Source organism: Hordeum vulgare, chromosome 4H (assembly GCF_904849725.1).
Source record: "Hordeum vulgare subsp. vulgare chromosome 4H, MorexV3_pseudomolecules_assembly, whole genome shotgun sequence".
Lineage (NCBI taxonomy): Eukaryota > Viridiplantae > Streptophyta > Magnoliopsida > Poales > Poaceae > Hordeum > Hordeum vulgare.
In genome coordinates, this window is record NC_058521.1 from 422,506,637 (window position 1) to 422,650,815 (window position 144,179).

Genomic DNA, 144,179 nt, shown 5'->3' on the forward strand with positions numbered 1-144,179 from the left:
ATAACACTCTGTCCGGACATACTTTTCGGGGTCATGCCCGGCCTTGGAATATCGACACGTCGCAGCCCCACCTAAGCTCAGCAGAGAGGCCGACCCGTTGGTCTAACTCCTAAGCACAAAGGGGTCATGGGCCCACTTGCCCTCCTCGCTCCTACATGATGCGAGGGCGGACGATGTCAATCCTACCACTCCTTCATACAAGAGCGATGCATCTCGGGACCACTCAGGCGCGCGCCGCTACATACCTAATGTCTGAAGAGCTTCGACTGATACCACGACGTCCAGTACCCATAATTCTTCCCCTCTAGCCGGTTAGTGCGAAAAGGTCTCCGACCAACCCAGATCAAACACCCAAATCCATTATCATTTTAAATATGTCATCGACACAAACACGCTGGAATCCACCTGCCTAACATCTATTCGTCAAAGATCCCAGTAACATGGTCAAGTAATTGTGTGGTTGTAACATCAGGGGGAATCCGAGGTATCACCCTCGTTGGATCCCGAACGATGTAACCGTCAAGGTGGACCTAGAGGAATTAACCTCGAGGGTCCAACACTTGAGGGGTTGTAAGACGGAGGCATCATCGGGAATGGTGAAATAGGAATCACCCTCGATAACCACGACCGACTAGGTGTACTACAGAGATATCATTAGGAGTACTTCGCGAGGTGTCACCCTCGATACCCGATAGTATCTCTGTAGCGTCGCACAACTAAGGGGGTGTAAGTGTTGTGTCGGGTCTGGCTCATCGATCAGGGATCGAGACTTGAAAACAAAGTGGGGGCAACTGAACTACGGGTCAGAGGGGATGACTGCTCCACCTATACTAAATAGATTAAAAGTACGGTACTGAAAGTAGAACTTCATCAAAATTAGGCTATGCATCAGATATAGGAGCTAACTACAACAATAGCAAAATTCTAATGCTACCAGTAGGAAGAAAGACATAGGCGATATAGGAATGATCAAGGGGGGTTTGCTTGCCTTGTTGCTCTGTGGCAAAGGTTTGGTCGTCGAGTGGGTAGGTGTACCCGGCAGCAGCGTCAGTCTTGGGGTCTACCGGTAAAAAGAGGGGGGATAAATAATAAATAACAGCAACAGGTGCAACACTATGCATGACATGGCAATATGCAGTCTAGGCATGAGCTAACGGAATAACATCCGTCATAGACAGGTCGGGAAAATATCAGATGATACTTCCCGGGTCTCCGGCTACTACCGGTCATAGTGAAAACGATGGAAAAGTTCCAAATTTTCTATGCTAGGGACGCGTGACACACGAATGGACCGCGTAACCGGGTTCGTCTCGTTCTGCTGATCAACTTTCATGTTGAAAATATTTTGATCTAACTTACGGATTATTTAATATTAATTTTTAAAGTTTTAATAACTATTTAGGAATTAAAACAGATTTAATTAATTTAATTAAATGTTATTATGACGTCAGCATGATGTCATGCTCACATCAGCAGTTGAGTGGTCAACTAGCCAATGGGTCCTACGTGTCATTGACATAATTTATTAATTAAGTTTAAATATTAATTAATCAAATTAATTTAGTGGGGGACCCACGTGTCATACTCTAACAGGATAATTTAATTATCCTAATTAACATATTATCTAATTAATCTATTTATTCAATTAACTAATTAATTAAATAATATATCTAATTATTTATTCATTTTATTAGTAAAAACACATATATATTTTTATTTTATTTTTAATATTTTCATAGACAGTGGGTGGGGGGGGGGCTGGCCACACACACACACAAAACACACACACATCTACATATACCTATACATAATGTATTTTTTATATACATGCATACATACATAATAATACATACATACAAAATACATACATGCATCTAATACATACAAACATTCATACACATATACATTAACCCTTTCTTTTTATTTTCTTTTTCTTCTATCTAACATTTCCAACCCTGTGTTCCTCTTTGTTCCTCTTTGTCAACAGACACAGAGAGAGAGAGAGGCAAACTCCACCTCCTCCAATAGGGAATCATTGGCGCCGGAACGAGACGATTATTGCCGGAACAGAACCAGGGAGGGGAAAGGAAGGAAGGGGTGGTGGGAGGAGCGCGAATGGAGGGCTCACCGGCGTTGCCGGGGATCGGGTGGCGAGGCTCAAGGAAGCTGGTTGTGGAGGATGACGAGGAGGCCGGTGGATGTCGGTGCGGTCGCGGTTCCAGCGAGGAGGAGGTCGAGGTGGTGGTGTGCGGTGCCGGGGCGTCGCGGTGGAGGGTCGCCGGAGGGCCGACAGGTTGCTGAAGGAGGGCCGATCGGAGGTGGAGAGGTGCGGTGAAGGAGGAGGCCTCCCTGATCGATCCCTCCTAGATCCAGCGGGAGGGAGGGACCGGCGTGAAGGGCGACGGGGTGAGAGCAGGGGAGGGAGTAGGAGGTGCCGAGGGACAGGAGGGAGTAGGGGTGCGAGGTGGTGCAGTGTGGGGCGGCGAGGCGAGAGGAGGGAGGCGCTGGGCGACGGGGATCTCGGGGAACGGGCGCGGTGACGGGGGTAGGTGGGGGTGACTGACGCGGTAGGTGAGGGTGTGGGCAACGAGCGCTCGGAGGGCTGACGAGGTGGTTCGTTCCCCTCGTCTCTGGCGGCCGGGCTGGGAGCGAGTGGAACGACGGGGCGCTAGGGTTTCCACCATGGGGGTTTTATACCCCCATGTGGGTGGGCCGAATAGGGCAGGGGCTGGGCCAATTTGGCCTAGTTGGGCCACGGGCTTTTTTTAGATTATTTATTTTATTTTTCTAACAGTTTCTGTTTTAAATATTTAAGTGTTTTAATTAACTCTAAAAATATCCGATTCACATTTATAATTTATTAGGTAATTCTTATAACTCCCTCACATTTTTATTTCAACATTATAAAACTTTTCTCGTTCGACTTATTTTTAAATTTTGAATTTAACTCGGTTTCGACTAACACGAGATCAACGATATAATTGATGGTGACGTGGCATCATTAGCGCGGGATCACTATAGCTTAATTACATTCAACACTGTAGCAAAAGCTCAGGATGTCACAACTCTCCCCTACTAACAGGAATTCTCGTCCCGAGAATTAAGAGGTAGAAGGAAAGAGTTCGGGTATTCATCACGAAGATGATAATCGCGTTCCCAAGTGGCTTCATCTTCAGAATGATTTGACCATTGCACTTTAGGGAACTTGGTGACTTTGCGACGAGTCTGATGTTCAGCCTGCTCGAGAATGCAAACCGGATGCTCTTTATAAGAGAGGTCTTGTTGCAGCTCAAGCATATCATGATCCACTGCTCGAATAGGGTCCTTGAAGCAGCGGCGGAGCTGAGACACATGGAAGACATCGTGAACCTGAGCAAGGTTCGCCGACAGTTCCAATTGATAAGCCACTTTTCCACGCCTTTCGAGAACAGTGAAAGGACAAATATAGCGAGGAGCTAACTTGCCCTTGATCCCGAAACGATGTGCGCCTCTCATTGGTGTGACATGAAGATAAGCCTTTTCGCCAGGTTGATAGACCATGTCTTGATGATGATGGTCTTACTGTCTCTTTTGACGAGACTGAGCAGCCTTCAGACTCTCATGAATAATATGGACTTGATCTTCGGCATGTTGAATAATATCCGGACCGAAGAGTGATTGTTCCCTAGTTTCTGACCAATTGAGAGGAGTTCGACACCTTCATCCATATAATACTTCGAACGGGCTCATCTTCAGACTAGCTTGATAGCTATTGTTGTAAGAGAATTCGGCGTACGGGAGAGATTCCTCCCATTTCTTACCGAAAGAAATGACACAAGCTCGAAGCATGTCCTCGAGAATTTGGTTGACTCATTCAACTTGTCCGTGGGATTGAGGATGAAATGCAGTGCTCAAGGACAGATGAGTCCCCACAGCCATCTAAAAACTTTCCCAGAATTTTGAAGTGAATAAGCTGCCACGGTCCGAGCTGATTATCAATGCAATACCGTGAAGTGAAACAATTACTGACATATAAAGATCTGCCAGTTGACTAGCATTAATCGTTTCTTTGACGGCCAGAAAATGTGAAACTTTGGACAGTCGATCAATGATGACAAGAATCGCATCATTACCTTTCTGGGGTTTGGGAAAACCAGTGACAAAGTCCATTTCAACATGGTCCCATTTCCACTCAGGAGTAGAGATCGGTTGCTTAGTCCTAGCAGGCTTTTGATGTTCTGCTTTGATCCGCCGGCAAATATCACGGTCTGCCACATATCGTGCAATATCTTGTTTCATATTGGGCCATCAGAATCTTTGCCGGATGTCTTGGCACATCTTGGTACTACCCGGGTGAATAGACAATGGTGTTTCATGAGCTTCTTTTATCACCTCTCCCGTCATTCTGAGAGTTTCCTTCTTATTTGGGACGAATAGGCGACCCTTGAAGTACAAGGCGCCATCTTCAGCAACAGTGAAAAAGGAGGGTTTACCCTTCGTAATATAACTTTTAATCATGTTGACAACATCGTCAAAGCATTGCAGATTCTTGATGGTGCCCACAAGATCTGGTTGAACAACCAGGTTACTGAGGGAACCCTGATTAACAACATGAAGGTTCATCTTTCGATACTCTTCGGGAGGGGGAACAAGGTAACCCTAAGGAACAATATGGAGGTTCACCTTACAGAATACCTCTTGCAGGCGATCATGAACCTTATGAACCTGGAGGTGGTTGCAGTATGACTTGCGACTCAAGGTATCAGCCATTACGCTAGCCTTGCTGGGGGTATATGATATACTACAGTCAAAATCTGCTATACGCTATCCATCTTTGTTGACGTAGATTCAGCGTCGGTTTTGTGAACTAATACTTCAGACTTTGATGGTCGGTGTAGATTTCACAGCGATTACTGACAAGGTATTGTCGCCATTCTTTAAGTGCATGAATAACTACGGCAAGTTCGAGATCATGAACTGGGTAGTTCTCTTCATGAGCACGCAGCTGACGTGAGGCATAAGTGATCACCTTGCGATCCTGCATCACAACACAACATATTCCTTGACGAGAAGCGTCACAATGTATGACAAAATCCCTTTTTGTATCCGGAGGAGCAAGTACTAGAGAGGATGTCAGTTTGTCCTTGAGTGCTTGGAAACTTTCCTGACATATATCAGTTCACTCATACTTAACAGCTTTGTGAAGCAGATTGGTTAAGGGCTTCACAATCTTGGAGAAGTTCTTGACGAATCGACGGCAATAGCTGGCGAGTCCGAGAAATCTTCTGACTTGCTTGACATTCTTCGGGGGAGTTTCCGTCACGCTGATTTTTATATATTTTTCTAGGAATTTCTGGGGCTGCGTAAATTGGGGTGAAAGTCCCTGCAAAAAAGACATGAGCAGACAGAAACTGGCACTGGGTGCACTGAGTTAGTAGGTTAGTCCAAATATGTGTGGAAAGGTATAAAAGTCTAGCAAAACATATAACAATGTGACCCAAAAGATCATGGAACAAATAGAAATTATAGATACGTTTGCGACATATCAGCATCACAAAGATCATCAGCTCACTACGTCATCCCTAGTTTGGAACAGGAACACAATTGATTTGAAGAAGCCTGTGAGGACCCAAGTCGACTTCCATTATCACAGGTTCAATATTTCCCATCATATAGCACATGAGAATGCGGGACGCATTTTTCTTGATGGTCAAGTTAAAGATAACACCAAAACGAGAATCATTCAAACAAGCATGGTGTGGAGGTCCCAATGAATCAACAACCTCGCATACATTGGGGACTGACAAACATACAATCTTGTTAAATCGAGCATCATCATCACCTCCGTCATCTTCAATTCTTTTCCTCTTACCAGCTTTCGTCTTCTTATGTGTAAATACAAATGTAGTCCACATTAACAAACTAGGCAAAAAAAGACGAAAGAAGAAAATGGAATGACAATGGAAGAAACAAAGACATCATTTCAACAAACCTTTGGAACAATATCTTCATCACCATCAACATGAGGAAACTTGCGCTGGCCCTTGGATGTACCACAATCTTTAAGTATGGCATGAGACTGGACATTCCTCACAAAATCAGATAGCATAAAGTCATCATCGACAGACTCAGCTTTTACATTGACATCTGGTCACTTACGTTTTAGATCATTTACACTAGTTTCAAGAGTTCGCTTACTGAGCTTCTTATCCATGCAAGTAACATGAGGACTCCATCGAGGAGTACCATCTTGCTCACTAACAGAACTCACACTCTTCTTCTCCAAATCATGCTGCTTGGCTTTACCATATTTTGCACCCTTTGCAACATCTACAACCCTCCTAAGCTTCTCCTTATCCTCATACTCCTCTGAATTATTTTCAAACCTCAACACGTTATTACGTCTTTTAAATTCATATGCATGAACTTGTTCCTGAACCATACACTCTCGCGTAACTTGCTTCGTATACCCAACGGATTGTGATTGTGTTTGTGACAAGACAACACGACTAAAGACCTTCTCAGAACTCACACCAACGACCCCCTCTGCGAAATAATGGTCAATCAAATGAGTAACCTCCTCAAACCTAGCCACCCCCATAGAAAACTGATGTTGGATCGAAATGAAGTTCATACATGGTTAAAAAAGGAGTGAACAGAGTAACAAATGCAGTTCACTCATCAATAAAACGCAGTAGTGTATGCAAAAAAAACCAACGGATACAATTTTCTTGAAAAATACAATAAGCTTCATGGAAAAAAATGGTTGACTGAAGATAGCAAGGCTAATAGAGCTTTGCACATCATCAAGTAAGCAACATAGACAACAACAAAATCATGCACACCAAAAATATCAAGTATATATATGAACAATAGAGTTCATAATTTGCAAAACATGAATGAAGTAAAACACAAAAATACAAAATAAGTTCTAAACTAAAAATTTCATGGTAAAACAAGAACGTACCATGAGGAGGGGCCACATTAATAGGGGAGGTTTCAATTGATGAATCCATTCCACGCATTGCGTGTCCACGATGATCCTTACCACAAAAACCACGAGACGGAACATGCAAAATATAAGAAGAATCACCAAGGCTAGTGCCAACAAAATTACCTAGTGGATTCAAAAAGAAGAAGAAAAATTAATAACATCAAATAAAATAATGTAAGAAATGCAAAGGACTAATACATCAAAAGAAAATATGCAGGATGAACAAGACCAACTACATAAACAAACACTCAAAATATACACGGGGAAGCAAGCAGTACGCATACCTTAATCTCCCCACCAGCTTTGCTTAGCGAATACATAGCGTTTGTATGAGCGCGCGAGGACGGCGTGATGAATACCAATAAGAAGACGAGAAAATTCGACGAAACCCTAGGGACAACTTTCTCCCCCCATGGAGCCCGCACGAGTAACGCTTTCAAAACGATGAAAAATCTACCACATGAGCAAAAAATGCATCAACTAGAAGAATCTAATAACTAAATTAGCGATGAACACTAAATGAAAGGACGGGAGCTAGACGAAAACGAATGGGGTGGAAGGCGGGAGTGGGCAGAGTTGGGAAATGCGGAGGCAGGGCGCACGAGGAGGGGAGAGTGGAGATGGGCGGGAGAATATACAAATTTGGAGTAACATACTGATAAAAGGGATCCCGGGTGCCGACTGATGCTTCGTATGACGGTGGTTGCCGCGAGCGACGCCGGTTGTTGCACGCGATGGCGGATTCGACAAGTGTGGGGAGTTGTTCTGTGCGTTACTGGAAGACATCAGACTGTTTTTTGCTATATCCCTCTGTGATAAGACAAGTGTGCGATACGATCATGCAGAAAGCTACACAAACAGGTCATCCCGAAAGGGCCGACCCAATTAGACAGAGCACTAGCAACCACACACAGGCCGGAATGACACGCCGCACCGAAGTGACTTAAACTGAGTGATGTCTACTACACAACTTTATTCTTGTAGACACTGTTGGGCCTTCTAGTGTTGAGTTTTGTAGGACAACAACAAAGTTCCCTCAAGTGGATGACTTAAGGTTTATCAATCCATGAGAGGAGTAGGATGAATACACTCTCTCTAAAACAACCCTGCAATCAAATACAACAAATCTCTTATGTCCCCAACACACCCAATACAATGGAAAATTGTATAGGTGCATTAGTTCGGCGAAGAGATGGTGTTACAAATGTAGTATGGATAGTAGATATATGTTTTTTTAGTCTCAAAATATAAAAATAGCAAGGTAGAAAATGGAAAACATTGAGAAAAACGGTGTATTAATGCTCGGAAATAAGGCCTAGGGTTCATACTTTCACTAGTGCAATCTCTCAACATAGTAGAATCATATGATGAGTCTCAACATGCAACGAAGAATCACTCCAAAGTTCATAACTAGCAGAGAACATAAGATGAAATCGGCATAGGTAGTAGAACCACCTGAAAGTTATTCTTTCTAATCAATCTTTTGAGCTATTCCAATAAATGTCACAAACAACCCTAGAGTTCATATTAGAATAACACCCATGATACATACCAATCGAGCATAATGTCACCTAGATACTCCAATGTCACCTCAAGTATCGATGGTTTAATTATAAGACATGTATCAAACAATTTCAGATTCATCATATCCAATCCAACAAAAAGAACTCCAAGGAGAACCCAAAGATTTTTGTTGGATAAAGTAGGTTGATAACGTGCAATCAACCCCCATGCATAGATCCCCAAGGTCATCGGAATCCGCAAGCTGATGCCACAACATATATCAAGTGAATCAATATAATACCCCATTGTCACCACAGGTATCCACATGCAAGACATTCGACAAGTGTTCTCATATCCAATATTCTATCCAACATAACGAGATCTCAAAGACAAAGATTCAATTCATCACAAAGAAGATAGTCACGAAGAATGCCATATGATACAAGTATATTAACAAAGCCCGTGGTACATCTAGATCAGGATGTCTCAAGAACACGAGAGAGAGATCCAACACATATCTATTGGTACATACCCTCAGCCCTGAGGGTGAACTACTCCCTCCTCATCATGGACTTAGCACGGATGATGAAGATGGCTACCGAAGATGATTTCCCCCTCCGACAAGGTATTGGAAAGGCTCTATATGGGTTTTTCATCGATACAGAGAGTTGCGGTGGCAGAGTAGAAGTTCTATGTTTATTTCTGAGGGTTCGTGTATATATAGGTTTTTTTAGCATTGGAATCATGCTAGCCAGAGCCATATGGGCCCCACAAGGGATCAGGGCGCGCAAAGGGGGATGGGCACACCCTATTTGCTTGTGGCCCACATGTGGCTCCCCTCCGGTGGTTCTTCGCTCTAGTATTTCTTATTTTCTCTAAAAAAATCATCAAAACAATTCGGGAGATTCAGAGAACTTTTATTTTCTGCAAAAAAACACCAGAGTAATTCTCTTGAAAACACTTTAGTTCGGGTTAGTTCTAAATAAATCATATAAAGTGCATCAAAACCTTACAAAAGTATTATAAACATATCAACTTATGGCATGAATACTGTATCAACGACCCCAACCTTAACTACTACTAGTCCCCGAGTAGGTAAATGATAAAATAAATAATTCATGAAGTGTGAATGCTAGCATAGTATATAAGTTTGATCAATGATAATTTGAGTCACTTCTCTAGCATCATAACCAGCAAACTTTTCTCTCTCTTAAAACTCATCATGATAGAGTGGAAATCACTTCACATGTCATGGTTCAAACAATGCATTCTCTCAAAACTTAACAACATATGATCTTAGTCATCAAAGAATTTCAATGCATCATCAAGTCTAAGTAAGAGCTCCACATACTCAGTTATCATATTGTCTTCTATGATTGATAATATCAAGGCATGTCTTTAGAACAAACAATATCCATCGAACACATAGAAAGATAGGGGATTGAAGTTTCACCTCCCAACATACTTATGTTAAATATAATTGTCAACAATAATAAATCATGATCAAATATATTTGACTGGATATATATATGTTTGGATCTTTCCCGACCACATGGTCCTTTCCAACTAATAGATTGAGGTTGGAATAAGAAGTTTACTCAACGTGAAAGTATATAGATTGTCCCTTCGCACAAGGAAGCAGGGATTTGCAGAGGTGCGAGAGATCAATGTTTTAAAAAAGAGATGAATATGTAAATTTGGGTGGTGTGTCTTTCATGTCAACGTCACAGAGTTTTCAATATCTTCCATGCTAATCACATTACTGGCAGTTACCAAATAGAATAGAAAATCTACTCCCCTTCCACTATTCAAACACATTCCATGGCTATCCATATCCACAGGTACCATCCAAACAATCAACTTTCTAGGGGGAATTCTTGTTTATTTATTTTTGTATTATGAAGGATTGGGTATCCTTTTTACCAGCCTCTATCTTGCAATGAAAAGTTAATAAACACTCATTTTTTGATACTAAATCGCTTAGGAAGGAATATAATGACTACCATGTCGCTCCACGACCGGTATGAGCACATAAAACGAAAGTTTATTTGAATATTTAGAGGTGGCACATGCAAATTTACTTGGAATGTGAGTGAAATACCATATATGGGTAGGTATGGTGGGCTATCATGGAATAATCTTGGCTCAATGATTGGATGCACAAGTAGTATCTCTACTTAGTACGAAGTTTTGGCTAGCAAAAGGTTCTAAACGAGCACCACACGTTGGAGGATCCATAACATTATAACTTCTATGCAAATATACCCAAACATAACCATTACATTGTCTTCCTTTTCCAACTTCCGGAATTTGATCAAGATTGAATATAATTAATGGATATTCACAATGATAAAATATGTCCAAGATAATTAATTTATATATGAAAGTTATCTTTCTTATACTAGTCATTCATGAATTGCATGTATGGCCAATACTATGATTGTCAAATTTTAATAGATCTTACTTTCTAAACAAATTTGAAACTACTTCTAATAATATAGCACATTGATAATTTCTTATTGATGATATTTTGGTCATCCACAATTTACTCTTAGGGTATAAGTGAAGCTAAAAAGTAAACATCCAAGTACTCTCAAAAGATATAAGTGAAGATCAATAAGTAGTCAAATAATTAGGTAGCTATGTGAGGGCTCTCTTTCAATAAATATTTTCAGATGTTATATTTTATTTCAAACAACAAACAAAACAAAAATACACTTCAATACTAGCACATGTCATGTGGATAAATAAAAACTTAGGATCAACATAGGCTAACCGACATTTGTTGAGGAACAAAGGTGGAATGTGTACCATCCACATGCTTACATGCTTGAGGCTTCTTCTAATATTTACTTTGGGTTCCTTGGGCATCCCAAAGATTGAGCTTTTTTATCTCTTTCAACCCTCTCATATCCCGGTTTGACCTAAGTCTCAAAAACTTCATGTGTGGATGATGTTTTTGAGACTTAGCTAAAACTTCGCTATGAGAGGATTGAAAGAAATATGAAAGCTCAAGCTTGCGGATTCCCAAGGCACCAAGTACACATTAGAAGTCTCAAGCATCTAAGCTTGGGGATGCTACGCATCCCACCTATCTTCATCAACAAATACCGCTTAGCCTATGTTGATATTTTCTATTATTGGAGTGTATTTTTGTTTTGTTTGTTGTTTGAATATAATTTTCAGAACTGAAAATCTTTATTGAGAGTCCTCACATAGCTACTTAATTGTCTGAGTACTTATTGATCTTCACTTATATCTTTTTAGAATAGTTTGATGTTTACTCTTGTGCTTCTCTTATATCCTAAGAGAAAATGTTGAATGAATTGAATGTCATAAATATGAAATTATATATACTTCACATGCTTGCCCATGGGGACCAATGAATTCAATTACAAAAAGCATTGGTCAATTGTACAATTCATGAAAGAATATTGAAGGAAGAGAGCTTTCACATATAAACATACTATCTTAGAAATAATCTATGTTTGTGACACCCCATTAATTATTTCCAAACTTGATCAAGTAGTTGATGTTGGACAAGGAAGACAATGTAATGGTTATGTTTATTTATATTCATATAGAAGTTATATTGATATGGATCCTCTAACATGTGGTGCTTTCTTAGGATCTTTTGCAAACAAAAATTCATACTAAGTAGAGATACTATTTGTGCATACAAAAACCCTTAAACCCTGTTTCTTGCCATGAGAGTCCAACATATCTGCCTAGGGATTGAATAAGATCCCTCAAGTAAGTTGTCATCGGTTCAAAAAAAGAAACAAAAATTGCTCCTAAATACGTATGATCTTTTATAGGAATGGAAAATAAGATTTGTACGAACTTGTGATGGTGAAGAAATAAAAGCGGCGAATTGCATAATAAATTTTGCTTTCACAAGGGACAATATAAAGTGACATTTCTTTCCATTAAGCTCTTGCACATCCAAAAATATAAAGCGCATGACAAATTCTACTTACCTCTGCAAAGGGCCAATCTTTTAATTATATGTATTTACTTTTATGCAAGAGTCACTAATGTTAATCCCTATTCCAATCTATTAATTCTTTAGTTGGAATGCATTATGTGGTGGGGAAAGAACCATGAATATATATCTAGTTTAATATAGGTGATCATGATTCATTATTATTGACATTATCCCCGAGATAAATAAGTTAGGAGGTGAAACACTAAGCCCATATCTTCCTACGTGTTTCATTGAAACTATTTGTTCTAAAAATATGCTTTCCGTGTCAGCAGTCATGGAAGACTAAATGATAGTTGAGTATTTGGATTTTTCTAAATGAAATCTCTTACATAGTCCCTTGCTCAGAATAAGATGTATTGCAATTGTTTGATGAGTGAAAACATAGTTTATTAGTTTTCAAGAGAGTTAATGGCCTATACTTTAATATGTGAATAGCTTGATACTTCATCATGAGAAGTTTTTTGAGAAAATAGTTGTTGTTTATGATGTCAGAAAAAGTGATTGGAAATATCATTGATCAAATTTAAATATTATGATATCATTACACTTCATAAATTACTTCTTTTATCATTTACCTAATCGAGGACGAGTAGGAATTAAGCTTGAGGATGTTGATACGTCTCCAACGTATCTATAATTTATGAAGTATTCATACCATAATTACCCATGTTTACAATACTTTCATATGGTTTTGATGCACTTTATATGATTTAATTAGAACTAATCCGCTGTGTCGCTGTTTTCAGCAAAATTACCATGGTGTTGTTTTTTGTGCAAAAATTAAATATTCTCGCAATCCCCTGAAACCTTTTGATGTTTTTTTACCGAGAAATAAAGAAATACCGGAGCGAAGAACCACCGCAGGGGGCAGCTATCGGTGCCAAGCCAACATGGTGCACCCACCCCTTGGGCATGCCCTCATGGCTTGGGACCATCCCGTGGCTCCGGTCCACGTGATTCCAAGACTAAAAAATCCTATAATTCCCAAAACCCTCAAAAGTTAACCTAGAACTTCCACTCCACCACTGTAAGCCTATGTACCAAAGAAAACTCATCAAAAGCCTTGTTCCCAGCACCTTGGTGGAGGGGGAAACAATCACCGGAGGCCATCTTTGTCACCCCGACGGTCTCCATGGAGAGGAGCGAGTAATTCACCATCAGGGGTGAGGGTATATATGTACCAGTAGCTATGTGTTTGATATCTCTTTATCTTCCTCGTGTTCTTGAAATGTCACGATCTTGATGTATCATGAGCTTTTCTAATATAGTTGGATGATGTTATTACCTTGCTATCTTGATGTGATGAATTTCACCTTTCCCTTCAGATTTCATCATGTCAGACTGGATATTGGATTTGAAATCACTTGATGTATGTCTTGCATGTGGATACCCTTGGTGATAATGGGGTTCTCTATTGATTCACTTGATATATATTTTGGTACTCAACTTACGGATTCTCGTGGTGATAATGGGGTGACCTATGCATATGGGTTGATACACGTTCTTGTCCTACTTTGTGTGATAGAAATCTTGGGGTACTCTTTGAAGTTCTTTGTGTTGGATTGGAAATGATGAATCTGAAATTGTCTGATGCACGTTGAATAATTAATCCAAGGGCACTCGAGTTGACATTAGAGTATCTAGGTAACATTAGGGTTGATTGATGCATATCATATGTTGTTATTTTTGTACGAACTCTAGGGCTGTTTGTGACACCTATAGGAATAGCTCAATAGATTGACCAGAAAGGATAACTTTGAGGTTGTTCTACGATCTACAACAATTTCATCTTATGTTCTCCGCTACTTATGAACTTTGGAGTGATTCTTTATCGTAGGTTGAGGGATGATCATATGATTCTATTATGTTAGCGTTGTTGAGAGATCACACAAAGGAAAGTATGAACCCTAGGCCTTATTTCCAAGCATTGCAACACCGTTTATACTCTCATTTTTTACTTACTACCTTGCTTTTTTTATATTTTTACATTACAAAAACCTATGTCTACTATCTATATTGCACTTGTATCACCATCTCGTCGCCGAACTAGTGAACCTATACAATTTACCATTGTACAGGGTATATTACGGACACAAGATGTTTCCTGTACTTGATTACAGGGTTGTTTCACATAGACCATCTTCATCCTATACCTCCCACGGATTGATAAACCCTAGGTCATCCACATGAGGGAAATTTGCTGTTGCCCTACAAAACTATGCACTTGGAGGCCCAACAACGTATACAATAATAAAGTTCTATAATAGACATCAAGCACCACATTGCACAATGGAACATACTAGAAGGTGATATTCCATAGTAGAATTACATTGGACATTTCACTAGAATTCTAATTGAAAGGCTGGACCAACATATGCAACAGCTAAAGCAAACATGCTTAACCGGCATAGCTAGCCGAACATAGGTGCTTAGTAATAACGCTAAGAAAAAAAGCTATTCCTCATGGTAGGAGAAACAATAGATGATGATGAGCTCCTTAAAGTTGGAAGAGGGCAAGACATCCACATCGTGGGTGCCCTCGTCGTTGTGGTGAGTGGCATGTGCCTATCCGGGCACTAAACTGTCGGCTCTGAAGCTAAGGGAAGCATGGGCACGCTGAGAAAACACCTGACAGTCTTCATCAAAGGCACCAACGATGCCCTCGAGAAAAGAGCACGAGATTTTGTTTAAAGCAGCCAACCGTGTGGAGGCGTCCGCACGCGAGGCGTTGACGGCGGCCTCAACGGTGATGTGCTCCCCAAGATCTGGATCTCCACATGCATGACAACCATCATGCCCTCATCCGCGTGTGCAGCTGATACGTATCCAACATATCTACTTTTCGAACACCTTTGATCCGGTTTTCTCCTCTAATTTGTATGATTTGAATGAAACTAAGCCAAACTTACGCTATTTTCAGCAAAAAATACCCTCGTGTAATTTTCTGCAGAAATAAAATTTCTTGGAATTGGATGAAACTTTTTGTGAAATATTTCTGGGATTTATGATGAATTATGGAGCAAAGATGTGTCGTAGGGAGGTTTCCAGGGGACCACAAGCCGACATGGCGCGACCCCCCAAGACACGCCTCGATGGCTTGTGGGGCCCACGTGGCTCCTCCGGGCCTAATTTTAGTTCTATAAAATCAAATCTTCGGAGAGAAAATCAGAGAGAAGTTTTCATCGCCACCACCACCTCATGTTCTTCCTCCGAAGGGCTCATCTAGAGTCCGTTTGGGGCTTCGGAAAGGGGGTTTCATCGCCATCGTCGTCACCAACCCTTCTCCATCAACTCTGCCATAATGCTCACCACCTGGAGTGAGTAATTCCTTTGTAGTCTTGCTGGACGGTGGTGGGATTGGATAAGATTGACCATCTAATCGTGTTAACTTTGATAGGGCTTGATCCCTAGTATCCACTATGTTGTGAGATTGATGTTTCTATGACTTTGCTATGCTTAATGCTTGTCACTAGGGCCCGAGCGCCATGATTTCAGATCTGAACAAATTATATGTTCATGAATATAATATTGAGTCGGAACCTATCTTGCAAGTTGTATGCACCTATTACGTGTCTTGATCCGCATACCCCAAGGTGATAATAATTGGGATTCTTTCTGGTGATTGTCGTAGTTTGAGCAGTTCATGTATTCACCATGTGTTAATGCTTTGTTCTAGTTCTCTATTAAAAGAAGACCGTAATATCCCTTAGTTTCCAATAGGACCCCGCTATCATGGGAGGGTACCAAAAGATGTCATGCAAGTTCTTATCACAAGCTCGTATGAGTATACATGGAAGACATGCCTACATTACATTGATGAATTGGAGCTATTTCTCTGTCGCCCTAGTGTGCAACTGTTACATGATCAATGTCATCTAAATCATTATCCATCACCAATCCACGTGCCTACGCTTTACATATACTGAATCTTGCTAAGTTCCTAGTTGTTCTGCCATTGTCACACCTGCTACTCAATTGCTGCTCTTACTACTGTTACCAAAATTGCTGCTATCACTGTCGCTGTTACTACTATCATTTGATGTGCTACTAAATCCTTACTGTAGAGAGATATCCAAGGTTCGGTTGAATTCAAAAGGAAACTATCAAGGCCAATAAATATTCTTTGGATCCCCTTGTGTCGAATCGATAAATTAGGGTGAAATACTACCTGTGAAGACTGTCGTGATCCTCTATATTTGTTGGTTATCAAGACCTTTTTCTGGCGCTGTTTTCAGGGGGCATAGCTTTATTTATTGTGTTGACTTGAGGATATCCAATTGCCTCTATGAAGAATATTAAAGATAATCGAACTAAGATCATCGCCCTCGCACGAGAGGAGGTAAGGAACTGCTATTTACCTCTACTTCTGATTCACCTAATGTTTTCAATCAGCTTGTTACACCACCACGTGTTGATCATCTTGATATGTCACATGAACTTGATGATGCTACTTTTGAAATTAATCATAATACTATTGCTACACGTGTTGAAACTGAAATTGTGCCACTGAGTGAATTACTTGATATTCATATTAGTAGAGCTAGTAAACTTGAAAATGTTGAACCTTATGGAGACTTTGAATCATCTTATACACCTCGTCCTCCTAATAGATATGAATTGGCTAATGTATGTGAAGGATATGTTATGGATGGTGAGGTAGATAGGGATTTTCTTGCTTGTGAAATAGAGATCATGTGAAGATATTACTATGCAAACTAAAAGAAAAATCTACGATGGAGAAAATGAAATATGATCCTAAATTTGCTACTTCTTCGATATTTGTCACTCATAAGAACTATGAATTCACTATAGACCGTGAACTGATTCCTATAGTAGAGTCTGATCCTTTCCATGGTTACGAAAATGAAACTCTGGTCGAACACCTTATGAAACTAAATGATATTGTTGCCTTGTTTAAAAATGATGAAAAGCCACGCTACTATTATATCCTTAAGCTTTTTTCCTTTCTTGGTGAAAGGCGAGGCCAAGGAATGGTTCCTTTATCTTGCTCCTGGTTCTATGCGTAGTCCCCGGGATATGCTTTATTACTTTCCTGAAAATATTTTCCTGCTCATAGGAAACAAGCTGCTTTACACGAAATATTTAACTTTGTGCAAATTAAATAAGAGAATCTCCCTCAAGCTTGGGGGAGGTTTCTCCTGTTTCTTAGAGCTCTACGTGATTGTCCTCTTAAGAAGAACGGAATTCTTGATATCTTTTATAATGGACTAACAGATGCCTGTAGGGATTTCCAAGATAGTTGTGCTGGTTGTGTTTTTAGGGAAAGAGTCGTTGTACAAGTTCAAGTGTTATGAAATAATATATTGCAAAATGCTGATTACTGGACACTCCCTAAACCACCGTCAAAACCTATTCAAAAGAAGAGAGGTATTCTATTCCTCAAACCTGAAGATATGCAGGAAGAAAAACATATCTATGAAATAGAAAGATATTAAATTTGAGGATGTCAAGAAATTACCACCGATTGAAGAAATACATGGACTTGATACCCCGACACAGGTAGTAAATGTAAAATCTCTCTGTTGCTTTAATGAAAATGATATACCTTATGCTAAGACTCCTTGATCAATGCATGGATGGATTTGATAAATACATTATTAAGCTAGAGCCCTTCAATAACTATGTTAAGGATCAATTGAAAAATAACGCCATGATGACAGACCAGTTAAGTGACTTGATGTTTAGAATTGAAAATGATGTGAAAGGTCTAAGTAAAATGCCTCTATGGTTAACATCCAACTAGATCAAGTAACTAAGTGACAAAATAATTTGCTTGCTGAAATGAATAATAATATTAGTCATGTCGTTAAAATAGTGACTAGAGGACATAGAATGACTGAAGAGCCTCTTTATCTTGATGGTCACCCTAAAAGAATTGAACAAGATTCTGAGAGGATAAATGATGATGCGCCTAGTCCACCTAATAGTAAAAAGAAAAAGAAAGATGATAGGACTTTGCATGCTTCTAGTAAACCTATTATAGAGAAACATGTTGAGAATCGTAATGAAGTTTCTAATTGTGATGCTGAGACACGATCCGATAGTGAACATGCACCTAATGATAATGAAAACGAAGATGAAAGTAATAAGGTGCATGTAGATGTTCCACCAGATAGTAATAAATAACATGATAATTATGTGGAGATAGAACCTCCTGAGGGTATTGATAACCCACCTCCTAAAAAACGTTATGATAAGAGAAACTTCGTTGCTATAAAACATGGAAAGGGAAAGAGAACCATGGGTTCAAAAACACATGCCATTTCCTCAAAAGCCTTCTAAAAGTAGGGACGATGGAGATTTTAAATGCTTTGATGAAATGAATAGACCTGTATTTTTCGCACTCGCTTGACTGATATACTGAAATGTGTGTGTATGCTAAGTATATGAAGGATATTATTACGAACAAAAGAAATATACCCGAAGCTGAAATTTGTACCATGCTTGCTAATTATTCTTTGGATGGTGGAGTACCTAAGAAATTATGAGATCCGGGTATAGCCACAATACCTTTCTCTATTAAAAAAATTATGTTAAAGCCACTTTATCTGATTTAGGACATGGTGTTAGTGTTATGCCTTTCTCCCTTTATAAAAGTCTGGAATTGAATAAGCTTAAACCCACTAAGATATCTTTGCAAATGGCTGAGAAATCCACTGCTTTACCTATTGGAATTTGCGAGGACGTTCCCATTGTGGTTGCGAATTTTACAATCTTAACAAACTTTGTTACACTTGATATGCCCGAGGACAACAACATGTCGACCATCCTTGGTAGACCCTTTCAAAATACTGTAGGGCATGTTATTGATTGCAACGAAAGAAAGGTCACTTTTCATGTTAATGGAAAGCAACATACTATGGATTTTCGAAGAAGCTAACCTTGGTTAACAATATTAATGCCACTGTTCCTATTCCCACGGTCATCATTAGAGATTTTACAATCCCTCTACCTACTGTCAAGAAGAAGAAATACTATAATCTTATTGTTGGGGAGATGAAAGTCCCCATTGAGGTTACCTAGTAGTATTAAAAAATTCTTCGGTTTCATGTTAATCGGAAATGATTCTTAATAATACTTGATCAACCTTATTAATGGGTCCTTTTCGAAATACATGTGATTGATGAATTAAATATTCACAACTCTGTGTACCATAAGTTTTTTCTTTGTTATTATTAGTTAAGAAAGAGAAATTATATTGACTTTTCTTGTTTTCTGATTTTCCCGGTGCAATGAAAATGACCCAAAATAAAAAGACTCAGATTGCTACCAAATTTTAAGATGATTTTTTCTGGAATATATTCGAATTTTGCATAAAAATAACCACATCGAGAAGCACTTGCGGGCCACAAGCCAACAGGGCGCCCCCAGGTCACGCCCTGATGGCTTGTGGAGCCCATAGCCCCCCTGCCTTATCCCTTGAGCTGAGTTCATCCTCTACCTCGAGAAAAAATTCACTAGCTCTCGCTCTCTCTGCCGTGTTCTTCCTCTAGAAACTGAAAATTTCGATCTCTCTACTCGGAACACCATTTCCGAAACTGTTTTGAGGAAAGTGTTCCTTGGTATGTGACTCCTCCATCCCTCCAATTAGTTTTTGCTATAGTATTCTATATTTTGCATAATTTTTTTCACTTGGTGCTACCAAAACACCAAGTAGTATGGATGGTTGATGTAGCCTCTAAGTATCCATATGAGTAGTTGCTATTAATCTCATAAAGTTTTATTGAGATAAATTTGTGGCTCAAATATTATAGAAATTTGTGCTTTTGTAGAAGAGTTTCTTTGGGAGGGGCTCCTCAAGAAGGCGTACTTTGGGTGAATCATCATGTGAGGGCTCAATACGACAAGCTTACATTAAGCCTCAGGCCAACAAAATAGTCATGGCTGATGCCAAATCGTGTCGGTGCCAAAGCAATGAGTTCATGAAGGGTGCATGTATCAACGAGGAATTTGATCATTGCATTTATAATACCAGCCTTACCAACTTCCTTGCAGATAAATGTGTTCAACATTATAACCTTACCCGTACATTCATCCATGGATTTTCTTATCAATCTCGTACTTCTAGAGTATTATTTAATCTCTATGATAAAGCCTTTAGCATGAGTCTAGAGGAACTTTTCATCGCATGCAAGCTCCCACTTTGCGTTTTAGTTGAGAAGCCATCAAAAACTGATTGTAATATGTTCCTCGAGAGGCTCTACATTGGAGAAGATAGAGGAGTGACGTAGGCCAGAACTAAAAGCATTCATTTTCCCTCTATTCATTACTTTGTACTATTCAATGGGAGGTGTGTAGGGACAGGAAATTGTGGTGCGCATGTGCCCTTAACTTGAGCCTTATTCACACTGTTGTGACTGGTGAACAACGTTATAACCTTGGTGAAATTGTTGCCCGCAGGTTGCATTCCAACTCTAGCAACGGTGATTTGTATGGAGGAATTTATGCCTCCCGCATAGCTGCACAATTGGGAGTGTCACCCCAACCTAATGATCCTATTTTCGTTGATAAATATTTAGATTATCAAGCTATGCATTATCGTGAATATATTGTAAATCGTGCTAGAGGTTATGAGTATAACTTAATATTTGAGAAATATATGCCCGTGCCTGTCACTTTTCCTGCACCTGCCCTTTTTAATTTTCAGGCTCATCAGAGATACTACATTCTTGAAAACGAAGTGCGAGAGTAGAATGCTGCAGTGGAGGCTGCTCGCTTGGCAGAAGAGGCGGCCATGAATGCCCCCAGAACTACCATCTCAACAACTTTCTAGATTGACAGCAGTGATTACCAAGCTAGGCAAAAACCTAAGCTTGGGGGAGTACGTATTTCTCACCGACATTTCATTCATGTTAACAAGCTTCATACAAATTGTCGATTTTCATCCTCTTTCATTGTATATCCATATTAGCTATATTTTCCCGCATTACTCTTGTGTGTTTGAAAAACTATGAAAACCCAAAAATATTTCTTGTTTCTTTTTGTTTATTTACGTTTAATTTGCTGTAGAATTAAAAAATGAAAATCCAAAAATATTTCCTCTTGCATGTTGGGAGCTTTCCCGTGTAAATAGTTTTTCTCGGTCTTGTTTTCCCTTAGTTTATTTTGCTTTCTTAAGAAAAACAAAAAAACTCAAAAAATATTTCAGTGTGTTTCTTTGCATTTATTTTTCTTTTTGTTGAGTTGTGAAAGGAGAAGAAAACAATGAAAATGTTGAGTAGCTCACCTATCACTACTAGGAGAAAGCCGAGAAGTAGCGCTTGATTTACCCATACTAGTAGTGCTAGTGACAGCACTACTGCTAACAAGCTACAACTAAGTTTTGGTAGTAGCACTTTTACAACCACCGCTACTAGTAAGTATCTTTAGTAGTAGCATTGTATGGAACAACGCTACTACTAACTATCTGTAGCGCTACATTGTAACAAGCGCTGCTGATAACCCAGCGATGCTGCTAGACGCCCACAAGTGCTACTGCTAAGATTTGTGCTTTATTCCGCTAATTCTTTATTTCACATATTTTTCCTCCTCTACGCATTTGTGCTATATTTGTGCATTCACTATATATTAGTTTCTTCATTATTCTCATCATATCATACTAATAGAGTATTCTCGTCATACCATCATCATCATCATCATTATCCAACACAAATATCATCACATCTCAAAAATAGCGATACACATGTTAGGGCACACCCACAAGTTTCATCTTCCCTATCTAAACCATGATGTAGAATAGAAGAGAGATCAACATGAGTAAGAGCGCAACTATGTAGTACTTCTTGAGGCACCGGTTTCGCTCCCTCTCTTGCCGTAGAATCCACCTCAAGTAAGTCTTTTCCGCTTCGGCTCTACTGCTGAACCCTCTGTGGCTAGCGCCCGGGTACCTGTCCACCTGGGCCTGAGCGTTTGGCCAGTGGTCGTACACTCCTAGAACCCTCCCAATAAATACGACATAGCATTCCTTCGCCATCTCCGATCTATGTACCTGCACCGTAAGTTGATGAATTGAAGGATAAGATGCAGCATAGTGTACTTAAGAAACACAAAGAGGCATAGTTAGCAAAATACAGGCAACCTATAGTAAACATAAATAACGAAGTTCCTCATACACAAATTAATTAACTAGAGAGATGTATGCTAGTTCATAGAAAGACAGTGGTATTAATTATAAACACACATTGTTATCGTCAATCACTACTCCATGTCGGCACTCCAATCTTCATAGTCAAGGATGAAGGACCCGGGCTTATTGAAAGGAATCAGGTCCAGACACTAAGCGAGTAGAAGCTCTCAGACATTGTCCCACCTCATTGGCCCATGGAAGAACATTCCTCCTTGTTCGATGACCTGCTTCATGATCACCTGGGCAAGTTCACACTATATGTGATAAAAGTCAGCTCGGATTGGAAGATCCGTTGTCCTTCCTATGCTTGTGGCCAAGTTGACAATCTCGGCATCGCTGGAAGTAGCTGACATGCAAAGGCGTTGTTTATCCCTTCTGTACTCGATCATGTGATGCATGAGGTAGAATCCATCAGCCTTACTATCGTTCGGTTGCTAGATACATCAGAAGTCGGTCTTATGGCCGAAAGCCACCCCTTTATTCGTGTACTTTTTCACCTAGATATATCCACGAGTAAGGCTAAAGGTTAAAATGGCACTATCGAGAACACTATTTATGTGTGTGTACTCCTTTTACTTGATGTTCTTCGCTGAGTCCAAGTACACAACATGGGAGTATTGTGGGTAGACACAGATGAGGAAGCCCCCTCCGCTGTGCAAAATAAGTGCACCTCAAATTAGCCTCATGCTTTCAAATGAACGATCAAAACTTATGAAAGGATATCCGCGGATAACTTACATGGGATGATAAGGCATGATAATTGTTCCCTTGTACTTATTAGCTATCATGAAGTTGTTGTTGTACTTCTTCGAGTAGTCACGGTGCTCTTTGTAGGCTGCCAAGAAGCTCTCGTGCATATAGTACGGGTCCGCGAAGCAGATATATTCTATGTTCTCGCGCCTGATGATGTAGTTGAGATACAACACATACAGGCGGATGAACTGAAAATCAAGCTTGGTCATGTGGAACATGTCGTAGATGTAGTCAAATCGCAGGATGAATTTATCTGCGGGCCATCTATCGACGTATAAGCTCCCACCCGGAACCTGAACCACGTAAAGAGGGTATCCTGGTTTTTTCGAGCTGAGAAGTCTTTTCTCTATGGCCAGTACATCACCATGAAGTCTCCTTAGATCATTGTTTAGTATGTTCTCTATCGCTTTCTGAGGTAGGATCGGGTGGCCGGCGACATGGAAACCCTCCGCACCTACGATAGGTATTTTGTCTACCTCCCGGGGCTTCAGAGGCGGCTGGCTGTTTGAAGCAGCTCTAGCGCCTTTATAGCCTTTCCGGTCCGGTCTCCCCCTTTGCTTCTTGGCGGGTGGCAGTAGTGAGCCCTCCATACCTTCCCTAACCACCACCCCCAGCGTTGTCGGGCTAATTATCAGTGGATGGTCCTGTGTTGTTCTTGCTGGGTAGAGGCGGCGTCTGGAGACGTCTCCTGGGAGGATCGCATGAAGAGATACTTTTTACGATCAGCCGTAGGATGTTCCAGCTCTGGCAAATCAGGCATCATCAAGTCATCTCCATGCTCATAGCGTGATTCATAGTCCCGAGCATCGTCATAGCCGGTATTGATATACTGGTTAGGGTCCTCAGCACCCTCCTCCATGACATCATCAGCATTTGCTTCTTCGACGGGGGAGACGTCATGTGGCACCAATGGAGGCTCTCCCTCGCCGCATTGTCCGCTATTACCCACCACTACAGGTGCAGGTAATTGGGTAGGTGGGTGGTGTTCATACCTTGTTGAGGAGTTGTCGTTGGTGTGCTATCGGGTGCCTCGACACGAAGGTGAGTCGTCGGCCAAGGCCAGAACCAGATCTTGCTTGCGCCAATCCATTTAGGGGTCTCGTCGTCATCGACTCGTGCCAGAAGAGGCAAATCCTCGAAGCCCGCTTTGAAACTGGCCACGCAAACTTTGAAGACGCCATGGGGCATTTGCCAATTGTGGAGCATGCGGTCCTTCAGGTTCATGATCGTTGCCTTTCCATGTCCACCTTCTAGCCGTTGATATTGTACAGTAGGGTACATGGGGTTTTGTCGGCCTCTGAAGACATGACTACAACATCAGACATCTAAAAGGCAACTGAAAGGAAAGACTACAGATATGCTGGTGAAGAGTGCATGACGCGTAATTACCGTGATGGCGTCGATCTCAGCCAAACAAGAAGCCCCGCCGAGCACGCCAGATACGGAGGATGGGCTGCTATGAACCGGAGCGAGACCAAGTACGGGAGCATGTGCAGTTGCGTGAGCAGCTGGTGGTGGTGGGATGTTCACCGAATTACTCCTGACAAAGCTGAGAAGGGAAAGTCCTCTGGCCCTTTTTCTGGATTCCTCTTCGACCAATGAAAAACTGTCGGAACCAAGTTGCCCAAGGACGCTGCCGCAACTGCATTAACCCTATCTTCGAGTACCTTGACCAACTCTTCTTTAGTCTCACCTTGCCTCTTATCGACCGCAAGCGCGACCTTCTCGTTGATAGTGAGTTGAGTAAGCATCCATCTCTACCTTTTTTCCTCCGACTTCTCATGGTAGCACTTCTTCCACGAGGCGCCATCTCTGACGACGTGCATACATCCATTTGATCGAGGTTTGTCCACCGTGACATTTTTCAGTATGTTCAGGGCCCGGTTGAATGGGTTGTCCCACTTGGGCCTCACCAACGAGTGAGATGACTCATCACTTTCGGCTTCTTTTTGGTGCTGCTCTTTCTGCAAAAGGAACATGGATGGTTTACAAATGTGACAAAACTTGTTGTCGAATTGATTGGAAGCTAATTAATATAAGGTGGTAATACAACAATTACTAGTAGTCTCATGAACTCCCTCGTGTTCGGGTGTGTGTAAACGATCTTATTGACAGGGTGCCACTTGTTCCGAGTCCTGATCCAGTCATGGTCCTGCGGGTCGGTGTACTCCGCCAAGGGGTATGGGATTCCGTGACTTTCACATTTGGTGTCCTCCATCGCCATACATGCCTCTTCCCCTCGTAACCACGAATTCCGAGGCGGTGGGGAGGTGTGTTCCTGGCCTGAGCTCCTCCACTTTATCCAACTTTTTATGGACTTCTTCTGTAGCGCAAGTCTCCTTGAATTTTTTGAAGTCCTCTTCCATTAGTGTCAGATTTTCTGCATGAATCTTGGACCATGGTTCATTCTTTGCAATCGATTTTTTCACCCTTACTTTCTAGGTGGACAAGGCGTTGGTGAACTTCACCATTTCCTTGCTGTTTATCTTCACCATTTCCTTCGTTGGTAAACTTCTAACTGGAAGTTTACTTTCAGTCCGCCCGGGGAACAAGAACCTATTGGGCAACTTCGTTAGGAGCGTGTGCTCCATATGTGGTATCTGCCTTAACTTTACGTTGTTCATGTGGGCGGCTTCCCTGAGGATGCATCCTAGTTGATTGCCGTAGCACTTGCGTGCTTCCTCCGACGATGTTGGATCTAATGTCGTGGGGTGCATCAGCGTGAACACATTTTTTCCGGTGCCGAGCTCGTTTGGTTTTCTTGCCTTCTTCGGCTTCAGTCCTTCACTGGCTACATCATCATCGTTGCCGGTGCTGGTGCTAGTGTCGGTGTCGGGGTTGGTCTCACTCCCACCCTGCATCCGCATTTGGTGTTCGTCCAGGTAATGGAATTTATTTTTGCTTCCTCAAAATGGTCTTCTTCGAGGCGACCAGAACCCACGACTTTGTCCCGGCTAGACATATTAATTCCTATCAGTATGTAAGTATAATAGTTTAATTCTAGGCCGAATAACATGAATAATAAAAGGGTCTTATGTTTGGTCGGAATGTTGATTCATTCCCCTTTCTGGAAATTGCCGCGCACTCGATATGTCCTAGTTTCCAGCACAAGTCATGCCGAAATTCATGAAAATTTTCGGCATGACCTTTGCTAAAAAGTGGACATATGAAGCGCCTGAAAATTTCCATAACGGAAATGAATAAATGTTCCGGCAAAACATAGACCACTTGGATATTCCGGCAAAATTTAGAACAAAGTTAGCAAGCTAAAGTGAGCATTAACACAAACTTAGCAAGCACAAATTACTTTTATTGCATTTGATAATAAATATATATTGAATTAACACAAAATTAGCAAAAAAATTAGAGCATATAGGATTAAGAGAAGGAAATGATAATTAAATAAGGATATTTTTAATTCTCGTGACCATGGCAGAAACGACCAACATTACAGAACGGAGTACTTAATTATTAGCAATACCTTCCTCTTTACCCTACAGAGATTCTGTGGTATGTAATGTCACTTGTGACTCAAGACTATTTGAGATGAGATATCTCTTGTTTAACTAACAACAGTACCTTCCTCAAAACAAAACAAAAAAATCAGTTCTTGGTTTCCCACCAAATTGTCATAAGTACGTGCTTTGGAGCAATATTTCTAGAGAACTTCAACTCTTATTAAGCTTCGAGAGTCCAGAAAAATAAGATTTATGTTTTACACCTAAATTATGCAAAAGGTGTTTGTTACTACTACCTTCGTTCCTAAATAACCAACAGAGCTGTGTCACAACTTTGTTAATTTAACTTGATTTGGTATAGTTGAACTGGTATATATATATTTGTCATTAGATGAACAGATTCTCCTAATTTCTTTTCCCCATGTTTGTATTTTGCGGAATCACCAAAACTAGGAGTGCACTTGGAATGCAGAAGGATGGTCTGCTATCCATGCGTGCAAGAATAATGGGATTCATATTGCAAGAGGTATTATTGATGTATTGCATTATTTTGCAGGCTCTCATCTCTCTTCTTGACTTGAAAATGTGACAGGGATAAACCAGTACGTGGCCTTGGGCTTTTCTGGCTTCTGGCATACACATTGTGCCAGCCGATGTCGGTGGTTGATGGTTGTTGAAAGTGCAAGCGGCGACAACCAGCACCAAGACTAGGTTCATTTACTTCTCCCATTTGACCTTTCGAGAGATTCTCCACTCATTCTATCATAGGCAATCACTAAAGATTCTCATTATCATGAGTATGCAAGTTAACCTTTTCATTTATGCTATGCATGCATGTCATTTTCGTAATCATATGAAAAATAAATAACAAATGTTAGATAGCACAGAAGCTGCTTTCAAAATACCACATGCAGCCTGCTAATTCATATAAAATGCAATAATACTCGTTTATTCTTTTGTGCACATTATTGAATATAGTTTGTTGCAATAATACTCCTTTATTACAACAATACTCCTTTATCATTGAATATCATCAGGTCAAATATCTTCAGGTCTCTAAATCAAATAACATCTACACTACAAATACCTACACTGAACTCTGTACCATCCTCATCGACTCGGACGAGGAGGAGGAGGGGGTGGTAGCAGTTAGGTAACGTAGCATAAATTCAAAAAAAATGACGCATATTCAGATCTTCCAATGGAGAGACCAGCAACGAGAGAGGGGTGAATGCATCTTCATACCTTTGAAGATCGCTAAGCGGAAGCGTTGCTAGAACGCGGTTGATGGAGTCGTACTCATGGCGATTCAGATCGCGGTGTGATTCCGCTCTAGTGTCAAACCGCGGCACCTCCGCGTTCAACACACGTGCAGCCCGGTGACGTCTCCTGCACCTTGATCCAGCAAGGAGGAGGGAGAGGTTGGGGAGGATCTCCGGCAGCACGACGACGTGGTGTCGATGGAGAGACGAGGTCTCCCGGCAGGGATTTGCCAAGCACCGGCACAGAGGAGGAGAAAGAAGAGCATGGCTGCGCCGAGGGAGAGGGAAAACTGTGTCTCAAAACAGCCCCAAACCTGAACTATATATAGGGGAGAGGGAGGGGGCGCAGACCTTAGGGTTCCCACCCCCAAGGGGTCCGACAGCCCCCATCTGCGCCAGGAGGTGGCGGCCAGGAGGGGAGGAGGGGTGTGGCGCACCCCTGGTGGGCCTTAGGCCCACCTGGCTTAGGGTTTGCCCTCCTTCCCTCTCCCCTGCGCCTTGGGCCCCTGGTGGGAGGCGCACCAGCCCACTCTAGGCTGGTTCCCTTCCACCTTTTGGCCCATGTCACCTGTTGTGGCTGGTGGCCCCTCCCGGTGGACCTCCGGAACCCTTTCCGTTGCTCTCGGTACGCTACTGGTGACGCCCGAAACACTTCCGGTGTCCGAAACCATCCGTCCTATATATCAATCTTTACCTCCGGACCATTCTGGAGCTCCTCGTGACGTACGAGATCTCATCCGGGACTCCCTACGACTTTAGATAACCTCGTATAACAATTCCCTATAACCCTAGCGTCATCGAACCTTAAGCGTGTAGACCCTACGGGTTCGGGAGACAGGCAGACATGACCGAGACACCTCTCCGGCCAATAACCATCAGTGGTGTCTGGATACCCATGGTGGCTCCCACTTGCTCCACGATGATCTCATCGGATGAACCACGATGTCAAGGATTCAATCAATCCCGTATACAATTCCCTTTGTCCGTCGGTATAGAACTTGCCCGAGATTCGATCGTCGGTATACCTATACCTTGTTCAATCTCATTACCGGTAAGTCTCTTTACTCGTTCTGTAGCACGTCATCAAGTACATATACCCATACCTACTCAAATCATCGGTGAGAGTGAGAACATAACGATAGCCACCGCGAGCTTCAACGTTCATTGGACCACATACATGAGTATGTATTATTTCCAATAAGTCGGTTGCTCTCTCCATTATTCCTAAGAATGGAGTCTTAGTCATCTTGCCCATGAGGCACGGTACGCATGTGTCAAATGATTCAAAGTCAAGAGACTCTAATAGTCCATCGGTATGGAGCTTCTTCATGCACTTAACGCCGATATGACCAAGGCGGCAGTGCCACAAGTATGTGGGACTATCATTATCAACTTTACATCTTTTGGTACTAACACTATGAATATGCGTAACATCACGATCGAGATTCATCAAGAATAAACCATTCACCAGCGGAGCATGACCATAAAACATATCACTCATATAAATAGAACAACCATTATTCTCTGACTTAAATGAGTAGACGTCTCGCATTAAGCAAGACCCTGATACAATGTTCATGCTCAAAGCTGGTACTAAATAAATTATTAATGTTTAAAACTAATCCCGATGGTAGATGTAGAGGTAGTGTGCTGACGGCGATCACATCGACCTTGGAGCCATTCCCGACACGCATCGTCACCTCGTCCTTGGCCAGTCTCCTCTTATTCCGCAGTTCCTGCTTTGAGTTGCAAATGTGAGCAACAACACCGGTATCAAATACCCAGGAGCTACTACGAGCGCTGGTAAGGTACACATCAATAACATGTATATCACATATACCTTTAACGTTGCCGGCCTTCTTGTTCGCTAAGTATTTGGGGCAGTTCCGCTTCGAGTGACCCTTTCCCTTGCAATAGAAGCACTCAGTCTCAGGCTTGGGTCCATTCTTTTTCTTCTTCCCAGCATTTGGCTTACCGGGAGCGGCAACGGCTTTGCCGTCTTTCTTGAAGTTCTTCTTACCCTTGCCCTTCTTGAAACTAGTGGTCTTGTTGACCATCAACACTTGATGCTCTTTCTTGATTTCTACTTCTGCAGACTTGAGCATCGAGTACAACTCGGGAATGGTCTTCTCCATCCCTTGCATGTTTTATTTCAGCACAAAACCTTTGTAGCTTGGTGGGAGAGACTGGAGGATTTTGTCAATTATAACATCATCCTGAATTTCGACTCCAAGTGAAGTGAGACGACCGTGTAATCCAGACATTTTAAGTATGTGCTCACTGACAGAACTGTTCATCTCCATTTTACAGCTAAAGAACTTGTGGGAGACTTCATATCTCTCGACACGGGCATGAGCTTGAAAAACTAGCTTCAGCTCTTGGAACATCTCATATGCACCGTGTTGCTCAAAACGCCTCTGGAGCCACGTTTCTAAACTGTATAACATGCCACACCTAACCAGAGAGTAGTCATCACTCCGCGTTTGCCAGACGTTCAGAATGTCCTGGGCTGCTGCAGGAGCGGGAGGGTCACCTAGCGGCGCATCAAGGAAATAAGCCTTTTGGCTGCTTCAAGGATGAGCTTCAAGTTGCGAACCCAGTCCGCATAGTTGCTACCATCATCTTTCGGCTTGTTTTTCTCTAGGAACGCGATGAAATTGAGGTTGACGTTGGCCATCTACAATATTTATAAAGACAACTTTTAGACTAAGTTCATGACAATTAAGTTCATTTAATCAAATTAAGTATGAACTCCCACTTAAATCGACATCCCTCTAGTCATCTAAGTGATACATGATCCATGTTGACTAACCCGTGTCCGATCATCACGTGAGACGGACTAGTCACCATGGTGAGCAACTTCATGCTGATCGTATTCAACCATACGACTCATGTTCGACCTTTTGGTCTCTTGTATTCGAGGTCATGTCTGTACATGCTAAGCTCGTTGAGTCAACCTAGGTGTTTGGCGTGTGTAAATCTGGCTTACACCCGTTGTATGCGAACGTTAGAATCTATCACACCCGATCATCACGTGGTGCTTCGAGACAATGATCCTTCGCAATGGTGCACACTTAGGGGAATACGTTTTAATAGGGATCATCTTATTATGCTATCGTCGTTCTAATCAAAAAGATGAAAAACATGATAAACATCACAATGCAATCATATAGTGACATGATATGGCCATTATCATCTTTGCTCTTGCGATCTCCATCTTCAGGCGTCGCATGATCATCATCGTCACCGGCGTGACACCATGATCTCCATCATCATGATCTCGATCATCGTGTCTCCATGCAGTCGTCAAGCCAACTACTACTATCACTACTACTATAGCTAACCGTTAGCAATGAAGTAAAAGTAGTAAGAACATGGCGTTGCATCTCATACAATAAATTAAGACAACTCCTATGGCTCCTGCCGGTTGTCATACTCATCTACATGCAAGTCGTGAAACCTATTACAATAACATGATCATATCATACATCATACATGCAACATCACAACTTTGGCCATATCACATCACATGTCAAACCCTGCAAAAACAAGTTAGACGTCCTCTAATTGTTGTTGCAAGTTTTACGTGGGTGATTTCGGTTTTTAGCAAGAACGCTTTCTTACCTACGTGACAGCCACAATGATGATATGCCAAAGCTATTTACCCTTCGTAAGGACCCTTTTCATCAAATCCAATCCGACTAGAGTGGGAGACACACACACCCGCTAGCCACCTTTATGCAAGGTGTGCATGTCTGTCGGTGGAACCAGTCTCACGTAAGCGTACGTGTAAGGTCGGTCCGGGTCTCTTCATCCCACAATACCGCCAGAATAGAATAAGACTAGTAGCGGCAAGCCATTGACAAATCATCGCCCAGAACATTTTGTGTTCTACTCGTGTATAGAATCTACGCATAGAAAACCTGGCTCGGATGCCACTGTTGGGTAACGTAGCATAAATTCAAAAACAAATTTACGCATATTCAGATCTTACTAAGGTGAGACCAGCAACGAGAGAGGGGTGAGTGCATCATCATACCTTTGAAGATCGCTAAGAGGAAGCGTTGCTAGAACGCGGTTGATGGAATCGTACTCGCGGCGATTCAGATCGCGGTGTGATTCCGATCTAGTGTCGAACCACGGCACCTCCGTGTTCAACACACGTGCAGCCCGATGACGTCTCCTGCACCTTGATCCAGCAAGGAGGAGGGAGAGGTTGGGGAAGATCTCTAGCAGCACGATGGCGTGGTGTCGATGGAGAGACGAGATCTCCCGGCACGGCTTCGCCAAGCACAGACAGAGAGGAGGGGAAAGAAGAGCAGGGCTGCGCCGAGGGAGAGGGAAAACAGTGTCTCAGAACAGCCCCAAACCTCAACTATATATAGGGGAGAGGGAGGGGGCGCAGCACTTAGGGTTCCCACCCCCAAGGGGTGTGGCAGCCCCCATCTGTGCCAGGAGGTGGCGGCCACGAGGGGAGGAGGGGTGTGGCGCACCCCTGGTGGGCCTTAGGCCCACCTGGCTTAGGGTTTGCCCCCCCCTTCCCTCTCCCCTGCGCCTCGGGCCCCTGGTGGGAGGCGCACCAGCCCACTCTGGGCTAGTTCCCTTCCACCTTTTGGCCCATATCACCTTTTAAGGCTGGTGGCCCCTCCCGGTGGACCTTCGGAACCCTTTTCGGTGGTCCCAGTACGCTACCGGTGACGCCCGAAATACTTCCGGTGTCCGAAACCATCCGTCCTATATATCAATATTTACCTCCGGACCATTCCGGAGCTCCTCATGACGTCCGAGATCTCATCCGGGACTCCGTACGACTTTCGATAACCTCGTATAACAATTCCCTATAACCCTAGCGTCATCGAACCTTAAGCGTGTAGACCCTACGGGTTCGGGAGACAGGCAGACATGACCGAGACACCTCTCCGGCCAATAACCATCAGCGGGGTCTGGATACCCATGGTGGCTCCCACTTGCTCCACGATGATCTCATCGGATGAACCACGATGTCAAGGATTCAATCAATCCCGTATACAATTCCCTTTGTCTGTCGGTATAGAACTTGCCCGAGATTCGATCGTCGGTATACCTATACCTTGTTCAATCTCGTTACCGGTAAGTCTCTTTACTCGTTCTATAGCACGTCATCATGTGACTAACTCCTTAGTCACATTGAGCTCATGATGATGTTCTACCGGGTGGGCCCAGAGTTAGCTCTCCGTCATGCGGAGTGACAAATCCCGATCTCGATTCGTACCAACGGAACAGAGACTTTTAGAGGTACCCGTAGTGCACCTTTATAGTCACCCAATTACGTTGTGACGTTTGATACACCCAAGGCACTCCTACGGTATCCGAGAGTTGCACAATCTCACGGTCGAAGGAAAATACACTTGACATTAGAAAAGCTTTAGCATACGAACAATAAGATCTAGTGCTACGCTTAGGATTGGGTCTTGTCCATCACATCATTCTCCCAATGATGTGATCCCGTTATCAATGACATCTAATGCCCATGACCAGGAAACCATGATCATCTATTGACTAACAAGTTAGCCAACTAGAGGCTTGCTAGGGACACAATGTGATCTATTTATTCACACATGTATTACTGTTTCCTGTTAATACAATTATAGCATGAACAATAGACGATTATCATGAACAGGGAAATATGATAATAACCATTTTATTATTGCCTCTAGGGCATATTTCCAATAGTAGCTTGGGGAACGTGCCCTACATCGTACCGAAGACGATGGAAGCAGGAAGGACGAGGGGGCGGGGGGCTTACCGGAGCGTGGGGAGGGGGGTCGAACGACGCCGCCTAGAGTGGGCGTTCGAACGACAACGGTTGGAGGGGCCCCAGTGGCGGTGCGTGGAGGGGTCCCGGCGGCGGCGCATGGAGGGGGTTGGTGACGACGGGTGGGGAGGTCTCTGGTGGGCGGCGTGAGGTCGAGGGCGTGCAGGGAGGTCTCCGTCGTGCGGCGGCGGCGACACATTAGCGGGGGAGGGGGAGTGGGGGGAGTGGAGGGAGAGGGGGAGTTAGGAAAATTTTGAGTCGGGTTAACTAAACATAGAAGTAGCACTCGTTTAGTACCACCTCTACTACGAACTTAACAGTAGCGGTGGTACTAATCCAGCGCTACTGCTAACTCTTATAGGACATACACTAGTAGCACTGGTTTTGTACCAGCGCTACTTCTAACTTAGCAGTAGCGCTGGTACCAATCCGGCGCTACTGCTAGAATTCTTTTCTTTATTTTCTTTATTACTTTCTTTATATTATTTTTCTTCATTATTTTCTTTTTATTATTTTCCTTTCCTTTTCTGTTTACTTTTCTTTTTGTTTTGTATTGCTTTCTCCCTTTTGTTTTTGTTTTTTGTTTTTATCCCGACAGCCTCGCACGAAGTTGACGACGAGAATGTCTCCCTCCCACACTGCACGAACATTACGAGAACCATATGTTGTTTCGTACACAAAATACATACATATATATACAAATGATTGTTTCTCAGCTGCGTCGGAGACGTTTCACGTTGAGCTTCTTCCCTTTCTTGTTCGATGTCTTGATTCTTCTTTTTTGGCACCATGGAGTACCATCTTTCTTAGGTAATGTAATATTGGTTCTTCTTTTCACGTATGCTTCATCGTCATCGTCATCTTCCCTCATCGGGCTGCCGTATTGGTCGTAGTTTCCTCGTTGGCGACTTCATCCATTCCGATGATGTTCCTCTTTTGCCTAACCTCACGACAACAAAAGCATTCTATCACATGCTTAGCGTGTATCCATGGCTCAGTTTTTGCAATGATGTTAATGTTAATGGTAGCACTCTTCGCGTCGGGTATAGACACGGTAGTGAAATACTTGTTTTCTCTCACGACGGCCTTAGCCCACTTCACATGGAACATCATCGCATCACGCATTCCAGTGTAGTTAATCTCCCATATCTCTTTGACTCTTCCATATAAACTTTCAGTTGTGTCGTTGGAGTCGGTCACGCATTCAATCATCACACCTGAGATGTGGTAATCACTTTCCATGTCTTTGACCTCTGTGTAGAACGTGAACCCGTTGATATCGTATTCCTCATAGGTCACGAGTTTGGGCGCGGGGCCATGTGCTAAGACGTGTATGAGAAACTCGTCAGTACTGCCCTCTTCTGGGGGATTAGCATGAACTTTCTCTTTGAACCAATGCAAGAAAGTGGCGTTGTGCTCTACACTAACTTTGTCGTCCGTCTGGCGCATCCCCGTACCATGGTACTAATTTGCGATGATTTCTTTGTACAGTGTCAAATAATCATCTACCACATCTAGGTCTTGTACCACTACTAAGTAAGCCCTGTGAAAGTCGTCCCGTCGATCCGAGTAGCCCACTGCGCAATTTCCTTCGGCCGTTGTTGTGACCTACTCCTTCGAGCCTCCCATGGTGCTTGTTGATGGGAAAACCAACAACAAGGTCTTCTTTACCTATATAATTCTAGCAAAAGGAGATGCAATCTTGGGTTATATACATCTGGACGATGTTCCCCTCGGGATGGAACATGTTACGAACGAATCCTTTGATGACCACATTCATCCTCTCGAACAACATCATGTTGTGAAGGAATGTTGGCCCGAGGTCGATGATGTCGTCCATGATGTGGACACACGGATGCACCATAACATCAAAGAATGCGGACAGGAAGTACATCTCAAGCTCACATAGTATGACAACGATCTCTTCCTATAGCCTTCGTTGCTGCTTCACACTAATGGACTTCCGAGAGATAACGTAGAATAAGTTGCAGAGACCAGTAAGCGTCTCACGGACGTGCTTCTCCATTATCCCTCTAATGGAAACTGGGAGTATTTGTGTCATCATCACGTGACTATCATGAGACTTCATCCAACTGAACCTTTTCTTCTTGGTGTCTAGAAATCTGCTTATCTTTAACCTGAGCTGACTTTGATTATCGTAAGGCAATTGATGAATTGATCGATCTCCTTCACACCTAAGGCAAAGCAATAAGGGGGCAACAATTCTCCTCCTTCTTGTTGACTTTTCTTCACCATGGCCCCGTCGCCGTCTCCGTCTCCGTCTCCTCCGTGGACTTTTTATGGGGCATGTGGAGATCCCTCCTGATCTCCAAATCTTCCAAGTCTTCCCATGCCTTCGGCCCAGTCTTGGTCTTCTCCGGCATGTTCATCAGTGTGCCAAGCAAGCTCTCGAGGACATTCTTCATGATATGAATTTGATCAAGGCAGTGAGGCGTGTCGTGATTGGTCCAGTACTCCAAGTCCCAGAAAACAGACCTTGTTTTCCATACCTTCAGGAGCGGCTCCGACGCCTTTTCCATCTTTCCTGGCACGGGGCACTGTTCCCACTTATTCAACAGCTCATTGATTTCGGCGCCGCTCCTCTTACATGGAGTTCCTCGATGCTCAGCCAAACCATTGAATAGATGTCCACGTTTTCTCCACGGGTCATCCTTTTAGATCCATCTACGTTGCCCCATGTACACGATTTTCCTAGACCTGCCATCTTTCATTGACGTATGCTACTAAGACGTTGTATCATCCCTGCACCTCCTGCATCGGTAGTATCTGTGGCACGCCTGGCGTGAGGTGTACCCATAACCGAGATAGTCATGCATCGTCGTCATTAGCGCAACTCTCATATAGAAATAATCTCTTGTGTTGGCGTCCCATGTCTTGACTGGCGATTTCCATAACGTGTCTAGCTCCTCTTTCAGAAGCCCCATATACAGGTTAATATTATTTCCCGGTTGCTTCGGCCCTTGAATCAGCATGCTCATGTGTATGTACATTGTCTTCATGCACTTCCATGGGGGGAGGTTGTACATCCATACAAAGACGGGCCATGTGATGTGGTTGGTGCTCTGGTTTCCAAACCAAGCACGATGTTCCTAGATCTTTTCCTAAAAATCCATATTCGGCGTTGAATGCTCTCGAGTGGCTAGCATCTGCGAGGTGTCTCAGCTTCCGATCATCTCCATCATCGAGCTTCTTCCTCTCCGCGTGCCAGTACATGATCTTTGCTTCCTTAGGATCTATGAAATACCGCTGGAGACGAGGAGTGATTGGAAAGTACCATACAACTTTCCGAGGAGCTTTATTTCCTGCCTTCTTGTATCGATAACCATTGCACACTGGACACCGGGTTTCTTCCGCGTGCTCCCCCCGATAAAGGATGCAATCGTTAATGCATGCATGATATCTAATGTGCAACAAATCAAGAGGGAAACCGATTTTCTTGGCCTCCTCGACACTAGTAGGACACAGGTTCCCTGCGGGAAGAACTTTATTATGTAGATACTCCAAATGCTCATCGAGGCTTATGTTTGTGCATTTGTTTTTGGTTTTCGTCTTTAGAAGTTCCTATGTGAAACTCAAGTGGGTCACTTCGGGATCGCAACTGTAATCTAATGGAGTCTTTGAGTCTACTTCAAATTTCGCCAGCTTGGCCTCCTCTCTAGAATCAACTCAGTCGCTAGTTGTACTCTTGCGAAGGAGGTCTCGAACATGAAGGTCCTACACGACTGAACTTAGTAGCATCAAAGAGTACGGCGTGTCCATCGCCTCTTCTCCGCCATGTCCGGACTCGGCTTCTCGCCGTGTCCAGAATCTTCTCCGCCGCCATGTCCAGATTCTTCCCCACCACCATGTCCGGACTCTTCCCCGCTGTCGTGTCGAGACTCTTCCCCGTCGTCGTGTTCGGACTCTTCCCCACCGCCGTGTCTGGCGCCATCTTCTTCGTGTCGATCGGTCCTCTCTTCGTCTAGTCCCATGTTGTTATTCATTGCAATGTGTATGTCCTCATCATCACCTTCACTTATCCACCGAGTATAGCCATCCATGAAACCATTAATCAGCAAGTGGGCCTTCAAACTTCCACGGTCAAAAGGGTCCAAAATTACTCGTTCTTTGCATCCTGTACATAGACATCTAATCCCAGTCAGTTTATTTGCATACATGTCCATCACCGCAGATTGCAAGTATCGCTCCACCTTCCTTCCACTCACCTTCATGACTACATGGTATAAAAGCGAAAGGGTTACAAACAAAATACATGCATGCATCAAAGTCATATAAAAATTTGGCATGACCTTGCCTAAAAATAGGACATCGAGTTTTCTCGAGATTCTCCGAAACGGAAATAAATCGACATTTCGGCAAAACATAAGCAACTCATAGGGCATGTCACTCACACAAATCCCTTCATATCGCAAAGACACATGTTCCCATTATTGAAATGCACAACCTTTTTCTCACCTATATCCCGAGAGAGATTTTGCATGGCTAAATAAATAGCTAGATCTAGTTGTTGTGAGGAGAGATGACTCTAGATAACTAGTGGAGAGGGAGAGAGACGATCTAGCTAGATCTATATGTATGGAAGGAGGGAAATCCAAATAAACGTGGAAGATAGAGTTAGAAGAGGCCATTGATGGAGGAGAATTAGGGTGGAGGGGGCATTAATGGGGTGAGAAGAGAGATAGAAGGAAGAGAGAAGAAGGGCAATAATGGTGGAGAAGTAACTTATACATAGGAGAGGAGAACGGATGTAAGAGGGCAAAGGGGAGGAAGGGGGAGAGGGGGTGTGTGGGTGAAAAGCTGCCACCAGCCACGTATAGTAGTAGCACTGCTTTCCAAAGGGCGCTACTGCTCTTGGTTTTAGTAGTAGCGCTTTTCTGGGGCAGCGCTACTGCTAAGTGGGCCTAAAAGCAGTAGTGTTGATTCCTCCGAGCACTAGTGCTATTCTACTTAGTAGTAGCACTTTTTACAAGGGCGCGCTGCTACTATGACTACCTTCGGTGGGCTCGTTGGGTTCCGTTTAGCAGTAACCTTTTTTATATTTCCAGAACTACTCTTAAGTAGCAGCAGCGTGTGCTATATTCCAGTGCTAATAATAGGGTCCTACCTATAAGGTTCTTCCTACTGGTGTATGCTTTATTGTGAATATAATGATGAGCCAATATTACCTTATCTTCTCCTTTGTATGAAACTGAATTGTAGATTCCGGCTTAGTCCAAACATTCAGTCGTACAAATGAAAGACAATAGTGATTATATTTGACGAAGTGATCGTGCCAAAAGAAGCTGGTATGAACTCTTCTTATTTTTCGTCATTGTAAATATGTTTAGCCACTTCGATCTTGATTAATTATATCATGAGTAGACATGTTTATGATGAAAATTAAAGAATATAGTTTCTCATGCCATGCTTAAATAGCTAGGAGTAGATAATGATTTATCTTGTGTATCGACATGCATTAGAATGGTTATGATGTGATATGGTAGTATAGTATTTCCCTCTGAGTAATTTGAGTGGTTTGACTTGTCCCATGTGCAAACATGTAGTTGATTGAAAACCAATGGAGCCTTCATGATATTTGAATTTAGAGTGTTTATATCCTACTCATGTTATGTCCAATGTTTATTATTTTCAATGCTTGCTTATGAATGTTTTTGCTCTCTAGTTGGTCGCGTCCCAATCTTTTGCTAGACTTCACCTGTACTAAGAGGGAATGCTTCTTGTGCATCCAATATCCTTAAAACAAAGTTATTCCACATGAGTCCATCGTACCTACCTATATGTGGCATGACCCTGCTATTCCAAGTAAATTTTTAGGTGACACCTCTAAATATTCAAATAAACATCTCAATTGTGCTTGCGTCTCGCTCATGGAGCAACGAGGTGGTCGGTATCTTCCATGCTAAGTGAGTTATTCTCAAGATGGTTATTTATTCGGTGCCATTGCATGACAGAGGCTGGTAAAAAGGATGCCCAGTCCTGCATAATCAAAATTAAATAAAGAAAACTCCTTGGGACAGTTGTATGTTGGCACGCACCAGTGGAGTCGGTCAGCCATGGTTTGTGTACGGATGGTGGAAATGAGTAAACTTTACAATTTTGTTTGGGAACCGCCAATAATGAGTTTAGCATGGAAGTACTGAAAACCTTTGTCATAACATTGACAAGAAAAGCGCACCTCCCAAAAACTTTACTTTCACTCTTGTCTTAAACTTTTGAGCTCTAGCACCTCTGCAAATCAATTCTTCCCTCTGCGAAGAGTCTATCTATTCATTTTCGTGCTGAGTCATCACCCTCTTACCTACAACACCAGATTAGAGAGCACTATTGTTATTTTTATGCATTAAGTCTAGTCAATGTTGATATGAGAATGACTAGGATCTTTTCTATTTTGAATTATAATGTTTAGTCACTACTTAAACCTGAGAGGTGCTCTGCATTTATGTTTTGGGGTCTTAGAAAGGGCTAGCGATATACCATGTCACCATATTATATCATGATTGTTTTGACAAATTATTGGCTTGTGATATATCTTATTATTAATTGCTAGTTGGTTATGTATTGCCATAAGTAAATGAGATATTTAGTTGTTATGACGGATGTGGTTAATTATGATTTATGTCGAATGCTTGAACACTAGCTAAGCATGTGTATAACAACAAGAACAAAAGAGTTTGTAAAAGTTTCCTTTATCACTTTTGGATTATCAATTGAATTGCTTGAGGACAAGGAAAGACTTAAACTTGGGGGACTTGATACGTCTCCAACGTATCTACTTTTCCAAACAGTTTTGCTCTTGTTTTGATCTCCAATTTGCATGATTTTAAGGAAACTAACCCGGAGTAACACTGTTTTTAGCACAACTACCTTGGAGTTATTTTCGTGCAAAATAAAAGTTCTCATAATTGGATAAAACTTTTTGTGAATTATTTCTAGGATTTATGATGAATTATGGAGCAACGATCTATCGGAGGAAGGTTGCCACGGGGCCAGAAGCCAACAGAGCGACCCCCAGGCCGCGCCCTCGTGGCTTCTAGGGCCCACATGGCTCCTCCGACGCTAATCTGAGTCCTATAAAATCACATCTTTGGATAAAGAAATCAGAGAGAGGTTTTCATCGCATTTTACAAGACGGAGTCGCCGCCGCCTCCTGTTCTTCCTCCGGAGGGCTGATGTGGATTACGTTTGAGGCTCCGGAGAGGGGATTCGTCGCTGTCATCACCACTAACCATTCTCCATCAGCACCACCATGATGCTCACAACCGGGGATGAGTAATTCCTTTGTAGGCTTGCTGGACGGTTGTCGGATTGGATGAGATTGACCATGTAATCGACTTAAGTTTGACAACGCTTGATCCCTAGTATCCACTATGTTCTAAGATTGATGTTGCTATGACTTTGCTATGCTTAATGCTTGTCACTAGGGCCCGAGTGCCAGGACTTCAGATATGAACATATTATGTTTTCACGAATATAGGATTGATTTGGATCCTATCTTATAAGTTATATGCACCTATTACGTGTCCTCATCCGCATACCCCAAGGTGATAATAATTGGGATTCTTTCCGGTGATTTTCGTAGTTTGTGGAGTTCATATATTGATCATGTGTTAATGCTTTCTTGTGGTTCTCTATTAAAAGGAGACCTTAATATCCCTTAGTTTCCAATAGAACCCATCAGCCACGTATGATTATATATGGAATACATGCCTATGTTATATTGATGAAATGGAGCTAGTTTTGTGCCTCCCTAGTGTGTAACTATTACGTGATCAATGCCATCTGAATCATTATCCATCACCAATCCACGTTCCTACACTTTACATATAATGTATCTTGCTAAGTTACTACTGTTAATGCTACTGTCACACCTGCTACTCGATTGCTACAATTACTACTGTTACCAAAATTGCTGCTATCAGTGTCATTGTTACTACTATCATTTGTTGTGCTACTAAATCCTTGCTACACAGATATATCCCACGTGCGGCTAAATTAACAACGCAACTTTCAAGGAAAATAAATATTCTTTGGCTCCCCTTGTGTCGAATCAATAAATTAGGGTGAAATACTACCCGTGAAGACTTCCACGATCCCCTATAATTGTGGATTATCAACAGCCGAGATTTTCGTCTCCACTACCAAGTGCTCCTTGAGATCCTGGCTATGCTTCATGCACCATGGCCTTCAGCGGTGATTATTTGGAGGATGAGCAGTGATTTGGCTGCAAGGTGTCGCGCCTACGGTGAGGGCATGTGGGATGGAGGAGGAAGGGGTGGGGGAGAAGGGGTATGGGGAGGTGTGGGTTACCTGACTAGACGGACGAGGCTGAGCAGAAGGAATGAGCGTGGCTGGATAGGAGTCAAAACTGCAAGCAATGATTAAAGATTTGGACTAGGAAACGAAGGAGAAAAATAGGGGAAATGTGGCTTTTGGTTGGTACTAGGGTGAGGGAGGTATATATTTCGGTGGTACCCCAAAAGTTTCGTCCGGTCGAGCAAAAAACTGGTGTGGAAAGTGTCATCGGACACGGTCCTTTATTCAGAACTATGTGTGATGAGCTTACAAGTGTTAATTTTGGTCTCCGAGATTCTGGCATAAGATATTGGATACTAAATAGCACATGCTTCGTCCAAAAAAATTGTGTGTGATGTACTTGAATTTCCTTTTCTTTTGGAAGACGGAAAGGGGATATGGAAAAAAATTGGTTAGAATTTCCCTGGTTATACTAGTCGTCCACATCACTGTATAATTTAACATCAATTACTAAATTGGGTACTACTGCATAAAAGATCCTACAACACAACCATCACTTACTTAATCAAGTAATAAAACAGAGATGGTGATCTAAAACATTACTCTAACAAAACACGAGCGCTCTAAACAAAAGCTTATTCCCCGCGATGTTCGTCGATCTCTGCCACCTCCTCCATTACCAGCTCGAGCTCGACGGCCTCCGAGGGAAGCGGCTCCATGTCATCCATCACCACATACTCCGCAAGCATCTCATCGTATGAGTCCGCCATCTGTTTGGAAATGGCTGCCACGAGCCGGCTATAGGCAGTCGAGGTGCGAGTGTTGACGTCCTCCATCTCGGCTAGGCAGGCCTCCAACGAATGGACGGCTGCTCGAGCGCTCTCGGTGATTTCCAACTCTTTGGACAAGGGTTACCAACCCATGATGAAGAAGGCCGCCACCATTTATGCGGTGCTTGACACAAGGGGATCATGGTCGGCCTCGGCATGCGCGTGGGTAGCCGCCATCAAGGCTACGGCGACCTCCGAGGAACGAAAAACTATTGTGCCATTCTCTCCATTTGCTACCATGACCAAAACCGCCCTTAGTGCGCTCACAACCTCCATGAGCGCGGCCAAAGTCTATGAGAAACAAGCCATTGGAACTCAGTTGGCGGCAACACCATCTGCGAATGTGATCGGTCCGGAGTTGGTCTCCAAAGTTGTCTTCATGACGTGGGTTGGTGCCCCCATCTTTCAACAACGATGATCGAATACGAAATAGGATTTGGGGGCAAGTGTGCTTGACATGTCGGCGATGGACTGTAGCCGGCGAAGCTTCCGGCATAATCTATATATGAGAATTGTCCCATGATATCTTATACTACATCACACGCAGTTCATGATCAGGAACGGCTTGCGATGTACTTCATCGTCATATTTTTTAAAACCAAAAATGAGGTTACGTCACCAAATGACGGTGTTTGGAATGCAATTAAATTTATATGAAGTGAACATGCAACAATAGGAGTGGCGTCATAGAATATGGAATTATTCAGGGTTTAGTTGGTGTTTTTGTACGTTAATTCAGTTTTTTAGACATTTTAATGTGCATAGTTAAAATATGAACTGCAATAACAAGGTCCTGTGCACAAACATGGGTTGAAAAAACATATATGTGTCCCTGTTTAGGTCACATAGAATAAACATGAATAAATTTTGAGCATCTCGGTTTCTTGGCTCGGCTGTAAACATTAGGAAACTTGGTTTTTAAATTCCTGAAAAACCAAAACTCGTCCCAAATTCATGAAACTTAATATGGTGTCACGACATGGCACAAATGTGTTGTGGTAAAAAAATTACAATTTGGGACAAGTTTGTAGGGGAATATTGCATGGGAAACAAAAAAATTCTACGCACACGAAGACCTAGCATGGTGATGTTCATCTATGAGAGGGAGATCAGATCCACATACCCTGGTAGATCGCTAAGCGGGAAGCATTAAGAAACGCGGTTGATGTAGTGGTACAGCTTCATCATTCAAATCACCGTCGTCCCACGATCCGTCCCACGACCCGTCCCGATCTAGCACCGAACGGACGACACCTCCGCGTTCAACACACGTACAACTCGATGACGATCTCCGCCTTCTTGATCCAGCAAGAGAGACGGGGAAGTAGATGAGTTCGCCGGCAGCGTGACGGCGCGCCGGTGATGGTGATGATCTATTCCTGCAGGGCTCCGCCCGAGCTTTGCAGAAATCTGATCTAGAGGAAGAACAACGAGGTATAGGTTTGAGTTGCACGTGGCAAAGTTGTGTCTCAAAACCCCTAAAACCAACAGTATATATAGGAGGAGGGGAGGGGCTAGCCTTGGGGCTCAAGGGAGCCCCATGGGCACTGGCCGAGACAGGAGGAGGTGGACTCCCACCCCAATTCGGTTTGAGGAAGGAGGAGTCCACTCCTTCCTTCCCACCTCCCTCTTTCCTTTTTTTTCTTTTCCTTTGGTTTTCTTCTTGTGGTGCCATAGCTGACTTGGGCTGGTCTCACCAGCCCACTAAGGGCTGGTGCTCCACCCTAGGACTATTGGGCTCACTCCCGGGTGGGTGGTCCCCTCCCGGTGAATAACCAGAACCCATTCGTCACTCCCGCTACACTGCCGGTAATGCCCAAAATCTTTCCGGTGACCAAATGAAACCATCCTATATATCAATCTTCGTTTCTGGACCATACAGGAGACCCTCGTGACGTTCGTGATCTAATCCAGGAATCCGAACAACCTTCGGTCACCAACACCTATAACTCGACTATACAAAAACGTCACCGAACCTTAAGTGTGCAGACCCTGCAGGTTCGAGAACTATGCAGACATGACCCGAGACACTCCTCGGTCAATATCCAATATTGGGACCTGAATGTCCATATTGGATCCCACATATTCTACAAAGATCTTATCAGCTGAAACTCTGTGCCAAGGATTCATATAATCCCGTATAACATTCCCTTTGTCCTTCGGTATGTTACTTGCCCGAGATTTGATCGTTGGTATCTCTATACCTATTTCAATCTCGTTACTGGCGAGTCTCTTTACTCATTCCGTAATACAAGATCCCATGACTAACACTTGAGTCACATTGCTTGCAAGGCTTATATGTGATGTTGTATTACCGAGTGGGCCCCGAGATACCTCTCCGTCACACGGATTGACAAATCCCAGTCTTGATCCATGCTAACTCAACGGACACCTTTGGAGATACCTGTAGAGCATCTTTATAGTCACCCAGTAACGTTGTGATGTTTGATACACACAAGGTATTCCTCCGGTGTCAGTGAGTTACATGATCTCATGGTCATAGGAATGAATACTTGACACACAGAAAACAATAGCAACAAAATGACATGATCACATGCTACGTTCATAATTTGGGTCTCGTCCATCACATCATTCTCGTAATGATGTGATCCAGTTATCAAGTGAAAACACTTGCATATGGTCAGAAAACCTTAACCATCCTTGATCAACTGGCTAGACAACTAGAGACTTACTAGGGACATTGTTTTGTCTATATATCCACACATGTATCTATGCTTTCATTCAAAACAATTATAGCATGGATAATCAACGATTATCTTGGAATAGGAAATATAATAATAACTATTTTATCATTGCCTATAGGGCATATTTCCAACAAAGTTATGGCACAAGCCTCTTACAAACCCGAGCTTATCACATGAAGATTCGGCGATCGATAGGGAATGTGTCAACTTTAGGCCAATGGGACTATCATGCTAAAATATGGAATTATCAGGGGTTTGTTTGTCCTTTTTTGTACATTAATTGGATTTTAGGCATTTTATGTGCATAATTCAAATTTGAACTACAATTACTAGGTCCAGTCACTCGTGCAGCGGCGTGCTATACAAACGTGTTTTAACCCCTTTCCGCGATGACATTTTAAACCATCGCCTAGTGAGTGTGGGCGATAGGGGTCCTTCCCACACGACCTAGAAACCATCGGGATAGGTCCTCCAGTCACACACGCTGCACAAAATGAGCCCGTGTGCGATCAGGCTAGCCATCTCACACAATTGTACAAGCTCAATCGTTTCTGTTTGTATGTACATCCAACACTTTCAATTGAAGAAGAATGTTTCCGTTCGTATGTACATGCCACACAATGAATCCCATACAATTTTTTTCCGTTCGCACATACATCACACACAATTTTCCCCATCAATCATGTGTGATAGCATTGCCATTGTAGACAATATTAACAATTTTATCGTTTGTGTTCTTGAATGCATCGCGCACAGTGCTTTGAAGAAACTTTGTGGGTTAGGATGTCCATCACACACACTTTTTATGTGGAAAACATTTGCGCAAGGTGGCCTAACACAAGCAGGTTTGAAGAGCAAGTCGTGTGTGATTGTTCATTGATCCAACACGTTTTCGTCCTAGAAACTCTGTGTGTTGTATTAGGCCATAACCCTTGGTGTTTTCTCAATAATCATTTGCAATAGAAAACCCCAATTAGCAGGCTAATTGGTCAATTATTAATAATTCATTTATTAATCGAATTAACATTTCATATTAAGCACACAATATATTTAAACGTATTATGGAACCAGGATTTTGTAATTGAAATACATTAGAGTACAACATCATGCAGCTTCAGCACTCAATTACACCATATAGGCATATAGCTAGCTCCCCATTACAGAAATGCACCAGCACCAAGTTTCACATGCAACATCTATAACCTTTGGAAATTACCATCATAGACAGTAGATAGACAAATGACTCTCATCTAAAAAACTACTGAAGGGAAAGGCGAATATTGATCATTCATTGATGTTGAAGGTCTCTCCAACTTTAGGCCCGTGCCTACGGATGATTGACCGTCCATCCTTCATCCTCTTCAGGAAGACTTCAAGATTGTACCATGGGTGCTGTATGAATACCTTCCTCACCTCCTAATCATTAGTGAACTGCTTTGGAAAGGCCTGAAAACAAGGATATGCATAAATATCTTTTCTAGTTTTGAACTCGACCAAAGGAATAAAAAAGACAAGGTATAATAGTTCGTACCATCATGTAGTGCACTGATGTATTCTTCATTGTTCATACAAAGATCTTATTGTTTTTGTCATTAGTTTCTTTATCCTAACAATCTTTATGAGTTACTTGACTTGACTAACAATCTTTATGAGTTCCTTGACTTGACTGGTATTCATGGACAACTCATTTCCCCATACGCAAAAAGGGTCGAACAGTGCGTCAAAACCCCTGACAACAGGACCTACATGTGCAAGAAAAATTGTTAAAAACATAAATATTAGAATAGTTCCTGTAAATGCACAATAATGTGCTACTCCCTCCATTCCTAAATATAAGTATTTTTAGGGAGTCCACTACAAACTACATACAACTCTATATAGACATACTTTAGAGTGTAGATTCACTCATTTTACTCCTTATGTAGTCCATAGTGAAATCTCTAAAAAGACTTATATTTAGGAACAGAGGGAGTATTATACAAAGGACCATGCATGTGCAAACCTCGATTGTAAACCTCGGTGCTTCCCATCGTTTCCCTCCAAAACATATAAGGTAGTTATTGACCAGGTTAAGTGGGGGTTGGCATGCTATTAGTAAAATATGTTGATGAAAAATAAACACATTGCAGAATCAGTACATTAATTTGAGCCACATGGAAAAGATACAATTGTATATGTTTCTCATATATTAAGTGCAACCAAATTCGATTTATTCCTCACATGCATAACAATACAAAATTGTACCCACAACAATTGGACATCGCATTGCAGAATTGAACCAAGAAGTTAACTAAACACAAGAACAAATGAACCAGTCATTAACTAAGCACCACATTGCACAATATAACATACTCTTAATAGAAGATCAGACAATTAACCAAACCAAGAATGCTTATCAACTTGGAAATATAGCAACCGTATTTTTTCTCATGTATTTAGTACGGCCAAATTCGATTTATTTCTCACATGGTAGACAATAAAAAAATGCACCCACAACAATTGGATATCGCATTGCAAAATTGAAACAAACAGTTAAATAAACACCACAACAAATGAACCAAACATTAAGTGAGCACCACATTCCACAATATATAATATACTAGAAGATCAAACAGTTAACCAAACCAAGCATGGCTGACAACTTGGAAATATAGCAACTGTATTTGTTTCTCATGTATTATGTAAAGCCAAATTCAATTGATTTTTCACATGAAAGACAATAAAAAATTGCACCCAGAAGAATTGAATGTCACATTGCAGAATTGAACCAAACAGTTAACTAAACACGACTACAAATTAACCAAACAGTTAATAAGTGAGCACCACATTTCATGAGATATAGAACATATACAATAGAGGATCAAATTGCATGGTAAAAGTACAATGGACAATTAATTATAATTTGTTAAGGAAAGGCAGGAGCAACACATGCAACGGGTAAACCGAACATGATTAACCGATGTAGCTAGCTAACTAAACATAGGTCCTTATAGTGGGCTAATAAGAGAAGCTACTCCTCATCGTTGGAGATATCGATGATCATTGGTTCCTTGGACATGGAAGAGGGAGAGGCCTCCACATCGTGGGTGCCCTCCTCGTAGTGGTAAGTTGCCCGAGCCGCTCCGAGCACCAACGTGCTATCTCTCGAGTTGAGGAAAGCAAGGGCATGCTGAGAAAACACCTTATATTCTTCAGCAAAAGCATCGAAGGTGGCCTCGAGAAAATGCCACAAGATGTCGTTTAAAGAAGCCAACCACCTTGCGGCGTCAGCACACGAGGCGTCGACAGTGGCCTTAGCAGGGAGGTGCTCCTCTAAGATGTGGAGGTCGGCACGAATGGCAGCCAACGCGGCCTGATCCGCGCGTGCAGCTGCGATTTGCTTCTCCGCTGCGAGATTCTCCTTTAGCTCGTGGCTATACTGTGTCCACCATGGCTTATGGCAACACTTATTTGGAGTCGGGCCGGTGATTTGGGTGGAAGGTGTCGCGTCAGCGGTCGGGGCATGTGGCATGTAGAAGGAGGAGGAGGATGGGGTCAGTTGTGGATTACCTGCGTGGGTTGGCGAGGCCGGGCAGCATGAAGGAAGGTCGCCGGCGAGGACGTGGGGCTACAAGAAAGGATTGAAGGTTTGAACTTGGAAAGGAAGGTGGAAACAACGGAAATTTGTATTTTGGTAAGGGGGGCACGGAGGTAGATATTTCCGCGGAAGCCGAAATTTTTCTCTCGGTGAAGCGAAAAAACTAGCGCGCAAAGTGTCATCAGACACAGTATTGTGGATGATATCTGAACTTCACAAACGATTCATATAGTTTACCACATGTGTGATGAGTTTTAAGGTCCAAATTTTTGTTTGAATTTCCCTGGTTATAGTTGTCATCCAGGTCATTGCATAATTTAGGTACACAAAAGATACTATGACACACGCACACTTCTTAATCGACCAAGTTCAACAATTGAACAGAACTAGCTGACCTAAACATTACTCTAACAAATTAAAGATCGGCGCTCTAAATTAAACAAAGAGTACTACTCCGACTGGCGCTCGTTGATATCCACCGCTGATACGTCTCCAACGTATCTATAATTTTTGATGGTTCCATGCTATTATCTTGTCAAACTTTGGATGTTTTGTATGTCTTTTATATCTTTTTTGGGACTAACCTATTAACTCAGTGTCAAGTGCCATTTCCTGTTTTTTCTGTGTTTTTGACCCTTTTTAGAGGAGGATTTTAAACGGTGTCCAAACGGACTAAAACATCCGAAAAGATTTTTTCCGGAACAGAAGATACGCACGGGCGTGAGAACCAAGACAGAGGCCACCACGGGACGCGACAAGCCCCCTAGGCGCGCCAAGGGGGGCGCGCCTAGCAGGCTTGTGGGCCCCCTGTGGCTCGTCTACCCTACCTCTTCCGCCTATAAATTCCTGAACAATCCAAAACTGCGCGAGAGATCCACGAAAATACTTTTCCGCTGCCGCAAGCTTCTGCTCCGCAAGATCCCGTCCGGGGCACGTTCTGGTGCCCTGCGGGAGGGGGGTTTCAGATACGGAGGGCTTCTTCATCAACACCATGACCTCTCTGATGATGCGTTAGTAGTTCACCATAGACCTTCGGGTCCATAGCTAGTAGCTAGATGGCTTCTTGTCTCTCTTGGATCTTCAATACAAAGTTCTCCATGATCTTCATGAAGATCTATCCGATGTAATCTTCTTTTGCTGCGTGTTTGTCGAGATCCGATGGATTGTGGATTTATGATCACATTATCTATGGATCTTATCTGAGTTTCTTCTAATCTCTAATATGCATGATTTCGTATCCTTTTAATTCTCTTCGAGTTGTGGGTTTTGTTTGGCCAACTTGATCTATGATTCTTGCAATGGGTGAAGTGCTTCGTTTAGTGTTCATACCGTGCGGTGACCTCACCCAGTGACAGAAGGGGTAGCGAGGCACGCATCATGTTGTTGCCATCAAGGGTAAAAAGATGGGGTTTACATCATTGGTTTGAGTTTATCCCTCTACATCATGTCATCTTGCTTAAGGCGTTACTCTGTTCGTCATGAACTCAATACACTAGATGCATGCCGGATAGTGGTCGATGTGTGGAGTAATAGTAGTAGATGCAGAAAGTATCGGTCTACTTGTCTCATACGTGATGCCTATATGTATGATCATTGCCTTAGATATCATCATGACTTTGCGCGGTTCTATCAATTGCTCGACAGTAATTTGTTCACCCACCGTAATATTTGCTATTTTGAGAGAAGCCTCTAGTGAACTCTATGGCCCCCGGGTTTACTTCACATCATATTTTCAGCCTTACACTTTTTACTTCTTTGCACTTTCCGCCTTCAGATCTCACTTAGCAATCAATCTTGAAGGGATTGACAACCCCTTTATAGCGTTGGGTGGAATCTCGTTTGTGTTTGTGCAGGTACTCTGGACACTTGGCTTGATTCTCCTACTGGATTGATACCTTGGTTCTCAAACTGAGGGAAATACTTATTGCTCCTGTGCTACATCACCCTTTCCTCTGCAAGGAAAAAACCAACACAAGCTCAAGAGACAGCAGAAGGATTTCTAGCACCGTTGCCGGGGAGGATCAAGTCAAGAATAGTCTCCCATCAACGTGCCGATTTCTGGCGCCGTTGCCGGGGAGGATCAAGTCAAGAATAGTCTCCCGTCAACATGCCGATTTCTCGCGCCATTGCCGGGGAGGATCAAGTTCTAGGTGAAGCATATCCAAGTAAGTGTCGCAAACTCATCTCTTGCATTTACTTTTTTGCCTCTCATTTTCCTCTCCCCCACTTCTGAAAAACAAAAAATTACAAAAATATTTTCCTTTTTCGTTCGCCCTTTTCTCTGGCTTGCTCTCTGTTCGCTTGTCTGCCTGCTAAGACTTGTATGGCCCAACCAAGGGATTTTGATGCTCACTATGCAATGTTGGAAGAGATTGAAACTAGTGTTAAAGGCTTCAGGTCTACACAATTTGATTATAACAATTACTTTCGTAGGGAACTGAAGGAGCAAAATTCTTTTTTGGCTTTTATCAATAAAGAAGTTGATGATATGGCCAGAGAATTCCTTGCGCTAAATTCTCAGTTTGCTCGTCTTGAAAAATTGGTGGGCCAGATTTCTGATAAACAGGCTACCTTAGTCAATAAAATGGCTGATAAACCTAAAATTTGTGATGAGAATCACGAAGATCTTAAAGTGCTTGGTGTGACTTACATTGAATCTTTGTTTTCTCGTGAAAAACCTAATGATGATGGGGCTGGATATGAATCTACTTTGGTTGAAAAACGCCCCAATGATTCGGAGTCCATCTATCTTGATGCTAAAAGCATTGAAAGTGGAGTAGAAGATATCAAAACTTTTAGTAGTAATGAAACTGCTACTTTGGATTTCAAGGAATTCAATTATGATAGTTGATCCTTGATTGAATGCGTTTCCATGATGCAATCCATGCTAAACTTTCCACACGCTTATAGCCAAAACAAGGCCTTTACCGATCATATCGTCGAAGCTATGATAAAATCTCTTGAAGAGGAACTTGAGTTCGAAGTTTCTTTTCCTAGAAAGCTTCATGATGAGTGGGAACCTACTATCAAAATCAAAATCAAAAACTATGAATGCAATGCTTTGTGTGATTTGGGAGCTAGTGTTTCCGTGATTCCGAAGTCTTTATCTGATGTTCTAGTCTTTAATGAGATTGAGGAGTGTTCTCTCAATTTGCATCTTGCGGATTCTACTGTCAAGAAACCCATGGGAAGGATCAGTGATGTTCTTATTATTGCAAATATGAACTATGTACCTGTGGATTTCATTGTGCTTGATATTGATTGCAATCCTACTTGCCCTATCATTCTTGGTAGACCTTTCCTAAGGACAATTGGTGCTATCATCGATATGAAGGAAGGGAATATTAGATTTCAATTTCCTTTAAAGAAGGACATGGAGCATTTTACCTAGAAAGAAAATAAGATTGCCGTATGAATCCATGATGAGGGCTACTTATGGTTTGAGCACCAAAGACGACGATACGTGATTCCATCACCTTATGCCTAGCTAAGGGCGTTAAACAATAACGCTTGTTGGGAGGAAAACCAATGAATTTATCTTTTTTTTCTGTTTTGTTGCATCCCCACCATCATAATTTTGTTATGATTGTGTTTTTTGTGTTTCTTTTTGTGTTTGATCCAACAAAAACCTTTATGACTAGTTTGGTGTTGGTTTTTTGATCCTGCTGGAAAAAGACAGAAACTTTTCGCTCACGAAATTATTTTTCATTTGTATTCAGAAAGATATTTTGAGTTGATTCTTTTTGCTACTGGTTGATATGCCTTTTTGCTGCTCGTTAATATGCCTGTTTCCCAGGCTGTAGTAATTTTGCAGAATTTTTGAGGTACCAGACGTATACGAAATATACAGATTGCTACATCATGTCATCTTGCTTAAGGCGTTACTCTATTCGTCATGAACTCAATACACTAGATGCATGCTGGATAGCGGTCGATGTGTGGAGTAATAGTAGTAGATGCAGAAAGTATCGGTCTACTTGTCTCGGACGTGATGCCTATATGTATGATCATTGGTTTAGATATCGTCATGACTTTGCGCGGTTCTATCAATTGCGCGACGGTAATTTGTTCACCCACCGTAATATTTGCTATTTTGAGAGAAGCCTCTAGTGAACACTATGGCCCCGGGGTCTACTTCACATCATATTTTTCAGCTTTACACTTTTTACTTCTTTGCACTTTCCGCCTTCAGATCTCACTTTGCAATCAATCTTGAAGGGATTGACAACCCCTTTATAGCGTTGGGTGCAAGCTCGTTTGTGTTTGCGCGGGTACTCTGGACACTTGGCTTCATTCTTCTATTGGATTGACACCTTGGTTCTCAAACTGAGGGAAATACTTACTGCTCCTGTGTTGCATCACCCTTTCCTCTTCAAGGAAAAAACCAACGCAAGCTCAAGAGGCAGCAACCGCCTCCTCCATGTCCAGCTCGCGCCGGACGATCTCCTGCAGAAAGGGCTCCGTGGCATCAACCGCACCGTACTCAGCAAGCATCTCGCATCCCCGTCCGCCATCTCTTTGGAAAAGGTCGCCACGAGCTGCATGTGGGCGGTCGTGATCTGATCTTGCATGGACTGCGTCGTGGAAAGGTATGCCGTGAAGGAACAGAGAGCTCCTCGAACACTCTCAATGATTATCAAATCTTCGGCCATGGGTTGCCGACCGTTGTCGGAGAAGCTTCATTCGATTTTGCGGTGAGCGCCAGGAGGTAGGCTTCAGCAACCTCGACCTGGTTGTGGGTGGCCTCCATCAGGGCTAAGGCTGCCGGTGCGGAACGGACAACTATTGTGCCCTTGTCGCCAGTTGATATCCCCGTATCAGATGTTGCTGCCACCACCTGAGCACCAATATCTTCCATTTGGGCTGCCTTGGCCACCCAGTCGTAGATTATTGCCGCCCTCATGCAGATTGTTAGCACGCGCATGGCGGCTGCAGCTGCACTCTCGCGGGAGTGGGTCGCCAAAGTTGCCCTCACGACGTTGGTCCGCGAGTGCATCTTTCACTAGCAATGATTTAACAGTGAAATGATATTTGGGGAATGAGCTAGTGTACTTCACGCGCCGGCTTTGAACTGTAGCCGACGCACCTTCTCGCGTAAGCCATATACGTACTAATCCGATGGTATAGTGCTCCAAGATATTTTGTACTGCATCTCACTAGGTTGGTGATACTAAACTATGTGCGATCTACTTGTTTTTTCGTCTTAATTTGAAATAGATAATGGGGTCAAAGTGGCAAAGGATGGTGTTTTAATTGCTAGAACTCTTATTTGCAGTGAACATGGAACTATAGGTGTGTCGTCAAAAAATTGGAATTATTCACGGTTCGTTTGGACATTTTTACACATTAACTTGGTTTTCTAGGCATTTTAGGTGCACAATTCAAAATTAAACTACATGCACATGGTCCAATGCACCAAAATTGGTTGTGAAATAATATATGTGTCCATGGGTAAATGCTTATGTTCCATGGAAAAAATGGGGGTGAATTTCAAACAACTCGGCACCGTGGCTCGTCGTGAAACATTGATATACTTTGTTTTCGAACTCTAGCAAAGCCAAAACTGGTGTGAAATTCATGAACCTTGGCATTCTATCATGGAATGGCATCAACATGCTGCGGTATAAAAAATGTCCCATCTGGGGCAGGTTTTGGTATGAACTTCTCGCAAACCAAAGCTTCTCACAAGAAGCCTCATGGTTCAGGTAGGGAACGCGTCACCTTTGTGGACGAAATTATATTTGTTGCCTCTTCTTGCTTTCAATTTTTTTTTCTGGTGTCAACATAGAACAACGGAGTGTCATGTTAAATTTTGGAATTTTTTGGGGTTCATTTCTATATTTTTATACATTAACCGAGTTTCTAGTCATTTATGTGCATATTCAAATTTGAACTACATGCACCTGCTCGAGTGCATAAAAAAGGGTTGAAAAATCAAATGTGTGTCCTTTGTTTCATGCTTACGTCCCATGCAAGAAATGGGAATGAATGTCAAACACCTCGGCACCGTCGCTTGGCTGCAAACATTGAGGTACATAGTTTCAAAATTCGAGTATATCCAAAACTTGTCTGAAATTGATGAAACTTGGCATGCTATCATGGAATGGCATCAACATGTTGTGGTAAAAAAAATTGTCCTATTTGGGTCAGTTTGGGTATAAGCTTCCCACAAACCAGAGCTTCTCACAACAAGATTCATGGTTCTGGTAGGGAATGTGCCACCTTTGTGTATGAAACGATATTCGTTGCCTCTTCTTGCTTTCAATTTTTTTCTAGTGTCAACATAGAACGACGGGAGTGTTGTGTTAAATTTTGGAATTTTTCAGGATTTTTTGGATATTTTTATACATTAACTGAGTTTTGTATGCATTTATGTGCATTATTCAAATTTAAACTACATGCACATGCTCCAGTGCATATAAACGGGTTGAAGAATCAAATGTGTGTCCTTGGTTGGATGCTTATTAGGTCCCATTCAAGAACTGGAAATGAATGTCAAACACCTCGGCACCGTCACTTGGCCGCAAACATTGAGATACATGGTTTTTAAATTCTAGTAAATCTAAAACTCGTCTGAAGTTCATGAAACTTGGCATGCTATCATGGAACAACATCAACATGTTGTGGTAAAAAGTTTGTCCCATTTGGGGCAGGTTTGGTTATAAGCTTCTCACAAACGAGAGCTTCTCAAAAAAAGCCTCATGGTTCCGGTATGGAATGTGCCTCCTTCAGGGATGAAAGTGTTTCGGGTATCTCTTTATTGGTTTTTGGCGTATAGATAATATATAGAAGTGGAATTATGCGAAATGGCTTGGCAAGGGAGTCATGAGCCAGCACGGCACGCCTACCCCCCACGGCAAGCCAGGCAAGCTCGTCCCTCCCTCATTGGTCGTCTAGTATCCTCCTGAAGATCCTATGGCCTCTTTATGTCCAAAAATAACCCTCGTAAAGTTTCATCGTGTTTGGACTTTGTTTGGTATTGTTTTTCTTAAAATGTCAAAAACACGCAAAAAACAGGAACTAGCATTGGGTAGAGGGTTAATAGGTTAGTCGCAAACAATGATATAAAATGGCATATAAATGCATATAAAGTTTCCAAGATTGACAATATAATAGCGTGAAACAATTAAAAATTATAAATACATTGGAGACGTATCAAATCATCGTGCACAATGACCTAGAGCATGTGGTGTCACCATATCTTCCTTCCAACACCTTACTAGATAACTTTCTTCCACGTCCATCACTTGCCTCACCCTATCAACAAATTCAGCAAGAGTTGGAACCTTAGGGAAACACAACATGTTGCTTTGGGTGTTCAGAAACAACACACCAACACTGGCAGATTGGATGTTAAGAGCGTCACCATCATCTAAATGCACTACATAAAAAGGGAATATAGCCAACATTAACCCAATTCGCATGTGATAGGTACGACAGACCATCATATATAAATGGTTCCCACCCTCCTATTACCAAATGATATGTCATATACAACTAATATACATCATGTGAACTTGATTCATAAGAAGATTACCTACTGTGTCACAAGATCTGGCTTCTACTGTGTGGTATCCACCATTCCACTCTTTAATCGTTGGGGATTTGGGGTTGGGGTGGAGGTTGGTAGAAGCAGGGTATGCGACGAGGCGGCATGAGGAAGGGTTAGGGATGGTCACAGTCCCAAGCCTTCTTGTAATTGGTTGTTGGGTCCATGAGGAATATCGGCAGGGGACACCAAGGTGGGTGACCTGCGAGTGTGGCTTTGTGGATTCAAAATGTAACTCCAAGTGGGAGATGGGAAGACTTGTATCGGAGGAACTTGAGTGTGGGGGTCGGGGTAACGGGTGCTCAGATGAACAAATTACATTGCGCCCAATCCAAAAACCGAGGACCAAACCGTCTATTTTTTGACACACATGGCTACTACATACACATGGACAAACAACAAAGGGCAAAGAAATAAATATGTCATATAGGTGCACAACACGGCTAGGCGGCATTGTCAATGACTTGGCATGTCGAATTGGCACACAACACTATCGATGATCTACCACGCCTAATTGGCAGACGACACTGCCAATGAAACAACCACACCTCATTGCTAGGCGACACTACCATAGACCTACCACGCCAAACAGCTGGGTGTGCGAACTAACGGGTATGAAATGCCAAACTGTAAGGCGGATCATGTAAAGATATGCCAAACAAATGGTCGTGTTTAATTTCAATTACTAACGCCTATCACCTAGGCATTTCATATGTAAATTAAAACATCTACCTAGGACGTTAGAGGTACTGGCGTGAGGATGCTCTATATTGCAAGAAAGGTAGATATTCTAGCATATATAACATCACACCACTGCCACACTGGCGGTGCGAATGACGACCCTGGACCATGAATGGTTAAAGGCTCCTTGACATAAGGTGTCTTCACACTGGCGGTACGAACGACAACCATGGACCACAAATAGGGGAGGGGGTTAGGAGATAGAGAAAGGTTTTTTAGATAGGGGCAGGGGTCAGTGGACCAAATAAGAACCTCGAGGGGGCATTTAGTAAAAATAACATGCTACCACTTCTATTAGAAGTTAGGGCATCTCCAACGCTAGCCTGCAAGTATGCTTTGTCATTTGTTCGTGGATAGGGGAACCAGTGTGTGGACATTGATGTTGAAGGCCGCCATCAAGCGTTGCCCGCATACATTTCAACCAATGTTCAAATTCAACAAACAAAGTTCATGCGAACACGACGTGGTTTCATTAAACTGAACGATATTCATGCAAACACGATGGATTTCATAAAACCAGATGAAATTCATTACATTTCAGACATACTTAAACTAAATGATCGTCGACACCCATTGCATGTGTCCGGCCATTAGCCCCGAGAACTAATGCTCTCACGCACTTGCCTTTGCCTTCTCCGGTTCCGCATTAGCGCTCTCGAGGTTTGCCTCTGCAACCTCTGCCTTTGTATCTTGCTTAGCTGATAGGCCGACTATTATCAGCCCACCGAGCTTGGATTTAGGCGGAGGTGAAGAGTGGTGGCCTTCCTGGGACCCGAGCAATGGCGACTTACCATGCACTACTCTTCCTCGCTGTTAGTGGTGTCTGCAGACGTGTCGGCTTCATGGCCATGTCAGTGGGGCATGACCTTGGCGGAGCCGACGATGACTTCCTGGTCCTCGCTCTTGCCTCACACCTCGTCACCCACCTCGTCGAACTCCTTGTAGGAGGCCTCCAGCTTCACCTGATATCGGCGGTACCTTTAGTGGTCGAGGCGGATGTCACGGGCATACTGGTAGTTCTCAAGCAACGTCGCTTGCTATGCCATGTCTGTTTCCATTGTGATCACGCTCCGGAGATGAGATTCTCCCCCGCCTACCGATGCTCCTTGAGGTGCTGGAAGTTGTAGGCCGCGTTAGCCTGCTCCTCCTGCTCATCCCACACCATGTAATGGGCACGGTCCTCACCGATGGTCCCGCTGCAATGCACAAATGAGGGTGGCATCGGTTGTCTTTGGACGCATCCTCCATTTGGATGTTTTCAGTCTCTCGCTATCCGCCAGCCTAGCAATGGTTGGTGGCAGATAAACAAATGAGTGGCGCTGGAGTAGCTCTATCGACAACCATTGTCAAAAATATGGGCGGGAGATGGACAGACGACCATGACATCGTTTGAATGCGGATCAGTCCCATGCATGGGGTAAGCGACATGGGAGGCTCTCTCTTGATCGGTGTGCCGCTTCAATGCCAGCGCTAGTGAGTGGTCGTGTCCGATCTTTACGGGCATGAATGTACCACCGACGCTCTGGAGCGGCACTAACTATTTCATGTGGGAAGCATGCGCAGGCGAGGGAGGGGGTTTGGGTGGGCCAGGGCGGTCTGTCACGGGCATGGCGTCCAGACGCCCACAAAACCCTATCTCTGGTTTGCTGGAAAAATTATGCTTCTATTAGAAGTTAGGGTGTCTCCAATACCAACTCACAAATTTGATCCAGCTTCTATCCACACACACGACAGATCAGTCCATGGATATTGATGCTAGAGGCCGCCATCCAGCACAGCCCTGCTGCTGGCTACGCCTATAGGGATTTCCTTGGCAAATATGCAAAGGATTCCCCTACAGCCTTCGAGCCTTGCATTGGTGTTCCCTGGAAGAGGAAATGGTGATGTAGCACAGCGAAGTATTTCCCTTAGTTTGAGAACCAAGGTATCAATCCAGTAGGAGAATCGCGTCAAGTAACAAGTACCTGCACAAACACGAAGAGCTTGCACCCAATGCTATGAAGGGGTTATCAATTCCTTATAGATTGTTTGCAAAGTGAGAACTGAAAACAAAAAGTAAACAAAGCAAAGTAAAAGTAAAAGCTGAGATGATAGTTGTGAATAGACCCGGGGGCCGTAGTGTTCACTAGTGGCTTCTCTCATGAAAGCAAGTAGACGGTGGGTGAACGAATTACTGTCGAGCAATTGATAGAACCGCGCAAAGTCATAACGTTATCTATGGCAATGATCATACATATAGGCATCACATCCAAAACAAGAAGACTGATACTTTCTGCATCTACTACTATTACTCCACACGTCGAGCGCTATCCAGCATGCATCTAGTGTATTGAGTTCATAAGAACAGAGTAACGCCTTAAGCAAGATAACATGATGTAGATGGACAATCTCAAATCTATGATGAAAGCCCATCTTGTTACCCTTGATGGCAACAACATGATGCATGCCTTGCTGCCCTTTCTGTCACTGGAAAAGGTCACCGCACGGTATGAACCCAAAACCAAGCACTTCTCCCATTGCAAAAATCGTAGGTCTAGTTGGCCAAACAACACCCAAGACTCGGAGAGACTTACAAGGATATCAAATCATGCATATAAGAAATCAGCAAAGACTCAAATATAATTCATAGATAATCTGATCACAAATCCACCATTCATCGGATCTCGACAAACTCACCGCCAAAGGGGATTACATCGGATAGATCTCCATGAAGATCATGGAGAACATTGTATTGAAGATCCAAGAGAGAGAAGAAGCCATCTAGCTACTAACTATGGACCCGTAGGTCTGAAGTGGACTACTCACGAGTCATTGGAGAGGCAATAATGTTGATGTAGAAGCCCTCTAGCTCCAAAGTCCCCTCCGGCAGGGCACCGGGAAGGGTCTCCAGATGAGATCTCGCGGAAACGGAAGCTTGCGGCGGCGGAAAAGAGGTTTCATGGGCACCCTGATTTTTTCTGGGATTTTAGGGAATAAATAGGCCAAACAGCTAGGGCAGGGGAGCTCCAGGGAAGCCACAAGCATGGTGGCCGTGGGACCCCTGGTCGCGGCCACAGGGCTTGTGGCCTCCCTGTGGGTCTCCTGCCTTGGCCCTCAAGTCCCCCAATCTTGTTCTGTTCAGGAAAAAATTATTTCGGGGATTTTATTCCGTTTGGACTCCGTTCCAAAATCAGATCTGAAAATTGTCAAAAACACAGAAAAAACAGGAACTCGCACTTGGCACTGAATTAATAAGTTAGTCCCAAAAAAGATATAAAAGGTATATAAAAACATCCAAAGTTGACAAGATAACAGCATGAAACCATCAAAAATTATAGATACGTTTGAGACGTATCAAGCATCCCCAAGCTTAACTTCTGCTCGCCCTCGAGTAGGGAAGTGATAAAGAATGAATTTTTGATGCTTTCATGCTACCTAGCATAGATGTCCTTTGTAACTCCTCTTATGTGACATGTATGTTCAGATCCATTAGATTCAAAACAATAGTTTGCTATTGACATGGAGACAATAATACTTCAAGGAAACTAGCAAGGTAATCATGAACTTTCAAAATAACAAGGCCAAAAGGAAGTTATCCCTAAAAAATCATATAGTCTGGCTATGCTCTATCATCCTTGCACAACGAATTTAAATCATGCACAACCTCGGTATTGGCCAAGTAATTGTTTTCACACTTTTACTTTCTCAAACCTTTTCAACTCTCACTCAATACATGAGCGTGAGCCATGGTTTTAGCACTATAAGTGGAATGGAGTGTGGTGGAGGTTCCAAGGCAAACAAAGAGAAGATGGTCACATTGACTAGGCATATCAATGAACTATGGAGATGCTCATCAATAGATATCAATGTGAATGAGTAGGGATTGCCATACAATTGATGCACTAGAGCTAAAAGTATGTGAAAGCTCTTAAAGAAAACTAGTTGGTGTGCATCCAACTTGCTTGCTCACGAAGACCTAAGGCAATTTTGAGGAAGCCCATCATTGGGATATACAAGCCAAGTTATATAATGAAAATTTCCCACTAGCTATATGGTGGTGACAAAACGAGAGACTCTTAATCATGAAGATCATGGTGCTTAATATGAAGCACAAGTGTGGAAACGAGATAGTAGCATTGTCCCTTCTCTCCTTTTCTCTCATTTTTTATGGGCTATTTTTCCTCTTTTTTTGGTGGGAATCTTTGGCCTCTTTTTGTAAATGGGATTCGCTGGCCTCTTTTCTTTCCTCACATGGGACAATGCTCCATCAATGATGATCATCACACTTACAACTCAAAACTTAGAGCAATGATGACTCTATATGGAATGCCTTCGGTAGTGTACCATGACAATGATCTAGCAAGGCATAGACGTCAATGGAAACATCATGCTAGCTATCTTATGATCATGCAATGGCAATGTAGAAGCTGTGGCACATGTCATGGTGGTAGTTGCATGGCAATATATCTCGGAGTAGCTTTGAAAAAGCCATAGTAGGTAGGTATGGTGGCTGTTTTGAGGGAGGCTAATGGTGGGTTTTATGCATCGGCGAAAGTTGCACGGCACTAAAGAAGATAGTGATGGTGGAAGGTGAAAGTGCATCTAAACCATGGACTCAACATTAGTCATGAAGAACTCATATACTTGTTGCCAAAGTTTTAGTAGTAATCGAAACAAAGCATTCAACGCATACTCCTAGGGGAAGGGTTGGTAGGTATAAACCATCGCGCGATCCCGACCGCTACACAAAGGATGACAATCAATAAACTAATCATGCTCAGACTTCACATAGCGGTTCACCATAAGTGCATGCTACGGGAATCACTAACTTCAACACAAGTATTTCTAGATCCACAACACCTTACTAGTATAACTTCTATATTACCACAACCACAACTCAAAACTAATTGAGATGAATCAAACTTCTTGTCACATCCCTGAAACCCTAATCAAGTTAGCATTGTGCTCATATCTTTTTTTTGCATTGCATCTAAGAAAATTTCAACAATAACAAAGCAAGTGGTGAAGGAAAACTCAAAAACCCTAGCCACTTCTCAAATTCAAAGGAATTATAAACTTATTCAAATCAATGAACCCAAAATGGCCTCAAGAAAAGTTCAACTTTTCTGATAATTCTTCAAAACAAATAAGCAATGAAGAAAACCATTTTCTTAATACATTTGACATTTTAAATAAATGCAAAAGACTACTGGTTTCAAGTTGTAAATTTGAATTCAAAAATATATAGTTTCCAAAAATGCTGAAAACTTTATGGGTGATTGGAAATATTCCATCTAACACCCCAGCATTTTTCAAACAATTTATAGTTTGCTTGTGAAGCCAAAATAAATAGAAAGGAATGTCAATAATTAAAACAGAAACAAAATAGAGAAAAAGTGGGGAAAAACTTACCTGTCGCCCTGAGCAGGCCCAGCCCAGCAGGGGCAGGGTCGTCTTCTTCCTCTGCCTTCTGGCAGAGGAGAGATCGACCACGGCGGCCTCCTCCACCTCGTGCTTCGCCGTGGCGACCTTCGGTGCCCCCAGGACAGCGCGACAGCAGGGTTATCCTCCCCGAGCGCGTCTCTATCCGTTCTCGTGACCATTCCTCCCCCTCCTCTTGGGTTCTCTCCTCCTTCTTCCTACCGCCATTGCCAAGAGCTCGAGCTCGAGCTGCTGTGCCCCTAGCCACAGGATTTTCCTCCCGAGTAGTCCAGTAGATCCGCCTCGACAAGCTGGTTCTCCCTGCAAAAGCCGAAGCCTCCCCGAGCCCTGCAACGCCCCCAGCGCCATCGTCTTCAACTTTCGGCCGTCGGCAAATCGACGGTGGATCGCTGGCTACAGCCCCTCCCCGAGCAGTCTGAGCCTAGCTTCACCTCCACCGTGAGCTTGCGATCATTTCCCCTCTTGTTCCCCTCGGATTCGTGCCCCTACCCACTGGACCAACGAACCCGAGCTCCGACAGCCGCCTCGGCTCGTCGCCGGCATGCTCCGGCCACCCATAGCCTTCCTTGAGGCGAGTGCTGGATGAGGCCGAGCCTGGGGATCATCCCAGTGCTCTCGGCACCAGATTTCGAGCACCACAGCACGATTTAGCGCGTCTCTGGCGAAGATCCGCCGTGGATCTGGTCGCCGCCGGTCAGCCTCCGGCGGGGACGACGTGGCCGGCCTAATCCCGGTGGTTTAGCGCTAAGCACTCGCTGACCAGTGGGCGCCAGGCCAAGTCAAACGCAATCAGGGGGCTGGTCAGCGCGGGATTAGCTCCTCAGACGTTGACCAATGGGTCCCCCCTGTCAGGTTTGACCTGATCAGGTCAGTTGACCTGCTGACGCCATGATGACGTAGGGCTGACGCAATAAGTGGATTTCTGATTTAAAAGAATACCAGAAAAATGCCAAAACTTCTAAAATCATAGAAATTAATCTGTAACTCCAATGAAAATAATTTATATATGAAAAAGTATCAGAAAAATACAAGGAATCTGAATATGTTATTTTCAAACATGTTTGAAAATGTTACTGGACCCAAACATATAGAATAATGAATAAGTCTAATGTTATAAATACTTTGGAGATGGAATTTGGAAATCACTTGAATTCCACTTCAAATGATATGACCAAACATTGTTCAATCACAAACCAGCAACTTAACATGTCATTTCCATGCATGTTAGAAACAAGTTGATCTGAGCATCAGGTCGAATCAATTAAAATGGCATTCGAGAATACCTCGTCTGAAGTGATATTTGAGTTTAATTCAAATCAACTTCAAACCTAATAGATATTAGCTATAATGGTATACCACCTTGCATCCTCATGCCATGCTCATGCATCATCTTGTCGCATATGTTTGTTATTGATTGTTGTCATTCCTTTCGGTAGGCTCCGCTTCTCCGGACTCCACCGAATATCCGACTGACGGATATTGTCCCTCCTCTGAGCAACAAGGCAAGCAACCATTTTGATCATCCCAATAAATCCCATGCTCTCGCTCCTGCACATACTTATTGCATTAGGATCAAATGCTTCAAATGCTTTTGCCACGTTAGTTGAACCCACTTCCTTTGCATGACCTGTCCTTGTCACAGTAAATAGATGAACCTTGCAACCTAGCATACCCTGTAGTTGCTTGAGCCATGATGTGCCTTATCCTGCTATGCATGCTATGCTTAGAGTTGTGTATTGTCTGTCATCTGGAAGATGAACAGAATTGTGAGACTGTGTTCAGTAAGTAAAGGTGGTGCGTTGAACCTGATTTGGTAAAGGTACCGGTGAAAGGCTATGTAGGAGTACATGGCGGGTTGTTTCATTGGAACCGTCCTTAGGAACCGAGTTCCGTGTATGTAATCCAAGACTACATACTACCACATGTTGGGATACTTAATTGACCCTCTCGACTTATTAATCGCTTAGTACTCGGTCCAGGAGTTGCAAGCAGTTTCTGGTGCTTATAGTCATGCTGGAGGCCGTGCATAGTGCTGACCTGAGAGGTGGGCTGTGATGCTGTAGGCAGTGGCACGGTGTACCAAGTGGCACCCGGATGGTGGGCTTGAGAACCCTGCGCACATCGTTTGGGGCCGTGGCAGAAACCTCGGCCGGACTTCCGTGCGGGTTACCCTCAGATAGGCGATAAATCTGGACTAAGTATTAGTGTGGTTAACGGTCGTGGCCGACTCCCTTGCCGGGCTTCCGCTTGAAGGTTGCGGAGGTGCATGAAGTGCACATGGCGATAAGTGGCGAGAGCGGGTGTGAAGAAGTACACCCCTGCAGGGTTATGATCTATTCGAATAGCCGCGTCCGCGGATATGGACTACTTGGAGACATATGTTGTTCACAGATAACTTCAATGGCTACTCATAATATTGTCAAGATAAGCGCGAGTGTCGTCGACGGCATTTCCGCATGGAGACGAATGATTCCACGATAGAGTATTGTTGTGGTGTTAGTGGACTTGTGTGCGAGAAATCAAGTTGCCAAAACTTGTTTTAAAAGGCAAGTTGTCTAGCCACGAGTCAAGTGCTGGCTTTCTGCATGAAACCCCAGAATTCCTTATTGATACTTTGCATGAGTAGATAGTTATTCTAAAGTCTTGCTGAGTACCTCCGTACTCATGTTTGCTTAATAATTGTTGCAGAGGTTGTTAACGACCCTAATGGAGGGTTCTTCCTAGACATCGACGACAACGAGTAGCTGGTGTCCCAGCTACGATCTGGCCCTAGGTTGGGTCTGTAGTATAGTCAGGCCATGTGCCTTCTAGTTTCACCTGTCTGTACTCAGACAGTTTAAACACTTCCGCTGGCTTGTAACTGAATGACTGCTATGATGGGTCGTGAGACCCCTACTGTGTAATATTATGTGTGAGGCTCTTCCGAGCCTTTTAAGTAAAGCTTGTATGTTTATGGTTATGTTGTGATGCCATCAATGTATCTATACATATCGGTATGCCATGCGTACGTGTGTCGTACTGGATATGTATGGGGTTCAATTACCTAGCCGTAGACTTTAGTAGCATTCCTTACAGGGAAATGCCCCTTTGTGATCCAACGAGCCATGGTAGCTCGCTACTGCTCCGGACACATTGGTTGACCGGCGTGTGTCCTTCTTAGCTGCTGTGTCTGTCCCCTTTGGGGGAAATGTCATGCGATGTAATGGAGTCCTTGTAGCTTGCTACGACTCGTCTACATTCGCTGGTGACCGACACCTGCTTTGTTGGGTCATGTATGCGTGTCCCTATGCGGAACTGCCACTTTGGTTTATGACTGGACATGTTGACCCGGGTTCTTTGTCATTGGATTGCTAGCGGCACAATTGCATACGTGAGTCAAATGGCGCAAACGGTCCCGGCTAATGTAAGGCTGTAGCCGTGGGGTTAACCGTGCGTGAGACCGCAAAGAGATGCGATGTGTTACTGGCTGGATTCCTATGGCTTAGGATCGGGGTCCCGACACTTCTCTAATTACTCAATGCACATGAAGGTGGAAGTTTTCATATCCCTTTGGATAACTACCCCTTTTGAGGCTACTTTCATAGCATAAGCCAACTACCAAGCCACGCAACACTGTGCTCTAAAAGATATAAGTGAAGCACACAGAGCAAAATCAACTAGCTCTAAAGATATAAGTGAAACACATGTGAGCTGAATTGCCTAACCAAAGGATATAAGTGAAGCTCGACAAAATCACGGTGAGTGCATGTCTCTCTCTCTAGGTGTGCAACAAGGAAGATTGTGACACAAAAAAAATAAAAGACTCCTATGATACACGACGCTCCAAGCAAAACACATAACATGTGGTGAATAAAAATATAGCCCCAAGTAACATTATCGATGGATTGAAGACGAAAGATGGGATGCCTTCCCGGGGCATCCCCAAGCTTAGGATTTTTCGGCATCCTTGAATAAACTTGGGCTGCCTTGGGCATCCCCAAGCTTGAGCTCTTGCCACTCTTTATCTCTTTGTCCATAAGAACTTCACCCAAAACTTGAAAACTTCACAACACGAAACTTAAACACAAACTCGTGATATAATTAGTATAAGAAAGCAAACCACCACTTCCTTAGGTACTGTAGCAAACTTAAATTCTACATATGTTGATGTTGGGTTACTGTATTTTCAATCTTCCATGGCTAATACCCCTCGATACTATCCAGAGTTTCATCAAAATAAGCAACCAACTCAACAAAAAAACAGAATCTGTTAACAGCAGACCAGTCTGTAGCAATCTGTATACTTCGTATACTTCTGGTACTTCAAAAATTCTGACCAATTACGACAGTATGAAGAAATGGCGTAGCAAACAGCAGCAAAAAGAATCAACTCAAAAGCTCTCACAGAAAAAAATGAAAATTAGTTTCGTGAGCAGAAAGTTTCTGTCTTTTCCAGCATGATCAAACGATCATCCCCAAGACTAATCATAACGGTTTTACTTGGCACAAACGCGAAACAAACACAAAAAACACAATCATAACAGAATTATGGAAGTGTGGAAAACACAAAACAGAAAGAAAAAGGATAGATTCGTTGGGTTGCCTCCCAACAAGCGCTATTGTTTAACGCCCTTAGCTAGGCATAAGGTGATGGAGTCACGTATAGTCATCTTTGGTGCTCAAACCATAAGTAGCCCTCATCATAGATTTATAAGGCAATCTTATTTTCTTTCTGGGAAAATGCTCCATGCCCTTCTTTACAGGAAATTGAAATCTAATATTCCCGTCCTTCATATCGATGATAGCACCAATAGTCCTTAGGAAAGGTCTACCAAGAATAATGGGACATGAAGGATTGCAATCTATGTCAAGTACAATGAAATCCACGCGTACATAGTTCTTATTTGCAACAATAAGAACATCATTGATCCTTCCCATGGGTTTCTTGACAGTAGAATCCTCAAGATGCAACTTAAGAGAACACTCTTGAATCTCATGAAAACCAAGAATATCACATAAAGACTTTGGAATCGCGGAAACACTAGCACCCAAATCACACAAAGCATTGCATTCATAGTTTTTTATTTTGATTTTGATAGTAGGTTCCCACTCATCATGAATTTTTCTAGGTATAGAGACTTCTAATTCGGGTCTCTCTTCAAGAGATTTCATCATAGCATCTATGATATGTGCGGTAAAGGCTTTGCTTTGGCTATAAGCATGTGGAGGGTTTGCAGTGGATTGCATCAAGGAAATGCATTCAAACAAGGAGCAACTATCATAATTGAATTCCTTGAAATCTAAAGTGGGAGTTTCATTACTACCCAATATTTTGATTTCTTCTACTCCACTCTCCACACCTTTATCATCAAGATAGGTGGACTCCGAATCATTATGGCATTTTTCAACCAAAGTGGATTCATATCCAGCCCCTTCATCAATAGGTTTGACACACGAAAACAAAGATTCAAGAGGAGTCACACCAAGCACTTTAAGATATTCGTGATTTGCATCACAAATTTCAAGTTTAGCTGCCATCTTATTGACTAAGGTAGCCTGCTTGTCAGAAATTTGGCCCACCAATTTTCGAAGGTGAGCAAGCTGAGAATTTAGTGCAAGGAATTCTTTGGCCATATCATCAACTTCTTTATTCAAATAGTCCATAAAAGAATTTTTCTCTTTTAATTCCCTACGGAAGTAACTATTTTGGTCAAACTGAGAAGACATGAAACCTTTGACGCCAGTTTCAATCTCTTCCAACCTTGTGAAATAGTTTGGTTTGGCCATGAGGAAAGGTCTCTCACGAACAAGCCCAAGAGCAAGCGAGAAAAACGGGCGGAAAAAGAAGGCAAAAGACAAAAGAAAACGGCAAAGGAGAAAAGCAAATAAAAACGGCAAAGGAGAAAGGCAAATGAAAACGACAAATGTGAAGTGGGGGAGAGGAAAACGAGAGGCAAGTGGAAAAAAAGGTAAATGCAAGAGATGAGTTTGTGACACTTACTTGGATAGATCTTGACTTGATCTCCCCGGCAACGGCGCCAGAAATCCTTCTGCTGTTGGCTACGCCTATAGGGATTTCTTCGCAAATATGCAAAGGATTCACCGGCAGCCTTGGAGCCTTGCGTTGGTGTTCCCTTGAAGAGGAAAGGGTGATGTAGCACAGCGGCGGTAAGTATTTCCCTCAGTTTGGGAACCAAGGTATCAATCCAGTAGGAGAATCGCGTCAAGTCACAAGTACCTGCACAAACACAAAGAGCTTGCACCCAACGCTATGAAGGGGTTGTCAATCCCTTATAGATTGTTTGCAAAGTGAGAACTGAAAGCAAAAAGTAAACAAAGCAAAGTAAAAGTAAAAGCTCAGATGATAGTTGTGAATAGACCCGGGGGCCGTAGTGTTCACTAGTGGCTTCTCTCATGAAAGCAAGTAGACGGTGGGTGAATGAATTACTGTCGAGCAATTGATAGAACCGCGCAACGTCATGACGTTATCTATGGAAATGATCATACATATAGGCATCATGTCCAAAACAAGTAGACCGATACTTTCTGCATCTACTACTATTACTCCGCACGTCGATCGCTATCCAGCATGCATCTAGTGTATTGAGTTCATAAGAACAGAGTAACGCCTTAAGCAAGATGACGTGATGTAGATGGACAATCTCAAATATATGATGAAAGCCCATCTTGTTACCCTTGATGGCAACAACATGATGCGTGCCTTGCTGCCCCTTCTGTCACTGGGAAAGGTCACTGCACGGTATGAACCCAAAACCAAGCACTTCTCACATTGCAAGAATCATAGATCTAGTTGGCCAAACAAAAACCAAGACTCGGAGAGACTTACAAGGATATCAAATCATGCATATAAAAAATCAGCAAGGACTGAAATATAATTCATAGATAATCTGATCACAAATCCACAATTCATCGGATCTCGACAAACACACCACCAAACAGGATTACATCGGATAGATCTCCATGAAGATCATGGAGAACTTTGTATTGAAGATCCAAGAGAGAGAAGAAGCCATCTAGCTACTAACTACAGACCCGTAGGTCTGAAGTGGACTACTCACGAGTCATTGGAGAGGCAATGATATTGATGTAGAAGCCCTCTAGCTCCAAAGTCCCCTCCGGCAGGGCACCGGGAAGGGTCTCCAGATGAGATCTCGCGGAAACGGAAGCTTGCGGCGGTGGAAAAGTGGTTTGTGGACGCCCTGATTTGTTCTAGGATTTTAGGGAATAAATAGGCCAAAGAGCTAGGGCAGGGAGCTCTAGGGAGGCCACAAGCATGGTGGCCGCGGACCCCCCTGGCCGCGGCCACAGGGCTTGTGGGCTCCGTGTGGGCCTCCTACCTTGGCCCTCAAGTCCCGTGATCTTCTTCTGTTCTGGAAAAAAATATTTCGGGGATTTTATTCCGTTTGGACTCCGTTCCAAAATCAGATCTGAAAAGAGTCAAAACCACAGAAAAAACAGGAACTGGCACTTGGCACTGAATTAATAAGTTAGTCCCAAAAAAGATATAAAAGGTATATAAAAACATCCAAAGTTGACAAGATAACAGCATGAAACCATAAAAAATTATAGATACGTTTGAGACGTATCAAGCCCACATACAGTTTAACCACTTTTAAAACTAAACGGACAAAATCCATGCAAACACGACTAATTTTTCACACAAAACGGAAGATATTCATGCAAATACGATGGATTTTGTAAACTATAAGGAATTAATTACATTTCAGACATACTTAACCAAAAAGAGAAGATCGTCCCACTGTGGAGGTATAATGGCGGACATACTTCAACTAGTCACCTAAACTAAATGATCGCCGACGCCTCTTCCCCATCTTCGGCCATGAGCCTCGAGAACTGATGCTCCGACACTTGCCTTTGCCTTCTCCCATTCCGCCTCAGCTCTCTCTAGCATTTCCTCCGCAATCTCCGCCGTTGTAGCTTGCACGGCTAATAGGCCGACGATTATTAGCGCGGCAAGATTGGCTTGAGGTAGAGGGGGAAAGTGGTAGCCCTCTCGGGACCCGAGCGGTGGCGACCAACCATGCACTACTTTTCCTCGATGTTGGCAGCACCCGCAAGTGTGTCAGCTTCATGGTCGTTGTGGCGGAGCGCGGCCTTGGCTGATCCAGCGATGTCCACCTTGTTGTCGCCCTTGCCCCACACCTTGTCCAACGCCTCTAGTTTCGCCTGATGCTGGCGGTTCGGCCAGCAGTTGAGCGGAGCGGCATGACTTAAAGAATGCCGCCTGCTCAACCATGTGTGCGTCCGGCATGATCACCTTGCTGGTGCGGAGCAACTCTTCCTCCTATAGGTGCTCCTCGAGAAGTTGGATGTTGTTGGCCACGTCAGCCAATGCCTCCTAGAACTACTCCTCCCTCTCACATGGCATGATGTCCATGTAATGGGAACGGGCCTCTAAGATGGTCATGCTAAAATGCACCGATGAGGGTACCGCTGGCGAGGAGGGTGGCACCACATCGCCCTTTGAGACATCTCCAACGTATCTATAATTTTTCATTGTTCCATGCTATAATATTATTATCCTAGGATACTTTTTGGGTGATTATATACCAATTAATATGATTTTTGAGCACTAACCTATTAACCCAATGCCCAGTGCGATTTGCTGTTTTCCGGATGTTTTTGGCTTTACATGTTTATAGTACCAAACGAAGTCGAATTGCCCCTTAATTGTTTATGATTTGTTTTGGAACAAAAGAAGACCTAGAAGCTTCAGAAGAAGGCCCAAGGCCACACAAGGGGGCCATCACACATCAGGGCACGCCCAGGGGGTTGCCACGCCCTGTTGTGTTGTGGGTCCCCTGGCGCCTCCTGGCGTCCCTCTTCATCCTATAATTTCACAAATATACCAAAAACCCTAATGACCCAAAACACTTTTTCCACCGCCATAAGTTGTTGTTGTACCGTGAGGCCATCTGGAGCCCTCTTTCGATGCCCTGTCAAAGGGGGGGTCGATCACGGAGGACATCTACATCAACATTCCAGCTCCCATGGTGATGTGTGAGTAGTTTACCACAGACCAACGTTTGTGTACTTAGTACCTAGATGGATATCTCTCTCTCTATCTCTCTCTCTATCTATCTATATTGATCTTCCATACAATGATCATCGCATCTTTGCTTTGATCTGTTGTGTAGTGTGTTTCTTAGGTTCCGAGGAATTATGTGTTTATGTTCAGATCATTCATTATAAAGCTATGAGTCTTCTCTAAATTCTAATTATGATTCTTATTGCGTTATTATGATAGCATCGTAAATATCTCCGATCTATTGAAATAGTTTGGCCAACTAGATTGATATTTCTTCCATGAGAGGGGTGCATTGTGGTGCTTTCAATCTGATGGGTTTCTATATCCTAGTGAGAGAAGGGTACAACAAACCTCTTTGTATTGTTTCCACTAAGGATAAAACGGTGGGGTTAATCATATTGCTTGAATTCTCTTTGTCCACGCATTACTTTGACATTTACCTCCAAGCATTACTTTGACATTTACCTTTGTCATTTACGTAATGTCTTTGTATTAGGACCTTATGTTGCCGATGAGGTTTATCGATCGAGTGCTATAAAAATTAATAACTTCGAAGATAAAGATCATATGATCATCTCATGAGACGTAATGACTTCACACCAAAAGGGTATAAGTTATAATAGTTATTGATAGTAAACTGTGGGGACCCCGACTTATGAGTCGAGATCGCCGTGCTCAGTGATCCCAGAGATCAATGCTCACCGAACACAGATATCGAATAAAAGAGTCTTACATCCAAGTACCGATTATTACAACGCATAACCGAATGGTCAGGTTCACAAAGCAGGGCCTAAGGCCAAATCACTCTGATACATCTAGCAGCGGAAATCATAGGGGCTAAGCGGGTGCCCATGCCATCAAGCCTACACCGATAGGCATTCTAACTCGGAAGTGTCCTAGTTCGCAGGGGCGTCTCCGAAGACTTACTCATCACCAAACTCCGGTCCTTCCATGTCTGGTCAATAACATAACCAGTGGCGAGCCAATGAGTACTTTGAATGTACTCACAAACAGCCCATGATATGAACAATGAAAGTGAAGGATAACAATAACATGCATCTTTGGTGGAATTCATCGGGGTGGAATGATCATGAATATGCAGCAAGTTAAAGAATTACTTTTGAAGAACAGGTTACAGATATTAGTATATCTGTCTGTTGGGGAACATCGCAAGGGAAACAAAAAATTTCCTACGCGCACGAAGACCTATCATGGTGATCTACATCTACGAGAGGGGATTTCCGATCTACGTACCCTTGTAGATCGCACAGCAGAAGCGTTAGTGAACGCGGTTGATGTAGTGGAACGTCCTCACGTCCCTCGATCCGCCCCGCGAACCGTCCCACGAACCGTCCCGCGATCCGTCCCACGATCTAGTGCCGAACGGACGGCACCTCCGCGTTCAGCACACGTACAGCTCGATGATGATCTCGGCCTTCTTGATCCAGCAAGAGACATGGAGAGGTAGATGAGTTCTTCGGCAGCGTGACGGCGCTCTGGAGGTTGGTGATGATCTAATCTCGGCAGGCCTCCGCCCGAGCTCCGCACAGACGCGATCTAGAGGTAAAACCGTGGAGGTATGTGGTCGGGCTGCCTTCAAAAAGTTGTCTCAAATCAGCCCTAATTGCTCCATATATATAGGAGGAGGGAGGGGAGGCTTGCCTTGAGGCTCAAGGAGCCCCAAGGGCTGCGCCACCAAGGGAGGAGGATTCCTCCTCCAATCCAAGTCCAACTAGGATTGGAAGGTGGAGTCCTTCTCTCCTTTCCCACCTCCTTTTTTTTCTTTTCTCTTTGATTTTCTTCCTATGGCGCATAGGGCCTTCTTGGGCTGTCCCACCAGTCTACAAAGAGCTGGTGCGCCACCCCCAAGGCCTATGGGCTTCCCCGGGGTGGGTTGCCCCCCCCCCCCCCCCGGTGAACACCCGGAACCCATTCGTCATTCCCGGTACATTCCCGGTAACTCCGAAAACCTTCCGGTAATCAAATGAGGTCATCCTATATATCAATCTTCGTTTCCGGACCATTCCGGAAACCCTCGTGACATCCGTGATCTCATCCGGGATACCGAACAACATTCGGTAACCAACCATATAACTCAAATACGCATAAAACAACGTCGAACCTTAAGTGTGCAGACCCTGCGGGTTCGAGAACTATGTAGACATGACCCGAGTGACTCCTCGGTCAATATCCAATAGCGGGACCTGGATGCCCATATTGGATCCTACATATTCTACGAAGATCTTATCGTTTGAACCTCAATGCCAAGGATTCATATAATCTCGTATGTCATTCCCTTTGTCCTTCGGTATATTACTTGCCCGAGATTCGATCGTCAGTATCCGCATACCTATTTCAATCTCGTTTACCGGCAAGTCTCTTTACTCGTTCCGTAATACAAGATCCTGCAACTTACACTAAGTCACATTGCTTGCAAGGCTTGTGTGTGATGTTGTATTACCGAGTGGGCCCCGAGATACCTCTCCGTCACACGGAGTGACAAATCCCAGTCTCGATCCATACTAACTCAACGAACACCTTCGGAGATACTTGTAGAGCATCTTTATAGTCACCCAGTTACGTTGCGACATTTGATACACACAAAGCATTCCTCCGGTGTCAGTGAGTTATATGATCTCATGGTCATAGGAACAAATACTTGACACACAGAAAACAGTAGCAATGAAATGACACGATCAAGATGCTACGTCTATTAGTTTGGGTCTAGTCCATCACATGATTCTCCTAATGATGTGATCCCGTTATCAAGTGACAACACTTGCCTATGGTCAGGAAACCTTGACCATCTTTGATCAACGAGCTAGTCAACTAGAGGCTTACTAGGGACAGTGTTTTGTCTATGTATCCACACATGCACTGTGTTTCCAATCAATACAATTATAGCATGGATAATAAACGATTATCATGAACAAAGAAATATAATAATTACTAATTTATTATTGCCTCTAGGGCATATTTCCAACACTGTCGAGGCCTGAGCCATACCGGCTCACCCTATATGCCAAGTCATCGAACTTGGTCATATCATTACTTTCATAACAACACCTTTTTAATCTCTCTCTCTCACACACACTTGGTTTATGTGGAAATAGCAAGACGTAGTTTAAGCAGGATTACCCAACTGTCCTTGACCGTGGACACGGCTATTCGAATAGTTTTACACTCCGCAGAGGTAGTATGCTGGACCCACGAGATCCGAGAAACTTCCGTGTCATCCGCGACTCGGTATATAACATACCCGAGGTAAGTACCCGATCAATGCCTTTCCCCCGACGATACTAGACAAAGAGGTCCACTCGATTGGTACCCATCCCACATGTTGTACGTCATACAAGCACCAACTCTGGAAAATACAACCATGCGTGGACCAATGGTGTGACTGGAACTCATAAAAATGGCATAGTCGTCCTACCTGGCACGACCCCATCACGAGAGTGCACACATCACTCCCGCCTCTAGTAATGTGGCTCTTTGCTAGCACCGACTAGAGTAATCAACAAAGCCCCGTCCCATAAGGGGTAATGTGGTCGTACTGGTAAGGTTGGAACGGTCGACGCATCATAAATCTAATCCCATTTCCGAAACCATACTCACACAAATACTGGGTGCATCACTTCACCAAAAGTGACCACCTAATTCATCATCACCCTCGGGCATTAGTGGCACCCGACGGGGTTTTCATAAACTCTTGCTTTATGTCATCAATGTGCTCATGGTAATACTACTGCTATCTTTACTTGTCAACATGTTATTAGCAAGACCCTCAAGGGGTAGGGTCAACCTCAATGCATGTGCTCCGGGGGAGCCATCGGTAAAATCATATCAAATGATTACCGGCACTTATGATCATATGCAACAGAAATACTTGCTATCCTAATCATGCAAAGTAACATATGCTTAGTCATGGTCAAAGGGCTTCTTGCCTTGGTCAGCTAGGTATCCGGGGTCTTCGAGGTCTTCCGCTCCAATTCCCTCGTCACACGGATTTTCTATCGTCGATAAAACAATAAATAATAAATAGCTCACACAGGAGCAGATCACAAAGTCATTTTAAAAATGTTCTTTATTACTGATAAATCTAAGTTATCATTTTGAAAAATATTTGCCTCAGTTTCTCTTGAAGGAACATTTTTAAAATTAACCAAACAGAAGCAAAATTGTTCCAATTTAGTCCTTTTTATTATTCTAAAATAGATTAGTTGTAGGAAAATTCATTCACTCATTTTATTAAATAAAAAAAATTAGAAGAATAACAGTGAAAGAATTATATTTTTACACTAGTTAAATGTTTTTATAAAAATCTTAGAAACCAGGTTTTAAAAATAAAAAGGAAATCGGCTAAAAGCCAATGGAGCGGGGCTGGCCCATGGCCAACCGACAGCCTGCCCAGGAGCGCGGGCTGTCACGTTTGAACTTGACGTGCAGGGCCATGCGGTCAGTGGCTGTGCGCAGCGCGGGGGAGGAGGCTGGGCCACCGACAGGTGGGGCTCACCAGTCGGGGTCGTCTCCTACCTGTGTCCAGAGAGGAGGAGGAGCACGCCGGCGAGGTTGCCGGCGCTCTCAAGCCCCAACGAGGACTAGAATGGGTTCCCCTTGCTATCACCTACCTGCTGGTGGTCGGAAGAAGGTGGGAGAGGCAGGGGTTCACCGGCAACGAGGAGGTCGTGGCGTAGGAGTTTCAGGAGGTGGTCGAGGAGGTGGCTAGAGACACGGAAATGCTCGAGCTAGTTGGAGGAAAGCGTCCTGGGGCTAAGGGGATCAGTTTGGTGGGTCGAGGGACGCAGGAGCCATCGTGTAGCCGGAGATCGACCGGAGCTCCGAGGTAGAGGGGCCTCGGTCAATCTTGAGCATCGGGGCTCTGCTGGGTTGCTTGGGTGGCTAGGGAGGTGCTAGTGATTGTGGTGGAGCTATCTGAGGGGTGCTGGAGCGAGGGGGAGGGTTATTTATAGGCCCGCGACGGTGAGCCGATTCGGGAGCGCCGGTGACTCACCGTGGCGCGCATGAGGGTGCAGAGAGAGGCTGGGGCCGAAACCACGGTCTCACTACATGGTTTTGGACTACCAGAGCCATCTGCTGTAGAGGGAGAGAGGGGGATGTCGCGCATCCGTTGCCATGCAACCTTGGCCTGTTCGGGTACGCGCGTGCATGCGTCGCACGAACTCTAGCGCGTGAGAGGAGGGGCCCTGAGGCTTGCTCGATGCAGAGGGGTTGTCGGGGAAGAGGTTGGACACCTCGGGGGAGGCTGGAACTGGCCGAGAGCATCGCCCCCACCTCGGTGGCTTCCTATAGTGCGCCCAGAGCGCAGTTTTGGCATACCACGGCATGTTGGTTCCCTCTATGGCACTTTGGACGTGTCTAGCATGTCCTGGCACTGGTTGGGAGCGTGGCTAGCCATTTGGGTCTTGTGGAAGCTTCGGCTCGTCAAGGGAGACAAGAAATGTTGGTGCTGTCAGCCTTGAACTGAAGCTTAAATTGGGTGTTTTGGCCTTTTCGACTTTGAACGAGTGAGGGGCCAGTTGACTGGGGTTAGATATGGATACTAGCCAGCTAATCTATAAGTTTGGAGCAAAAGGGGTTGGGTTTAACTGTGGCTAAGATGGCTTTTTCCGATCTGTCAGAAGGTGCTCGACAGTGGTTTGAGGGGGTTGCACCCCACCACTGGTGCTGCAACTTAACAGGTTTGGGTTTGGTGCTAAAACATGGGGTCTCACGAAGTTTGACCTCCATTAGACAAGTTTAGCTTTGCAAATTGGAAAACACTCCAATATGACCAGATGTGTCCCTTCCAAAGAGAGTGTGGGCAAACTAAGTCCCACAAATCCCATTTTTGGTGTGGATCCCTCATTTGAGGTATTAGGCACTCCTGCAAAGTTTCAGCCTTATTGGATAAACTTTGCTATGTAGAGTTGCTCTAACTTGATTCTGGACAGAAGGGGTTTTTGGGTTATTTGGGGTCCTTCATCACCTTGGATCAAGGTGAAACTTTATGTGGACGCCAAATATGGCTTAGGATACCACTGGAATTTTCTAGGATTTTATTGAGAATATTTCCTTTGGAAATATTTCAAAAGGTCAAAACAGACATAAATAGCTTTCCTGGTTTTATTCAATAATTATAATATAAAATAGGGTTAAAAATCTTATGTATGGAAAATATATGTCCTTCTGATCATCACCAAATTTAATCAGATTTTTCTAAGACAGAAAAGTATTTTTCCATGTAGGAATACCAATTCTGGCCTCAGAAATGGACATGCAATTAAATTAAGAAAACAATTATAAAAATAATTATTTTTGTGGTTTTGGAATATAAAGATAAGTTAAAATCAGATCACCAACTTTGAGTAGAAACCAACCTTGCCATCAGGGACAAGTAGTGCAACTCAAAGTAGGGTTTACCTAGATTATAATCAAGTAAAGGTTTTTAGAAATAATTCAATATTGTGAAATGGGGTTTTTATCATCGCATGATCACACTCACAAGCATACAATGACAATCATGGCACTTACATCCTTAGTTTTGAAAAAGTTTTAACAATCTTAGATTTTCACAATACACATATGTGATAGTAAAAATAGGGTGTGACAAACCTATCCCCCTTACAAGAATCTCGTCCCCGAGATTCCTAAGCTAGGTGTTAAAAAGGTTTGGAAACTCAAATCGGATAGAGTATTGACGCTCCCATGTAGCTTCGGCTTCGGTGTGGTTGCTCCATTGAACCTTTAAAAACTTGATGGTGCGGCTTCAGGTGCAACATTGTGCCTCGTCCAGAATGCGGATCGACCTCTCACGGTAGGTGAGGTCAGACTGAAGGTCAATGGCCTGGTGGTTAATGTCCTTGTAAATATCGGGACGACTTGGCACTTGAAGACACTTCCGAAGTTGTGATACGTGGAAGACGTTGTGCACACCCGAAAGTTCTGGAGGTAGCTCCAACTGATAAGCAAGTTCTCCACGCCTTGTCGTGATCTTAAAAGGTCGAGTGAACCTTGGAGTGAGTTTCCCTTTAACATGGAAACGCTTGGACCCCTTGAGAGGTGTGACACGGAGATACACCAGATCTCCGGGAAAACTCATAACTCTTGTGTCTTGACTTGGCTGCTTTCAGATTTTCTCGGACCAGTTGCACCTTCTCTTCTGGCTTGTGCAAAAATTTTGGCCCGAAAATCAGCCCTTTACTGGTTTCGGACCAGTTGAGCGGGGTGCGGCACTTTCGTTCGTACAGCACTTCGAATGGGGCCATTTGGAGACTGGACTGGTAGCTCTTGTTGTATGAAAACTCAGCAAATGACAGGCAGTCTTCCCATTTGGCTCCATGCGCCAAGATGCATGCGCGGAGCATATCTTCGAGTATCTGCTTCACTCTTTCCATTTGTCTGCCCGTTTGCGGGTGGAAAGCGGTGCTGAAGGAGAGCTTGGTTCCGAGGGCTTCTAGGAACTTTTTCCAAAACCTCGAGGTGAACTGCGTGCCTCTGTCAGATACAATCTCCTTGGGAATTCCATGAAGGCTTACTATACGCTCGATGTAGAAACTAGCTAGCTTGTTCCCATCGTAAGTGGTGTTGAGAGGGATGAAATGGGCCACTTTGGTCAAATGATCGACAATAACCCATATAGAGTCATGGCCTCTGCTTGACCTTGGTAAGCCGGTAACAAAGTCCATGCCTATCGTGTCCCACTTCCATTCTGACACTTTGAGAGGTTGTAGAAGTCGTGCGGGTCGCTGATGCTCGGCATTCACTTGCTGGCACACGTCTCACTTGGCAACATAAGACGCTATTTCCCTTTTCATGCCATGCCACCAGAATCTCTCTCGGAGGTCTTGATACATCTTGGTATCACCGGGGTGAATAGAGTAGGGGGTATCATGTGCTTCCTTTAGGATTAAGAGCTTGTGTTCAGCCTTGTTGGGTACGCATAAACGTTTCCCAAACCACACTACTACTTGCTCATCCACCGAGAATCCTGGGGCCTTGCCTTATCGAATCTTCCTCTTGATGCCTTCAATGCTCTTATGACCTTTCTGGGCCTCTTTGATATCATCCGCCAGTGTTGGTTTGACTTCGAGGTTATCTAGGAATCCTGATTCCACTAGTTCTAACCCGAAGTTCTCCAATTCTTCATATAAGGCGGGTTGCCTTTCCTTGAGTATGACGTTCAAGGTGCTGGTCTTCCGGCTTAAGGCATCAGCCACTACATTGGCCTTACCGGGGTGATATTGAATGCTGAGGTCGTAGTCTTTGATTAGCTCGAACCATCATCATTGCCTCATATTGAATTCCCTTTGGGTGAAGTATACTTGAGACTCTTGTGGTTAGTGTATATTTCACATAGCTTTCCCAGAAGGTAATGTCGCCACGTCTTCAGAGCATGCACTATAGCTGCTAACTCGAGATCATGGGTGGCGTAGTTCTCTCCATCCAGGCGCAGTTGCCGTGACAAGTATGCCACAACTCTACAATCCTGCATCAGAACCCTGGAGGCATCACAATATATCACAAACTCCTTGCTGATATCTGGAGTGGCCAATACCGGGGCGGTGGTTAGCCTCTTCTTCAACTCTTGAAATCTTGCTTCACACTCCGTCGTCCATTCGAACTTATTGCCTTTCTTCAAGAGCTGAGTCATGGGTCGAGCGATGCGGGAGAGTCCTTCTACAAACTTGTGGTAATATCCCGCGAGTCCGAGGAAGCTCCTGACATCCTTCACGTCAATTGGCGATTCCCAGTTGGTTACCAAAGTAATCTTGGAGGGATCAACTACCAATCCACTTGCTGTCATGGTATGACCCAACAATCCAACTTCATTCAGCCAAAACTGGCACTTGCTGAACTTGGCATAAAGTTGGTTCTCTCGAAGCTTCTCCAGAACTAACCTCAAGTGTTGCTCATGCTCTTCTTCGGACTTGGAAAAGATTAATATGTCATCAATGAACACGACGACGAACTTGTCCAGGTATTCCATGAAGACCTTATTCATGAGGTACATGAAGTAAGCTGGGGCATTAGTCAACCCAAAAGATATGACAGTGCATTCGTACAGACCGTACCGGGTCACGAATGCAGTCTTGGGTATGTCCTCGGGTCGGATCTTCAGTTGGTAATATCTAGATCGGAGGTCGATCTTGGAGAATACCTTAGCTCCATTTAACTGATCGAACAAGTCTTCAATCTTGGGGAGTGGGTACTTGTTCTTGATCGTTACCTCAATGAGAGAACGGTAATCGATGCAAAGTCTGATAGTCCCATCCTTCTTGGACACGAAGAGAACAGGTGATCCCCAAGGCAACGCACTTGGACGAATAAACCATTTCCAGAGGTGCTCATCCAGTTGCTTCTTCAACTCCGCTAGCTCTTCGGATCCCATCATGTAAGGCTTCTGATAGATAGGCCTTGATCCGGGCATGAGCTCGATCCTGAACTCGATGTCTCGGTCAGGAGGCATCCCTGATAGCTCATCAGAAAAGACGTTCGGGTATTCACAGACTATTGGCACTCGATCGAGTCCTTCCTCTGACAAGCTATTAACCCGTGGTACTCGAGTGGGTATTGCCTCAAAGGCATACTTGACTTTGACCGCTTGGTCACTTGTCATGGTAATGGCCCTGTTGGCACAGTCCAAGATGCTTTGATGCTTGGTCAACCAATCCATGCCGAGAATTACTTCTAGGCCTTGCGACTTAAGCACAATGAGATCCGCTGAGAAGCTCATCCCATTGATAACTATCTCGACCTTCCTACACCCTAGGTTGGTCCTCAAAACTGCTCCCGGGGTTTGAATTGCCATATGCCCACGAAGCAAGGTAGGTTCTAAACCACATTTTTCCGCAAACTTTTGCGTAACAAAAGAATGAGAAGAACCACAATCAAACAATACCGTTGCTGAGGTAAAGTTGACGAGGAATGTACCCAGAATGCAGTCCGGGTCTTCCCGTGCCTCTTCTATGGAAATATGATTAATCCGCCCCTTGCTATGATACTGCTGATTGTGGGGAGCCTGATTCCTGCCTGGTGCTCCTTAGCCTGTATTTGGCGCATTGGGGCGCGGAGCATCGGGTTTCTTGTTGGGATACTGCCTGGAATAGTGTCATGTTTGTCCACATCCGAAACAGGTAACTTGCGCTGGAAGATTGGTCTTAACTCCACCGTTGTTTGACAGATTGCTTGGTGGCTTGGCGTTGACTTGCTGCTGAGGCTGGTAATTCTGGTAAAATGTCGGATACTTGTACTGTTGTTGTTGATAGTTGGGTCTTGCTGAAGCTGACTACCATGGTTGTGGCTTTGTGTTACTCGGTCCTTCATTACCCATTAGCTTGCGCTTACGGGTGTCATCCATGGCATGACGCTTATCTTCCAACATAAGGGCCTTATTAACCAGGTCGCTGAAGGTCCGGCATTCGCAAACCACCAGTTGATACTGGAGTGACTGCTGCAGTCCTTCCATAAAGCGTTCCACTTTGGCGACCTCAGTGCTGACATCTTCAGGTGCGTACCTTGACAGGAGGTTGAACTTCTCCAAATACTCCTTGACAGATCCACTGCCTTGCCTTAAGGCTCGGAATTCCTGCTTCTTAATGGTCATCATTCCGGGAGGAATGTGAGCATCGCGGAATCCATCTTTGAACACAGCCCAAGTGATGACTTGCCCTGCTCGCATGATCTGAAATCCATCCCACCAAGCTCTGGCCGTGCCTCCGAGACAGTGAGAAGCATAAAGAACTTTCTCATGATCATCAGTGCAATTGACCAGCGCGAGGAGGTCCTCGATAGTACGGATCCAGTCATCGGCATCCAATGTTTCAGTCGTCTCCATGAATATGGGTGGCGTCGTTCGCATAAACTCAGCGAGAGATGAGCGACCATTTCCATTCTCGTTCTATGGTGGGTTGTTTGCCAAGGTTTCAGCCAGCTGCTGAATAGCGGCATTGTTTGCTTGACACTCCTCCCGTAGGGCTTGAAGGAACTGAGCCATGGTCAAGCTTTCAGGAGGAGGCGGTGGCGGTGGAACATCGTCTTGCTGCTCGTGGTGATCTCCAGCTTGGGCTTCCCCTCCGGTTCCCTGCTGATGACCTGAAGAGGCTGAGCCGGGGTTGCCGAAGGTGCTGTTGCGAGTAGCATTCACCATCCTGTCAGGGGAGTAAACATGTCAATTTACCGAATTGGCCAAAATCATGAGGGATGATGCTCTAGTAAAGAGGGGGTCTGGTGTTGTGCTAGTGTGAAAATTTTAAGCCAATGGTTTTGAAAGATCTAGTGCATTGAATTTGAAAACAAGCGATGTAGTCACTCATAAGCTGCCTAAGGCAGAATGCGACTTGCATCCAATAGACTTACACAACATCCGGGTTCATGCAAACCGATACAAAAACTCCTACGCTCGGGGTACATCCTAATTGCATGTGCTGCTAAAGCTAAGTGGCCGACTGCGCGGTCTCGTAAGCGGGTTCTGCGGGGTCTTCGTTGTCGTCTTCATCTTCATCTTCATTAGTGCTTTCCTTCTTTGAAGGAGTAGGAGAAGGAAGTGGACCATCACAACGTATCTTGGTTGGCGAGGTAGCGAAGAGTTCGGTGTACTCTTCCGCGGTCAGGCGACGACTCTGGAGAGGAGTGGCCTGAAGCGGTGGTATTCCTCCTCGGAAAGCAAAGCCATGTGGTCCTACGGGTGCTCCTTCCTTCTTCACCTTGCGGTTCTTCATCTTCTCCGTGCGAAGCAGATCCTTGACTTGGTGCAACTCTTGGCGAATCCTAGTTGACTCCTTGATCAAAAGGTGTGTCAAAGTGTCGGAGGAGAGACTGAAGTAGGTCTGAAACCTCAGTGGCGTCCCGTCCTCAGAAGATGGGTTGAGTGTCCAACTCCCGTCTACCCCATTCTTAACAAAAGGTAGGTGACGAGTAGCTGGCTCGTCATCCATCTCCGGAAGGATGTCGCAGAGTCGCACGAGCGCCTCTCGTGCTGCAGTCTCCATGGCCAACATCAGATCCTCCATCTGTGGTCCTTCAAAGAACCAGCTAGTTGGGGAGTCGTTAGCCTTTACTATCACGTCCACGTGATATTCCTTGGTGTCGGTGTTGACCCAGTGCTCGTGGTAGAGGAAGATGGGTGTGCGACGTACTTGATACTTCTCGAGGCTATCACTCAAAAGTAGAGGAAAGCCCGTCTCCAGAAGCATCTCAGGTACGGCGGCCATCTACAAGATGTAGAGGAGAGGGTTAGAAAGTTTTCAGTGGGTGCAGGTTCTCAAGTTAAGGTCTATGTGCACTAATCATTTCATCTATCGTCCATGCTAGCTAAGCCTTCCTATAGTCTTGATGGCTCTGTTACCAGCTCTGTTGGGACCCCAACTTACGAGTCGAGATCGCGGTGCTCAGTGATCCCACAGATGAATGCTCACCAAACACAGATACCGAATAAAAGAGCGTTACATCCAAGTACCGATTATTACAACACATGACCGAATGGTCAAGTTCACAAAGTAGGGCCTAAGGCCAAATCACTCTGATACATCTAGTAGCGGAAATCATGGGGGCTAAGTGGATGCCCATGCCATCAAGCCTACATCGACAAGCATTCTGAGTCGAAAGCGTCCTAGTTCGCAGGGGCGTATCCGAAGACGTACTCATCTCCAAACTTCGGTCCTTCCATGTTTGGTCAATAACATAACCAGTGGCAAGCCAATGAGTACTTTGAATGTACTCACAAACAGCCCATGATATGAACAATGAAAGTGAAGGATAACAATAACATGCATCTTTGGTGGAATTCATCGGGGTGGAATGATCACGTATATGCATCAAGTTAAATAATTACTTTTGAAGAACAGGTTACGGATATCAGTATATTTGTCGAGGCCTAAGCCATCCGGGCTCACCCTATATGCCAAGTCATCGAACTTGGTCATATCATTACTTTCATAACAACACCTTTTTAATCTCTCTCACACAAACACACCTGGTTTATTCGGAAATAGATGGACGTAGTTTAAGCAGGATTGACCAACTATCCTTGATCGTGGACATGACTATTCGAATAGTTTTACACTCTGCAGAGGTAGTACGCCGGACCCACGAGATCCGGGAAACTTCCATGTCATCCACGACTCGCGGTATATAACATACCCGAGGTAAGTACCCGATCAATGCCTTTCCCTGACGATACTAGACAAAGAGGTCCACTCGATTGGTACCTAGCCCACATGTTGTACGTCTTACGAGCACCAACTCTGGACAATACCAACCATGCAGGGACCAACGGTGTGACTGGAACTCATAAAAATGGCATAGTCGTCCTACTTGGCACGACCCCATCACGAGAGTGACCACACATCACTCCCGCCACTAGTAATGTGGCTCTTTGCTAGCACCGACCAGAGTAATCAACATAGCATCGTCCCATAAGGGGTAACGTGGTCGTGCTGGTAAGGTTGGGATGGTCGACACATCATACATCTAATCCCATTTCCGAAACCATACTCACACAAAATACTAGGTGCATCACTTTACCAAAAGTGACAACCTAATTCATCATCACCCTCGGGCATTAGTGGCACCCGACGGGGTTTTCATAAACTCTTGCTTTATGTCATCAATGTGCTCATGGTAATACTACTGCTATCTTTACTTGTCAGCATGGTATTAGCATGTCGGGACCCCGATCCTGAGTCATAAGAACCTAGCCTGTAACACATCACATCACTTTGCGGCCTCACGCACGGTAAACTCCACGGCTGCCACCTTACCTTGGCCGGGACCATTTGCGTCTTTTGGCTCACGTATATGAATATGTTGCTAGCGTTCATTCGACAGAGAACCCGGGTCGACATGACTAGTTATAAACCCCAGCGGTACAACCGTACAGGGACAGGAATACATAACCAAGCAAAGCAGGTGTCGGTCATCAGCGTGTGTAGACGAGTCGCAGCAAGATACAAGGACTCCATTACATCGCGTGACATTTCCCCGAGGGGACAGACACAGCAGCAAAGAAGGATACATGCCGGTCAATCAACGTGTTCCGAGCAGTAGCAAGCTACCAAGGCTCGATGGAAGCACAAAGAGGCATTTCCCTGTAAAGAGTACTACTAAAGGCAAACAACTCGGTGTCGAATCCCACACATATAATGCATTTCAAACATACACACTTTATGCATGATATGTGTAGATACAACATGGCATCACAACATAACTCTATGACTCAAGCATTTATTAAAGACTCATAAGAGTCAACATAATATGATATTACAAACAGGGGTCTCGTGACCCGACACTCAAGTCATACAAACAACAAGCGGAAGCAATTCATGTCTGGTACAGACATCTACTAAAAGTGGCTGGAAGAGCCTGAAAAGCCACTACGACCCTACCAAAGGAGCGAGACCTCTGTCTGGGATTCCCAAACTATTCCGGTCAACACCGAACACGTCACGTAGAAACCTTTAATGAGACTAAATCTTCTCTGCAAAACATAAATAAAGCAACCGTGAGTACAAAGGTACTCAGCAAGTCTTACATCAGAACTATCTACATATGCATCATGTTTCAATGGAAGGATTGTGTGGTTTGATTGCAGCAAGCCAGCTTTGACTCTTGGCTAACCTGTACTACGACTACAAGTTCTTTCTTTGAGGTGGGATAGCGCACACGAGTCCACATATTCACCAATTCAATACCCTACTATGGATTCACTCTCGTCTCCCTACGAGAAGGCCTTCCATAGCACTCACACTTATCTTGCATGTTTAGAGTATCCATTTAAATTGTCTATGTACCACGTAATGTTTCCAAGTAGTCCATAACCGAGGACACGGCTATTCGAACAGATTGAATCACCCTGCAGGGGTATACTTCTTCACACATGCTCCCACCACTTAGCACCATATGCACGTCATGCATCTCGGCAACCTTCAAGCGGAAGCACTGGCGTGGGTGTCGGCCACGACCGTTAACCACATAAGACCCTAGTCCAGGTTTATCGCCTATTTGAGACTGAACCCGCAAGGAAGTCCGGCCGAGGTTTCCTCTACGGCCCCAAACGATGCGCGCAGGGTTCCCAAGCCCACCATTCGGGTGCCACTTGGTACACCGTGCCACTGTGTATCTACCGTAGTGAAGCCTACCCCGTCGGGCAGAGCTAAACACGGCCGCCAACACTTTTCCTACAAACACCAGAAACTAATTGCAACTCCTGGACAGAGATCTAGGCAATTAATAAGCCGAGCGGGGTCATATTTCAGGGCCCAATGCATGGTAGTATCTTGTCTTGGATAACATACACAGAACTCAGTTCTTAAGGACGGTCCCAATGAGACAACCCACCATGTACTCCTACATGGCCTCTCATCGCTACCTTTACCAAATCAGATTCACACCTTTACTCTCACACTGTAGAACATGGTCACAACCATTCCGATTCATCATCCAGATGGATCAGACCCGACACGACTCTAAGCATAGCAGGCATTGTAAACAAGCATGGATGAGTAAGCACAACAAGGCTCAAGCAGTTGCTACTCATGCTAAGTGGTTTCAACTATTTACTGTGACAAAATCAGGTCATGCAGAGGAATGGGTTCAACTACCGATAACATGCACAGTTGAATCGTGTTTGTCCTAATGCAGTAAAAGAGAGCAGGAGCGAGAGAGTGGGTTTATTTCAATATGCTCAAGGGGGGTTTGCTTGCCTGACACGTCTGAAAATAGCAATGAGTCTTCATCAATGTCAACGATCACATCGTGGGAAACATCGTTTACCGGGGGAAAACAACACCGACAAACAAGAAAGAACAACAATTACTTCACGGAAATGCAACACTATGATGCATGCTCAACACATGAAATGAAAGGTGGCAGGGCTAAAGTGGCTATCATTTCTTAAGTCGAAGTTGGTTTGAATTAGGATTCAAACATCAGTTCAAGCCGGTTATTGTTCCGGGTACCCTTTTAATTGATTCGACCTGATGCTCATAACAAATTGTTTCAACATGTATGGAGTTACTATTTTGAGGTACTGATTTGCATTGACTAATGTTGAGCATAGTAATTGAAGTGGAATTAAAATAAGTATCAATTTCCAACTCCAAACTATTTATTAAATTTACCCTATTCATCATTTTTCCTATTTGGTGTTGTTAACTTTTTCAAACATGCATGAAAATGCCATAATCAGATTCCTTGGATTTTTCTGATACTTTTTTATATATAAATTATTTTCATCCGAGTTATGTTTTAATTTCTATGATTTTTACAAGTCTTAGGCATTTTCTGGAATAATTTTATAAACAGAAAATACTATTATTGCATCACCACTGACGTGAGCAGGTCAAGTGGCCGGCCAGGTCAAACCTGACAGCCAGGGCCCACTAGTCAGTGACACCAGTTTTAAAAAGAGTTTAATTTTAATCTTTTATTCCTAATTAGGGTCTGGGCCCACTAGTCAGTGAGTCTTTAGGTTTAATTAATCTGATTAGTTAGTTTTTGTGATTGACTTAATTTAAACTGGGCTGGGCCTCACATGTCTGTGACTCAGGGGAGTCAAACCCCTGGTCGACAGGGTCAGACCCACCGGCGGCTCGACGCCGGCGAGGTCCGAGGCGGTGGAGGCACGCCGGAGTTGCTTAGATGGCACTACAGGGGCCGGAATCAAGTGCTGAGAGCACTGGGGTGTAGCCCAGGCTTGACCACATCGATCAGGGGGGTCGAAGGGGGGGCTAGGTCGCCGGAGAGGCGCCGGCGACGAGCTCAAGCGGCGGCGGGGTTCGGCCGTGGCGGGGAGCGGGGCTACGGGGCATGGGAGAACGTGGAAAGAGAGGGGAAAAGACGGCGATCTTACGTCGGTTCCATTTGCGGTGACGGGGAGGTCGGGGTCGCGTCGGAGGGGGTGAATCGATGGAAGGAGGCCGGCGGCCGGAGGTGAGGAAGACAACGGCGATGGCGATGACAGGGGTCGTCTGGGCTCGATTCCAATGGCGAGGAGGAGCGGCGCGTCGAGGCGGTTCTTCTGGGCTTCTCGGAGAGGCGAGGGACGGCCGGAGACCAGAGAGGCGAGGTCGAGCTCTAGCTCGGCTATGGAGGCAACGAGGGAAGCAGGGAGAGATGGGGAAACTCGAGAGAGGAGAGGAAGATGAGCTCGAGGGGGGGTCTGGGGCATCCACGACGAGGCGAGCAGGAGGTGGCCAGGGGACGTGGCGGTGCCTGGCGATGCGTCGGGCACGCAGCTGCTTCTCCTCCTGGCAGGAACAGGAAGACAGCGGTGCCCCTGGTGGGCTGGGCCGCAGGTGAGCACAAGATAAGTTTCTCTCTCTCTCTTTTCCTTTTTCTATTTTTATTTCTTTCTGGCATTTTAGGTTTAGGTTTTAAAGTAAAATGTTTGGATATTTTGTAAACCCTAAGTTAGTGTTATGTGACAGTGATAAAAATAAGCAATGCCACATAATAGTTTCAACATTTTGTAAAACTAGGAAGTATTGGAAATCAATTAATTAATTGATTTCAGTGGCTTTTGAGTTTAAAATAAAATGCCAAAAGTATTTTTAAAAAGAAAACCAATCCTAAATTGTGTTTTCCAAGATTTATCAAAAATGATGGACTTTTAAGGAGGCCATTTTGGGTTCATTGATTTGTCACCACTTTGAATTGTTTTGCATATAGAGTTGCTAGGGTTTTTCTCTTGTTTTTCCATTTCACTTCTAATGCAATAATGAAGATATGAGCACAACCTTGCTATTCATCAAAGGGGTAACTAGGTATGTGACATAGCAAGACCCTCAAGGGGTAGGGTCAAGCTCAACGCATGTGCTCCGGGGGAGCCACCGGTAAAATCATATCAAATGATTACCGGCAGTTATGATCATATGCAAGAGAAATACTTGCTATCTTAATCATGCAAAGTAACATATGCTCAGTCATGGTCAAAGGGTTGCTTGCCTTGGTCAGCTAGGTATCCGGGGTCTTCGAGGTCTTCCGCTCCGATTCCCTCGTCACACGGATTTCCTATCATCGATAAAACAATAAATAAGAAATAGCTCACACAGGAACAGATCACAAAGTCATTTTGAAAATGTTCTTTATTACTGATAAATTTAAGTAATCATTTTCAAAAATATTTGCCTCGGTTTCTCTTCAAGGAACATTTTTAAAATTAACCAAATAGAAGCAAAACTATTCCAATTTAGTCCTTTTTATTATTGTAAAATAGATTAGTTGTAGGTAAATTCATTCACTCATTTTAGTAAATACTACATATTTTTAGAAGAATAACAGTGAAAGAATTATATTTTTACACTCGTTAAATATTTTTGTAAAAATCTTAGAAACCAAGTTTTAAAAATAAAAAGAAAATTGGCTAACTCCTGGCCTAGCTCGGCCTGGAGCTGGGCTGGCCCATGGCCAGCCGACAGCCTGCCCAAGCGCGCGCGCCGTCAGGTTTGAACCTGACGTGCGGGGCCCTGCGATCAGTGGTTGTGGGCAGCGCGGGGGAGGAGGCTGGGCCACCGACAGGTGGGGCTCACCTGTCGGCGTCGTCTCCTACCTCTCGCCAGAGAGGAGGAGGAGCACGCCGACTAGGTTGCCGATGCTCTCAAGCCCCAACGAGGACTGGAATGGGTTCGCCTTGCTGTCGCCTACCTGCTGGTGGTTGGAAGAAGGTCGGAGAGGCAGGGGTTCACCGACGATGAGGAGGCCGTGGCGAAGGAGTTTCGGGAGGTGGTCGAGGAGGTGGATAGAGACACGAAAATCCTTGGGCGAGTTGGGGGAAAGCTTCCTGGGGCTAAGGGGATCAGTTTGGTGTGTCGAGGGACGCAAGAGCCGTCGTGTAGCCGGAGATCGATCAGAGCTCCGAGGCGGAGGGGCCTTGGTCGATCTCAAGCACTGGGGCTCTGCTCGGTTGCTGGGGTGGCAAGGGAGGTGCTAGTGATCGTAGTGGAGCTATCTGAGGGGTGTTGGAGCGAGGGGGGATATTTATAGGCCCGCGGCGGTGAGCAGATTCAGGAGCGTCGGTGACTCACCGTGGCACGCATGGGGGTGCAGAGAGAGGCTGGGGCCAAAACCACGGTCTCAGGACATGGTTTTGGACTACCAGAGCCATCTGCTGCAGAGGGAGAGAGGGGCAAGTCGCGCATCCGTGGACATGCAACCTTGGCCGGTTCTGGTGCGCGTGGGCACGCGTTGCACGAACTCTAGAGCGGGAGAGGAGGGGCCCTGAGGCTTGCTCGATGCAGAGGGTTTGTCGGGGAAGAGGTTGGACACCTCGGGGGAGGCTGGAACTGGCCGAGAGCGTCGCCCCCACCTCGGTGGCTTCCTGTAGTGCGCCCAGAGCACAGTTTTGGCATGCCACGACATGCTGGTGCGCTCTGTGGCACTTTGGACATGTCTAGTGTGTCCTGGCACTAGCTGGGAGTGTGGCTAGTCGTTTGGGTCTTGTGGGAGCTTCGGCTGGTCAAGGGAGACAAGAAATACTGGTGTTGTCAGTCTTGAACTGAAGCTTAAATTGGGGTTGTTGGCCTTTCCACTTTGAACCAGTGATGGGCCAGTTGACTCGGGTTAGATATGGATACTGGCCACCTAATCTATAAGTTTGGAGCAAAAGGGGTTGGGTTTAACTGTGGCTAAGATGGCTTTTTCCCATCTGTTAGAAGGTGCTCGACAAGGGTTTGAGGGGGTTGCACCCCACCACTGGTGCTGCAACTTAACAGGTTTGGGTTTGGTGCTAAACCATGGGGTTTACCAAGTTTGAGCTACATTGGACAAGTTTAGCTTTGCAAACTTGAAAACAATCCAATATGATCAGATCTCTCCCTTCCAAAGTGAGTGTGGTCAAACTAAGTCCCACAAATCCCATTTTTGGTGTGGAACCCTCATTTGAGGTATTAGGCACTCCTGCAAAGTTTCACTCTTATTGGATAAACTTTGCTATGTAGAGTTTCTCTAACTTGATTTTGGACACTAGGGTTTTTTGGGTTATTTGGGGTCCTTAATCACCTTGGATCAAGGTGAAACTTTATGTGGACACCAAATATGGCTTAGAGATACCACTGGAATTTTCTAGGATTTTATTGAGAATATTTCCTTTGGAAATATTTCAAAAGGTCAAAACACACAGAAATAGCTTTCCTGGTTTTATTCAATAATTATAATATAAAATAGGGTTAAAAATCTTATGTATGGAAAATATATGTCCTTCTAATCATCACCAAATTTAATCAAATTTTTCTAAGGCAGAAAAGTATTATTCCATGTAGGAATACCAATTTTGGCCTCAGAAATGGACATGGAATTAAATTAAGAAAACAATTGTAAAAACAATTATTTTTCTGGTTTTGGAATATAAAGATAAATTAAAATCAGATCACCAACTTTGAGTAGAAACCAACCTTGCCATCACGGACAAGTAGTGCAACTCAAAGTAGGGTTTACCTTGATTATAATCAAGTAAAGGTTTTTAGAAATAATTCAATACTGTTAAATGGGGTTTTTATCATCACATGATCGCACTCACAAGCATACAATGAAAATCATGGCACTTACATCCTTAGTTTTGAAAACGTTTTAAGAGCTCAGATTTACACAATACATATTTGTGATAGTAAAAACAAGGTGTGACATAAACAAACATAGTATTTGTCGTTGTTGTAATCTAAGCAAGATTATGATAGAGGAGAGGAGACTCACATATAAATACACTATCCTGGACATCTTTTATGGTTGTGAGCCTTCATCAGATATAATGATCAAGTGTTGATTTTGTACATGGAAGACAACGCAATGATCATGGTAGTTTATATTCACATAAAAGTTATATGGTCTTGGATCCTTCAACATGTGATGCTTGCTTCAGATCCTTTGAGAGCCAAAAAATTCCGCACTGAGTAGAGATACTAGTTGTGCATACATAACCCTAAAACTGAGTCTCTTGCCATGAGAGTCCACAATGCCTACCTTTGGATTGAGTAAGATCCTTCAAGTGAGTTACCATCGGTGCATCAAGCAATAAAAAATACTCCTAAATATGTATGATCTTTTATTGCAAGGGAAAATAAGCTTTGTATTATCTTGTGATGGCAAAGAAATAAAAGTGATAGAGTGCATAATAAAGTTTGCTATCATGATGGTAATATAAAGTGACGTTCCTTTTCATTAAGAGTTCACACATCCCACAAATTAAGAGTGCATGACAACCTCTCCTTCCCTCTCTGAAGGGCCTCTCTTTTACTTTCCGGAGTTTAATTCTGTGTTTGAGTCAATAAAGTTTATCCCTCTTCCAACCTATTAATCCTATAGTAGCAAGCACTATGTGTTGAGGAAAGATTCAAACTTATATATGCAAGTGGATGTAGATGATCATGATTCATTATTGTTGACATTACCCTAGAGGTAAATAAGTTGGGTGGCAAGCCATTTAATCCCCTATCTTCCTATGTGTCCTATGGAAACATGAGTTGCAAGTATATGCCTTTAGCGTGAGCAATCGTAGAAGATTAAATGATACTTGAGTATTTGAACTTGCCAAAAATAAATCTCTTACATAGACTCTCATATGGAGTATGATGAATTATGATTGCCCCAATGACTGAGAACATAGTCTGTTAATTATAAATAAGAGTTTATGCTTCATACTCCAATAGTTGTGAATGGATTGTCACTTGTTTATGAGAAGTTATATGATAAAATACTTGTTGTTATGCTAATATTCATGATTCTCTCCTGTGTGTATTCTTTTTTTATCGACACCTCTCTCTCAAGTCATGTGGTCATTATTTTCGAGCTCGACTTCCGCTTGAGGATAAGTGAGGTCTAAGATTGGGGGAGTTGATACACTCATTTATCATCATGAATTATTTTTCACATTTGTGTTGATCCTTCCTATTATCCCCTATTATCAAACAATTCTTATGCCCTTTCTTTCTGAATATGCAAGGTAAATCATTGAGAAGGAAATATTTGGAAACTGGAATTCTCGACTCGAAAACTGAGAAAAAGGGAGAAAAATCAACATACTCCAAATGACCTGAAATTTTATGAGGAATTTTTCTAGAATATTTGAAAATTTCTTGGGCAAAAAAATACCCGAGAGGGGCCACCAACTGGCCACAAGCCAACATGCCCCCCTGACCGCGCCTTGATGGCTTGTGGGGCCCCAGCTGGCCCTTTGGTGACCAGCTTCTCCTATATGGTGTGGTTTACCCTAGAAAAAATCATAAGTTATCTTTTGAACTAAGCACCACCATCTTGAGGAGCAAACCTGGGAAAAGGCCCTTTTGCTCTCTAGCAAAGATATTTTGCTAGTACAATTCCCTTTCGGGAGGGGGAAATCAAAGCCATCGTCGTCACCAATGCTTCCTCCTTCATGGGAGGGCTAATCTTCATCAACATATTCACTAGCACCATCTCATCTCCAACCCTAGTTCATCACGTGTATTCAATCTTTGTCTCAAAACCTCAGCTTGGTATCTATGGGTTACTAGTTGTGTTGATTACATCTTGTAGTTGATGCTTGTTGCATTACTTGGTGGAAGATATTTTGTTCAGATCCTTAATTATTATTATTACACCTCTGGTCTTGAACATGTTGATGATGTGTGAGTTGTAATTATTTTTCCTCGGGACATGGGAGATCTCTTGTTACAAGTAATCATGTAAAGTTGGTATTCGTTCGATATTTTGATGATATGGATGTTGCTAGTTCTCTTAGCGGTGTCATGTGCACGTCGACTACATGACAATTCACCATGTTATGGGCCTAAGGGAAGTCACTGTGGAGTAACAAATAGATGATGGGTTGCGAAAATGAGAGAACCTTAAACCCCAGTTTATGGATTGCTTCATAAGGGTCTGATTTGGATCCATATGTTTCATGTAAATAGTTACGAGTGAACAAATTGAGGAGTTGGATAAAAAGCTCCATAATCATATCACTTAATTTGGATCACAAGTAGGAATTACATTGAAAGCTTTGAAAGAGATAGATACATCTATTAATGAAAGGGTAAAGAAAATCTTTAATAGAGTTGATAAAATGGAGGAAGTTATTGATAAGGTAGGTTCCAGTTCCACACCCTCAAAGTCTAATGCTATTACCTCTCACAATAAAATTTCCAAATCCATATATGTTCCCAAGAGCATTAGCACCTGTCCTGTCAAAAAGATCGAAGATCTTAAAATGATTATTATGCATCCCAATTTTATAGACTTGATACAGGACCCTATTATAAAACCTCCTATTATCCCTAAGAAGCATGGTTGTGTTATTGAGGAGCTTGATAAGGTGGATGACAACACTAGAGCCATATGCATTATGCCTAGCTAGGGGCGTAAAACAATAACGCTAGTCGGGAGGCAACCCAATATTTATCTTATTGCTTTTGCTTTTACTTTCAATTTGTATGCGATAATATGATAGTTTCCTCTATAATGATTGTGTTTTTATGTTTAAATTAGTGTTTGTGCCAAGTAAAGATTTTGGGATGATTTGAATGATGGTAGAATTGATGCGGTCCAAAAACAAAAAATTTAGTGTCCATTGTGAAATTTCTCTGATAGAACATCTTTATGATCTCAAATATTTATACAATATTTTTATCCAAATTACTCAGATTTTCCTAATTTTTTGATAATTTTTGGAGTTATAGAAGTATGGTACTTAACTATATCATTACAGACTGTTCTATTTTAATCAAAATCTGTTTTTTGCTTGCATAGTTTACTTGTTTTGATAATGCCATGAATTGTATCAGGGGGTATAATTCATGGAGAAGTTAATATGAATCAATTTATAACAGTACCTAAAGTATTTTATATGTTTACTATACTAAGGGATGTCATGAAGTTTGTGTTCACTTTTGTGCGCTGAAGTTTTCAAGTTTTGGGTGTTATCACGATGGATGAAGGAATAAGGAGCGACAAGAGCCTAAGCTTGGGGATTACCAAGGCAACCCAAGGTAATATTCTAGGAAGACTCAAGCGGCTAAGCTTAGGGATGCCCCGGAAGGCATCCCCCCTTGTGTCTCAATCTATCGGTATGTCACTTGGAGCTATATTTTTATTCATCGCATGATATTGGTTTTGCTTGGAGCATCATTTGCTTTAGTTTGTTTTTGTTTAATTTTCAACAATCATTATTCTATGAATACATCCACTTGAGAGAGACATGACATCACCATGATTTATTAGAAATACTCTATGTGCTTCACTTATACCTTTTGAGCTTGACACTTGCTCTAGTGCCTCACTTATATCTTTTAGAGCACGGTGGTGTATAGATTTTAAAGAAATAATTGCACTCTTGTTCTTGACTTATATTTGTTTGAGAGTTAATAAACAGCCACGGTAATTTGCATGGGTTATAAGACTAGTCCAAAATAATAGGTATTCAATGAGTGCATAATCAAAACCACATGTAGCACATAAAAGAGAATCATGGTAAATGATATTAATTTGGTAATGCGAAAAGAATGAGTGCATGATCATTGGTTAATATTGGAATCGTGAATTAAAGGTTGTTGACTTGCTATTCATCCAAATATTTTATGGCATGGTGATGACGTGCGAGCATGATTATTCCTCGTTGAAATCCTAGTGTTGTTTAAGTGAGGGGGGCGTGATGGTTAACTCCTACCAACCTCCTTCCAAGGGGCATGCAAGTAGTGCTTTGCTTCAAGAGAGCTAATAAAATCTTACAATAAGTATGTGAGTTCTTTGTGACTAATGTGAATCCATGGATATACACACTCTCACCTCCACGTATTTGCTAGCCTCTTCGGTATCGTGCATTTCCCATTCTTACCTCGAGAATCCATGCAACCTTCGCTGATACATCCAAAACCCGTGATATGATACACTTTGTCGCACATAGACCTCATTATATCTTCATCAAAACAGGAAACATACCTACCTATCATGGAATTTCCATAGCCATTCCAAGATACATTTCCATGCAACTTCCACCATCACATTATATGACTAGTACTCCCATTGTCATATTGCTTAGCATGATCGTAAGATAGCTAGCATGATATTTCCATGGCTTGTCCATTTTTTGATATATTTTGCTACACTAGATCATTGCACATCCTGGTACACTTCCATAGGCATTCATATAGGGTCATACTACGGTTTTCGTTGAGTTGTAAGTAAATAAAAGTGTGATGATCATCGTTATTAGGGCACTGTCTCAGTAAGGAAAGGATGATGGAGGGAATGATTACCCCACCAGTCGGGATGAGACTCCGGACTTCAAATAAAAAGAAAAGAAGAGAAAAAATAAGAAAGGATAAATAAAAAATAAATAAATGAGAGAAAAGAGAGAAGGGTTAGTGCTACTACCTCTTTTTCCACAGTTGTGCCTCAAAGTGATACCATGTTCTTGATATAGAGAGTCTCATGTTTTGTCACTTACATATGCTAGTGGGAACTTTTCATTATAGAACTTGGCTTCTGTATTCCGATGATGGGATTCCTCAAATGCACGAGGTCTTCATGAGCAAGCAAGTTGGATGCACACCCACCTAGCTTCAGTGGAGCTTTCATACACTTCTCTAGTGCATCCGTTGCATGGCAATCCCTACTCCTCTCATTAATATATATTGATGGGCATCTCCATAGCCTGTCGATACGGCTAGTTGATGCAAGACTTTCTTCTCCGCTTTCACTCCTTTGAAACCTACCACCATATTCTATACTAGTTTTATGCTATATCCATGGTGCACGCTCATATATTGAGTGAGTAATAAAAACATGGAGCGTGTTAAAGAGTACGATCCAATTGTGTGACTTGACTCCATGGTGCCTAACATTTTTGGATGGAGCCACGCTATACTTATATGATAAAATAACTAGGGGGTGAACAATCTTTAAGAATCATATATTTTGAAACTTGATGATTATGTTCCTTATGTTTATGAACATTGCTATGTTAATGTTTATTAATTGATATTTCTCAAGGATCAAACCTGCAATATATTACACGTTGGCTAGCATGTCACATCAAAAATTCTTTTTCTATCATTTAGTTACTCGAGGACGGGCAGGATTTAAGCTCGGAGATGCTGATATGTCTACAATGTATTTATATGTTTTGATTGTTACATGGTATAATATTATCACCTATGATACTTTTTGGGTGTTTATATACCAATTAATATTATTTTGGAGTACTAACCTATTAACTCAATGCTAGTTGGTGATTTCTACATGTTTTTGGCTTTTCAGGTTACAGTACCAAACTAAGTCCAATTGTCCTGAAACTTTTTTTGTGATTTTTTCGAGACCAAAAGAAGACTTGGAAGCTTTGAAAGGAGGTCGGAGGCCACACGAGGGGCACACCACACATCAGGGCACGCACAAGGGGGTGGTCGCGCCCTGTTGTGTGGTGGGCCCCCTTGCGCCTCCTAGCATCCCTCTTCATACTATGAATTCACAAATATCCCAAAAACCCCAAGGAGCCAGCTGAAACACTTTTTCCGCCGCCGCAAGCCTGTGTTCCTTCGTGGGGCCATCTGGAGGCCTGTTTTGGTGCCATGCTGGAGGAGGGATTGATCATGGAGGATCTCCACATCAACCTTGCTGCTCCCATGGACCATGGTTATGTCTGAGTAGTTTACAACACACCTATGCGCGGGTCTATAGTTAGTACCTAGATGGCTATTTCACTTTCTCTTGATCTTCAATACAATGATCATCACATCTTCACTTTGATCTATTTGGTGTAATCCTATTGTGCGGTGTGTTTGTTGGGTGATACGTCCATTTTGCATCATGTTTTCATGTTGATATTTATCGCTTCTTGGGCTGTTATTTCACTTCACGGTGCAATACTTATGCCTTTTCTCTCTTATTTTGCAAGGTTTACATGAAGAGGGAGAATGCCGGTAGCTGGAATTCTGGCCTTAAAGAAGAGAAAAGTTGAGATACCTATTCTGCGCAACTCCAAACGCCGTAAAAATCAACGAGGATTTTTTTCCGGATTTATAAAAAATACTGGGCCAAAGAAGTGCCACAGGGGCGCGTGCAGGTGGCCACAAGCCTGCACGGCGCGGTCACCCCCCAGGCCGCGCCATGAGGGCTTGTGGGAAGCCTGCTGGCCCACTTGCCCCCCTCTTCTGCTATATGAAGGGTTTCGTCCAGAAAAAAAAATCAAGGAGGAGCTTTTTCGTGGATTCGCCGCCGCCACAAGGCGGAACTTGAGCAGAACCAATCTAGAGCTCCGGTAGGACGATCCTGCCATCGTCGCCATCGTCATCACCAACACTCCTCTCAACGAAGGGGACTCGTCACCATCAACATCTTCATCAGCACCATCTCATCTCCAAACCCTAGTTCATCTCTTGTGACTAATCTCCGTCTCGCGACTCCGATTGGTACTTGTAAGGTTGCTAGTAGTGTTGATTACTCTTTGTAGTTGATGCTAGTTGGATTACTTGGTGGAAGAGTTTATGTTCAGATCCTTGATGCTACTCATTACCTCTCTGGTCATGAATATGATTATGCTTTGTGAGTAGTTAGTTTTGTTCGTGAGGACATGGGATAATTCATGCTAATAGTAGTCATGTGAATTTGGTATTCGTTCGATATTTTGAGGTGTTGTATGTTGTTTTTCCTCTAGTGGTGTTATGTGAACGTCGACTACATAACACTTCACTATTATTTGGGCCTAGAGGAAAGCATTGGGAAATAGTAAGTAGATGATGGGTTGCTAGAGTGACAGAAGCTTAAACCCTAGTTTATGCGTTGCTTCGTAAGGGGCTTATTTGGATCCACTAGTTTAATGCTATGGTTAGACTTTGTCTTAATTCTTCTTTCGTAGTTGCGGATGCTTGCGAGAAGGGTTAATCATAAGTGGGATGCTTGTCCAAGTAAGGGCAGTACCCAAGCGCTGGTCCACTCACATATCAAACTATCAAAGTAACGAACGTGAATCATATGAACATGATGAAAACTAGCATGACAGAAATTCCCGTGTGTCCTCGGGAGCATTTTTCCTCCTATAAGACTTTGTCCAGGCTTGTCCCTTGCTACAGGGATTGGGCCACTTTGCTGCACCGTTGCTACTTTCGTTACTTGTTGCTTGCTACGAATCATCTCACCACACAATCACTTGTTACCGACAATTTCAGTGTCTGCAGATTTTACCTTGCTGAAAAGCACTTGTCAGATTGTTCTCCTCCTCATTGGGTTCGACACTCTTACTTATCGAAAGGACTATGATTGATCCCCTATACTTGTGGGTCATCAAGACTCTTTTCTGGCGCGCCGTTGCCGAGGAGTGAAGTGCCTTTGGTAAGGAAACATTCATATAGTGTGCTGAAATTTATTGCCACTTGTCAGTATGGATACTAATCCTTTGAGGGGCTTGTTCGAGGTATCTTCACCTTGAACGGAAGCATGAAGAGTTGCTCCTCAACCTGCTGCACCTACTGAAAATACTTTCTTTGAATTTCCTTCGGGTATGCTTGAGAAAATGCTGGTTTATTTAAGCTTGCAGGTTTGCCCGAGACATCACATCGAGACTTGGATCTAATCTATGTAGATGAAGTTTGTGGTTTATTTAGGCTTGCAGGTTTGCCCGAGGATGAGGTCAAGAAGAAGGTATTTCATTTATCTTTGAAGGATAAAGCGTGAACATGGTATAGGCTATGTGATGATACTGGATCATGGGACTACAATCGGTTGAAATTGGAATTTCATCAAAAGTTTTATCCTATGAATTTAGTACATCGTGATTGGAATTATATTTTTAATTTTTGGCCTCGTGATAGAGAAAGCATCGCTCAATCTTGGGGGAGGCTTAAATCAATGCTATATTCATGCCCCAATCATGAGCTCTCGAGAGAAATTATCATTCAGAACTTCTATGCTCGGCTTTCTCACGATGATCGCACCATGCTTGACACTTCTTGTACTGGTTCTTTTATGAAGAGAGATATTGACTTCAAATGGAATTTATTGGAGAGAATTAAATGCAACTCTGAAGATTGGGAGCTTGAAGAAGGTAAGGAGTCAGGTATGAATTTCACGTTTGATTGCGTTAAATCCTTTGTTGAGACAAATACTTTTTGTGAATTTAGCGCTAAGTATGGACTTGACTCTGAGATAGTAGCTTCATTGTGTGAATCATTTGCTTCTCATATTGATCTCCCCAAAGAGAAGTGGTTTAAATATCATCCTCCTTTAGAAGTCAATGTAGTTAAACCCACTCCAGTTGAAGAGAAAGTCATTGCCTATAATGATCATGTTGTTCCCAAAGCTTACATTGAGAAACCGCCTTTCCGTGCTAGGATAAAGGATCATTCTAAAGCTTCAACTGTGATACGTAGAGGCTATATTAGAACACCTACACCCCCTGAGCAAATTAGAGTTGAACTTAGCATTTCTATTATCAAAGATCTTATGTCCGACGATGTTGAGGGACGTAATATTCACTTCTGTGAAGATGCTGCTAGAATTGCTAAACCTCACGCTAGAGACAAACATAGGCTTGTTGTTGGCATGCCTGTTGCTTCTGTTAAGAAAGGAGATCATTGTTAAAATGGCTTATGTGACGTGGGTGCTAGTGTTAGTGCAATACCTCAATCCTTATACGATGAAATCAAAGATGAGATTTTACCTGTTGAGATAGAGCCTATTGATGTCACTATTCAGCTTGCCAATAGAGATACTATCTGCCCTGTGGGAATTGTTAGGGATGTTGAAGACTTGTGTGGTAAAACGAATTATCCTTCTGATTACCTCGTTCTTGCTACCGCACAAGATAGCTTTTGTTCCATCATATTTGGTAGACCTTTTCTCAATACTGTCAATGCTCATATTGATTGTGAAAAGCAAACTGTCACTGTTGGCTTTGAAGGGGTGTCACATGAGTTCAATTTCTCTAAGTTTGGTAGACAACCTCACGAAAAGGTGTTGCCTAGTAGGGATGAAACTATTGCCTTAGCTTATATTGCCGTGCCTCCTACTGATCCCTTAGATCAATACTTGCTTGAGCATGAAAATGATATCCATATGGATGAAAGGGATGAGATAGATAGAGTTGTCTTAGAACAATATCCTATCCTTAAGAATAACTTGTGTGTTGAACTACTTGGGGATCCACCCCCACCAAAGGGTGATCCTGTGTTCGAGCTTAAACAGTTGCCTGATACTATTAAGTATGCTTATCTTGATGAAAAAGAGATATATCATGTTATAATTAGTGCTAGCCTCTCAGATCATGAAGAAAAGAAGTTACTAAAAACTCTGAGGAAGCACCGTGCTGCTATTGGATATACTCTTGATGATCTTAAGGGCATTAGTCCCACTCTATGCCAGCACAAGATTAAAATTGATCCTGACTTCAAACCAGTTGTTGATCATCAAAGGAGATTGAATCCTAAGATGAAAGAAGTAGTAAGAAAATAAATACTAAAGCTCCTGGAAGCAGGTATCATTTATCCTGGTGCTCACAGCGATTGGGTGAGTCTGATGCATTGCATCCCTAAGAAGGGAGGCATTACCGTTGTCCCTAATGATAAGGATGAATTGATCCCACAGAGGATTATTACTGGCTATAGGATTGTGATCGATTTTAGGAAATTGAATAAAGCCACTAGGAAAGATCATTACCCTTTGACTTTTATCGACCAAATGCTAGAAAGGTTGTCTAAACACACACACTTTTGCTTTCTAGACGGCTATTCTGGTTTCTCCCAAATACCAGTTGCACAATCTGATCAGTAGTAAACCACTTTCACCTGCCCTTTCGGTACCTTTGCTTGTAGACGTATGCCTTTTGGCTTATGTAATGTACCTGCCACCTTTCAAACATGTATGATGGCTATATTCTCTGACTTTTGTGAAAAGATTGTTGAGGTTTTCATGGATGACCTCTCCGTTTACAGGCCTTCCTTTGATGATTGCCTCAGCAACCTTGATCGAGTCTTGCAGAGATGTAAAGACACCAATCTTGTCTTGAATTGGGAGAAGTGCCACTTCATGTTTAATGAAGGCATCGTCTTAGGACATATAATTTCTGAAAGAGGTATTGAAATCGATAGGGCTAAGGTTGATGCAATCAAGAAAATGCCATACCCCACAGATATCAAAGGTATAAGAAGTTTCCCTGATCATGCTGGTTTCTATAGAAGGTTCATCAAAGACTTCTCTAAGATTTCTAGGCCTCTTACCAATCTCTTACAAAAGGATATTCCTTTTGTTTTTGACGATGATTGTGAGGAAGCCTTCGAAATACTTAAGAGGGCTTTGATAACTGCACCTATTGTTCAACCACCTGATTGGAACTTACCTTTTGAGATCATGTGTGACGCTAGTGATTATGTTGTTGGTGCTGTTCTAGGGAAAAGAGTCGATAAGAAGCTGAATGTTATTGTGACAGCCCGAGACCGACATTCCAGAAGATTCCCCTTTATTTCCGTTTCCGTCGTGTGGTTATTTTATTTTGTGGCACCATCATGTAGTTTGCATCATGGCATCATGCATGTCATCATGTCAACTGTGTTTTGTCACTGTTGTGTTGATGTGCTTCGTGTTTGTTTAGGTGTGGGGGCAACAAGTGCATGTGAAACCCACATGTTGCTCCTTAGGAAACTCCCCTTCTCTCCCCTCTTATTTCATTTTTGTGGTTTTGCTAAAGTTTCCGTTTTAACTCCCTATTTAAAAAAAGGTCCGTCTTCTTTAAAAAAAATCCTTTTATTAAATGTGGAGGCAACCCTTGGGTTTTTATTTTATTTCTCCTTTTGTTTTATTTTAAAATTAGAGTCTCCTTCTATTTCTAAAAGGGGTTTTGTTTTATTCTTCAAAAAAGCGTTTTATTTTTATTCTTTAAAAAAGGTTTCAGTTTTATTCGTTAAAAAAATGCCCAAACTAATTCTTATAGTTGGGTATGTTTTTAAACGAGCCAACGAGTATTTTTTATTTTGTTAAATCCTTTTATTTTTTTGTGGGTGTGTTTTCTGTTTAAAAAAAAGAAAAAAAACAAGCTTGAGAGGAGGAGCCTAGTCCCTGCTCGCCAGCCCGCCCAGGCCCACCTATCGGCCCCTGCTAGCCCTAGCGAGAGGAGGCTCGGCCTCCTCAGCCTCCTCAGCTCACTCGTCCCTCGTCCTCTCCCCGCAGCGCCTCTTCCCCCCGTGCGCGTCGACCTCCCTCTGTCCCGATCCTCTCGTCATATCCCCTCTCCTCCTGATTCCTCCTCCCTCTCCCGAGCTGCCCCGTCGCCGGCTTCCTCCCGGTTCCCCTCGGCCCCGCGCGCAGCCCGTGGTCGCCCGCCGGCCTCGTCCCGAGCGCGCAGCCCCCGCCGGCCGCCTCCTCTCGCCGGAGCGCCACCCTGCCATGGTCGGCCTCCTCCTCCTCGTTGCACCTCGCTGCACCGTTCCCCGCGCAGCCCTCGTTCCGTCCTCGTCGCCCTGGCCATGCCCTCCGTCGGCAGGTCCCCTACGTCCCCCGCCAGTGCTCGCCCCGCCGCCGGCTTGCTCGTGCAGCAGTTCGCCTCCCCGCACCGGTCGCCGTGCTCGCCATGGCTGCCCGCCGCCTGCGTCCTCCGCCACTGCGCCGATTCCCGCTTACTGCCGAGCCGCCTTGGCCCTCCCCCATGCCGATGCCTGCCGAGCTTAGCTGCTGCTTGGAGTTGTTGTGCTTGCCTGAGCTGATGTTGTGCTTGCTTGCTACCGAGCTTAGCTGTTGTTTGATGTGCCCGCCGATGCCTGGCTGCTGCTTGCTGTTCACTGTAATTGCATGTTGTTGCTATTCCTATAGCTTCCGCTGATGCCGTTGCTTGCCATAGCTGCTTGCTAATGATGTTGCTTGCTTGCCCTGCTAGATGCTGCTGCTGCTTGTAGTTTGTTGCTAGGTGGCTTAGTGCTATTAGCTGTTAGTTGCTGCTGTAGTTTGCATGCCTGCTAGCTAGCTAGTTGTCGTAGCTTGCATGCTAGTAGATGTTGCTTGCTTGTGCTGCCGCTTGCCGTCGCCACGTGCACCATCCCCGCCGCCGTGGAATCGATAGTTCGCCGAGTACCACGACATCCTCGACGACCCCCGGAAACGTGTTCCACTACCGATGTGAAGACCGTGTACCAACACCAAGAGTACGACTACCATCGACGAGACCGTGTACAACTACTTCCACGACGACCTATGCTCACCGCTTCGAACCGAACCACTCCGATATGCACGCTTCGAAGGTATACCGTTGGAACGTGTCGTGTAATGAATGCAAATGTTGTATGAGATGTACCGTATGTTTACGCCGTATGTTTGCCCGTTGCACGTTATCTCTCTTTCCTCGCTCCCTCGACACATGGGAACCCGGTAGCGGGATCACCCTATCTTTATTTATCATTCCCGCACACGCTTCCTATACGTTGGCATGATATCCCGTTGAGTTATCGGGATAGGAACGTTGCTGTGGCATCATTTCCGTTCTTGCCGCCATGGTTCCCTTTCGCTCGCCGTGGCGACACTTGCTTCTTTTCCCTTCTTGCCCATGTTGTTGAACTCGCATGCATGACACATTCATGGCATATATCTTGTGTTGCATGTTTCTTGTGACGTAGCCCCGATCTATGTTCCGCGTGTTAACCGTCTAGGATGACAGGTAGAATCACCCGCTTCACCCCTTGCGAGGTTAACAACAGTTTAATATTGCCGTGTAAATAATCGGGAGTAAACTAAATAATTAAACATGGAGTTTCATCGATATGAAACTCGTTGCATATCGAGCTTCACTTAATGTGTGGTGTTTGTGTGAGGTGAATTGCCATGTCATCCCTTGCATCAGTGAACTGATCATGCATCATGGTAGGTTGTGCATCGTGTTGTGCATCGTGTGGTGAATATCGGTGTTGATGTTTGTTTCCGGTTTGCTCCGTCTCGATATAGTTCCGCAATCGTGTCGGAATGTGAGGACCCGTTCGACTACGTTGGTTCGCCGACTTCAGGGAGTTGTTCTTCTTCCAAGCGGGATCTCAGGCAAGATGACCATTTCCCCAGATACCATTACTATCATTGCCATGCTAGTTTTACCGCTTCTATCGTTTATGTCTTGTTGCCTACCACATGTTAAATATCAGCCTCTCAACAATGCCATGATAACCTTCAACCTGTTCGACCTAGCAAACCACTGATTGGCTATGTTACTGCTTGTTTAACCATGTTGTTAGCATTGCTAGTTGCAAGTGTAGTTGATTCCATGTGGTAACATGGGTCCCTTGTCATATCACCATATTTAAATGCTATTTAATTTAATGCACCTATATACTTGGTAAAAGGTGGAAGGCTCGGTCTTTCTAGCCTGGTGTTTTGTTCCACCTTTGCCCCCTTAGTTTTCGGCTACCGGTGCTATGTTCCATAAATGAGCGCTCCTAACACGATCGGGGTTGTTATGGGGACCCCCTTGTTAATTGGTTTTAGATTAAAGCTGGTCTGGCAAAGCCCAACTTTGGTACTACATTTGCCTAATAACTAATGAACCGCATAGGGAGTAATTAACCCGAGGAAATTTAATCAACCCCCAGGCCAGTGCTCCTCATGAGTGTTGGTCCACCCACCTAGCAGTCGGCGGTGCCACCTCGGGGCAACTCGAGGTTTGGTTCCCGTCCACTATGCATAGACGGTGTGTCCTGAGAACGAGATACGCGGCTCCTATAGGGATCGTCGACACACCGGGTGGCCTTGCTGGATTAGTTTTACCTTTGACGAGATATCTTGTGCATCGGGATTCCGGTGATGCTTTGGGTAATCTCAGAGTTGAGGTTTTCCACTAGGGAATCCGACGAGATCGCGAGCTTCGTGATTGAGGATTTCTATGTGGCTTGTGGTAATTTGTGATGAACTAGTTGGAGCACCCCTGCAGGGTTAAATCTTTTCGGAAAGCCGTGCCCGCGGTTATGTGGTAACGTGGACACTTTGTTTAACACTGGTTCTAGATAACTTGAAGTTAACTTAATTAAAATATGCCAACTGTGTGCGTAACCGTGACTGTCTCTTTCGTGAGTTGCTTCTCCGATCAAGAACACCGTGGGGTTATGTCTGACGTAGGTAGGTGTTCAGGATCATTCATTCGATTAACCGTAGTTCACGTCCGCTATGTGTAGATCTTCCCCCTCTTATTTCTTGTACTCGTAAGTTTAGCCACCAAATATATGCTTAGCCGCTACTGCAACCTCACCACTTAACCTTACCTCACCTAATAAGCTTTGTTAGTCTTGATACCTTTGGAGATGAGATTGCTGAGTCCCTTGTGGCTCACAGATTACTACAACACCAGTTGCAGGTACAGGTAAAGGTTATTGACGCGAGCTCGTTGATTGTTCATTTGGAGTTGCTTCTTATTCTTCATCATCATCGATCTAGGATGGGTTCCAGACCAGCAACCTGGGATAGCAAGGATGGACGTCGTTCTTCTTTTCTCGTTTGTTTCATCCGTAGTCGGACCCTGCTCTTATTCATGATGTTGATGTATTGTACTGCTATGACTCTGATGTAGCTTGTGGCGAGCGTAAGCCAATTCTATTATATATCTCTTATTTTCAGTACATGTACTTGTAATGATATCCATTCTTGTGACACGACGAGATGCGCTTCTATCCCTGACGAGGCCTCGTGCCAAATTGAGGATAGGGTCGCATCTTGGGCGTGATAGTTATTCACTACGCTAGTAAAATCTAGACAGTGCCCAGAGAAACTATGCCACTACAGAGAAGGAATTTTTAGCAGTCGTGTTTGCATGTGAAAAGTTCAGGTCTTACATAGTTGATTCCAAAGTCATTATTCACACTGGTCATGCTGCTATTAAGTACCTCATGAAGAAGAAACACGCTAAACCTAGACTTATCAGATGGGTTCTCTTGCTACAAGAGTTTGATTTGCACGTTGTCGGCACAAAGCGTGTTGATAACCCCGTAGCAGGTAACTTGTCTAGGTTGGAGAACGTTCTTGATGACCCACAACCTATTGATGATAGCTTTCCCGATGAGCAATTGAATGTCATAAATGCTTCACGTAGTGCACCGTGGTATGCTGATGATGCAAACTATATCGTTGCCAAATATATACCACCTAGTTTCACGTACCAGCAAAAGAAGAAATTCTCCTTTGACTTAAGACATTACTTTTGGGATGATCCTCACCTTTATAAGGAAGGACTAGATGGTGTTATTAGACGTTGTGTACCTGAACATGAATAGGGACAGATCCTACGGAAGTGTCACTCCGAGGCCTACGGAGGACACCATGCGGGAGATAGAACTGCACACAAGGTATTGCAATCAGGTTTCTATTGGCCCACTCTCTTCAAGGATGCCCGTAAGTTTGTCTTGTCTTGTGATGAATGTCAAAGAATAGGTAGTATTAGCAAACGCCAGGAAATTCCTATGAACTATTCACTTGTCATTGAACGATTTGATGTCTGGGGCTTTGATTATATGGGATCTTTTCCAAAATCCAACGGGTATACTCATATCCTAGTTGTTGTTGATTATGTCACTAAGTGGGTAGAAGCTATCTCCACTAGTAGTGATGATCACAACACCTCTATCAGGATGCTGAAAGAACTTATCTTCCCTAGATTTAGAGTCCCTAGATATCTAATGACCGACGGTGGTTCACACTTCATTCATGGTGCTTTCCGTAAAACGCTTGCTAAGTACGATGTCAACCATAGAATTACGTCTCCCTATCACCCTCGGTCCAGTGGTCAAGTAGAGCTAAGTAATAGAGAGATTAAACTGATTCTGCAAAAGACTTTCAACGGGTCTAGAAAGAATTGGTCTAAGAAGCTCGATGATGCACTGTGGGCTTATAGAACTGCCTATAAGAATCCCATGGGCATGTCTCCCTACAAAATGGTGTACGGTAAAGTATGTCATTTACCTCTTGAGCTAGAGCATAAAGCTTATTGGGCAATCAAAGAGCTCAACTTTAATTTCAAACTTGCCGGTGAGAAGAGGTTATTTGATATTAGCTCACTTGATGAGTGGAGAACTCAGGCATATGAGAATGCCAAGCTGTTCAAAGAGAAGGTTAAGAGGTGGCATGATAAGAGGATACAAAAGCGTGAGTTCAATGTACGTGATTATGTCTTGCTATATAACTCTCGTTTAAGATTCTTGGCAGACAAGCTTCTCTCCAAAAGGGAAGGTCCCTATGTTGTTGAGGAAGTATATCGTTCTAGTGCTATTAAGATCAACAACACGGAAGGTAATTGTCTGAGAGTGGTAAATGGGCAGAGAATCAAGCATTATATCTCAAGTACTCCCATAAATGTTGAAAGCAATATTATCAATACCATAACTCCGGAAGAATACATAAGGGATATTTATCAGCTTGTTTCAGACTCCGAAAACAAAGAGGTATGTGATTCGGTAAGAAAACAGAGTCCAAAACTTTACCAGTAGGAAATATTCTCTGTGTTTGGAATATTTGAAAAAATAGAAAAATTGGAAGTAGTCCGGAAAGTGCGCGAGGAGGCGACAAGCCTGCACGGCGCGGGCCCACCCCCTGGCCGCGCCGTGAGGGCTTGTGGCCACCTCGTGCGCCTCCCGGACTCCGTTTTCTTGTGAAGTACTCCTTCTGGTCTGGAAAAAATCAATATATATTCTCCCGTTTGGTCTGACCCCTGCATCACGCATATTTCCTTTGTTTTTCGTTTCGAGCCTGTTTTCTGTCGTAGATTTAGAGCAAGATGTCGTCCCAGGAATCTGTGGGGGAGAACAATCTCCGTCAAGTCTATGGAGAAGTACATGCTGATCTGAAAAGGATGGGGGTCATGGAGGCTAAGGTAAGGCTACCTAAAGAAATCAAGGGCAAAGCAGAGGAGAAGAATCACACATGGGACAAAGTGCAATCTGTGCTCAACAAGGAATAAGTTGACGAAGTGGATTTCCTACAACCCTACCTCCACCTACTGTCTCCATCCTTGATTGAACTCTTGAGGTTTTTTGAAACAACTCGTGCTCGCAATAGTTATCTCACTCATGAAGTTGTTTTGCTGGAAAAACATATCACGGATCTCCAAGGTATAAATCAAAGATTGATGGCCCTCTTGGAATCAAAGGTTGCAACAACTCCACCACCATCACCTCCAAAGGAAGACAACTAAACATGGGTATGGGCAATCCCCTTGGCTTGTGCCAAGCTTGGGGGAGTTGCCTCGGTATCGTATCACCATCACATCTTTTGCCTTTACCTTCGTTTTAGTTTGTTCCTTTTCAGTTTTCTTTTTCTCTAGTAGTTTAAAAGTCTTAGTGTTTTAGTCTTGAGTTTTGCTTTGTGTCACCCCCAATGTATTCGAGCTCGTGAGCCATATAATAAAGAGTGTCTTAGTTGAAGGGCTTTGCCTCTTGCCATGATCAAAAGAGTGAGAATAGAACAAAAGCATGAAAGATCATGTAATGATTTTATGGGAAGTGATGGCTTCACATATAAAAAGAATGAGGATTGAAACTTGTTGATGGTAGGCAAACGTAGACCTTGGTCATGGTTGTAATTAATAGGAAGTGATAAAGAAGGAGAGGTTCACATAGAAATATATCATCTCTGACACCATCTATGATTGTGAACACTTACTAAACTATTGCATGCCTAGAAGTAGATGTTGGACAAGGAAGACAACATAATGAATTGTGTTTGCTTGGCTCCGAACAGTGTTATATGATTAGAGATCCCTTAGCATGTGACGATTGCTTCCAACTCATATTAGCCAAAACTCCCGCACCAAGTAGAGATACTACTTGTGCATCCATAAACCATCAACCCAGTTTTGCCATGTGAGTCCACCATACCTACCTATGGATTGAATAAGATCCCTCAAGTAAGTTGTCATCGGTGCAAGCAATAAAAATTGCTCTCTAATATATATGATCTATTAGTGTCTGGAAAATAAGCTTTGTACAAAACCTGTGATGAGGAAGACATAAAAGCGACAAACTGCATAATAAAGTTCTTTATCACAGGAGGCAATATAAAGTGACGCTCCTCCGCACTAAGAGGACATGCATCCAAACCTCAAAAGCACATGACAACCTTTGCTTCCCTCTGCGAAGGGCCTATCTTGTACCTTTACTTTTTTCCCTTGAAAGAGTCATGGTGATCTTCACCAATTCCTTACTTCACCTTTGTCTTGGCTAACGTCATATGCTAGGGAAAGAGCTATATTCATATGTCAACTTGGAGGTAAGTATTCAAGAATTATTATTGTTGACATTACCCTTGAGGTAAGCAGTTGGGAGGCAAAACTGTAAGCCCCTATCTTTCTCTGTGTCCAGCTGAAACTTTGATCTCATGAGTACCACGTGAGTTGTAGCAATTGTAGAGAACGAAAGAATGATTGAGTATGTGGATTTGTGTTACAAGCTCTTATTTGACTCTTTCTGATGTTGTGATAAGTTGCAATTGCTTCAATGACTTTAGGCTATCGGTTGTTACTTCTCGGTAAGGTTCTTGATCCATGCTTTACTTTGTGAAGGAATTATCACTTTAGCATGAGAGATTATATGTTGGTATTGCTGTTCTGATCTTGATCATGATGCATGCATGTTCGTATCTTGTTTTGTCGACACCTTTCTCCCTAAACATGTGGACATACTTATTGAGCTAGGCTTTCGCTTGAGGACAAGTGAGGTCTAAGCTTGGTGGAGTTGATACGTCCGTTTTGCATCATGTTTCCATGTTGATATTTATCGCTTCTTGGGATGTTATTTCACTTCACAGTACAATACTTATGCCTTTTCTCTCTTATTTTGCAAGGTTTACATGAAGAGGGAGAATGCCGGCAGCTGGAATTCTGGCCTGAAAGAGGAGGAAAGTTGAGATACCTATTCTGCGCAACTCCAAACGCCGTAAAAATCAACGAGGATTTTTTGACGGATTTATAAAAAATACTGGGCCGAAGAAGTGCCAGAGGGGTGCGTGCAGGTGGCCACAAGCTTGCACGGCGCGACCACCCCCCAGGCCGCGCCATGAGGGCTTGTAGGCAGCCTGCTGGCCCACTGGCCCCCCTCTTCTACTATATGAAGGGTTTCGTCCATAAAAAAATCAGGGAGGAGCTTTTTCGTGGATTCGCCGCCGCCACGAGGCGGAACTTGAGCAGAACCAATCTAGAGCTCCGGCAGGACGATCCTGTAGGGGAACTTCCCTCCCGGAGGGGGAAATAGTCGCCATCGTCATCACCAACACTCCTCTCATTGGAGGGGACTCGTCACCATCAACATCTTCATCAGCACCATCTCATCTCCAAACCTTAGTTCATCTCTTGTGACCAATCTCCGTCTCGCGACTCCGATTGGTACTTGTAAGGTTGCTAGTAGTGTTGATTACTCTTTGTAGTTGATGCTATAGTTGGATTACTTGGTGGAAGAGTTTATGTTCAGATCCTTGATGCTACTCATTACCTCTCTGGTCATGAATATGATTATGCTTTGTGAGTAGTTACTTTTTTTCCTGAGGACATGGGATAAACCATGCTAATAGTAGTCATGTGAATTTGGTATTCGTTCGATATTTTGATGTGTTGTATGTTGTTTTTCCTCTAGTGGTGTTATGTGAATATCGACTACATAACACTTCACCATTATTTGGGCCGAGAAGAAGGCATTAGGAAGTAGGAAGTAGATGATGAGTTGCTAGAGTGACAGAAGCTTAAACCCTAGTTTATGCGTTGCTTCGTAAGGTGCTGATTTGGATCCACTAGTTTAATGCTATGGTTAGACTTTGTCTTAATTCTTCTTTCGAAGTTGCAGATGCTTGCGAGAGGGGTTAATCATAAGTGGGATGCTTGTCCAAGTAAGGGCAGTACCCAAGCACTGGTCCACCCACATATCAAACTATCAAAGTAACGAACGTGAATCATATGAACATGATGAAAACTAGCATGACAGAAATTCCTGTGTGTCCTCGGGAGCGTTTTTCCTCCTATAAGACTTTGTCCAGGCTTGTGCGTTGCTACAAAAGGGATTGGACCACTATGCTGCACCGTTGCTACTTTTGTTACTTGTTGCTTGCTATGAATCATCTCACCACACAATCACTTGTTACCGACAATTTCAGTGCCTGCAGATTTTACCTTGCTGAATACCACTTGTCAGATCCTTCTGCTCCTCGTTGGGTTCGACACTCTTACTTATCGAAAGGACTACGATTGATCCCCTATACTTGTGGGTCATCATTGGGATCCAGTGAATTGTGGGTTCTTTTTCAGATTATTGTTGATAAATATGTGAGTCTTTTTTGAATTATAATTACGATTCTTATTTGCATGATTATGATAGCTTCGTAAATCTCTCCGATCTATTGAGATTATTTGGCCAACCAGAATGATAATTCTTCACTTAGAGGATTGCGTTGTAGTGGGTTCAATCTGACAGGTTTCTATACCTCAGTGATAGAAGGGGACAAGGTATGTCTTTCTATTGTTGCCACTATGCATAAAAGGATGGGGTTAATTCATATTGATTGAATTCTCTTTGTCTACATCATGTCATTGTTCTCGAAGCATTACTCTGTTTTACTTAATACTCTAGATGCATGGTGGATATCGATCGATGGGTGGAGTAATATTAATAGGTCCCCGTAGGAGTTGGCCTATTTGCTTATGAACTTGATGTCTATATCATTGTCGTGAATATCACATAACAGTAATTTGTTTACCCATCATATGCCTACTACATGAGAGATGCCATTAGGAAAAGCTACGACCCCCGGGTTTATTCCCTTATAAGTTTGAAAACGTTACAATTTCCTGGCTGCCTTTATTAACTTTTAATTTCCTTTGCAATTACCAACTTTCATCTACACAATTTTCTAGCTTGAAAATAACAAGTACAAGGGGATTGATGACCCTCTTGCGTGCATTGCGTGCAAGTGTTTGCTTCTTTGTGTGAAGTCGCTGAAGATGGGGGTTGGCTGTTACTCCTATTGGTTCGATAAACCTTAGTTCTATACTCAGGGAAATACTTACCTATGTTGTGGTACATCATCCTTTCCTCTTCACGAAAAACCCAACGCAGATAACAAGTATCATCCTTCATTGGGACGTTGTCAGCCTCCGGCTATCTGTCGTCCTCGCAATGGTGGGCGACAGACGGATGAACGGGTGACATTGGAGTAATTTCCTCCACAACTGCGTGCCATTAATGTGGGAGGCAGACGGACGGACGATCGTGATGTCATTTGAACGCGGAGCAATTGCGTGCACGGGGAAGCAGAACGGATGACGCTCTCTTGACATCGCGTTGTTTAAATGCTAGCGCTAGTGAGAGGACGCGTCCATTCTGGCTGGCCATAAATGCGGCACTGACGCTGTGAAACGGTGATGTCCGTTTCGGGGCGGGGAGTGTTAGCTGGCGAGGGAGGGACTTTGGGTAGGCTAGGCGATCAGACGTGAGCATGGCAATTGTCCGGTCGCCCGCAAAGCCCTTTGTCTTCGGTTTGCGAGAAAAAAAATGTGTGAATTGTTGAGCGGATCTATACCTAACCGTGTTGTATGATGATACAAGGCGGTTTGATGGTTCGATCATTGGAAATACCCATATTTCCATCTAATTTGGACATTGCAATCACTCGATTAACTTATATGCGAAATTTGAGTGTTTGAGCGTAGGACTGAAAGAAAAAACAAACTATTCGATCCAATTGTTTGGTGATTGCACAACTATCTGATTATGTGCTCTCAATGTCAAATATGAGTAATTCTTTTCTTTAGAGTGTGAGAGCTCGGTGCTATACTAGTTGACTTGCATGCAAAACAGGAAGAAGGTTTCCTCATGTTAATTGTTGACATTTTCGACCAACAGAAGGCATAATGGTCAGATTGACCAATCACCTAATTTCGAGCTACATGGATGAATGACTAGGGGCAAGTGTGCAGGGTGCGTGCGATGCCTACGGCCCGTGTGATCTCGTAAACCACAGTACCAAAATTCGTAAGTAAATTTTATGGTACCGCATACGGCGAGAAAGCACATATCCATTAAACACATACGACATTCTTTAAACTAGCAGTTCGCGTCACAATTTACCATCAAAGATCATACGAAAACAAATTCATACTAAATAAAAACATAAAGCTATGCATCATCATCATCATCATCATCGCCCCACTTCTTGACGTGGAGGTCGTACTCCATGAGGGAGTTGGAGAGGACGAACACCAGGTCATACTCCTCCTTCAATGCCACCACCTAGGCCTTGGCAGCCTCTTGTCCGGTGGCGGCCGCCTCCTTCATCTTGAACCATGTGAGATATGCCACACAGAGTCGCTTGAGGACGGATTAGAAGATCCGGTTGAGGTGGTTAAAGTTGCTCGACACCCACCAGCCGGAGCTGCAGGAGAGCGCGCCACACTCCTGAGTCTGCACATTGCGTCACTCCTCCAATGTCGGGCAAAGGAAGGAGCTTCCCGCAGCGCCGCTAGTGTTGCATTGGCGGGGCGGGGAGCAGCTGCAGCCCCATCGGCCACCCCTTTTGCGAACCCCGGTCTACATCGGGGTGAGGTTCGAGTGACTATGCACGCAGCAAACAGCGACCGAAGAGAACTGGATTTCTTGTCGGAGAAGTGGATTTGTGGGCGAGATGGATAGAGAAATGGCGGATGTGAACCCTAAAACGGGGGAGCTCCGGTATATATGGGGAATCGGGCGTGGTTTACTCGCCACCCATAAGATTATGATTGTCTCGCTGTTTATTCAGTATCTCATCGGGCCCTTTTTTGCACATAATGTAAATTTGCCGAAAAATAACAGCAAGACGAGCTTTCAAAGTATGTGTTAGAGATGCTCTTAGCATGCATCTCCACTGTTCTTGTTCATCGCGCTCGAGTTGTTTTTCTTGATTTCTCCAAATATTTTTTCCAATGTTTGCTAAATAAAATTGACATCCCCGAGACAAAATAATTTGTCCTAGAAAACATTCATTTTGTATCAAAATCCTTATTAATCCAGGATGCAATCTATTTTGTCTACTACCCCTATAAAAATAAAAAAGGACAGATCCAAAATACAATACAAATCGTCTAATCCCATAATACATGGTCTAAAACTTTGTTAACAAAATTGTCACTAACGGAACACTAATCACCCCCTCCCACAACTTCTTTCCATCTCGCACATCGTTGCCCTCCAACCGCTCTGGCACCCGCCTTTCCTTCGTGCCCGGCCTATCGATGCTCCCTCCCCTTAACACCGCGGTCAGCCGCTCAACCATACACGCATCCGCCGTGCAGCCCGTACGCTGCCAAATTCGGTCGAACCTTCACTTCGCCATCCCCTCAACCCCTCCGCCCTCGATGCAGGCAGGTCCATAACGCCGCCAGCCCCATAGCCATAGTACCCCAGACGTCGTCGCCCTTCATGTCGCCACCCGTTTAACCCCTCCACCCCAACACCAGCCATCGTGCCTCACCTCTCCGCTATTTCCCTACCACCCCTCCACTAAATTCACTACAAACCTCTGATACGTCTCCAACGTATCTATAATTTTTGATGGTTTCATCTTATTATCTTGTCAAACTTTGGATGTTTTGCATGCCTTTTATTTATTTTCTAGGACTAACTTATTAACTCAGTGCCAAGTGTAAGTTCCTGTTTTTTCCATGTTTTTGACCCCTTTCAGAGGAGATTTTGAAACGGAGTCCAAACGGAAGAAAATCCCCGAAAAGGTTTTTTCTGGAACGGAAGAAGATTGGGGAGCTTGGGAGCCAAGGCATGGGAGCCCCAGGGGCCCCACAAGCCCCCACCCCACGGCCAGGGGGAAGGCCGCACCATCCAGGCTTGTCGGCCCCCTGAGCGTCCCCTGACCTCGGGTTGCGCCTGTATATTCCCTAAAAATCCCAAAAAAATCAGGAGATCATCGAAAGTACTTTTCCGCCGCCGCAAGCTTCTGTCTCCGCAAGATCCCATCTGGGGCACGTCCTGGTACCGTGCCGGAGGGGGGATTCGGACACGGAGGGCTTCTCCATCAACACCATGACTTCTCCGATGATGCGTGAGTAGTTCACCATAGACCTACGGGTCCATAGGTAGTAACTGGATGGCTTCTTGTCTCTCTTGGATATTCAATACAAAGTTCTCCATGATCTTCATGGAGATCTATCTGATATAATCTTCTTTTGCGGTGTGTTTGTTGAGATCCGATGAATTGTGGATTTATGATCAGATTATCTATGAATCTTATTTGAGTTTCTTCTGATCTCTCTTATGCATGATTTCGTATCCTTGTAATTCTCTTCGAGTTGTTGGTTTTGTCTGGCCAACTACATCTATGATTCTTGCAATGGGAGAAGTGCTTCGTTTTCGGTTCATACCGTGCGGTGACCTCATCTAGTGACAGAAGGGGTAGAGAGGCACGCATCGTGTTGGTGCCATCAAGGGTAAAAAGATGGGGTTTTCATCATTGGTTTGAGATTATCCCTCTACATCATGTCATCTTGCTTAAAGCGTTACTCTATTCGTCATGAACTCAATACACTAGATGCATGTTGGATAGCGGTCGATGTGTGGAGTAATAGTAGTAGATGCAGAAAGTATCAGTCTACTTGTCTCGGACGTGATGCCTATATGTATGATCATTGCCTTAGATATCGTCATGACTTTGCGCGGTTCTATCAATTGCTCAATAGTAATTTGTTCACCCACTGTAATACTTGCTATTTTAAGAGAAGCCTCTAGTGAACACTGTGGCCCCCAGGGTCTACTCCACACCATATTTTCAGCCTTACACTTTTTACTTTGTTGCACTTTCCGCCTTCAGATCTCACTTTGCAAACAATCTTGAAGGGATTGACAATCCCTTTGAAGCGTTGGGTGCAAGCTTGATTGTGTTTGCGCAGGTACTCTGGACTTGACGAGACCCTCCTTTTGGATCGATACCTTGGTTCTCAAACTGAGGGAAATACTTACTGCTCCTGTGCTGCATCACCCTTTCCTCTTCAAGGGAAAAACCAACGCAAGCCCAGCCTCTGTCAACGTGCCAATTTCTGGCGCTGTTGTCTATGGGATAGCAGAAGAATTTCTTGCACCGTTGCCGAGAAGGAAGATCAAGTCAAGAAATCATCCAAGTAGGTGTCGCAAACCAATTTGCATTTACTTTGTTTGCCAGTTGCCTCTCGTTTTCCTCTCCCCCACTTTACCAATTTGCCTTTTTTCGTTCGCCTTTCCGTTCGCCTTTTCGTTCGCCCTTTTTCTCGCCTGCTCTTTGTTTGCTTGTGTGCTTTCTTGCTTCTTGAAGTCACCATGAACGAAAACACCAAACTTTTTGACTTCTCAAATACTAATAATAATGATTTTATTAGTACTCCGATTGCTCCCGCCACTAGTGCGGAGTCATACGAAATCAATGCCGCTTTGCTGAATCTTGTTATGAAAGAGCAATTCTCTGGCCTTCCTAGTGAAGATGTCGCATCCCATCTCAATACCTTCACTGAGCTTTGCGATATGCAAAATAAAAAATATGTGGATAATGACGTGATTAAATTGAAGCTTTTTTCCTTTCTTGTTGCGAGATCGCGCAAAAACTTGGTTTTCTTCTTTGCCTAAAAATAGTATCGATTCTTGGGATAAGTGCAAAGATGCTTATATATCCAAGTATTTTTCCGCCGGCTAAGATCATCTCTCTCTGTAATGATATCATGAATTTCAATCAACTTGATCATGAACATGTTGCACAAGCTTGGGAGAGAACGAAATTAATAATTAGAAATTGTCCCGCTCATGGCTTGAGCCTTTGGATGATTATTCAAATCTTTTACGCTCGCTTGAATTTCGCTTCTAGAAATATCTTGGACTCCGCCTCAGGTGGAACATTCATGGAAATCATGTTAGGGGAAGCCACAAAGCTCTTAGACAACATCATGACAAACTACTCTCAATGGCACACTGAAAGGTCACCTACTAGTAAGAAGGTACACGCTATAGAAGAAATTAACTCGTTGAGTGCTAAGATGGATGAGCTAATGAATTTGGTTGCTAGTAGAAGTGCTCCTTTGGATCCTAATGATATGTCTTTGTCTTCTTTGATTGAGAGTAGCAACGCTAGCCTAGACGTTAATTTTGTTGGTAGGAATAACTTTGGCAACAACAATGCCTTTAGAGGAAACTATGTTCCTAGGCCTTTTCCTAGTAACTCCTCTAATAACTTTGGCAACTCCTACAACAATACTTATGGAAATTACAATAGATTACCCTCTGATCTAGAGAGTAATATCAAAGAGTTCATCAACTCTCAAAAGATTTTCAATGCATCCATAGAGGAAAAACTACTCAAAATTGACGATTTGGCTAAGAGCATGGATAGAATTTCTTGTGATGTTGATGCTTTAAAAGTTAGATGTGCTCCTCCCAAAATCAACATGGATGAAACTTTGAAAGCTATGCGTGTTTCCATGATTGAGAGCCAAGAAAGAACCGCCCAAATTCGTGCTAGACATGAATGGCTTAAAAAGGCGTGTTCTCGTGATGAGAATCACGAACATCCTAAAGTGCTTGGTGTGACTCCCATTGAATCTTTGTTTTCTTGTGTCAAACCTAATGATTATGGGGCTGGATATGAATCCACTTTGGTTGAAAAATGCCCCAATGATTTGGAGTCCATCTATCTTGATGCTAAAAGCATTAAAAGTGGAGTAGAAGACGTTAAAACTTTGAGTAGAAATGAAATTACTACCATGGATTTCAAGGAATTCAATTATGATAGTTGCTGCTTGATTGAATGCATTTGTTTTATGCAATCCATGTTGAACTCTCCACACGCTTATAGCCAAAACAAAGCCTTTACCGATCATATCGTCGAAGTTATGATAAAATCTCTTGAAGATAAACTTGAATTAGAAGTCTCTATCCCTAGAAAGCTTCATGATGAGTGGGAACCTACCATCAAAATCAAAATCAAAAACTATGAGTGCAATGCTTTGTGTGATTTGGGTGCTAGTGTTTCTGCGATTCCAAAGTCTTTATGTGATATTCTGGGTTTTAATGAGATTGAAGAGTGTTCTCTTAATTTGCATCTTGTTGATTCTACTGTCAAGAAACCCATGGGAAGGATCAATGATGTTCTTATTATTTCAAATAGGAACTATGTACTCGTGGATTTCATTGTGCTTGACATTGATTGCAATCCTACATGCCCTATTATTCTTGGTAGACCTTTCCTAAGGACTATTGGTGCTATCATCGATATGAAGGAAGGAAATATTATATTTCAATTTCCTTTAAGGAAAGTCATGGAACAATTTCCTAGAAAGAAAATAAGATTGCCTTATGAATCCATGATGAGGGCCACTTATGGTTCGAGCATCAAAGACGATGATACGTGATTCTATCGCTTTTATGCCTAGCTAAGGGCGTTAAACAATAGCGCTTGTCGGGAGGCAACCCAATGAATTTATCTTTTTCTTTCTGTTTTTTTGCGTCCACACTTTCATAATTCTGTTGTGATTGTGTTTTTTGTGTTTCTTTTTGTGTTTGAGCCAAGCAAAGCCTTTATGACTAGTCTTGGTAATGGTTGTTTGATCCTGCTGGAAAAAGACAGAAACTTTTCCCTCACGAGATGATTTTTCATTTTTATTCAGAAAGAGATTTTGAGTTGATTCTTTTTGCTTCTGGTTGATATGCTTCTTCCCCAGGCCTTCGTAATTTTTCAGATGTTTTGATGTACCATAAGTATACCAAGTATACAGATTGCTACAGACTGGTCTGTTTTTGATAGATTCTGCTTTTGTTGAGTTGGTTGCTTGTTTTGATGAAACTATGGTTAGTATTGGGGGGTACTAGCCATGGAAAAGTGAGAATACAGTAGCCCATCATCAATATAGATGGAATTCAAGTTTGCTACAGTACCAAAAAAGTGGTAGTTTGTTTTCTTGTACTAATGTTATCACAAGTTTCTGTTTAAGTTTTGTGTTGTGAAGTTTTCAAGTTTTGGGTGATGTTCTCATGGACAAAGAGACAAGGAGTGGAAAGAGCTCAAGCTTGTGGATGCCCAAGGCACCCCAAGCCAAATTCAAGGACACCAAAAAGCCTAATCTTGGGGATGCCCCGGGAAGGCATCCCCTCTTTCGTCTTCAATCCATCGATAACATTACTTGGAGATATATTTTTATTCACCACATGATATGTGTTTTGCTTGGAGCGTCTTGTATCATAGGAGTCTTTTCTTTTTTTTTGTGTCACAATCATCCTTGCTTCACACCTTTTTGAGAGAGAGAGACATGCACTCATCGTGATTTTGCTAGAATGCTCATAGTGCTTCACTTATATATTTTCAGCTAGATACTTTTGCTCTTGTGCTTCACTTATATCTTTTAGAGCACGGCGGAGCGTGATTTGGTAGTTGGATTATGCTATGAAAGTAGTCCGAAATGTGCTAGGTACCCAAAGAGGATGCAAAAACTTCCATATTCATGTACATTGAGTAGAAAGAGAAGTTTCGGTTCCTCTTAATTAGTTTTGAGACTTGGATTCGGTAATATTAAGAGTTATGTTAGTAGGGTGTTGTGAATCTAGAAATACTTGTGTTGGAGTTAGTGATTCCCGTAGCATGCACATATGGTGAACCGCTATGTCAGGAAGTCGGAGCATAATTGATCTATTGATTGTCATCCTTTGTGTTGAGGTCGGGATTGCGAGATGGTTTACACCTACCAACCCTTCCCCTCAGAGTATGCGTTTAGCACTTTGTTTCGATTATTAATAAAAACTTTCGCAATAAGTATGTGATTCCTTCATGACTAATGTGAGTCCATGGTATAGATGCACTTTCACCTTCCACCATTGCTAGCCTCTCTAGTGCCGCGCAATTCTCGCCGGTGCACAAACCCACCAAATTCCTTCCTCAAAACAGCCACCATATATACCTACTATGGTATTTTCATAGCCATTCCGAGATATATTGCCATGCAACTACCACCGTTCCATCATATGACTTGTGCCATCACTCTCATATTGCCATTGCATGATCGTAAGATAGCTAGTGAGATAGTTCAACATCATACGCCAAGCTAGATCGTTGCACATCCCGATACACTGCCGGAGGCATTTCCTATGGAGTAATCATTATTGTGATCTTTGAGCTGTGAGAAAATAAAAGTGTGAGGATCATCATTATTAGAGCATTGTCCCATGTGAGGAAAAAAAGAGGCCAAAGAGCCCAAAACAAAAAAAAGAGAAAAAAAGAGGCCTAAGAGCCCAAATGAAAAAAGGGGGTAAAGAGAGAAAAAGAGAGAAGGGACAATGCTACTATGTTTTTCCACACTTGTGCTTCATGCTAGCACCATGTTCTTCATGATTGCGAGCTTCTTGCTTTCTCACTACCATATGCTAGTGGGAATCTTCATTTTATAACTTGGCTTGTATATTCCAATGATGGGCTTCCTCAAAATTGCCCTAGGTCTTCGTGAGCAAGCAAGTTGGATGCACACCAACTAGTTTTCATTTTGAGCTTTCACATACTTAGAGATCTAGTGCATCTCTTATATGGCAATCCCTACTCATTCACATTGATATCTATTAATGGGCATCTCCAGAGCCTATTGATACGCCGAGTTAGTGTGAACATCTCCTCCTTTTTTGTCTCATAACCACCACCACACTCTATTCCACCTATAGTGCTATATCCATGGCTCGCGCTCACGTATTGCGTGATAGTTACAAAAATTTGAGAAAGTAAGAGTGCGAAAACAATTACATGGCCAATTTTGGGGTTGTGCATGATTTACATTAGTTGTGTGAGGATGATGGAGCATAGCCAGACTATATGATTTGTTGGGGAACGTCGCATGGGAAACAAAAAATTTCCTGCGCGCACGAAGACCTATCATGGTGATGTCCATCTACGAGAGGGGATGTGTGACCTACGTACCCTTGTAGACGGTACAGCAGAAGCATTATTGAACGCGGTTGATGTAGTGGAACGTCCTCACGTCCCTCGATCCGCCCCGCGAACCGTCCCGCGATCAGTCCCACGATCTAGTGCCGAACGGACGGCACCTCCGCGTTCAGCACACGTACAGCTCGACGATGATCTCGGCCTTCCTGATCCAGCAAGAGAGACGGAGAGGTAGATGAGTTCTCCGGCAGCGTGACGGCGCTCCGGTGGTTGGTGGTGATCTTATCTCAGCAGGGCTCCGCCCGAGCTCCGTAGAAACGCGATCTAGAGGTAAAACCGTGGAGATATGTGATCGGGCTGCCGTGGCAAAGGTTGTCTCAAATCAGCCCTAAAACCTCCGTATATATAGGGGGAAGAGGGGGAGCCTTGCCTTGGGGCTCAAGAGGCCCCAAGGGGGTCGGCCGAGCCAAGGGGGGAAGGTCTCCCCTTCCAAACCGAACCCAACTTGGTTTGGAAGGTGGAGTCCTTCTTCCCTTTCCCACCTCCTCCTTTTTTTTCCTTTTTCTCTTTGATTTTCTTCCTATGGCGCATAGGGCCTTCTTGGTCTGTCCCACCAGCCCACTAAGGGCTGGTGCGCCACCAAGGCCTATGGGCTTCCCCGGGGTGCGTTGCCCCCCACCCCCCCGGTGAACACCCGGAACCCATTCGTCATTCCCGGTACATTCCTGGTAACTCCGAAAACCTTCCGGTAATCAAATGAGGTCATCCTATATATCAATCTTCGTTTCCGGACCATTTCGGAAACCCTCGTGACGTCCGTGATCTCATCCGGGACTCCGAACAACATTCGGTAACCAACCATATAACTCAAATACGCATAAAACAACGTCGAACCTTAAGTGTGCACACCCTGCGGGTTCGAGAACTATGTAGACATGACCCGAGAGACTCCTCGGTCAATATCCAATAGCGGGACCTGGATGCCCATATTGGATCCTACATATTCTACGAAGATCTTATCATTTGAACCTCAGTGCCAAGGATTCATATAATCCCGTATGTCATTCCCTTTGTCCTTCGGTATGTTACTTGCCCGAGATTCGATCGTCAGTATCCGCATACCTATTTCAATCTCGTTTACCGGCAAGTGTCTTTACTCGTTCCGTAATACAAGATCCCGCAACTTACACTAAGTCACATTGCTTGCAAGGCTTGCGTGTGATGTTGTATTACCGAGTGGGCCCCGAGATACCTCCCCGTCACATGGAGTGACAAATCCCAGTCTCGATCCATACTAACTCAACTAACACCTTCGGAGATACCTGTAGAGCATATTTATAGTCACCCAGTTACGTTGCGATGTTTGATACACATAAAGCATTCCTCCGGTGTCAGTGAGTTATATGATCTCATGGTCATAGGAACAAATACTTGACACGCAGAAAACAGTAGCAACAAAATGACACGATCAACATGCTACGTCTATTAGTTTGGGTCTAGTCCATCACGTGATTCTCCTAATGACGTGATCCAGTTGTCAAGCAACAACATCTTGTTCATAATCAGAAGACCCTGACTATCTTTGATCAACTGGCTAGCCAACTAGAGGCTTGCTAGGGACAGTGTTTTGTCTATGTATCCACACATGTATATAAGTCTTCATTCAATACAATTATAGCATGGATAATAAACGATTATCATGAACTAAGAAATATAATAATAACTAATTTATTATTGCCTCTAGGGCATATTTCCAACATGATTTTGTAGGGATAACTTTCTTTATCCTTGTTATTTTGAAAGTTCATGATTACTTTGCTAGTTTGCTTGAAGTATTATTGTTTTCATGTCAATAGGAAACTATTGCTTTGAATCGTACGGATCTGAACATTCATGCTACGTGAAAGAAGTTGCAAAGGAAAACTATGCTAGGTAGCATTCCACATAAAAAATTCATTCTTTATCACTTCCCTACTCGAGGACGACCAGGAGTTAAGCTTGGGGATGCTTGATATGTCTCCAACGTATCTATAATTTTTTATGGTTTCATGCTATTATCTTGTCAAACTTTGGATGTTTTGCATGCCTTTTATTTATTTTCTGGGACTAACTTATTAACTCAGTGCCAAGTGCCAGTTCCTGTTTTTTCCATGTTTTTGACCCCTTTCAGAGGAGATTTTGAAACGGAGTCCAAACGGAAGAAAATCCCCGAAAAGATTTTTTTCTGGAACGGGAGAAGATCGGGGAGCTTGGGAGCCAAGGCAGGGGAGCCCCAGGGGCCCCACAAGACACCACCCCGCGGCCAGGGGGGAGGCCGCACCATCCAGGCTTGTGGGGCCCCTGAGCATCCCCTGACCTAGGGGTTGCGCCTTAATATTCCCTAAAAATCCCAAAAAAATCAGGAGATCATCGAAAGTACTTTTTCGCCGCCGCAAGCTTTTGTCTCCGCAAGATCCCATCTGGGGCACGTTCTGGTGCCTTGCCGGAGGGGAATTCGGACACGGAGGGCTTCTTCATCAACACCATGACCTCTCTGATGATGCGTGAGTAGTTCACCATAGACCTACGGGTCCATAGCTAGTAACTAGATGGCTTCTTCTCTCTCTTCGATCTTCAATACAAAATTCTCCATGATCTTCATGGAGATCTATCCGATGTAATCTTCTTTTGCGGTGTGTTTGTCGAAATCCGATGAATTGTGGATTGATGATCAGATTATCTCTGAATCTTATTTGAGTTTCTTCTGATCTCTCTTATGCACGATTTCATATCCTTGTAATTCTCTTCGAGTTGTGGGCTTTGTCTGGCCAACTAGATCTATGATTCTTGCAATGGGAGAAGTGCTTGGTTTTGGGTCCATACCGTGCGGTGACCTCACCCAGTGATAGAAGGGGTAGCGCGGCACGCATCATGTTGTTGCCATCATGGATAAAAAGATGGGGTTTTCATCATTGGTTTGAGATTATCCCTCTACATCATGTCATCTTGCTTAAAGCGTTACTCTATTCGTCATGAACTCAATACACTAGATGCATGCTGGATAGCGGTTGATGTGTGGAGTAATAGTAGTAGATGAAGAAAGTATCGGTCTACTTGTCTCGGATGTGATGCCTATACGTATGATCACTGCCTTAGATATCGTCTTGACTTTGCGCGGTTCTATCAATTGCTCGACAGTAATTTGTTCACCCACCATAATACTTGCTATTTTGAGAGAAGCCTCTAGTGAACACTATGGCCCCCAGGGTCTACTCCACACCATATTTTCAGCCTTACACTTTTTACTTCGTTGCACTTTTCGCCTTCAGATCTCACTTTGCAAACAATCTTGAAGGGATTGACAACCCCTTTGAAGCGTTGGGTGCAAGCTTGTTTGTCTTTGCGCAGGTACTCTGGACTTGACGAGACCCTCCTTCTGGATCGATACCTTGGTTCTCAAACTGAGGGAAATACTTACTGCTCCTATGTTGCATCACCCTTTCCTCTTCAAGGGAAAAACCAAGGAAAGCCCAACCTCTTTCAATGTGTCAATTTCGGGAGCTATTGTCTGTGGGATAGCAACCTCCGTCTCCACCCTTGCCGCCCCGCCACTTATTTCAAGATGCGCCCGCCCCTCACCTTAACCCCCACACGTCGGCGGATCACCGCCTAGACCTGTGCCTCTCCGACCAGCTGAACGAGGTTGTCCACTAGCGGAGTGGTATATCGTTGTCTATACGCACCACCAGACCTCCGCCTTTGTTTGTATGTCCCCGACCAGCTGAACAACATTCACTTTGCTTTTTTGTGGTATGGACCCCTCCCCCTCTTCGTGTATTCCTTACAAATTGAATCTGTGTAGTTTATATTGAATCTGGATGATGTGGGAGTTCAATCTTGAACAATTTGTTTATTATTCGCGATGAACGATATTCAAATTCATTTTGGTTGCAAATGGAATTTTTTTTGTGTCATTCTTCCTATGTTCAATACCACTGTCTTCTATTGTCAGTTTTAAGCTTAGTTCATAGAGTGGCATGGTTAAAAGTTGTATGCAAACATATGTATTGGAGCATGGACTGTAGGAGGTCTTTCCAAAGTTTGTACTACATGTGTATCTCTTTACATTGTAGCTTACCAAATCACTAGCTAGTTCCACATTGTCTCTTACATCCACTGCTATTTCTTAATGCTTTATCTGCAACTTAATCTTCAAGACATATTGAAGGCACACATATTTCACTAGAGAATAAGATGTTTTTTTATTCGGGTATGTCTTGATTACCGGATTTAGATATCTTAAGAAAAACAAATGTGACCACTTCTTATGACATGATAATATATGAAATGGAGAAGTTTAGACTATATTTTTATAACCGATACATGTAAACAAATATTCTGATGGTAAATATAGATATTTATCAAACCTTGTTTCATTTCCCATGAAAATCTTGGACAAATTAATTTGTTTCCTATTCCACTTATGATTTTTGGTGCATAAATAAATTATAAATTGTCTCACCATGGATAAATTAATTCTGGACTACACATTTTGTTTATCTTACTGAACTACGTTTGAGAATTAATTTTTTGGTCAATTTCGGGAGAGGAGGTGTTTTTTTGTAGTCATGCAAATTTTGTTCCAAAATCTGAAGGAAATGCCGCAAGGAATTGAGTGTATCTTCACGAACTAATGTAAAATAAATTGGTTATATGTCATGAACATTTTTCTTAAACACTTCAGGACCACCTACAATCACATTCGAATATTATATATATTTTGTTAACGTAGATCATCTGATAATAAAATCATATGGCATTAACCTTTTGTTATGTTCTAATCATGTTTGTAGGGCCATGTCTCGTGAGGCATGTACATAGTTAGTGAGTAACATGACATTATCTATATGCACGTAATAGTATACTTTCACTAGATACACATTTTTTTATTGGGTCAAGAAGTAGAATGCATAAGAATAATTTAATAAAGCTCTTTGATGTAACTTTTATATATGGGCATGGGTGTTGGAAATATGCCCTAGAGGCAATAATAAATTAGTTATTATTATATTCACTTGGTCATGATAATCGTTTATTATCCATGCTAGAATTGTATTGAATCGAAACTCAAATACATGTGTGGATACATAGACAAAACATTATCCCTAGTGAGCCTCTAGTTGACTAGCTCATTGATCAAAGATGGTCAAGGTCTCCTAGCCATAGACATGAGATGTTGTTTGATAATGAGATCACATTATTAGGAGAATGATGTGATGGACAAGATCCAAACTATAAACGTAGGATATGATCATGTCAGTTTATTGCTACTGTTTTCTGCATGTCAATGTATCTGTTCCTATGACCATGAGATCGTCCAACTCCCGAACACCAGATGAATACCTTGTGCGTATCAAACGTCGCAACGTAATTGGGTGACTATAAAGGTACTCTATAGGTATCACCGAAGGTGCTTGTTGGGTTGGTGTGAATCAAGACTGGGATTTGTCACTCCGTATGACGGAGAGGTATCTTGGGCCCCCTCGGTAATACAACATCACAATAAGCCTTGCAAGCAATGTGACTAAGGAGTTAGTCACGAGATCTTGTATAATGGAATGAGTAAAGGGACTTGCTGGTAACGAGATTGAACTAGGTATAAAGATACTAACGATCGAATCTCTGGAAAGCAACATACCGAAGGACAAAGGGAACAACATACGGGATTAACTGAATCCTTGACATAGAGGTTCAACCAGTAAAGATCTTCATAGAATTTGTAGGAGCCAATATGGGCATCCAGGTCCCGCTATTGGTTATTGTCCGGAGAATGTCTCATGTCATGTCTACATAGTTCTCGAACCCGCAGGGTCTGCACACTTAAGGTTCGGTGACATTTCGGTATAGTTGAGTTATATGTTTTGGTGACTGAAGTTTGTTCGGAGTCCTGGATGAGATCCTGGACATCACGAGGAGCTTCGGACTAAGGATTGATATGTAGGAAGTCCTTTTTTGGTCACCGGAAAAGTTTCGGGCTCATTAGTAGTGTACCAGGAGTGTCGGGAGGGTACCGAGGGACCACCGGGAGGGGTGTGACGACCCAAGGGCTTTATGGGCTGTGAGAGGAGGCATACCAGCCCCTGATGGGCTGGCCGAAACCTCCCCTAAGGGCCCATGTGGCTGGTGTGGAGGAATAAGGCAAAAAGGCCAAAAGGTGGAAAGAGTTTCCAAGTGGGAAGGAGTCCTAATCCTACTTGGATTGGAGGAGTACTCCTCCTCTCCTCCTCCCTCCCTCCTCCTATATATACTAGAGGTATTGAGGGGTTTTGGACAACATAAATCAGCCACATGCTCCCTCTTCCTCTAGATCATAGTTCTTCCTCCGGTCTAGTTGGCGGTGCTTAGGCGAAGCCCTGCTGGATTAGTTCACCACCACCACCACCATGCCGTCTGGCTGGAGAACTCATCTAGCTCTCCGCCCCTCTTGCTGGATCAGGAAGGCGGTGATCGCCATCGAGTTGTACATGTGCTGAACGCGGAGGTGCCGTCCGTTCGGCACTAGATCGAGATGGATCGTGATGGGATCCCGGGACGGATCGTGATGAGATCGTGGGACGGGCTGCAATTTGAATCGCGAAAATGTTCCACTACATCAACCACGTAATATACGCTTCCGCTTAGCGATCTACAAGGGTATGTAGATTAACTCTCCCCTCTCATAGATGATCATCACCATGGATAGGTATTGCATGTGCGTAGGAAAATTTTTGTTTCCCATGAAACGTTCCCCATTAGTGGTAATAGAGATAGGTCTATCCGTAGATGACATGTCGAGTAGAACACAAAGGAGTTTGTGGGCGTTGATATTCAGATTTCTTCCCTCCTTAGTGTTTTCTTGATTCAGCGGTATTGTTGGATTGAAGCATCCGGGACCAACTTTACTCATACGCTTACGAGAGACCGGTTTCATCGACTAACATGCAACATGTTGCCTAAAGATGACTGGCGAGTGTCTGTTTCTTCAACTTTAGTTGAATCGGATTTGACTGAGGCGGTCCTTGGAGAAGGTTAAATAGCAACTTGCAGATCACCGTTGTGGTTTTGCGTAAGTAAGATGTGATCATACTAGATACCCATAGCAACCACGTAAAACATGCAACAACAAATTAGAGGACGTGTAACTTGTTTTTGCATGGTATGCATGTGATGTGATATGGCCAAAGACATGATATGATATATTGCATGTATGATAAGATCATGTTGTAATAGTTAAATATCGACTTGCACGTCGATACTACAGCAACCGGCACGAGCCATAGGGTTGTCTTTAATTATTTTGTGCTTGGGTCTGCTTTGTTGTATCGCTAGTAGTAGCTTTAGTAGTAACAAAATAGTTAGCGTGACAACCTCGTTGGCAGCACAATGATGGAGATCATGGTGTGGTGCCAGTGACGATGGAGATCATGAAGGTGCTTTGGTGATGAAGATCAAGAAGCACAAGTTCATAGCCATATTATGTCACTTATGATTTGCATGTGATGTTTATCCTTTTATGCACCTTGTTCTGCTTAGACGATGGTAGCATTATAAGGTGATCCCTCACCAGAATTTCAAGATAAAATTGTGTTCTCCCCGACTATGGACCGTTGCGACAGTTCAACGTTTCGAGACACCACGTGATGATCGGGTGTGATAGACTCAACGTTCACATACATCGGGTGCAAAACAGTTGCACACACGGAACACTCGGGTTAAACTTGACGAGCCTACCATTTACAGACATGGCCTCAGAACACAAGAGACCGAAAGGATGAGCATGAATCATATAGTTGATATGATCAACATGGAGATGTCCACCATTGAAACTATACTCAACTCACGTGATGATCAGACTTGAGTTAGTGAATTTGGATCATGCGACACTCGGATGAATAGACGGATGTCAATTTGAGTGAGAGTTTATTAGTATATGATTAGCTAAACTCAATTATCATGAACATAGTCAAAAGGTCTTTGCAAATTATGTTGTAGCTTGCGTTGTAGCTCTACTATTTTTGATATGTTCCTAGAGAAAGTTTAGTTGAAAGATGATAGTAGCAATTATGCGGACTGGGCCCATAAACTGAGGATTGTCCTCATTGCTGTGCAGAAGGCTGATGCCCTTAATGCACCGCTTGGTGTGCTCAACCCCGAGCATCGTTTGCGGATGTTGCGAACATCTGACATATACGTTTTTGATGACTACGTGATTGTTCAATTCGTAATGCTTAACGATTAGAATTGAGGCGCCGAAGACGTTTTGAACGTCACGGAACATATGAGATGTTCCATGAGCCGACATTCGGATTTCAATCTCGTGCCCACGTTGAGAGGTATGAGACCTCCGACAAGATTCTTTGCCTGCGAAGTAATGGAGAAAAGCTCAATCATTGAGCATGTCCTTAGATTATCTGAGTACTACAATCGCTTGAATCGATGGGAGTTGATCTTCCAGGTAAGATAGTGATTGACATAGTTCTCCAAAGTCACTGGCACCAAGCTATCGAGCTTCATGATGAACTATAACATGTCAGGGATAGAGATGATGAACCCTGAGTTATTTGCGGTGTTTGACACCGCGAAACTAGAAATCAAGTAGGAGCATCAATTGTTGATGGTTTGTGAAACCACTAGTTTCAAGAAGGGCAAGGGTTAAAAGGGATACTTCATGAAATGGCAGGCCAGTTGCCACTCTAGTAAGGAAACCCAAGGTTGAACCCAAACCCGGGACTAAGTGCTTCTATTATGAGAGGAACGGTCACTGAAGCGGAACTACCCTAGTTACTTGGTAGATGAGAAGGCTGACAAAGTCGACAAAAGTATATTAGGTATACATGATATTGATGTGTACTTTACTAGTGCTCCTAGTAGCGTCGGGGTATTAGATACCAGTTGGGTTGCTAAGTGTTAGTACCTCGAAATAAAAGCTACAGAACAAAAGGAGACTAGCTGAAGTCGAGGTGACGATGTGTGTTGGAATTGTTTCCGAGGTTAATTTGATCAGCATCGCACACTCCCTCTACTTTCGAGATTAGTGTTGAACGTAAATGTTGTTTGGTGTTTGCGTTGAGAATGAACATGATTGGATTGTGTTTGTTGCAATACGGTTATTCATTTAATGAGAATAATGGTTATTCTGTTTACTTGAATAATACCTTCAATGTTCATGCACCTAATATGAATGGTTTATTGAATCTTGATCGTAGTATTACACATGTTCATAATATTTGATGCCAAAAGATACAAAGTAGTAATGATAGTACCACTTACTTGTGGCACCCCCACTTGAGTCATATTGGTGTAAAACACATGAAGAAGCTCCATAGTGATGGATCTTTGGACTCACTCGTTTTTGAATCGTTTGAGACATGCGAACCATGCCTATTGGTGTAAACGCATGGAGAAACTCCATGCAGATGGATTGTTTGGACTCACTTGATTTTGAATCACTTGAGACATGCAAATCATGCCACATGGGCAAGATGACTAAATGCCTCGTTTTCCAGTGAGATGGAACAAGAAAGTAACTTAAATGAAGTAATACATTTTTTATGTATGCAATCCAATGAGTGCTGAGGCACGCAGTGGATATCGTTATGTTCTTACTTCACAGATGATGTGGGTAGATATTAGTATATTTGTTCTATGAATCACAAGTCTGAAATATTGAAAAGTTCAAGCTATTTCAGAGTGAAGTCGAAAATCGTTGTGACAAGAGGATAATATGTCTATGATGTGATCATGGAGGTAAATATATCTCAGTTGTGATTTTGGTAAATATTGAAGACAATGTGAAAATTGTTTCACAACTCATGCCACCTGGAACACCATAGTGTGATGGTGTGACCGAACGTCGTAGCCACTTAATATTGGATAAGGTGCATACTATGATCTCTCTTATCGAATTACCACTATCGTATTATGGTTATGCATTGGAGATAACCACATTCACTTTAAATAGGGCACCACGTAAATCCGTTGAGATGACACCATATGGTTTAGATAAACCTAAGCTGTCGTTTCTTAAAAGTTTGGGGCTGTGACGCTTATATGAAAAAGTTTCAGCCTGATAAGCTCAAACCGAAAGTGGATAAATGCATCTTCATAGGACACGAAAAACAGTTGGGTATACCTCCTATCTCAGATCCGGAAGCACAGTGTTTGTTTCTAGAAAAGGGTCCTTTCTCAAGAAAAGATTTCTCTCAAAAGAGTTGAGTGGGAGGATGGTGGAACTTGGTAAGGTTATTGCACCGTCACTTCAACCAGTGTGTAGCATAGAGCATGAAGTTGTTCCTGTGGCGCCTACACCAATTGAAGTAGAAAGCTGATGATGGTGATCAGGAAGCTTCGGATCAAGTTACTACCAAACCTCGTAGGTCGACAACGAAACATACTTCTCTAGAGTGGTATGGTAGTCCTGTCTTGGAGGTCATGTTGTTGGACAACAATGAACCTATGAGCTATGGAGAAGCGATGGTCGGCCTCGATTCCGAAGAGTGGCCGAAGGTCATGAACTCCGAGAGAGGATCCAGGTGTGAAAACAAAGGTAGACTTTGGAAGAACTACTTTATGGTCGTAAGGCTTTTGGGCACAAATGGATTTTTAAAAGGAAGACGAACGACGATGGTAAGTGTCACCATTAAGAAAGCTCGACCTGTCGCAAAGATGTTTCCGACAAGTTCAAGGAGTTGACTAGGATGAGACTTTCTCACTCGTAGTGATGCTAAGAGTATGTTGGAATTATGTTAGCAGTTGCTGCATTATTTATGAAATTTTGTAGATTGGATGTCAAAACATTGTTTCCTCGACGGTTTCCTTAAGGAAAGGTTGTATGTGATACAACCAGAAGGTTTCGTCGATCCTAAGGATGCTAATAAGTATGCAAGCTCCAGCGATCCTTCTATGGACTGGAGCAAGCATCTCAGAGTTGGAATATACGCTTCGATGAGATGATCAAATCTTTTGGGTTTGTACAAGGTTTATGAGAAACTTGTATTTCCAAGAAAGTGAGTGGGAGCACTATAGAATTTCTGATGAGTATATGTGGTTGACATATTATTGATCGGAAATGATGTAGAATTTCTGGAAAGCATATAGGGTTGTTTGAAAGGTGCTTTTCAAAGGAAAACCTGGATTGAGCTACTTGAACATTGAGCATCAAGATCTATAGAGATAGATCAAAACGCTTAATAGAACTTTCAAATGAATACATACCATGAAAAGATTTTGAAGGAGTTCAATATAGATCAGCCAAAGAAGGATTTCTAGACTATATTGTAAGGTGTGAATTTTAGTAAGACTCAAAACACGACCACGACAGAAGAAAGAAAAAGGACGAAGGTCGTCCCATATGCCTTAGCCGTAGGCTCTAAGGTATGCCATGTTGTGTACCGCACCTGAAGTGTGCCTTTCCATGAGTCAGTCAAGGGGTACAAGAGTGATCGAGGAATGGATCACTGACCAACGGTCAAAGTTATCCTTAGTAACTAGTGGACTAAGGAATTTTTCTCGATTATAGAGGTGGTAACAGAGTTCATCATAAAGGGTTACGTTGATGCAAGCTTTGACACTAATCCGGATGACTCTGAGTAGTTAACCAGATTCGTATAGTGGAGCAGTCATTTGGAATGGTTCCAAATGGCGCGTGGTAGTAGCATCTATAGGTTGAAATAGATATTTGTAAAGCACACACGGGTCTGAAAGGTTCAGACCCGTTGACTAAAAACCTCTCTCACAAGCAAGACATGATCAAACCCCACAACTGTATGGGTGTTAGATTCATTACAATCACATAGTGATGTGAACTAGATTATTGACTCTAGTGCAAGCGGGAGACTGTTGGAAATATGGTCTAGAGGCAATAATAAATTATTTATTATTATATTTCCTTGTTAATGCTAATCGTTTGTTATCCACGCTAGAATTTCATTGAATGGAAAGTCAAATACATGTGTGGATACATAGCCAAAACAATGTCGCTAGTGAGCCTCTAGTTGACTAGCTCGTTGATCAAAGAGGGTCAAGGTTTCCTGGCCATAGACATGAGATGTCGTTTGATAACGGGATCACATCATTAGCAGGATGATGTGATGGACAAGACCCAAACTATAAATGTAGCAGATGCGCGTGTCAGTTTTATTGCTACTGTTTACTGCATATCAATGTATATGTTCCTATGACCATGACATCGTGCAACTCCTGGACACCGGAGGAATACCTTGTGTGTATCAAACGTCGCAATGCAATTGGGTGACTATAAAGATGCTCTACAGGTATCTCCGAAGGTGTCTGTTGGGTTGGTGTGAATCAAGACTGGGTTTTGTCACTCCGTATGACGGAGAGGTATCTCGGGGCCCTCTCGGTAATACAACATCACAATAATCCTTGGAAGAAATGTGACTAAGGAGTTAGTGACGGGATCTTGTATTATGGAATGAGTAAAGAGACTTGTTGGTAACGAGATTGAACTAGGTATAGAGATACCGACGACCGAATCTCGGGCAAGTAACATACCGAAGGACAAAGGGAACAACATACGGGATTAACTGAATCCTTGACATAGAGGTTCAACCGATAAAGATCTTCGTAGAATGTACGAGCCAATATGGGCATACAGGTTCCGCTATTTGTTATTGACCGGAGAATGTCTCGGGTCATGTCTACATAGTTTTCGAACCCGCAGGATTTGCACACTTATGGTTCGGTGACATTTCAGTATAGTTGAGTTATAGGTTTTGGCGACTGAAGGTTGTTCGGTGTCCCGGATGAGGTCCTAGACGTCACGAGGAGCTCCGGAATGGTCCGGAGGTAAGGATTGATATATAGGAAGTCCTGGTTTGGTCACCGGAAAAGTTTCGGGCTCATCGGTAGTGTACCGACAGTGCATGGAGGGTACCGGGGGACCACCGGGAGGGGTGTGACGACCCAAGGGCTTCATGGGTTGTGAGAGGAGGTAGACCAGCCCTTGATGCGCTGGCCAAAGCCTCCCCTAAGGGCCCAAGCGTCTGGAGTGGAGGAATAACGCAAAAAGTCCAAAAGGTGGAAAGAGTTTCCAAGTGGGAAGGAGTCCTAATCCTACTAGGATTGGAGGAGGACTCCTCCTCTCTTCCTTGAGGCCGAGGCAAAGGGCCAGCCCTAGGGCGCAACCTCCTCCTCCCTCCTCTTATATATACTAGAGGTATTGAGGCTTTTTGGACAATAGAAATCAGCCACATGCTCCCTCTTCCTCTAGATCGTAGTTCTTCCTCCAGTCTAGTTCGGCGGTGCTTAGGTGAAGCCCTGCTGGATTAGTTGACCACCACCACCACCACGCTGTCGTGCTGGAGAATTGATCTACCTCTTCGCCCCGCTGGCTGGATCAAGAAGGCGGTGATCGTCATCGAGCTGTACGTGTGCTGAACGCGGATGTGCCGTCCGTTCAGCACTAGATCGGTATGGATCATGATGGGATCACGGGACGGATCGTGATGAGATCGCGGGACGGGCTGCGATTTGACTTGCGAAGATGTTCCACTACATCAACCACGTAATATACGCTTCCGCTTACCGATCTACAAGGGTATGTAGATTAACTATCCCCTCTCGTAGATGATCATCACCATGGATACGTATTGCGTATGCGTAGGAATTTTTTTGTTTCCCATGCAACGTTCCCCGACAATAGAGTGACATGCAAAATCAAGTGTGTGAGAGGCTATGAAGCTATGATAGGATGTCGAAGAAGATGGCCTGTAAGGTCTTCAACCACTCCGAAAAGGTAAGATCCAACCAAAAGAAGAATTTGTACTTCAACATGGACTTTATTGTTCTTCAAAAAGCTTTTTTGAGCATTTTTTATATTTGATTATTTAATGAGTTTATATTCTTTTCTTAAGCAACAAGGAGTTCAATGTGAAGTTCCACATTTGCGCGTGAGTATGTGAAAGTTAAGCTGGACATAGTCGGTGATCGATGGTGAGCGAGAAAGAAATTTAAGTGGACAAAGCTGCCAATGGGTGGTACTGCTAGCTCTTGTGCCCCTGCTCTTGGATCATCACTTACCCATATTTTCTTCTACTACTAGAAAGATGATGTTGAAGGAAGTTTTCAACTATCAAGGTATTCTGTTTACAACCTGTTATTGGCAACTTTCTTCTAAGATGCATGGCGTAGTATCCTGTGAGACAATATACTATGATATCTCTTTCTGCTTCATATAACACTTCAGTATAAAAACATAATTTTGTTTGTAGTTTCTATATTGGAACTGTACTTCCATTGAAACTTTCTTCTCCAGCCATATATCATAAAGATAATAACTTTACTGGAAGAATCCGAGTAACATTCAGTTAGAAGTTAAAAAGCATGGAAGAATTGGCACATGAAGGAGCCAGAATTAAAGAATCAGAGAATTGGATGTGGCCAAAGCCAAGCCATTTCAATACAAGTTTTATATCTACGGGTCACACGGAGGTGCTCCTAGGGGTATTGACTGCTTGGTATCCATCCTTTTCTTCCTGGTTCCGTATTGAGATTTATATGTATTTGTTTCATCTTACAGTATTAGCATTGCCTTTAAAAATTCAGTGTCCATTCGTGTAAAAAAACAATGGCCTATTGCATTGCCTTCTGGAATATAATTATGCATCGTGTAGTACTAGCATATTAACGATGTATTGGTTGTAAACCATAGTGAAAAGCATTATGTATTAAAATTTACATGTGTGTGTAATCTTATTTGAATAATTGCCAACAATTCCACATATTTCTAGTCACTTTGTTGTTGGGATAGTTCATTTGTTAGTGCCCAAGGTCAATATAATTTTATTTTGTATGCACGTCCTGGATGCTACCACACAATTACAACTTATAATTACTAGCTTCTTAGTATTAAAATGGAACTACATACTAATTTCAGCTTCTAAGCAATGTATTTATCTGCCTATTTGACAAATTCCTCTTCACTCGGAATCACATGAAAGAGAGAGTTTACCGAGAGTCCATGGAAGAAAACTGCATGCCATCATTGTAAATTGTAGCTCTATTTTCTTCGACCGGGTCTTTTTCTTGGGATCATTTTATGTTGTATGTCGTTTTGTACTAAGAAGTATCATGATAGAATTAGATTATCCAGTTACTCGATATATTTGACAATGGGAGGTTGGAGGATTAATTAGTAGATTTAATGTTCTTATTTTACAACCTATCACAGGGCACAATGGATGAAACAATATATTATTCTCTTCATGCGGCAACGTGATTCCACTTTGGTGTTCATTTTCGAAAATAAACCTTAAGTGGCATCACAAACAACATGGATTCACTTAAATGAGAAACACTATTATTTATTTATTAACGTGCATTGCAGGTGAGAGCTTACTAGTAAAAAGAAGAAGACCATATCTAAGACTTGAGCTGACACATGTGGGCAAAGCAGCACTGCTGACCGGGGCTTGCGTCTCAACCTACAGTTGGAACATTGCTTCAAACATTCATATGCTTTCGTGTCTCCGCGCCTTGATGCAGGTGTCGACAAGCAAACCAGACCAACTGCGGAATGCCAATAGAAAAAGGCGAACGCTAGAAATAGCGGGCGGTAAATTGAAGCGCACAGAACGCATGCACAGAGCGACATGCAAACAGGGAAGATGTGGGCACGGCAGTATCTCACAGGCAAGAGTTATATCTCTCCCACTTTGTACTCCCAGAGACGAAACTAGAAAGGGGAAATTTTGAGCGCTAGGCCATGCAGGCGTACCCATATCTGGATTGTGTAGACGTAGTAGGGAAGCGGCCAATCAATTTGCCATCGCAACCGACCGACCCAACCGTCGGAGGCATCGCACATGACTCCTCGTCGTTCCTCGCTGCCCTGGGAGCTGGGATCTCCTTTTGGAGGCCAAGTTGACGCCACACCCCACTTGGGTTGATGCAACCTTTGGCCCGAGGTGCGCGCCTATTCGGACCCACCGGCACGTTGAGGGCCCGAGATCAATGTCCGGTGCGTAGCCGTTTTGCCTCCTGTCTGTACCTGCAGTGCATGCATACACATTGCAATATGGAGCACTACTAGTAGTACTCGATCACGCGTCTACGTTGAACCTTTGATTAGGCAAACCGAACCCCAGCTACCGTCCCCCGATCAAACGCAAACAAAGGAACACGTACGTACGTACGTACATGGTCTTTTTTTTTTGTTGTTGTTGCATATTAGGGCCTTGTGCTCCTTCAAGGTCACAACGCTTCCATCGACGCTCCGCTGTCCACCGGCCGGGAGAAGCAGGCCGTTTTCCATACACTTGGTCGTTCTCCCGCGCCGGAGAACATCATAATTGTGTATCGTACTCGCTTTCACGTGCATGCCGCGTGCGGACCCCTCTCCTGTCCTGCAGGAGACGCCATCGGCCAACATGCAACGTGCATCCGAAAGGCACGCTCCATTCGATCGCAACAGAACAGAGCAGTTCGAGATCTATATCGGTTCGGACGTGGTAGCTAGCGCTGTCCGATTGATGAGGCGGCCCGTGCATGCAATGGAAAGCACACATGCGCCAAATTAAACGCGCGGCCGACAGCGTGACAGCCACATCCGTTTGCTTGTCCAACGAATCCTATGTTGGAGTTTGTATGTTTGGACGAGGCGGCTAGCCATGTAGTCCCAATATCCCAACATTGAACCTGGCTTTAGTAGGCAGAGAATTTACTGCTGAGACAACGTGCTCCTGCTCCACCCTTCCTTTCGTATATTTTGGAGTGCATAGATCCGAGTCCGACAAGGAAGGATACAGCTAACCTCAAGTGAAGGCGTTCCAGGCGACGGCCACTTCAGCAGCAAAAACCGCCAAAGTTCTTAGCCCGAGCTCAAACAAGCTCCACTAGTGGAAAACGGGCCTTTGGCCTGGACCCTTTAGTCCATCAATGCCTCTTTCGAGGCTTTAGTCCCGGCCCGTAAGGAGCCTTTAGTCCCGGTTCGTGTCGCAAACCGGGACTAAAGGGCTACGCGGTGGGCAGCCCGCATGTGCGCCACCTTTAGTCCCGGTTTGTGTCTCAAACCGGGACTAAAGTCCTCTGCCTATATATAGCACAACCCCCCTCTCCCCTCTCCCTTGCATTTTTCTTCGATGGAGGATTGTGGGTGGGTGCTTGCTCTCCACTTTTTTTGATGCACTAGAGGTGTTTGTTGAAATGTGTGTTAGAGCGATGCCGCTTCAGTTCACCGAACACAACTACGATATGAGATGTCTGAGCCACGCTTAAACCTCTTCCTTTTTATTTATACTTATTTTAAAAGGTTAGCAACTATATTTCCTCGTTTAGACCGTGCGGTACTAATTTTTAGGATCGTGATTGTATTTGATATACTGTCGTATAACACAGATGAGCCATCCATGGATGTACAGTGATCGACGCACAACCGCTTACAGAGAAGGCGTGCATTCTTTTCGAGATGCAGCCGATGCGAACAAGCATGGTGGTGGCTATATGTTTTGTCCATGTGTTGAATGTCGGAATGAGAAGGATTACACTTCCTCAAGAGTCATTCACAGCCACCTGCTTCGGTCCGGTTTTATGTCGGGCTATAATGTTTGGACCAAGCACGGAGAAAGAGGGGTTATGATGGATGACGACGATGAAGAAGAAGAGAACGATGATGACAACTACCGATCTATGTTCCCTGAGTATGCTGATACCGCAATGGAAGACAATGAAGAAGAAGATCAGGATGAAGAACGGGAACCAGATGAGCCCGCTGATGATCTTGGCCGGGTCATTTCAGATGCACGACGAGGTTGCGACACAGAAAAGGAGAGGTTGCAGTTCGAGCAGATGTTACAGGACCACAACAAATTGTTGTACCCAACTTATGAAGATGGCCAGAAGAAGCTGGGTAGCACACTGGAATTGCTGAAGTGGAAGGCAGAGACCGGTGTGACTGACTCGTCATTCGAAAAGTTGCTGGTACTGATGAAGAAGATGCTTCCAAGAAAGAACGAATTGCCCGCCAGCACGTACGAAGCAAAGAAGCTTCTCTGCCCTCTAGGATTAGACTTGCAGAAGATACATGCATGCCCTAATGACTACATCCTCTACCGCGGTGAGAAGTACGAGAATATGGATAAATGCCCGATATGCACTGCATTGCGGTATAAGATCAGAAAAGATGACCCTGGTGATATTGAGGGCGAGCCACCTAGGAAGAGGGTTCCAGCCAAGGTGATGTGGTATGCTCCTATAATACCACGGTTGAAACGTCTGTTCAGAAATAAAGATCATGCGAAGTTGTTGCGATGGCACATGGAAGATCGTATGAAAGACGATAAGTTGAGGCACACCGCTGATGGTCGGCAGTGGAGAAAAATCGAGAGAGAGTTCCCCAGATTTGCAGCTGACGCAAGGAACTTATGGTTAGGTCTGAGTACAGATGGCATGAATCCTTTTGGGGAGCAGAATTGCAGTCACAACACCTGGCCCGTTACTCTATGTATCTACAACCTTCCTCCTTGGTTGTGCATGAAGCGGAAGTTCATTATGATGCCAGTGCTTATACAAGGTCCAAAGCAACCCGACAACGATATTGATGTGTACCTAAGGCCATTAGTTGATGAACTTTTACAGCTGTGGTCCGAACCAGGTGTACGTGTGTGGGATGAGCACAAACAAGAGGAATTTGACCTTCGAGCGTTGCTTTTCGTAACCATCAATGATTGGCCTGCTCTTAGTAACATTTCAGGACAGTCAAACAAGGGATACAATGCATGCATGCACTGTTTGGATGAGACAGAAAGTATATATCTCGACAACTGTAGGAAGAATGTGTATCCGTACAATCGTCGTTTTCTTCCGCCCAAGCATCCCTTAAAGAAAAAAGGCAAGCATTTCAATGGCTAGGTAGAACCCCGGGGGAAGCCTGTCATCCGTACTGGTGCTGAAGTATTTGATATGGTCAAAGGTTTAAAAGTAATCTTTGGAAAGGGTCCTGGCAGCCAACTTGTTCCTAACGGCCCTGATAAGCGCGTACCCATGTGGTAGAAAAAATCTATATTTTGGGAGCTACCCTACTGGGAAGTCCATGAGGTCCGCTCGGCAATCGACGTGATGCACCTGACGAAGAATCTCTGCATGAATATTCTAGGCTTCCTGGGCTTGTATGGGAAGTCAAAAGATACACCGGAAGCATGGGAGGACCAGGAACGTCATAAAGGAAGAGATGCATGCATCCAGGGCAGTTTCAAGGGCGTGCCAGCTACGCTCTTACTAAGGAAGAGAAGGGAATCTTCTTTGAAGTCCTTTTCAGTATCAAGGTCCCGACTGGCTTCTCGTCGAATATAAAGGGAATCGTAAATATGGAAGACAAAAAATTCCAAAACCTAAAGTCTCATGACTGCCACGTGCTTATGACGCAATTGCTTCCGGTTGCATTGAGGGGAATTCTACCGGAAAATGTTCGCCTGGCAATTGTGAAGGTATGTGCATTCCTCAATGCAATTTCTCAGAAGGTAATCGATCGAGAAAGTCTATCAGGGTTACAGATTGATATGGTCCAATGTCTGGTCAGCTTTGAGTTGTTGTTCCCGCCATCCTTCTTCAATATAATGACACACCTCCTAGTTCACCTAGTCGAAGAGATTAGAATTCTCGGTCATGTGTTTCTACACAATATGTTCCCCTTCGAGAGGTTCATGGGAGTATTAAAGAAATATGTTCGTAACCGTGCTAGGCCAGAAGGAAGCATCTCCAAGGGCTATGGAACAGAGGAGGTCATTGAGTTTTGTGTGGACTTTCTTCCTGACCTTAAGCCGATTGGTGTTCCTGAATCTCGGTATGAGGGTAGGCTGACAGGAAAAGGCACACTAGGAAGGAAAGAAAAAGTATGTATGGACGGGCATTCTTTCTCTCAAGCACACTACACAGTTCTACACAATTCCACCGTGGTGGCTCCGTATATCGTGAGACACAAGAATATTCTACGCTCCGAAAACCCGCGGAAGGCTGACTCTTGGATTAAAGGGGAACACGAGAAGACTTTGGGCAGTTGGTTGCAGACACATCTCATGAATGACGACACCGTTGGAGATGAACTGTACTGTTTGGCCAGGCCACCATCTTCGACTATATGTACTTTCCAAGGGTATGAGATAAATGTGAATACATTTTACACGGTTGCCCAAGATAAAAAGAGCACCAACCAAAATAGTGGTGTCCACTTTGATGCAACAGACGAGAATGGGCACTGTTTGGAAACATATTACGGGTACATAGAGGAGATATGGGAACTTGACTATGGACCTACTTTTAAGATCCCTTTATTTCGGTGCAAATGGGTGAAGCTGACGGGAGGCGGGGTAGTTGTAGACCAAAAGTACGGCATGACAACAGTGGATCTCAACAATCTTGCGTACATGGATGAACCATTTGTCCTAGCCAATTATGTCGCTCAGGTTTTCTATGTGAAGGACAGGTCTAGATTAACGAGAAAAAGAAATCAGCAAAAGAAGATATCGTCCGATGAGCCAAAACGCCACATAGTTCTTTCAGGGAAAAGAAACATCGTGGGAGTAGATGACAAGATAGACATGTCAGAAGATTATAATAAGTTTCATGAAATTCCGCCCTTCAAAGTGAAAACTGACCCAAGCATCCTACTGAATGATGAAGATTCTCCATGGCTACGACCCAGAAGAAAACAGAAATAATAGATAGGAATATTGGTGCAATAATGTAATAATGTATTAAACCTTTTATGTAATGCATGTATGGAATGTACTAAATTTCAAACACTTTTCATACATGCACACACAAAAAGTATGGAGTTCAAATAAGTTCAAAAAAATGAAATCCCTTTGTAAGAGATGAGTTCTCCTTCGAAACCCTGATACTTCGAGAGAGATTGTCCGTTTTGTACATGAAGTGCATCCAGTTTTTGTCGTAGCCCTCTCAACTTTTTAACACATGCTATGTGGGTGAAATGATGATAGCATGCCAAATTTCAACATTTTCAGAGTTCATTTGTAGTGCTTTTCAATTTCAGGGTGAACTAGCTCAAAAAAAAAGTAAATGCACGAAATATACCAAATGAAGTCAGAAATTGTTGAAATTTTGTGATGTGCCTTTGAATGGTGCATTTTGCACACACAAAAAGTATGGAGTTCAAATAAGTTCAAAAAAATGACATCCCTTTTGTAAGAGATGAGTTCTCATTCGAAACCCTGATACTTCGAGAGAGATTGTCCGTTTTGTACACGAAGTGCATCCAGTTTTTGTCGTAGCCCTCTCAACTTTTTAACACATGCTATGTGGGTGAAATGATGATAGCATGCCAAATTTCAACATTTTCAGAGTTCATTTGTAGTGCT